We start from the raw sequence: 109,581 nt of genomic DNA, 5'->3' as shown, positions 1-109,581 counted from the left end.
GATGGTTCCCATCTTTCTGCTCCTCTCCTCTCCTGTCCTGTGGCTTGTCCCAGCACTACCCTGCCCTCCTGGCCAGCTGTCTGGCAGCAGCATTCCTGGCACTGGTTGCATCTGCTGCGGCCTCAGGCAGCCCCAGAAGTCCTTGCTTCAAAACTTCTGCAGAGTCTTTACACACGTGGCAGGGTGGCAAGTGGCATCCTCACCCGTCCTGGGAGAACCACAGGGCAATCAGCTCTTGAAAGAGAGCAAGGCAGCAAAGTGGCAGGGAGAGGGACTTGAAGGGCAGAGGCTGCATTTCTGTGGCTTTTTATATGGCATAACAGGGCATCTGGTCAAATTCCAAACACAGGGGAACAGAGTAATTAGTTATAGCTTTGCTTTCTTGTGACAAAAATACCCCTCCAAAGTAGGAAAAAATGGGAGTCATAACCATGTAATGGTAAACCATGTGAAAAAACTCTCTTCCTCCTAATCACAGCCCAATTAAAAAAAAACATGTCCATGCTGCAGTACATGTGAGCTGCAAAAAATGGCTGTTAATTCATGGAAGAAAGAGGAATTATAAAATTGGTATTATGTGTTGCATTCTTAAGGAGTATCTGTCCCGGGCAGCCCTGTCCCCAGGTTCATTACACCTAAGGAGCAGGAGCTCTCCAGTAGCACTGCTAACCTCACAAGAAGCATTGTCTCGGCAGGACTTGAGTCATACTTAGCAGATTATCTCCGTACCAGGAGGGCTGAAATTTTCATCAAAGTAAACAGAGGAATTCGTGACAGGCAGCCGGCTTACCGTGCCGTGCTCAGGGGCTCCTTCCTAGCGGATGCTCGGCTCCATCCCAAGAGCCGCCCCGTGCGCTGCGGCCGCTTCCTCGCCTTCGGCACACGGCAGAGCCCTTCGGGTCACTGGGTGGTTCTGCTGCCCAGCTTGGCGCTGGAAGGGAGGGAAGGAGGGCAGAGAGGAAGGGAGGGAGGGAGGGATGGAGGGCAGGAGGGCAGAGAGGCAGAGCAGCGGGCTGGGAGCGCAGCACGGGCACTGCGAGCAGCTCGGGCTGAGCTACGGGGCACGGAGATGGGGGAGCAGCAGGCACCGAGCCCTGGGGCACGGAGATGGGGGAGCAGCAGGCACCGAGCCCTGGGGCACGGAGACGGGGGGGCAGCAGGCACCGAGCCCTGGGGCACGGAGACGGGGGGGCAGCAGGCACCGAGCCGGAGCCGGAGGGTCCCCGGTGCCCCTGGCATGGCAGCTCCGTGCCAGGACCACGAGATGGCACCAGGCACCTGTGCGGGCCGGTGGCTTCCCGGCATCGCTGCCATCCCGTCACACGGCACCAGCACTCCCGGTCCCGCAGCTGGGAACGGCGGCATTCTCCGACCGAGCCATCGGCTTCGGCGATATCCATTTCCATCGCCGTTCCATTGTGCGCCGTTAACTCGGCAGTTTTCATTTATGACGGGCAGATTGGATGAATGGCCTCCACCTACCAAGCTGTTTTTCCATTTTATGCACCATATATTCAGGAGGAAAGGGATTGAAAAGGACACCTGATTAAAACGGCAGCCATGCCTTGATGCAGGAGGCTGAGCCGCAGCAGGGGCAGGATGCACCTGCACAGCTGTGAAGCCCTCTAAGACTCCCTTTCTGCAGACAAATTGAATCAATACTGCCTATCTGTAAACTGCTAAAAAAAAAAAAAATAGCAGCAATTTGAATACTGTTCTTGAGCTCCAAGGCCAGCCCAGCACTGAGTTGGGTCCACAGGCTCCAGAGATGCTCTACAGGTCACTAGACACACCACGCTGCAGCTGGCCTGGCTTCCCTCCTGGACTGCCCCAGGATCTGTTCAGCTCTCAGACGCAGCCAGCCCACTGTGCACGGGGGCTACTATCTGAACTCAAGTGAGGACTGCACTGCAGCCCACTGAGAGGTGTATTTTACAGCATGACCCTGAGAGGCTGAGTTTCATGCTGTGGGATGTCCAAGGGAACATGGGATGAAAGGAAGATGCAAAAAGCCTGGTGGGAGAGTGTTGGAGACAGAGAGGCCAAAACTTGATGTAGCCTCTTCCACAGTGGGAACAGTCCTAGGACTGAAGGGCACCACCAGGAAGTGTCTTGGGGAAAGCTGCTTGAAGTGGTCCAAAACAGAGACAATAAGCAATCAAACAATCCAGTGTCTGAACCTGCTCCCTGTCCCACTTCCCTTTACCACTGAAGACATATTCCTCTACAGGATTTATGCCTTGGAAGGCTGCAAGGCTTTCCAAAGCAAGCAGTCAGATTCCTCCACAGCTATCTCCCAACCCACTGGTTCCTGAGCTCATGGAGACACAATCCTTCCCAGCTACTGAGGCAACATGGCCCAGGAGCCTGCACTGACTTCTGGAACAGAAAGTGCTCAGTGAAACTGTCTGGGTGAAGGCTGCAAATAAATGTGTCTCTCTTCTCATGCAGGGAATGAATTCAGTGCTGCTCGTTGCCCTGAGCTGCTGTGGAAACCTGAGGAACTAAGAGAGATTCAACAAGAAATCTGACAAATTGAGGGAGGATAAATCCATTGGTAGCACAATGTAGCAGTTGGTCACACAGTGATCTGAGCAGTTTTTGGCTCAGGAGGTCTGGACTCTGTGTAAATTTAGCAATTTGCACTACGCCAAATCCTGGAAGCTGGGATGGAATGCCACAGGGAGGATTGCTCTGTACTCAAATGACACCTGGGCTCAGATCAGAGACAAGTCACTATTCAAACAGAGATAAGTTTGAGGATTTTTTTTTTGGGAGGAGTCAACATGGTTTTACACAAGGAAATCACACCTCTTAAATCCATTTGGGGCTTCAGAAGGCATCAAAAAAGAGATGTAGAGCTAACAGCAGTTTTCCAAAGCCCTTCATCAAAGCCTTCACAAGAAATCCTGCTGTGATGGTTTAAAAGGTAAGGTTATGTGAATACAGGGCTGATTAAAAGGCAGGAAACAGAAGGTAGAAATAATAGCCAGCTCTGACAGTGGAAGGAGGTTGGCAGTGGAGTCATGCAGGGATTTGTACTCAAGCTTGCATTGCTCAGCATGACTTAAACCTGGAAAAGGGGGGGCTCTGTGAGATGGGAGTTTGTTGAGGTTATTAAGCATCCAAGACAGTAAAGATGATCAACAACTGGGGAAGCTACAGAAAAACCTCACAATAGACAGCAATTGGGCAATAAAAAGGCAAATGAAATTCAATGTAGCTTATTCTAAAATTAATTACATTTCAAAAATATCTAATTTTACATACATGATAGTAGGGTCTCAACTGACTTTTTCTGCTTGGGAATTAGACTTTAGGGCTATGTAAATATCTATGAAAAGGGTAGCTCAGTGCTCAGCTGCAGCTAAAGGAGCAAAGTAGCAAGTTCCATTACTAGGATAGGAACAGAGAATAAAATGGAAAATACCTTCAAGCTGTACATTTGTACAGTGCATCTAAATCTCCAAAAGCTATAGGTGTTTATGGACCCTCTAGTTCAAAAAGCACACAGCACAGAAAGGTAACAGAGGGGTAACAAGAAAGAACAAAAGCAAGGAATGTTTCTCCTGTTAAACATGAGTTACTGGCTTAAGACTTCTCAGCTTGATAGGAAAAACAATAATCTGATTTCTGCAGAAGTTAACACATGCACTGTTTGAAACTGCTTCCTAAGCCCTTGGTGAAGTGGAACTCTCTTTCCAACACCTGGGCAGCTCCATTCTGTTGGGCAGATGGGATGGCCAGTGCCAAAGCTCAGGCTGCTGAACCTGAAAATCACTCCTGGAAGACCTCAGCACTCTCAGGATGTAAAACCAGATGATTTAGAGATATGATGAGGCAGTTGGGTCCAGAGCTTTCATGGCTGGATACAGGTTCTTTATGGAAGGATGGAAGATGGCGATGAGGTTTGTGCTCTAAGCAACTGAGTGGCACAAATTCATGTATGTTTGTGGGGGAGCAGAAGGTGAGAAACTCAAGAGCTCACGGGTGAGGAGAAGCTAACAAAAGGGATATTGCTGTGGACATCTCCCACAACCCAATCAATCAAGAGAAAGACAGATAGAACCTTCCTTAAACAACTCGGTAGTTATTCAGGACATTCTAGAAAATCTCCTGCCTTCTGTAACTGGAGAAATCTGCCAACTGGAAAACCCTCTGCCTTCAGTCACAAGGTCATCACTCACAAGATGTTCCATTAGGCCTGCCATGTGTCTGTATCTAGCAAAGTTCTGAGGAGAAAATTACTAATCACACTTGAAGACTGAGTCAGGGACGCAGAAAGCTGCACATGCACAACTCCACGGGGCTGGATGGGTTACCCACTGACAGTGCAACAGAAACTGGCCAATGTGATGGCCATGACTGATACACTGAAGGGCAGGGCTACCACTCACAGAGACCTTCACTGGCTGGAGAAAGGTGACAGTGAGAGCCTCACAAGTTCAATAAAAGCAAATGCAAGCCCAGCACCTTTAGCTGTAGATGTTTCTACAGCTCTGTAAGTGCCATAAAAACATATATAAACCCCACAATGTTAAATCATAAAACCATAAAAACCAAACAAAGCCAAACCTACACAGCTTTGCATATACAATGTAATGCTGACATGTAGCTGTGTCCCATGGGGGGAATAAAGAAATGCATAATAGATAACACCACACACTGATGAAAGTAAGAGGCAAGGATGATTATGAAGACCAATGTACATCAAACAAACCCAGAAGGGATTTGAGCATGCAAGATTACCAATATGTGTCACAACTTCTATTTTATCATTCACCTCTACTAGAGAAAATGATTCCCAACACCACAGCGAGAATCAAAAAACCCAGTCTGCAGAGGCAAAACTGAGTCCAACAAAAAATATTTTTGCTGTGTTTATTTTGTAATTATCCCAACAACACACACAACCACAAGCTGTAGAGCTTGTGGCACTGCAGTCATTTTGGAAGCCTAGTTAAAATACTCGATAAGTCTGCAAGACTTTATAAATGAACACGCAGAAAGTTATGTACAACAGACTTTTCATCTCTATTTTATTTCACAGAAGCAGTGCATTCTGGGGTGAGAAGGAGAAAAAGTTCAGGAAAAACCTGCAGTTCTCCAAAGACACTGTTGATAATTTAACCAAATCAATAAGTAAATGCCACGAAGCTTGTGCATATTCAAGTCTCTGAAGAGATGAGCCCCTTCTTAAATAATGGAAAGAGAATTAATGAAGCCTACCTTTATTGAAACACACTTCATAATCTGGTTTTCTTTTTATAGAAAGAAAATTTTCTGTACACTATCACCTCTGTTCTTCCTGACAGTAGGACACTAATTTTTTTACAAGGTTTGGTTACAAGCACCATCAATGTAAACAATTAAAAGTTTAATCTCTAGTTAGGTATCAGTAAACAGAACAGAGACAGAACCAGTGGGGACAGTACAAATGCAGAGTTGGTGGACACTCATTTGGCTCTCTTCCCATCAGAATTAATGTGGCAAAATCTGGAGCTGAGATGCTTGAGGAGCTGCTGGTTAATAACACACACAAACTTCATGACTGACACTTGAGCTGTCCTGTGCTTCCCTGTGGATCTCCAATACCAGCCCTTCCTGCTGCAGCAGATGACAGCCCCAGATGTGATGGACTCCTTCTAGTGGCATGCCTTAGCAGAAAAATGGTTCAGAGCCTCCTCTTCATTAAAAACCCCAATCAGCTTTTTGTCAGGAGTGTTGGTGTGATGCCATGATCAGACAGCTACATCAGCTCAAATGAGTTTTTTATTTCATGTCCAGATCAAACGTTTTCTGTATTATTAAAATACTGTAAAAATACCATGATTATGGACAGAAAATGATGAAGCATAAATTTAAACCTGTGGATGCTGACTGTCCTAGGCATCACTCTTTGTATGGTGAAATGCAAGCTGATGGAAAAAGTGGCTAGTCTGACTTCATAGTGATTTTTTATATATATTTTGTCAGGGTACAAACAATAATATGGGAATACAACTTTAGATAAATCAGGCTCACGTGTTCCAGGGAGGGATTTGATCTAAAGGTCACGACAGGCAGAGGAAAGACTGCGTGGGGTCTGAAGGAGCACAGAGCAGGTAAACACACTGCACACCATGACAAATTCTTCATTAGTGTTATTTTTGGTCCCAGAAAGAGAACAGTTTACCCAAAACTGCAGTAAGCCTAAACAGTTTTAGAGGGCAGGAGAAGGCTGATAATCTTCTGTGCTCTTTACTTTGAATAGATTTCCCTGTTTATTTACTGTGTTTAGCACAAAAGACAAAGTCTACTCCGGGTAAATGCTATGACAGCATCTCACAGAGAGGAGACTTGGACTTCAGTCTGTTGCTTTTTTTCCTGTATGAAGAAAACAACAGCAAAAGGAAAAAGCCTTGACTATCCCTCCGGCCTCTTCTGGACTCGGGCTGCAGGTTCCTCCCCTAAAAACCTGCACTCATTTTCCTCTAGACATTCTTCCAGAATAGCTTGGAAAAACCATGCACTTACCTAAACAGGCCAGGGGAGCTGTTTCACTTTTTGTGACTATTATTTACAGTATGTGTGTGCTTTTCCACCTTTTTTTCCCAGGCCAAAGCAGAAATTCTTTTGATTAAAATTACCTGGTAATACAGCAAATATCTTTCTCTGAAAATGAGTTTTTATTCCACACACCACAATGCCATCATGGTAGGTCTTCAGCATTTACACCTGTATATAGGCTACATCCAGCATTATGCACACACCTTTTAACATGGTCATTTCCCCAGTGGCTTGACCAGAGCTGTGATCAGTGACATTTGTCAGCCAAAAATGTAACTTTTCAGAACACGCATAATAAAATTTGTTTATATGACTCAAATCCTGGTGAAGGTACTTAGTTGTCATATTAGCAGCTTTTCACTTGTTTTTTTTTTTTTAACACCAGTTTAATTAGAGCAAAACAGGTTATCAAAAAATGCCTATTTTAAAAACATCTTCTAAAAGACAGAAAGTTTGACATGTTTTCCCTTAGGGGAGAGGTATTCAAGAAGAAACAAGTTTCATCCAGAAAGAAGTATGCTTGCACTGGAAATATGAAGAAAAAGTTTCTGCCTTGATTATTTCTAACAGAAAAATATCAACTCCTTAAAAAACAGGGAGCTGTCTTTTATTTGGGTCTAATGGTGTAGCAATATATAAAAATGCTGGGTTATCTCTCTTGGTTTGTATTCCAAAAAGGTAAGCTGTGTTGCCTGAGTCAGGAATAGCAAACATGGTTTACTCAGGTTATCACTATCTGTACAAGTGGTTCAGATCACAGCCCAGAGGGCTCCCTTCTAGCTGAACAGGATGGGCTTTCTGGGTGAGGGGGCTGAAGATGTTCTCTAAGGTTTCTCTTTTGGCACTTTCTGCATCCTGGTCTGTCAAATTAAAAGATACAGTGGAATTTCCTCTTCCCTGGGGAAGGAGTGACACTTCTTCTGAAGAAGTTTCTATAAAAACATTGGCAGCAAAAGGAGGGCTAAGGAGTCTCCATTCTTTGCTGGAAGCACAGGGTAGCACAGTGTAAGGATGAGGAAAATGCTGAGGTACCTAGTGCCTTTTTTGTCTCAGTATTTAATACCAAAGCCAGCTGCCCCCAGCATATCCAGCAATGACAGCTGGAAGTTAGGGATAAGGAGCTGAGTGAAGTCCCCATAATCTGTGACGAAAGGGTTAACGACCGTCTGTCCCAGTTAGACACACATCCATGTGCCCTGATGTGATGCACCTGAGAGTATTGAGGGAACTGGCAAAAGATCTTGCCAAACCCCTTTCAACCCTTTTCCAGGAGTTTTGGTTTCCTGGAGAAGTCCCAGTTGACAGGAAATTAGCAAATGTGATGCCCATCTAAAAGAAGGGTTGGAAGGATGATCTGGGGAACTACAGGCCTATCAGCCTGACCTTGGCACTGGGGAAAGTTGTGGAGCAGACCATCCTGAGTGCCATCACGTGGCATGTACAGGACAACCAAGGGCTTAGGCCCAGCCAGCACTGGGTTTATGAAAAGCAGGTCCTGCTTGACCAACCTGATCTCCTTCTATGACAATGGGATCCACTCAGAAGGTGAGGGAAAGTCTGTGGATGTTGTCTATCCAGACTTTAGGAAAGCATTTGAAACTGTCTCCCACAGCACTCTCCTGGAGAAACTGGTTGCTCATGGCTTGGATGGGTGGATTCTTAACTGAATAAAACTGGCTGGATGGCCAGGCCCAGAGAGTGGTGGGGAATGGAATTAAATCCAGTTGGTTGCTGGTGCCAGCTCTGTTTCACATCTTCATTGATGATTTGGATGAGTGGATTGAGTGCATCCTCAGTAAGTTCACAGATGACACCAAGTTGGGTGGGAATGTTGATCTGCTGGAGGGCAGGAAGGCCCTCCAGAGGAATTGTGACAGACTGGATAGATGGTCTGAGGACAGTCTTGTGGAGTTCAGTAAGGTGATCCAAGTGCTGAGTCCTGTACTTGGTTAAAACAATCCCATGCATTGCAACAGGCTGGGAGAAGAGTGGCTGGAAAAGGACCTGGGGCTGCTGGTCAATAGCCAGCTGAACATGCTCCAGCATGTGCCCAGGTGGCCAAGAAGTCCAATGGCACCCTGGCCTGTATCAGGAATAGTGTGGCCAGGTGCTGTACTTGGCACTGGTGAAAGCTGCGCCTTGAATCCTTGTGCTCAGTTCTGGGCCCCTCCATTCAGGAAGGACATTGAGGGGCTGGAGCATGTCCAGAGAAGGGCAATGGAGCTGGTTAAGGGTTTGGAGCAAAAGTCTGATAAGGAACAGCTGAGGGAACTGGGATTGTTTAGTTTGGAGGATTACCTCACTGATCTTTACAACTACCAGAAAAGAGGTTGCAGTGAAGTGGGGGTTGGTCTCTTCTGCCATATCTTGAGTGCAACAATGAGAGGAAACAGCCTTAAATTGCACCAGGAGAGGGTCAGATTAGATGTTAGGAAAAAAATATTCACTGAAAGGGTGGTCAGACCTTAAAATAAATTGTCCAGGGAGTTGGTGGGGTCAGTGTCTGAAGTGTTTAAGAGGTGTCAGGTGTCAGGCACTTGGGGATATTGTTTAGGGGTGATTATGGTAGAGCTAGGTTGTCATCTGGATTTAGATGATTTTGAAGACCTCTTCCAACCTTGATGTTTGTGTAATTCTGCCCCACCTCACTACTGCCAGCTCTCAAAGTATGGAAGGAAAGTGTTTCCTCACAAGAAACTTCTTGTCTGACCCTACTGGAGCTGTGCTGCTGGGACCTGCTGTGCTTAGAGCTGCCTTTGGAACCTGTGAAGAGGAAATAAGACTCCGTTTTTTCCCCACCTTTCCTGAGTTAAGGGAATTTCTCAGATAAGTTAAAGTAGTTGGTTTTCACATATTAGTCTTCATTGTCTGCCAAATTAAAATGGAATACTGTGTGCCTCTTCTGGCATTTCCTTCACCATCAGTCCAAGGGCTGGTCAGAAACATCCACCTTGCGCTGCAGTGCAAAAGCCTCTGTGTTGATCATATCCTCCAGAACAGAGACACAGGGTGCAATCTCAGACTTCTTTACTGTACCCAGTTTGGGAATGCCAATCTCAGAGGGTTCTGCGAACTTTCTTCACATATTTAACAAACTTCTGCATCACCTTCTCCTCAGCAAGTAACCTGTAAGCTCAGGGTGGACCCACTGCTGTCATTCACAAGTAATTCACTTTTCCTCTGGAAGGTGTAAGTTTGAGAAGCCTCAGATGTAAAATTCTTCTTCATTAACTGGTGAAGCTGGGCAAACATGATCATCCAGAGAACAGGGAGCTGCTCTCAAGGTCTGTTTGTGTTGCTTGGAGAGAGATGCTGACATGAAAGAGCTGGAAGACCATTCTGAAAGAGAAGGCAGTGAACCATCAACTGACTCAAAAGTATTGCACATGGCTGATGCAGGCCTTCCACTGGTGGCTGCCTTTTTAGCCCTACTGACAGTTTGTTTCTGTGATGGAAGAGAGTCTTCCAACTCACTGCAAAATCCATTAAGGGCAGAATATGCAGAAACCACAGACAGGTCTGAGAAGGACAGCTTCATCCCTGTGTCCACATCAGTCTCTTGGGCATCCTCTACATCATCAATGTTAAGCTTGGGGCTGCATTTCCACGTTTTTAACCTGGTTGCAGGTGACCCAGTGTTTAAAAACTGAAATGGTTCACTGAAATGAAATGTCTCTGATGCTGAAGAGGAGTTCACTGTGGGCAAGCAGAACAGAGACTTGCTTCGCTGAAATGACCAAGAAATGCTGGAGGCACTCCTGGGTCTGCGTGTGAAGTCTCCTAGATTGCCGTGTCTCAAGTCCTCCTGGGAAAAACCGAGATAATGACCAAGGCCATTTGTGTGATGTACCTTTTTTGGACCCATTTCTTGTGGCTGTTCAGAGACGGATTGGTGGCTCTGAGGAAGGAAGGCTGGCAGAGTGGTGAAGTGGGAATCTGTTGACACAGATGGATATGGTTGCTTGTTCTGCTTTGTAGACTTCCTACACCAACTGTGTGCTTGCTGCTGTAGGGAGAGGGAAAGAAGATCACATTAATACAGAATTGGCAGTTTTACAACCCTGAGTCTCCATTGCTGAGTTGTTACTGCAAATAATTATGAAGCAGACTTCAGTCAGTATGCTTGCAGCAAATGTTTCACTGCAATAACAAAGAAAAACCACCCTGCCAAAATCCCAAATATTTACATAAGGAGCCTCAAAGACAACAAGAATAAATGGTAGAGAAGCCTTGCCTTGTGGGCTGAATTACACTAGCTTGAATTTCTCGCTTCCTATTGACTTACTCAGATTCATTCATATTCTGTCTTCCAACATTACTACTTTAGTGGGCAGCTTAAGAAAATAATAAAGAAATGGAAAAAGTATATTATATAATTGTAATTTCTCATTTCTTTCTTACGTCTTTTTTTGTTGTTTTGTTTTGTGCTCCTTTAAAACATCAGAAAGCCTTCAGCAAATTCATTCTGTCCTCTCAATGGAAATTTACTAATTGTTTCAACTCCTTCACGTTTTCTTTCTTACCTAGTGAGCTGTATTAACTAGCTCACAGTGACATTGCAGACACATGTTCAATTTGCTTGTAGACACCTAGACTGAAGACCGAAGTCCCAAACTCATGGTTATGATCCAAATCTGGAGCTGAATCCCAGTACCAGGGCAGGATTCAGTTGCCTCCCCATCAGATACTCAAGCATTTGAACAGGGAAAGCAGCTGTGACAAATGATGAGCCAACATCCTTCTCTTATTTCAGTGAGGCTTTTAGAAATTAGCCTTTTAAAAAGTTTAATTTAAAGTCTCCTTAATGGAATTTCTTGCATAATAAAAAATGCTTGATCTCTGCTCCGAAAGGGACAGGAACTAAAGGGACAATGTGCAAGATCATACCCTTGAGAATAAACAATAATCTCAGCTATGGGACTTGTCAGTTGGAAACAGCAAAGGAGAAAGAACTGGGCATCCTGATCTCTTTCTGCTATTAAAGCAACAAGGCTGTGACAACATGGTACTGGGCAGCCTCAAGTGAGTTGAAAAAGCACTGTGGACAACACTGTTATGGCCTCATCTGCAATACTGCATGATTCCAATCACACCTCTGTGAAAGAATAAATTTGAACTGAAAACGACAGAGCCACAGGAAAAAAAAAAAAGAACTATCCATTAAAAAACCCAGAACCACAAACTAATAAAAGGTTTCTTTAACAAAGAACCAAAAAAACCTTTAACAAAAAAAGGTTTCTTCGTTTCTATAAACAATAACAGAAAGAGAAGTCTTCTGGGGTGAGTAATGGATAAAGACAGAGCCTGCTCACTTTACCAAACAGATTATATGACATGACAGAAAGAGCTGAGACCTGGCAACCAAGGAGGTTCTTTGTACCCAGTCTCTAAAAGAGCTCCATACATTGCTGCTTCTAACATCTTGCTAGTGCACATCACATTGTCTTAGTGACCCAGATCTGTCACAGCCATATTCTTTTTTATTGAATTGATTTTATGGGCAAAAAAAGGATTTTCACATCTGCAAAAAATGCTTGTCTCTTTCTAGATCTCTTACTAGAGATTATAGGACAGCCAAACCATAGAAGTCATTTAGATACTGCAGATGAGTAAATATACATATGCATATTATATATATATGTGTATATGTATATCTGTAATAAGATGTGTTATTTCATAACCTATTTCTGTGTAATATAGTAGGCTGCTTCCCCTTAATGTCATAAAGAATTATATGAAGGAAGAAATTGAGGACAAAAGACTGACTCAAATGACTCAAAGGACTCAAGTGACTCAAATGTAATGAGTCAGTTGTCAACAAAACATTTGCCAGAAATCACGTTAGACCTCTACAAATAACATTATTTCATTAGTTCAATATGTGAGCCAATTTGTTTAAAAATTACTCTGTAAGACAAAAAGCTTGTCCACTAGCTGTTTCTTAACTAAATACATTTTTGGATAACGCAGAAATAAGAATCTGACATGCTGAAAGTCCTGCACTCTTTTGATGTGTTTGACCAAGAAAACAGTCCTAAATTTGTTAGCATTAACAAAAGGTACCATTTTTTTTCTCTGCAGTAACTCTGCTATGAGATATACTACATGAACTCAACCACCATGCTCAGTGAATCAATTCCCAAAATCATTTTGGGAACAGATCTATCCTTGCACTGCAGAGAGTTCCGGGGCCAGTACCTTTACCTTGTGCAGGCCACACCACCTGTCTACCACACATACATCAGGCAGAGCCCACAGACATCATAAATGAGATTTAGCTGTCTAGTTAATACAGCCAGTGGGGTCTGGAGAGCAATTCAGCTTTCCCTGAAAAAATTCTTGTGTGGGGTTGGATAGCTGAATTGTTTTCTATGTCCTAGGGCTGTACTACAGTGAGAACACACACTGTAGCTGACAATCAATACTTTAGGCAAGATGTTAGATTTTGGGTATTGCTATTTTAAACCTTTTTTTCCTAGTTCTTTTTCCTAGTTCCTAGTTTCTGCAGATAGATGGAGGCACTTCATTTTACACAAAATATTTGCTGTTAATCTTGCTCCTGGGTCACAGATCCTGGTCAAGCCAAGCTGGCCTGGCAGGAGGCAGTGGTGGATGGTGAGGAGAAGGAAGCAAGCACAGCCTGCCCCCAGAATGGCTGCCTGCAGGGCAGACTGAGTGACATCACTAATAGAGCTGATTTCTGAACAGCTGTTTATAGGAAGAACTGCTCACCTCAATAATTTTTTTTAGATGAGTTAAGATTTAGAAGACCTATTTTCCAATGCTGCTCTTCTTTATATGGGCAGAAATGAGAAATAATGGAGACATAGTATTTTAATACTTTAATCTTAAAGGAATGTAACTGAAATCTTTCCTGGCTGTGAGAACACCAGAGAGGAAAAGCAGCAGTGATGTGCTACAGGTAGAAGAGTGTACCACAGGTAGTGTGTCAGAAGCTCCATCCCATGAGATACTAGTGAACAAAGATTACAGGCTAATCCTGTATTGTAGAGAACTGGATTATGTGGACTAATAAGACTTTTCTATATCTACATTCTCTAGCTTGTCAGAGATCACAGAGGGGATCCAGTGATTTAGCCAGGATTAAAAGTCAGGCAAAACTAGCTCCTTGTCCTGTGCCAAGGCCAGTGACTGTGCTCCCCTGTGCCACCTTGGGATGGCACACCGAGTGGTGCGCGCAGCCTGTGAGCTCATGTGACTGCTCCTCTCTTCAGTTTCTGGAGGAGGCTTCTCTGCCCCCTTAATCCTGCCACTGGTTTTGAAAACAGCTGCATCTTTTCTGAGTTATTTTCTTTTTCAATTCCTCATCATCAGCCTTTTCACGGCTTGCTAACACTCTCAGCATTGCCTGTTGCCTCCCTGCTGCCTGGCAGAGCCCTGCCTGGCACAGCCATGCTGCCTGCAACAGGCACAAGCACCAGGGAGAGAGGGCATCAGTCATCTGAGAGGACAAAGACACAAGACAAAGTGGCACATTGATTTTGACCGAAATTCCAAATGCAGGGAGGTAGATTTGTTAGACCTTGCCACAAAGATGTGCAGCAAACCCAGCCACTGACTGAACAGATTAGCTCTCTAACAGAACAGATTTTTTCATCTGGTGCTAATCTGCTGCTCATTTATAATCTCTGCACAAATCTTTGTGAAGCCTGGAGGGATTTAGAGTCTTTGTGTTTTACAATGGGCTGCAGAAGAATTTCATGATGAATATCCGGGAATGCCATAAACAACTTGGGGTGAATCTTTCAGAAATGCACTTTCAACTTGGGCTGCCAGGACCTAACTGAATGTTGCTGCAGTCTATTTTAAGTTATCTGCTTTTTAAGAAAGCAGATAGAGATCTCCTTAAGCATCATCTGCATTAAGAACTGCCAGCAAGGCTTTGCTGAGGTCAGGACCCAGCAAGCACATCAATGACATCACCATCTCGAGCCCAGATTTTGCCTGCCTTGCTCAACAGGAGTGCAATGGTGTTTATTTAATTGTATTAAAACCAATGGAACTGATCCAGAGGAAGAAATATCAACACAAGAAAAAGTGGCAGAGATTAGTCCTCAGTATCATCATCATAAGTTTTACTTGAGAGGCAAATAGTCAGAAGCACACCATTTCAAAAAGGCAAAATGCACAGATTTGATTAAAAATTGAACCTCTTCGAAAAGCGGCTTGTAATGTGTTTACAAAAATAGAAAAGCTGAGTGCTTTGTAACACAAAATATATTAATTCTCAAGAATTTTTGCTGGGTGTATAGATTTGTAAGAGATCCTAGTATGCCATAGAAGTTAACTGGATAAAGTACCTTAGGCTGAAGAAAAACAAGTAAAAATCTCTTATATGAGTAAGGGACTGATTCTCTACACTCCCCCAAAACACAGACATTAGCATTAAGGACAACCAAACACTTATGTCACAAAAAGGAAATGAAAAAAATAGAATAAAATATTTTGTAAAATAGGAGACTAGTATTAGATTTGCAGATTAATTAAATCAGTTCATGGCACTTCCCTTGACTGAGTCAATTTTTGCTCTGAAATTGTGTATTTTTCACCCCTTTCACAAGAAAATAAATATAATTTTTGTAAAGGGGGCCTGTACACATTCTTGCCTATCATAAGACATAGAACAGTTTGGGTTGGAAGAGACTTTAAAGATTGTATAGCTACAACCCCCCTGCCATGGGCTGGGACACCTTCCACTAGATCAGGTTGCTCAGAGCTCCATCCAACCTGGCCTTGAACACTGCCAGGGATGGGGCATGCACTGCTTCTCTGGGCAGCCTGTGCCTGTGGATGCTTTTCTTGCCTTTCTTCCTCTTTGTGCTCAATTCTGCTCTATCTGCACTATTATGTATAATAACTCAGCAAGATTGAAGGTCTTTTCTCACCTCCATTTTCCTTCCTGCAGACTAGACTGTTCTCTACATAAGTGCCCTTTCTTTGCCTGTTTTTGTCTTTTTGCCTTCTCTGACCTTGCTTTAGCTGCCTTTATTTCTATTCTCCACTTGTACATAACTGAGTCCTCTTGTCCCAGCTCCTTGTGTCAGTTATGGCCACCACCTCTGCTCCTGAAACACACAACACCACTTCTCAACTCAAGATTACGGTTGCCCCATACAGATAAGAACATTGGCCAATTAATTCAGCAAATCAGCTAAAAAAAGAATCCCTCTACCTCCTCATAAGCTGTGATCTGTTAACATTTGCAGTGTTATTTCAAGGATGCCTTAAAAAGCAGCAGTAGGCAGAAAATAGCCACCTCATAAACTGCACAGGGACTCCGGCATGTAAAACAGCAGCAGGTCCTATGCTCAAGTGCTGAGTCTCTGCCTAGGTAAGATATTAATTTTTCTGGTGTCCACCTTCCTCCTGGGTGTGTCTGCATACTCCATCTCATGCAGGGTCGCTAGGAAATCCTGCCAAAATATTATTTTACCTTCCCTACTCTATCCAGAGATGTTATCATAATTTAAAGAAGTCTTCTGTGCACTTTCTCCTCTCTGCTCACTATCCTTGCTTCCCAAACATGCATGGCCAAGCCAGTCCAATCAGTTACCAACCTTTCCTGCTTCCTACGTTGCATTGCCAGGAGTGCAAGTTGATTAGCACTTCATCTGTCTTTGTGTGGATTACATCCAGAGGCAGCCAAGAATCTGAACAAGACCTATAAATCCAGCAGTGCACTCAACATACCAGTACATGGTATATTCTTAGCTCCATTATTTACATCTTCTTCCCGCTGCTCTGCCAAAAGCTCCCCAGAGCTCCTGCTTCTGGGCTTAGCTCTGGTGAAGCAGTGTGGATGTCTTCAGATAGGATGCAATCGTGTTCTTAAGCCTTGCCCCTGCTCCAGCCAGCTGAACCCTGTACCTCAGCTGTCATATGGCTGCACCCTTGGAGCAACTTGCCAATGTGTAAAAGCTACTGTGACAAAATAATTCTCAAGGGCTTCCCTGCAAATGAAGGAATAGTTTCTTGGCATTAAACAGATTTATCTTACCCATGAATAACATTGTTGTCTCTTGAACTGACTTTATCTAAGCCCCCTGATAATTGCATTTGCAAAATGGATTAAGAACATGGATCAATCTGGCTGGCAAGTATCCAAGTTCCTGTCAGGACAAGCAAGAGGTCACATTTCATTAGCTTAAACATGGAGGTATACTCAAACTTCAAACTTTAAACACTGCCTGCAATTAGGGAGGGATGTTAACCTATAATTTTTGGTACAATTATAATTTAAAAAAGGTGCAGTATCTGTATAAAGTAAACAAAACCATTCTGATGATTACTAATTGTCAACTGATATGGAGACTGAAAAGTACTGAGAGGTCATTGTTTAAGTTTATATAACTGGGAAGAAATCAAAGTTATCATCAATGCTGTGGCATGGATAATATTGCTAATAGCAACTCTCTGTGAGAAGTCAAAATGTCTTGTTACTTTCAAAGGTAGATATTATAATTGCTTTAAATTAGAATGAATTAAATTAGTATGAGGAGTTCATGGATCACCAAATCAGTGTTTCCTACAACCCACGCTCCATCATTTCCTCTCCCTAACTGACCATCCTGCCTTAAATTCAGGTATTAACCTGCTTGCACCTGCTGGCTGTTATGCAGTTAACTATGAACATGTACTAAAACCTATTTATTGCTAGGTTCTTGTTCCTGTATCAAAACAATAATTGAGTAAACCAGCCTTTTCCTGCTCCTGCTGTTTATCATGTGCTCTGTTTTCATGTCAGAGCTCCCTTCAGACTTACTTTGATTGGGCTTAGGTGACCCTACTCTTCCAGTTTCTCTTTGCAGCACTTTTTCTCCATTCCTTTGCATGTGGGGAGAGCCCTTCCCTATTCCTGCACTTTCTGAGGTCACCTTTCTGGAGTCCAGAGCTGAAGACAGGTGTGGCCCTTGGGACCCTGTGCAACTTCCTGTGCTTCCTATGGCACAGTCACTCTGGTACCCACCAGAGACTGCAATTTTCTTTTCATGGTCATGTTGCATTGGTGGCTGTAGGGCTCTGAGTAACAGGCAATTTTCCCTTTGATTTAGCCTTAGAGCTCCCCTTCTTATTGTACAGACTTGCTTAAAACCCATACACCAGGACCTGGTTTTCATGATTTTAAAATGGTATAAGTTAGATCCAAAGTCTCTGTTTTCCTTCCACTTTGCATATATGAACTTCTTTTGCTTCACCAGACTTCCAGAGTGATAAATTCCATTTCTGTAACTTCATTCTCATTTGCCATTTTGTCCTCCTGTTCAGAGTGACCATCCTCACCAAAAAGGGAAATGAAAATCAATTGTATTTGCAGGCCATACTTAGGCAGGTTTCTGCTCTTCTCTTTTGGTTCATATGGCTAAAATCTTATTCTGATTTTCTTTGCTCAGCAAGTCTCACTTTACCTATGTACTGCCTGACAGTTGTTACTTCTGAAAATTTGCTGGCTTTAAACCAAAAGCCCTATTCAGAAGCCCTATTCTTTTTGTTTGTTTTCACCCCTCCCTTCAATTTGCTTGAAACCAGTGTAAGGTCCCATAAACCAAAGTTACATCACATAGCAGAAACCTCCTGAGAAAGAGCAGGGAAAAGAGAATATAGATGAGTGTGGTTACTGTGTATAAGTTTGGTGATGACACGTCAGATTCAGTTTGCAGCTTATCTCAGGCTAACACAGATATGCCTAAAGTGCAATCATAACCCTGACAAATTGGTGACTTGCTTGCCAGATGGGAAAGGAAGCTGCCCTCCTCAGCCCTTTTCAAGTGTTATTCAGCTCTGGCATGGGATTTCTCTGATGGTGGCACCTGCAAAGCAGCATTGAAAGGTTCCAGTACCACCTGGATGTGACTCACCAGAGCAGAGATGCCCTGTGTACCCGGAATTTCAGTCCCAGGAACTACAAACCCAGAGGCACTGTGCTACAGAGGGGCGCACACACCTCTCTGCAAGCTGAGAGGTCTGTATGGTGCAAGGATGGCATCCACAATGTGTCCTCCACAGAAAAAAGGTCAGGCAACTGGACAAGCCACGTGAATGGAATTCACTCCAAAAGAATACCATTTGAAATCTGAACAGCAGCCTTATAAAGGTCAAGGGCTGTGCTCCTTGATTAGAATGTAAGCAGCAATGAAAACCTCTGCAGTGCAAGAATTCACATTAGCCTGGCTCGCCACAGATACCCCTCTGCAGGGCAGGCAGCTGTTAAGAGTTTGCTGCTTAACCTTTTATCTCCCTTGGCTGTGGTGTAGTGAAGCAGAGCATGCTGATACATTGCCCAGATATGGCGCCTACAGATATCCTAACAAACAAACTCTCAGGATTTGGTTATGAGCACTTGAGGTTAGTTCAAAAAGAGTGTCAGTGGGAATGTCTCTCTTAGGCTGCTCTTCAGAACGCATTTCTTTTCCTTCATCACCTCTCTCTTCATCCTGATAATCACTGTGCAGAAAAGAGATGCAGTTTGTCACCCAGTGATGCTAGAAAATAATGAGTACCATTAGGACTTCTGCTTGTCTTCCATAAAAGTCTCATAACTGAGGGCTATTTTAAAACTCCCTGTCAGTTCTGTGCCCATACCTCTTATAAAACTACACTCACCAGCTATGATTTCTCCGCTCTGGCTCATAACTCCTTCTCTCCTCATTTTTTAAAACTGCTATCTCATCTCACATCACTCTTAGCATAAACTGAGGTTGACTGATATCTGGCTAACATCATTCACTGCTTTTGTGATCAGTTACACAACACAGCAAGGGGTCTCAAATTCTTTTTTCAGCAGTACTGTCCTGGCTCTTGCGCTAAGGATAGAGCAAAAAAAAAAAAACCAACCAGCCAACCAACAAAAGGGCAACTGTCAGTGCAGGGTAAGCTTTCCTGCACAAAACCAAGAAATGTGCTTCTATTTCCCTGTCTACTGAGTTTACCTGCAAAAGGATCCTATTTCCATCATGGTCTTCTGTCTGCCACCTGCCTTCACTGATGGGGCTGCAAGGGTTGGGCAAGAGAGGCACAAGCTGCCCCACATCTCTCACTCTGAACTCCAGCACGGCTGACTCTGTCCTCACTGGAACTTGTCCCTTCGGGAGTTTTTTTAAAGAAAACTGAATGTCTATTTCCATGTTAGAATAGACAGGAAAAACACAGAAGTCTGCTTTTTTCTGACACATTGGTCTTTTCAGTATTAACTCATACAATTTCAAAATGTCCACGAAGTTCTCATTCCTGCAGTATATGGTGAAGCGGATCATTTCTTTCCCGTAGTGCACTGGGCGAATGGCCCACAGAGGAGTCTCTGGAGCCAGAGTGTAAAAGTCTTGGCTGCAAGGCATGTAAGGGAGGAACTTCCCATGCATTAGCTCTGTGTGGTGGTAATGCCAAGGTGGCCGCTGAAAAGTCTCATGGAGCTGCAAGATGGGCTCTTCCCCGTACTCCTCCTGCAGGAACAGAATGACAGCAAGGGCTGGCTGAGAAACACCGGCCTTGAGTGGCTTCCTGCGCTTCCTGGGCACTCGCCTTTCTGAGACCCGAAACAGCTGCAGGTCTGGGTGGATCCAGGCTAGGAGCTTATCAATGGCCTGCTGAAGAGTCTTGGATTCACCTGGGTCTGTGATAATATGGACACTAACAAGGAATGGGTCTTGTATGCCTTCCACAGAAAGTTCACCTGAAATATTAAAAAAAAGAAGTCCTTTAAGATTTGCTACCAAGTCACAACACTTAGGTGACCCTTAAAGGAAAAACAGTCTACTCAGTCACAGTGGGCTTTTCTTTTTCTCCAGCTCTCTGAATCTCACTTGTAGCAAACAACAACAAAAAAAGTACAGTGATATAGCAACCAAGAAAATAATCAGGAGGCATAGAAAAATTTCATCAAGCATACCATAAGAGTTCCTGTTTCTCCGAGACAGCATCCAAAAGATGCTAGTCAACGTGCATTTATTTGTTGGAAAAGACCTGTTCCATACAGTTGAGAGGTAGGAAAGACAAAAATACTGGTGTAGAGTGGGGGTGTAAGGGACATTAATGATGTGCAGAATGATAAGTGTGGAAAGTGTTCATCCCACCTTACTTCCATTTTTGCCAACTGGCTCAGGACATGAAAATCACACCTTTGAGCTCTATCACCCTGACACTGGAGTTTTACACACAGTTAAATGTTTTATGTCCTGGAGGCAACTATTCTAGTAAGTAAGGCAACGATTGTAGGGAAAGGTAATATCTTTTATTAGACCAACTGATACAGCTGGTAAAAAAAAAAAAAAAAAGACAAGCCTTCAGGCATATAGGTCCTTCTTTAGGATAATATAGTACTTGTCCCTACAAATCCTGCACTGTTTATATCTTCAGACTGTAATACTACTGCTTCAAGGTTTTCTTAACATTAGGGAAGACTTGTAAAGGGAGGAGGAACAAAAAAGTTACACTTACTCAGGGGAAAAAAGAAACCTCTAGTTAACCTTGGCAATGTTCAGAGGGGCTCTATCTCTCGTTTGTCCCTGGAACTTTGAGAGCCCAGCAGAGCAATGGCTGGTTTGAGGGCAAGGGAGAAATTGTTACTTTGTTCTGCTGGAGTTACATGCCAATAAAGAGGCATGGTGATCCAAGGCACTTTAATAAATTAATCAAGTAACCTTGATATTTTTGCTGAAACGGTTCCCCTTGTGTGGTATTCTGAAACCACCTCCGTGTCTGAGACCCTGAGCTTGGGCACAAAGCCTAAATGTGAGAAGCCTTGGAAAGGCTTCCCAAGCTTTTCATTGTGCAGACCACATTTAATAAGGGGATTGTCTCAAAGGCTATTCCCCCCTCCTATTAGCAATCAGTACAAACCTCTCCTCCTCCCTCCTCCCTCCTGGCATCAGAACAACATTCTTGTGATACTTCACCAATTGCTTTAATGGAAAAGCAGCTTTGTGTGAGTAGTGTATTTTAGTTGTCTTTCAATATAGAATAGCTGCAAGACCCAGAGAAAATTTAGATGCAACTGCACAGCTTTGCAGAGAGGGATGACTGGTAAACACAACGTCGGCCTCAATTTAGAACTGCAGAAAGATATGGCATGCAGAGCAAATAGCAAGCGTGCATCTTGCCTAGGGGAGATAAAGAAAAACCAAGTAAGTAATCAAAAATACAATTACAGCAGAGTTCTTGTATCTCTGCATGAAATGGGTGATGTGGAGTGACTTTGTCAGATGGCTAATGGAAGAAAAGAAATGGAAGCAAAAAGAAAAACGGGGTCAGTATGTGGCAAGAGGCTTTGCTGTGGCAATCATTACTGGTTGGTAATTCTTTGAGATACCCCCTGTGGGGAGTCACAGCGTGGGAGAAAGACAAAAGGGCACTGGGGGGAGGTCCTCTTGTGGTCCTCTACATTGGACAGCAGAACGGGAAGGAAAACAAATTGCAGAGGACAGTGATCTAATAAAACCTGAAACCTGATAACTACACAGTCATTCATTTTCTACGGCTGGAATAGAAGATGTTCAGCTTTTTTCTCTCTCTGATTCCTTTGTTACACAAATGCTATCAAAGCCTGCAACAAGTGACAGGCTTGATATTTATGCATATAAATGACTGCAGCTCTGAAAGAAGCCTGGGCACAACAATGTGAAGCACAGAGCCATCATTTCTGTCAGCTTCTTGCTCTGCATTAAAAAAAAAAAATCCCTGAGCACGGCTTTTCTGGCATGGACACTGAATGGCTGAAGCATTTTTCAGAAGTGGAGCCTTGTGGGAGCCAGTGGCAGCATTAGTATTCTGCAGCCATTGCTGCCTGTGCCCATCAGCACCAGATGCTCGCAGAAGCAGCCTCAGAGGCACAGCACAAAGCCAGCCTTAGGAGCCAGAGTTACACAGAGCAGAGCAAATCATCTCTTCTTTTTGAGCTAGCAGCAACTATGTGAGTGCAACAGATCAGTACAGAAGGAGCTTTAGTCCTGTTTTATGTTAGCACAGATGCTTTAACATGTTTCATTATGTGGCTTCTGTGCTTCTAAAATGGCAGCCCTTTCTGTTTGGGTAAGAAAAAGAGAAACTTAAGCAGAAATATGAGGCAAGGACAAACCGTCTCTGAAATGACAACAAGTTGCAAATTGTTTCTATGTTGCTAACAAGTCTTTTTCCTTCATCTGACAAAGAAGGAGGGGAAACAACACCATTTCTCATGACACAGTTCAATTTGCCCCGGGGCAAATTGTTACAGAAGCTAATGAAAGCTCTGCATATGTATTAGCCTTCCTGTGTTACTAGTTAATCCCACAGAAGATATCAAAATGCTGAGGCATCTATTTGAAAATAAGCTTCACAGTTCTCACAGCTATTACATTTTTTCTCTTCCTATGACAGAAGGGGATTAGGTCTCTCTGAGTTAGCAAAGCACTAACTTTGCTAAGAGGTAATTACTACCAGGATTGAAAGAGTATTTTACAATTCTAAACTTTTTACTCTTCTTCTAGGTACTGTTAACCACCCATGAGAGGTTAAAGCAGTCAGTCAGCCCAAATGCTGTGGAGCTGTTACGCTTGACCTCTTAAGGCTGGGAGTGGAAGGTGGCCCTGATATTTTATGATTGTACGGGTCCTTCTGTACATATTATTTTTATTTTGTTGCTGATGTGATATTGCTGAGCTGAGATAAAAGAAAGTCCTGCAAAGCAGAATGGTAGTCCAGCCCTGTGGCTCTTCCTGCCCAGAAACCAGGACATTTTCATCAGTAAGACAATCTGAAAGAAAGAAAGCAGTGGGTCCTGCCAAGTCTGCCTGTGCCAACTACCTCCTTTTGGTGACTTCTCCGAAACTGCAGCTGCCCAGGCTTGGGGACAAACAGGACAAGTGGATTTGACAGTGCTGGGTTAATGGTTGGACTTGATGATCTTAGAGGTCTTTTCCAACTTAAATAACTTTATGATTCTATGATCTAGTGACACAATTACCCATGGGTGAAGTGGAAAGCAACGGGTTCAGTGGCTGGAGGAGCAGCCACCACCCCTGAGAGGTGCCATAAGGACTCAGGTATTGTTCTTGCTGGCTGGGAAGGCAGGGCTCCTGACCCAAGGCAGGCACACGTGGGTGTAAGGTCAGGACAGCAATCCCAGCAGCTGGGAAGCAGCCAGACTCATCTGCAGATATGGAGAACTGGATCTAAAACTCCTCCCTACAGCATGTATGCATGAACTTTAACCCACACAAGAGGCAAAATGTGCCATGAGTTTTCTTCCACACCACCTGCATAATCCTAGGTTAGAGAAGTCTCCCTTTTTCATTTGCCTTTTGGCCCTAGGTCTCTTGCACACCTTGCTCAAGCAAAACTCTGGCCATGACCTGGCAGTCTGGTCCCTCTTTTACACTGTGACATACCCAGGTGTCATTCCCTCTGGAGGTGCCGTGAACAAAGACCCATCCCTTCTCATGGCAGTGTTCCAACTACTCTTTTATTTCAGGAAAAGTCACCACCTTCAGCAGTCTTGGTGAGATCTGATTCTCCAGGCTTTTCCAGTGAACTAAACTCATCCCATAGCAGAGCTTAGGAAGGATATAAATACCTGTCTCCATGAAATGTCTCTCCTCACCCTATGCTGGTGAAACAAAGGGTGAACCTAAAGACTTCTCAGACTTACCAGGAATTATTTAATGAAGAGTTACCTAGAGGGCCAAGGAAACCTGGTAAGTTTCATAGGATAGGACTGAATTTACAATGAAGTGAGATTTTAGGCAGACTGGTTCCTGGTCCTAGTTCGTGCATGTGAAAGAGCATTTCCGAACTGTGGCAGATAATTTCAATTTTCTAGTCACGTACATTTTCCATTTTCAATCTTCTCTCCTGGAAACACAGAGGAAATATCCAACCTAAAAATACTTGACAAATTCTTTTTTTTTTTTCCTGACCAGCAATATTGCATTGAGAATCAGAACACTGGAACACAAACTTCCATTTTTTCCTCTGCAGTATGCTGCTTCATGAGAATCAACGCCTGAACCTGTCTTATGCCATACAGACCAGATTCCTCTATTGCTACACCAAACAGTAAGCTTCAAATTCCATTTGACCAAATTGCATGATGCAGTACCAGAGATGTAAATCAGGCAACAGGAGCAGTTCAGGGTGAATTTGCCAAGCTTCTGAACTGCAACTCCCATCAAGCAGTACTTCATTATCAAGAAATTACTGCTATAAGGAAGTAATGAAATAATTCAAAACCAAACATTACAAAATAGCATATTTTTTCACTGTTAATCAATCAAAATATTTCAACTGTGGGAATGTAAAATAATAGCAAACACTGTATAAATAATGTCTGAATAAAAAGGCACTATAATATTTCCAATTAAAATTTCCCAGGATTGCTGTTGCACAGAAAGTATCAGTACTTCCCTACTTCAATCACATTGCAAAACACAAGGAAATGTCAAAACTGTAGCATTTCTCAGTGAACAGGACCTTCACATTTTATCTGAGTCCAAGGCAAGAGTGATCCTTTTAGGTGTACTAATTGAAAGGCTCATGGTCAGACACAAAGTCAGAGGCTGCTTTCATAAACAAGGAGCACTGCTTTATGGGCAGCTGCAACAGAAGCAGTAACTGGACACCTCTGGCAGCAGAACCCACCCCTAGGTCAGTCATGCTTTGATGAATTATGCACCATCAATAATCTTTAGAACAAGCAGGATGTGACAGATTTACCAGCTCCTCCATTCCCTTTCCCTGCTGTTTAATAGCATCTGACAAATGCAGGGCTGCTGGATGATGTGCTTCTCAGCATGCCCTGCTTTGCACACCACCTCAAACTCAGGAAGGATGTGCAGAAGCAAGAAGAAAGGGGATATTCTGCGCAGCACCATGCCAAGAGGAGAAACCTCTTTCACACTCCCCTCAGAGCATCATTTTCCTGAGGAACTGCAGTTGAAAGTTCTACAATAAATGTTCTACTCCTCCATCCGTGCTAAAGAAGCAAAGACAATGCACAGAAGACCAGCACACAGACAAGCACAGCAAAATGGTCAGTCTGCTCCTCCAGTAGCTGAAAAACAATTACAAAAAAACCTTGAGCAAAAAAAAAAAAAAGCTCAAAATTAGGCCCCTTATCTCTCTGAAGGAGATAAAAAGCCTTCTCTTGTACAATAATATAAAAAGTCTTACAAGAAGTCATTATTACCCTTAGAGTACAGCACTGCAGCCAGTCCTGAGGGAATGAATCTTGTCAACAGCCAACACTTAATGCCCACAGAGGCCCTGCATGACCAAGCAAAGGCAATGGCAGATCTAAACAAGTGGAACCTTTGCTGTTAGATGGTACAGTGTCTACTAAAACTCCCCACTGTGCTTGAGCTCCAGTGGATTTTCATCCCTCCCTCATCAGTTATCTTCTCCTGACCTGCCTAGGGGTAACTTTTCATGATCAATTTAAGCTGCTGTTGAAAGGAGCCATCTCACACCCTTCATCTCTCCATGTACTCCTGCTGCCTTCCCTTCTGCTGGCCTGGGCACTTGCATTTCTTAAGCTGATAATGCAAGAATACCTGGCACTCCCTCTTCCATTTGCAGTCAGATGGTCTCTGGTGCCATCTAAGCCCTCTTCAGAGCCATGTGACCCTCATCTCCTTCATGGGAATCACAACTTTTGTGGCACAGAGTTCTCCCATGGAAGGTTATGGACCTGATGGAGGTCCCTCCAGCACGTGGCTGGCTGTCCTGGGCTCCTTTTGTAGCCCAAGGTGAGAAGCAGAGTCAAACCTCAGATAAGGCCCATCGCTCTCCACTTCATCTTGGGTGCCTCATCTGTGTGGGCTGCATTATCTTTTTCTAGCACATTATCTTGCTGTACTCCTTGTCCACAAATGAGAAGTGGTTTTGTGTTAAGTGTTATGGAAGAAAAGCCCTTGAGCTACATGATTATCATGTCTTCCATGACATCCTCCAAAACTTCTTTGACTCCTCTGGTATGGCTGCTGACTGTCCATACCAAAGCAAAGAGTCAGAGTCTCTCCTTAGGTCACAGATCCGTTCTCAGCCCCAGTTTGCCTCATCTCTTCAAAGTGCTGCAGATTCCTCACCAATCCCCTTACTAGCTGGCAGCAAAGGAACAGTTCATGCTTGGTATAAAGGGATGTATGTGTTTCCTGTGGGCTGACTGTCCAGCTGCAGGTTAGGAAAACTGGAAACTTGAACTCCTATTAGTACTTTTTCTCCCTCTTGTCCCAGTGTATTCCATTCAGTTCCAATGAAACCTGTGGGAAGTTAGTGTCTCTGTTAAGATAGATGGCACAAGTTCACATTATGTTTCCCTTCAGAAACAGGCTAAAAGAAAGGATGAGAATCCCATATTGTGTTTCTGGATGTGTAATCCCGTGCCCCTGACACTTTTTGCTGGGTGTGTGTATTCCACCCAGGTTTTATGGAGCCTGGAGGCATGTCAAAGCAGAGGCTGTGCTTATTGTATGTTAAGCACCCAATGAAAAAAAGGACTCCCAACTCTGAGAAGACAGTGCATGAGATCTTCATGCAAACAAACTTAGGAACCTACAGTGGGTGCTTTCACACCATGGTTACAAGCAAGCAAACTGCTTGGCAATTCCTTACAAACACCCTGTAAGACAATGATTTTTCTGCCAATGCTCTAGGCTTCTCCATAAGCTCTTTATTTTGGCTGCCTGGTGTTCTCCCTCAAAATATGCTGCTTGAACATTATGTTACATTGTTAGAAATAATCAGAATTTCAATTTAAAAACCCAACAGCCTTATCATCTACTTATCCTCTGGAGAGCACTGAAGTCTTCAATACTCTTCTCAACAACAGATAAGGATCATAGTTCTTGGCAAGAACCCAGACACTGATATTTGGTATAAATACCAGATTCTGTAGAGAGCTGAAATGTGTAATTCAATTACATGTTGTGTGTGTAATTAAATTACTATGTAAATAAATTACTACATAATAAAACTCCCATCAGCAACCACTAGTAAATCAAAAGCTGTAAAAAACTGCATCCAATGCCATAATTTCCAAAGTCCTCTGATTATAGGCATTGTGTTTTCTTAAAATTCCACTCCTGTGAAAAGCTGAGATTGTCAAAAATGTGTTTTTTATAATAGGGCAGAAAGAGCACTGCCTTCAAAAAAACCCCAAGAAACACTGCACACTTGAGTAGCTAACAAATTCAGTCCAACAATGAGGTCCATACCACACACAATGTACTTTACTTAACTGAAAGTGTGATTTTATGATGGGCTTAAGACAATTTAAGACTTTACTGTTGGCACTCTTGCCCCTACTATTCTCAGCTAAGTGTTTCCAGTGCTTCCCATGTGTCAGATCTAGATGCAACTTGAAAGAGCTTGCTGAACTTACTGAAAAGAAACTCTCAGACTTCAGGAATAATAAGGATTGTGTCTTCTGGTGGCAGTCAGAAAACTAGCTTGGCTAAAAATGTTAAATTTCAGAGAGACCTCTTTTAATCAGCCTGTGCTTTTGCACAAATCTTCCCGGTATCACAAAGATGTGGCAGGGAAAGCCAGCCAGAGAGGAGGCAGAAGTCACACCAAAACATCTGCACTGAAGACACGACCAAAGACAATGTGGGATCAAGCCCTGGGGCATGGCCAAGCATTGCCACGTTTGTGCCTCTGTAGACAATGAACAATATCAGCATTACAGCAAAGGACCCATTTGGACTTGGCAGGGGTCGAAAACTAGTTTGAATCTCATAATCCTTTCAGCTGACAGCAGTGTGTGGCTGAAAATATCTACCCCCTACCAGCTGATGGAAAAGGGAAGCAGGAATAGAAAGCATGCTTCATTGTCCGTGCTCCATCCTGGTCTCTTATGATGGCAGCCAGGAGTCACCTGGTAAACATTTCACGAACATTTTATAAACAATAGATACAATTATTTTTTTCCCCAGACTACAAATCAACAAATGTTGTAGCAACAAAAACAAGGCATACAGAGGATATCTACTGCTCTAGAATGTGGCATGCACTATTACCAAATGCTCCAGTTTCCACTGAGTGTGCATAAAAAAATGGTATTTATTTATTTTTAAAAGTTCAGATGAAAGAAAGTACCCCACGATAATGTGCTATGGCCATGAGGAAACTGACTGTTGGCATTGGCAACATGCAGTAGAAACTGCCTTAATAGCTCCAGCCTTCACAAGTGTTTTGTTATTTGACTCTATGACTCAGATGGCTTTTCCTGTTCTACCCCAACTAGTGCCTCTGAGTCAGGAGTTGCCATGGGACAGATTTATTTTTTTAGCTTCCCTCTTTGGGCTTTAACAATTCAGACAGACATAGCAACAATTTCCAGATAATTCTCATCACTGTACCAGCTGAACTTAGGAGTGCCAAGATCTTTCCTGCAACCCATTTCTCAGGGTTAAAACACCCACTAAATGGCTGCCTAGCTCCTTGTGGTTTTCTGGGACAGCAGCAGTAACACTTCCACAGGGGGAAATTTAACCCACATCACCAAATAATCCAATTTAACTTTCTCTGACATATTTCCTGTAAGATTTTACTACAACTGTACGGCACACAATAGCTCAGTGTCTACCACAGATTTCCTATGCTTCTGAAACATGCTTGGATTATTATAAATGAGGATGCATTTGGTTACATGGTTTTGATTATGACTACGTGGCCATAAAAAAAGGAGCTAGAAAAAAATTACATTGTCATCCATACACATTATTCTAGTCCACTAAACCAGTCCAGTTTTCATCTGCTGTATCTGTATGACAAGGAAAAAAAAAAAAACAAACAAAACTGACTGGATGTGGTCATAAAAGAGTATAAAAAACAACTGCATACAATGTTTTGATAACCGGTGCAGTAACTGTTTAGGGTCCACTTGCACATCCTTGATACAGAAATCCCAATCTAGCACCAAGCCAGTAGAAAGTAATTAAGCCATGGAACACACAGCTTGGTGCACGCTAAATGATCCCAAAGAGTGAAATTGAATTTTACAAAAACCAGAGATACACAGGTTACTCCAAGACAGACAAACTTTAGCAGGAACCTCAGTCTTTAGAAGGGCAATGCTATGTTTGTGGTCAATATCACTTGGAATGCAAAAATCAAATCTAGGTTTAATTTCATGTTATGCACTTTTCTGTGCATGTCCTTACACAAGGCTGTGCCTCATCTCTAGAGGTGTCTTCCAAGCTCAACTCTCTGTGAATCAGCACTGCACTTTTCTATCCTGGATGCAAGCATTTGGTCCTTCAGCACAGTGGAATCTGATGACAAGCAGTTACATAAATGTTTTGCACAGCCAAAGACTGCTAGGTTGCACGTACTGGTGACATTTTCCCTCTTCCCCCTGCCAGAGTGGGAATCAGCATTGCATTTTACCCCTGGCATCATAACATGAGCCAGGCAAGATATGCAGAAGATGTATCATGTTTTCCACAGCTTTATTTTCCACAGGAGCTGACACTTCAGATTTCATTACTATATAAAACACCTGAATTTGCAACACTGACAGATGCTGCAGGCTAAGGCTTTACATGATTTGGGTCCAATTTCCTCTTGCATTTTTCCTCATACTTTAATTAGTCTTTGTTTCATAATAACACCTTCTGGAAATGCAGTATGATGCTGGCAAGCCTGTTGTAAATTGTTTTTATAATTGTATTTAATACAGTTTATTGCCAGCCATTGTAAAAGCATCTCTGTTCTCTATGGAAATAAGAAACAATATACTACAGTGTATCTTTGTCTAGCAATAAAAGAATATAATTATAGCCTTACACTCATTAAATTATGTTGTTTGGAGAAACAGACTTAGAAGATACCCAGTCCAGCAGTGCCTGGGTCAGAATCAGCTAGAACTAACCTAACTTAAAGCTGGCAACTATATTATGAAATTCAAGTTTTGTGACAGATTTTTCAAAGCCAAAATCAGACCCACTCCCCTTCCTGCTGCTGGTTAATTTTCATCACCTTTAACAGTTCATTGAAGACAGATTTTGAAATGATACACAAGAAACAGGAAGCCATTTCTCCCTGTGCTTTTGTTACAAGGCATCTTGTGGTGGGTTGGCCCTGGCTGGACACCAGGTGCCCACCAAAACCACACCATCGCTCTCCTCTTCTGTTGGGTAGGGGAGAGAAAATTTAATGAAAAAGGTCATGAGTTAAGGACAGAGAGAGATCAATCATCACTTACTGTCATGAGCAAAACAGATTTGATTTTGGGAAATTAATTGAATTTATTACCAATCAGAATCAAAGTAGGATAATAAGAAGTAAAAAATTCTTAAAAACACCTTCCCCCACCCCTCCCTCCTTCCTGGTATTAAATTTATTCCCAATTCTCCACCTCCTTCCCTGCAGTGGCACATAGGGATGGGAAATGGTGGTTACAGTCAGTTCATTGCATCGTTTCTGCTGCTGCTTCCTTCTCAGGGAGAGGAGTCCTTGCCCTGCTCCAGGGTGGGGTCCCTCCCATGGGAGAGAGTCCTCCATGAACTTCTCCAACATGAGTCCTTCCCACAGGCTGCAGTTCTTCCTAAGCTGCTGATTCAGCGTGGGTTCCTTCTGTGGAGTGCAGGCTTTCAGGAACGGGCTCCAGCACGGGCCCCCCATGGGGTCACCAGCCCTGCCAGCAAACCTGCTCCAGCGTGGGCTCCTCTCTTCAAGGCTCTGCAGGGTCTGGCAGGAGCCTGCTCTAGTGAGGGCTTCCCACAGGGTCACAAGCCCGGGGAGCTGATGCAGATGACACTGACAAAACGTTGACCAAACTGTGACCAAATCCCCAAACAATGATCTGAATTTATACCAGTGTAGGAACAGAATATCAAACAGAGCATTTATTAAAAAGAAACATGTGCAGTAACCCACATATTTTATATCTGCCAAAACAAACCTTCTTGTGTTCAATTTCTAGAACCAGAAAGTGGGTGAAATTCCATGGGCTAGGAACATGGGTATGTGCAACATGGAAATAAAAATTTTAATACCCCAGCTCTCAGGTTTACCTCAAAAGAATATGAACACCCTACAAGGACTTGATTATTTCCTAGCTGCTAAAGGAAAGGCAGGGGAGCAGGGGAAGGTGAATTACCAGCTTTCCAACTGCAAAGCAGGTGAGCGACAAGCTCTTTACCTCACTGAGAAGCACAACCTGAACTACAGCATACTACTGGGTTCTACAATTTGAAATGCTCTAAACTCTTCCAGAAACTTGCATCTTATCCCATAGGGCCGTTTTTATATTTAATTTACCAGCTTAGCTGGACCAGCACAAATGTGTATCCAGGCCGATTGTCAGGCTAAAAATGATTAAAGAAAAAAAAAATCATTCACTTCCACAATTATTTCTAAGACAACCTACTTATATTGGCTCCAAGGCTGACTAGGTGTGGAATACTTCAAATCATAGAATCATTAAGTTTGGAAAATACCTCTAAGATCATTGAATCCAATCATTAACACAGTACTGCCCTGCTCACCACTAAACCACGTCCTCAAGTGCCACATCCACACAGTTCCAGGGATGGTGACCCCACCATTTCCCTGGGCAGCCTGTTCCAATGCCTGACCACATTTTCAGTGAATAAATTTTTCCTAATATCTAATATAAACTGCCCCTGGTGCAATTTGAGGCCATTTCCTCTCATCCTTTGTGAATGTTACAAATGACAAAAGTCATGTTTCAAAACATCAGTTTCTGGTTTGGGTCTTTCTGAAGAGCCATTTTTTTTCATCAATGCAAAAGTAAGCAGAAGAGGCAATAAGCATCTCCATCAAAACTCCTCCTCCCTAGTTGAAAATCATCTCTGAAACACCTAGCTCAAGGCAATCTGAAGATAATTAAAATTATGATGTATGGAAACTGTTGTTTATTGTGCCAACCAACACTAATTAATTATTTCTTTGTGATTCTGACTGTCTGTATCCATATGCCACTTATGGCCTTTATATTTTGGCATTGTGTACCTCAGGTAAAGGTCCCTTCAGTGGGTATAAAGTGCCTAGCCCAATTCTCTCTCATATAGAATTAGGGATCCCTAATGGAAATTGAACACCGTAATTGAAAAGGTAATAGAAAATACAAGTAAAATGAAGGTTAATACATTTCCTAGATTAATGATGAGCACACCAGTAGGCAAAATATCCCAACAAGACAAAGCACTCTTCTTCCTAAAGAACAAAGGAAAAAGTAACTTCATACACCAGCGTTCAGGTAAAAAAAAAAAGAAAAAGCATTCCTCTTCACTGAAATCATACTGCTGAACCTTTGAAAGCTGTAATACCTCCAGATGCATCACTCTGCAGAAAGGTTTGTGTGACCTTTTTGTTCAACTCAATAAGGCAAGGCCAAGTGGCACACAGTCACCCTGACAACAGCCACAGTGCAGCAGGCACCCGCTGCCTTTCCTTGCCGAAATACACACGCTCTGCAAACTTTGGTACTCTTCCCCAAATTACCTGCTGTACAGAACCACAAGCATTAGATGAATGCTGCCAGCAAAAAGCATTTTTTGGTTGTCTGAAGCTGGGACGCAAGGGCAAAGAACAAAAGAAGTGAGAGGCTGCCCTAAAACCCAAGGTCCAACCAATCCACAAGGCAGGGCTTTGAACTGCTGAGCAGTACACTGACCACAATAGCTGCTGCCTTGTGCTCAGGGGAAAAAAGTACTAGAAATAGGCACAAAATGATCCTGCCACTGCCATTTAGCAGCCAATGAAGTTTTACTTCCGACCTGGGGGGTCTGGAAGTTCCTGTACAACTTTGCATTGGTGCAAAGTCCTGCAGTCTGCTCAGCTGCTGTGATAGAAGCTGTAGTTGATCCACCTGCTAAGTCTTTCTTAACCTTTTCTTGGCATGTCTGTGGAAAACCATTGTCCAGTGGAGTTAATCCAGAAAGTGAAAAGATTATTCATTTGTTAAACACTGAAATTGGAGCCTTGCTGGTACTACCAAATAGGACCCCTGTAAAACCAAACTAACCTGTAATCCTCCTGGGTCAGATAAACGCCATTAGAACAGGAGTTTCAGGTGAAGCAGCTGCAGGTAATGGAGATTCTTTCCTTCATAATTTACAACAGCTTACTTTGTGCTACACTAGGGCCTAACAGCATCATTGACTAGACTGCTTTTTGTACTGTGAATGATATCACTTATTGAATCTTTTCCCCAAAGAAATTAAAAGGTCCAAATCACCTTTTTTTTTTCCAATCTCTCTTCTCCAACATTCTTTCTTTAAAATGCATTACATACCCACTACCAGCCTCTGACGTGAAAGTATTTTTATTTTACCAAAATTCTTTTATGTAACTGCTTCTGTTACTGTTGCAGTGTCTGACCAAGCCAACCACACAAACCTCTCAAAAGGCAAAGCTAAATACTGCTACTTGTGAAGCTGTGTCACTATAATTTGCCTTGGAAGCAGAAAAGAGAAAGAAGGAGACTTTTCTGTCTCCTGAACTTGTGTGTCTTTGCTGGAATGATAATACCTCCTTGTACTGACAAATTACTGGTGTTGAAACACAACTGCAATGGCCACATACACAGCACAGCAGTGGCCAGCAAGACACTGAGCAGACCAGAGATAACAGGACACACTGCAGCTGCCACGTAACAACAGCTTCATCCCCCTCAGAAATACCTCAGTTAATAAAAACCAAGGCTTACAATTGGAATTTGCTACCTCTATTTGTAAAATGTGCAGCAGCCATGCAAAGTTTTTAAGGGATTCAAACCTAGTTCTCAAATGAGAAATATTCTACTTGCACCTTGTCTTTTGAATAATCTGCCTCCATTAATCAAGTAAGTATGAGTCACCACCCAAAAAGCGGAAGAAGTTGGCAGCATATTCCCCAAGCCATCATCTGAAACTGTGAGCTGAGAGGGTGGTGTGCCACACATCTGGTGTAATCAGGCAAATCCAATATGCTTTCACTAGCACAGAGAAGATGATTGCCTTGATTTTGCCTCCCAATCATTTCAAAAACTATACCCAACAGTGAGAATCCAGAAATCTATTTAAACAACAGAATTTAGGAAAAAGCTGCACTAAATTCTCTCTTTCTCAGACACACACACACAGAGTGAGCAGATGGAGGAAAAGCAGTGAGTTCCTTGCTAGTCACATCAGCTCAGGAGTCAGACATTACGAATGCTGTCTCATCCAGCTCTTGTTGAAATCAATTAAAGCCCTTCAGTGAAGACCACGGGAGATGGAAAATAACCCTCCCCACACTTCAGCCAGAATGTGTGAATGAGAAAAAAACCTGACAGCTTTCTTCCCCTCTGATTTTCATGGTGCTTAAAGATCCAGATTATCAAACACATCTTGTCATCTTGGAATTTTTGATGTGCTTGCTTGGCATAAATAAAGCTCATGCCTATGTGTGAATCAGGAAGACAGACATCACTTTGCACTTGGACAAGGAGAGATACCAGCAGTCATGCATGAATAAGCATCGCTGCATTTCAAAGTGCTGTGGATGCAGTGTGTTCTACAAGTAAGGAAGTAGATAGAGTGAAAATGTTCCTCGTTGCTTAAAAAAAATCCTCATTTTGCATTAGTGAAAAATAAAGAAAAAGTAGTCCAGACATGGGAATTTGTCTTTTATCAGTTGGATAACCTGAAAATCAACTGGCATTGTAAATATCTAGAAAGACTGTGGCACTTACTAGTGCATCTACTATCTCTGAAATAAAAAACTGACTTCATTGGAGTTGCTCTGAAGTGCTTTGTTGGCATCGGCTCACAATAAACATTCAATTATTCCTGCATTCCCAGCTCCAGTGACATTCATCACTGCAAACTCCTTTGGCCTGAGGGCCCATTCACACTGGCCCACACTGTGTCTATAGATTTTGTTCTCATTTTGCCTTGCATCCTTGTGAGCGCCAATATTTAGGTCTTTACACATGGTTTGTGTTTGGTCATAAATATTCAAACAGTTTAATTTTCTATATTGTTTCTAGACATATATCCAAGAGGAGAAGGAATGGAGGCTTTACTATGTCAAAGTGAACTCTGTCAGTAACACCAGGTTGATGTTAAATAATATTAGCAAGCAGAACAAAAGAAAATATAACAATCCACTTTAAAAAAGAATCTCAAAGTTATACTCACTGCTGGTAGAGGACATTCGGCTGTACTCAGACCTGCAAGACAAAGATTTAAATTAGTGTGTATTAAATCTAAAAGAGATAATGAAAAAATTACCAAAGCTAACACACAGTGCTTATTGAAAAAGTTTAATGCCCATTTAGCACTATTTTTGTGCTAAGAGAATAACTAGAATAGGTTTTGAACACTGCTTCAGAAAAACTGCCATCACATGTGAATTTTGAAGATATGTAAGTAGAATGAGTAAATATGTAAGTAGAATGAGTAACTATGCTTTTATCTAGAAGTTATTCATGCTACCTAATTCTAGGTGGGAAAATAAAAGCTCAGAAGGCTTTCCATAAGGAAAAAATAGTCTGCTTCAGACACAGGTGAGGAGTAGAAGTCTACTAGACTTTGACTCAGCTCCTCTCCTTCCTCAGTTTATGTCCTCTAAATGCTGCTTTCCAGATTTTGTTTTTGGAGTTCTTTTAAAGAGAACTCTATTTGATGAGCAGAATTTTTATAGTTCTACAGTCACAACTGTTAGAGAAGGAAAAAAAGAAAAAAAAGAATGCCAAAATATAAATATTTAGATGACAAAGCTTTTTGCTTTAGTAGACTATTTTCCTCTTGGAGACATCTCAATAAAACTATACAGCCATTGGTTCTAGTTCAGGGGATACTGGATTATCTGTGAGAAAGTCAAAGCAGTTGAGTGTTTTGATCAGCAGTGCAATTAATTTTTTGGCTGCATATAACCCCAAGCTCCTGAAAACCCCATTCTGAGCTGACTAAAACATAGCCCATTTATGTCCTGAAGATTCAGAAATAATAAGGTAAAACAAACATGCTATCACTTAATATTTAAGGAAAAAAAAAATATTCCACTGCTGAGGCCCTACCTATAACCTCTGAGTGTTTGGATTTGGAGTTCACAGCTACACAGCCTCTATCCTCATAGTTACTGGGTCCCCAAAACAGACCCCATGCACCAGAGCACCCTGCCACCATAAACATATGGCACGTGTGCCCTGCAGTGCCCTGGACAGGCAAAGGGCTCAGGGATCCCTGACACAGCTCTTGGATGCAAACCTAAATCCTTGTTTCATGTAATAGTTGCAGCAAGTTTGCAACATTGCTTTATTTTAAAGAAATCACATGAGCCTTGACTCCCAAGAGATGTGTGGGGAAGTAGATACTATCTAAGCCTATTCTCAGGACACCCTCATACTCTAGGCTCTCAGGCAACCAAGGGAATAAAGGACATCAGTCTCACATAACTACAGTATCTGCTTTTGATTTTAATGTAGATATATCTCTGCAGAAGAAAAAAGGAATTACAGTCACCCCCATATTTCACAGCTTTGCAATCAGCACTCTGCAGATCAGATGCCATCTTCTCATACTGTTTAGGTGAGAAGAAAGGAAGCACCCCCAACTCTTGCCAGTCCTGCTGGACTAGTGAAAGATGACACAACCTGAATGTTTCACAAAACTCATGAAAAAGGATTCACCAATACCATCACGTGCCGTGAGGTTTTCATAGTTTTTGGAAAGATCTGGGCAAGGCTGGGGAGAGAGCTGCTGGAGGGGGCTTGCAGCTCCCCTTCACTCACTCTTCTTTGCTAATCCTGTACCCCCAGCCACTTTGATAAGGCCAGGGAGCACGGAAACATCTCTGTCCCACTGGCAGAGACCACAGGTCTAGGTCATTAGCAGCGACCCTCAGGCACCCCACACAGAGCTGCTCCACAGCACCTCCTCCATGAATCAAGTGCTGTCCCTCAAACAATCACCCCCAGGACCCCTATGGAGCAGGGAAGAGCAGGGGCAGTAATGACATTGTCGTCCCAAATGTGGGCTCACTGCCCCGTGTGCAGCACCAATTTACACACCAAGATGAGGTATTCCCCTTTCTTTTGTCCCTGTGCAAAGCAGGGAGCTGGTGTGGCCCACAACAGGCTGGGTCCCCAGCCATCAAAGCTCCACACCACTCATATTTTAGCAAGCAAAGAAATCAGGGCTCATTGGCCACCAGCCACACAGCTCTGTTACTGATCAGTATTCCCACCTGTGCTTGGCTACATGATTCACTTGCCATGCCAATGACCAGCCTGTCTCTCGAGTCACTGGGTTTCCCGAGTCAGTGGGAAATGCCCACCAACTCCCCCAGTGAAATTGTTTTCTACCTAGTTAGAGCTGACTTCAGCACAGTTGCTGAAATTAGTTTGCTTTATTTGTTTCATCCTTATCTTGTGAGTTCTGCCAAATGTCCTTGTGGCCCATGAATTCTGTGTTCTTTGTGCCCACTATCAACAGCACATCCCTCTCCCTAAGCTTGGCTAACCTTCCCCTAGATCTGAGACCACTGAAGCACATCAAGCCCTAAAATTTACCAGGGCAATTCTACTGACTGATAAATTCTAATTTATCTACCTAAAGCCTGGACATCAACATGAGCAGAGAAGGAGACCTTCTTGTTCCTGCCGCTGGGCAATGTACACACTGCTGGTCTGGCTCTGGCCAGGGACCAAGGGGAAGTGATGCCAGGGGCTGGCTAAGGTGCTATGCAGGCCATGAAACCACACAGTATTTTCAGCAGCAAGTCACATCAGTGTCATCTGGCACCATGCACCATGTATATTTGAAAGGGTGTGAAAACTGTGTAATGTGTCATTCTTCATAAGCCTAGAGGCAAGCAATATACATCCAGCTGCCTCCAAGCAGCCCCAGCAAGAATTCATTTAGTCTGCACTTCTGTTTGAACACAGCCTGGGGCTGTCCTTCAATGTATCTGTGTTCAGCAGTTGGCAGCTAATTCAAAATGAATCTGCACTGCTTGTATTTCGGATGGAAGCGAGACAACATTTTGCCTTTTGCTTAGTGCAAGTTGGAACAGTATTCTATTACTTCACACTGTTATTTTATTATCCCAAAGTGCTGCAGGCACATTATAGGACATGGAGAACTAATGAGTCCTGAACTTAGGGAGTAGCAGCCTATGTACATGCAGGACTTGAAAAATGAAACAAGAGGAAAAATAAAAAGATGGGGGGTGAGAAAGGAGGAGACAACAGTGTGCTTGGAGACAAATTGCAGAGACACATTTTAATAGGCTTTAGAATTGTATTGCAGGAGCTTTTTTGTAGTTCTAATATGGTTCAAGCTAATACTTAATTTATGTTTGTTGCATAACTGACATCCACAAATTAAAAAAAAAAGGGGCAATTAGGCTCAAAGGCTTATGTCAACCTCAGATACCGAAATGAGGGCTGTACCCTCTCTAAGCTCCCTCTATTGTCAATGAAAAGAGAGGTCTGAAGCTGTTGCCTAGACAAGAAGCCTACAGAAACCACATTTCTAATGTAGAAACACCACATTTCTAATGCAGAACCCTAGACTGGGTGTCTAAAACCAAATGGGATGAATATGAGTCTCTCTGTGTGCTCTCAGGGACAACGTGGATCACCTTTTGTTCTCCCTCCAGTTTCTTTCTCTGCCTTGAATCTAGTCCTTGGGAACAAAAAAAAAAAAACAAAAAAAACCCCAACAAAACAAAACAGTGCTAGCAAAATCATTGTTCTCAAAATATTAGAAGAAACCATTCAGATTCATGGCATGCATTGGTAAGTGGCTTACAAATTAAATTTTTTTCTCTACAGTCATCTTTTTAGGACACCTAATTCTGAAGTTTGTATAAGTCTTTTAAGCTTTTTAGACTGGCACACACAACATTCCCTTTAACAAAATCATGCATTAGAAAAATCAAGTACTGAAATAAACATCTCCTGGGGCATACAAGCTCCGTGGACATCAAGTAACTGTGTTCCTTTCTGTTCTTTTCATTCCTGTTTTAAATATCCTGAGTATTGGCTTCTATCATTTCCCTTTGAAGAGGATTTTCCCAATAGGATAACTCAAGAGTACAGCACTCATATGCTTTAATGGTGACACCTGGGACTACACTGGGGCTTAGAGGTTCCAGGTCTATTACATGGTCTTGCAGCAAGCTATTTCCTCTGATAGATGTTAGATTATAGATAAAAGGAAAAAAACATCCATGACAGAAAGTGAACAAATAGAGGACTGTTCCCTTTATAGGCACATAATGAGAAGAAAAATTATCAAACAGGGTATTGAAACAGTGTGAGGTACTGAAAAGGAAGGCTTATAGCTCAGTCAAAAAGACACATTAGTCTGCAAAGAATGTGTGCTCAATGGTCAGCCCACCAGCAAAGAGGAGCTGTGGAACATCAAAAGATATTAAAATAGGAATGTAGAAGCTTGTGATAAAGGTGGGACCTCAGTTCCCATTACCACCATTGAAGGATCAGACTTGTGCATTTTTAGACATGGTAAGAGCATCAGGAGTACAAAAGATATTGAACAATCCTCTGAGATCTGCGTGCACCTCTCACTGCTGATCAGTGATACAGAACCTCAAAACATCCAAGAGACGGAAGCATTCCACTGAATTCCAGCAAGAAGCTGCCAGTGCATCTTGCAGTTGCTGAATGTGGTACCTAAAAACACTGTAAGCTTGTTTCTTTGGGTAAGAACACGGCGCTCTCACAGCTCTGGCTCACACAAGCAATGCAGCTCTTCCAGCATCACAAGGTGCTTGGGTTCCTTGGGCACACTGATCAGCTGTGATCACACAGCACCACGTTAGCACAGCTACAGCCCTGACAGCTGCAGCCATAACAACAGTCCCAAGGGAACTGCCTGGGAGCCAGGCCAAGTGCTGTGAAACAGTCTGCACCTGTACCAGTAAAACCTCTCGCCTCCCAAAACATCCCGGCAAGTTGTCTGCTGGGAATGATCCCTGAACCATGGCAACACAGGCAAAACATATCCCGGCCCATGGTAAAACATACCCAGGAAAGACATGGGGGACAACTAGATGGCCCCATTCAAACTGATCCCATCAAACCATTTTCATCATTCAACAATATGGACAACTCCATCCTGTGCTCAGGGACACCCTCACGTGCTGTTTAATGCTCTGGCATGGCTGGGACCAAGGTATCTGAGCTGGTCATCCCCAAAGGCAGACTGCTGTGTAAAACAAACACATCTCCAGTAATTCTAACATAATACTACACCCCAATATGCCCATGGTCTTCACTGCAAGGGCTCCTTAATCCCACTCCCCGAAATGAAATAGCGGAAAGTTTATAATCTCTTCTGCTCTCTGCATCCTTTGCTTGCCTAGGACTGATGGAATGGAACCTGCTAGATTCATATTTCCCAAGCCTTCTCTACCTATACTTGTGGCACATTTCACTGTTTCATATTAAGTACTGTATTTAACAGTTTCTTTTCCTTCCCTCCCTTAGAAAATACTCTACAGGGCACACGGGAGTATTTTCTAGTCCCACTAGAAGAATTAGAAGATTTGGCTTTATAGCTCTGTCTTGGGTTTCTTCCCACCAAATTCCTGCAGGTCAGATTACAATCTGCTTCACTAAAACTGGTCCAGCACAAATCTGTTACCCTCATGGTACTTCTACTTGTGCAGTCAAGATGACTGAAATGGAATGACTCACAGCAACTTGTCCCTATACTCCTTGCTTTGGATTTCTAGGAAAGTGACAAAGACAGATGACAGATCCCCATTGAGCAGCTCTAACCACTATACTCCAGAGCTCATTACCAACAGCAATGTTTGAGACCCCACATAAGAGACACCATTGTTGTATAAGGTTTGAAAAGTTGTTTGGCATCTTCCAAAAAGCACCTGATGAGGCAGGACCACCCTGGGATTTAGTGAGCACACCTGGCTGCACATCCTGCTCACCACTGCCTTACAGAGCACTCCCAGAGGGACACATCAGGTGCCATGTATCCACCCATCCCAGGCCAGGGGCTGACTTATCCTCCTGAGGTCCTGGTTCTCTTAATTGACAACAGAAGAAGCCTGATTTATGCCAAACATCAAACCTTCACACAGTTACATTTAGCTGAGGTGAACCTAGCTTCTTGCTGGGACCTAAAAATTATGGGTATCAGTACAGAGCTCATGGCCTCCAGAATGTGATCTAAAGTCTGTTTCATCCTTGCCAGTCCGTGCCTTGCTCCTGTGCCTAGCACTCTCAGGTCTGCCTGCCCTGATGTTCAACCAAACAGCTTCGCTTCACTGAGTAAATCTAGTTGGAAATGGTGCCTCAATGCCAGTTTGTGACAAACAGCTCAACTTCACATCATTCCAATGTCAAATCAGAGACAACTTGAGTATCATGACATATCTGGACTGATGGGTCTATACATGAAGTGAAAGTGTCAGCAAAATACCCCCAGCAAAACAACCCCCCAAACCCCAAACCAAAACAAAAGCAGCCCCAAGGTAAAAACAGGCCTTAAAATAGCTTTCAGCATCAGTGGTTTGTGTTCCTGAGAGTTTCTCATAGATGGATGAAATACGTGACAAGAGACTGACGTGTCAATTTGAAGGGCTGCCATACAAAGACCTAAGTGAGAAATTCCTTAAAGCCAGAAACATGAGACATGAAAGCAACTTCTCACCCCAATAAAACATTCAATTATTCATTTGATAATTTAAGTGATCCTTTCTGGCTGAGAACACACATGGATTACAGCGTTCTTGATATTTTACCTCTAAGAGGGGTACAACTTCATATATATATATATATATATATATATATATATATATATATATATACACATATATATATATATATACACACATATATATATATATGTATATATATAGGCTGCCTTACCTTCTATTAACAAGTGTATTTTCTACTTTAGAACCTCACACTTTTTACTGAACTGCAACAATTAAAGAAAGGCTTTTTTTATCTGCTTAAGAGAGAAGTTAACAGAGTTCAAATAATTTGTGGTTTGGCCAGGATTGCACATGCAGTTAGGGAGTGCCATAAGGAAAACCAACAAACAAGTATAGAATACTCCAAAAATGAACATATTCTCTGCAAAAATAATTTGAGGAATGAGAGACAGGACAAAATGTAAAGGAGGCAATAAGCACCATGAAAATGAATTGTCACCAAACAGCACTGGATTTTGCTAAATATATGTTACAAATAGCTGCTGCATGGTACAGTGTCACGAACTTCAAACATCCCTTGTTTCTCTGTTTTGCAATGGATTTCTCTATATCTTGTTGAACTGTTTTGTTGCAGTTGCCTACTATCAAAAAATACTATACCATTCTTCCTAAAATTCATCAAATACTCAACAATTAACTGTTGTTTAATCCAGTTTGCATCATCAATATTTACATTTTAAACTTACACAAAAAACCTCCCCACCAGGTACTTCAGCAATGTCTCCCCACTTTCTCTACATAGATTAATAAATTATTTAAATACAAGGAGGTAAGTTGCAAATTCAAATAAATTAAAAGTTATAACTTCTCAAAACTTCAAATGACTTTAAGGTGAGGAAAAATTACATGTTTAGGCTTGGAGGAAATCAGTAAGCTAATGATTAAAGTGTGAAACTTTTAAGACATAGGCTCTTACAGCTGTCTAAGTTAACTGCTGCTGGGAACTATCATGGATGTTGAAATGTTTAGAACATTGATGTTTAGAACAGAGAAACCACCAGGTTTTCCACATTCACTTGGGATATTGGTCCTGAATGCAGTGAATCAAGCTGATGCTTTGGCCTGGATACCAGTGGTAGCAAATCTGTATTGTTGCCTCAGAATCAGGCATGCCTAACAGCCTCCAAAATTGTCTTAGTTTGTCATCTTTGCTCTGCTGTTCAAAGACAGTGAAATAACAGCATTTGCATGGCTTGTAAAATGAAGAAAATGTCAAAATGAATATTTCTACAATTAATTTTAAGTAACTGTTATTTTTCTCACTTTTTTATATTTCTTTGCTATTCAACTACAGTTCTGTAAATGCATACATTTCTCCTCCCTTCAATCTTTCTTCCACTTGTTTTTCCCCTCTGTTTTCTTTCTGATAAAAGACCAAAGAAAGACTATTTCATTCTTCCTAAAATGTCAGGTTTTACAGTACAAATCCACTACTGAAACTATTACCAGAGAAAGCTTGGTGTCCCATACTTCTGGACTAAAAGTTTTCAGTAGCAGATGAAATAAGGTTCTTATAATAAAAACTCCCAAAATATGTTTCCTGAAAAGATACAACTTGTATAGGCAAAGTCTCTCACATCAAGGATGGTTGAACTATTTCAAATCTCATTGATAAACAGCTAATATAAACTAATTGGCTTATACGTTCCATACCCTTTATTTAGGTACTTGACAACACCAGCTCAATCCATTCTTATTGGATTCAGGAACTCCAAATATGCTATTTTTGTTCAGCAGACTCTTTGCCAACCCTATTTACCAAGGCAAATGCAGTAAGAGGAACATATTTTCTAAAGGATTAGGAAAATGAAGGCTTTGAATTGTAATTGATCTTGCCTTTAGCAGAGAGTTTTGCCTGCTTTTGTAGCTGGCAGCCACAACAAAACCTTAAGCAACATATGCCTTGTGGAGTACTTGATGTGTTCAATTTGTTGGCTGCTCTAAGCAGCTTCAGCAGCCCAGGCTCCGTGTAAGAGCTCACACATCATTACGTACCATCATTGAGATGACAAGGGCGTGCAGTGCCTGGAGTTACTACAGTCACTATCCACTATTGTTCCCTGAGTGACAGAAAGCGACCACTCCATGCAAAACTGGTCCTGAATCACTCTGACAAGCCTTCATTAGCTCTTATTCTTTCAGAGGATGATTGCTGAAGCTCAGAATAGTTAATTAATTTATTTTTTTTTACCATTGAGTAATAGGTGAAAAAGGAATATTGTTCAATTTAGCAATAGCTGTGATGGGACTGAGACAAAGCAAATAGCAGATCTGGTAACAGGCAAAAGCAAGTGCTGTGAACAGTTGGTTTGGTGAGAAAGCTGAAACATAAACATTGTGAAAGAGACATACGCAACATGTTTATCAGAATTAAATAGCTGCTAAACAAAACTAAAAATAATAATTGAAATGCAGAGACCCATTGCTTTTCAAAATAAACGTCAGTGCAAAGCACTGCAGCTATTAATTGCCATATGTCATTGTTCAAATTCCTCAGACAGACTCTTCCTCCAACCTATACTTTCCAGTGTCACACATGGGACAGAGACACTTCATAAAATCATCAGCTTTAGCACCTCATCAACACCAGACACAAGCAGCTGTCACGCTGGTCCCTGAGGTCCAAAGGTTAATGTCACCAGCTGGGTCAAATCCTTCCAAGTGCCTGTCCCAAGGAAACCCAGGTTTTTCCATTCCAGATAAACACAGCAAATTAAGAGTGACTTGACCAATCAAGGGGTTTTTGAGCTTTGAACCAGGCATGAGTTCACTGATTACTGTGTCTTCCTTTTACCTATGTCCCTAATGGGAACATATCTGCAAAAGAAGCCTGGATTTTTTCCTTTGAACTTATGTCACATAAAACATTTTAAAGCTTTTACTGTTAGGTGTGCCTACAATACAAGGTGATGGGAAAAGTCCTTAACTTCTCAGACTACAGAAGAGATTAAAAAATTATTTTTATTACTAGCTGGACGTATGAAAAAGATTACCATATGCCATTTTCACCTTTTAAATTTTTATTTGTAGTATTGCTACTTCAGTTTTGGTGTGGCGCACCTGACACCACTGTGCAAAGAATTAGCTTTACAGTTTTGCAAGAGTCAGACTAGAGGCCAAAGGAGATGCACCAGGCAAGGAGCTTGGAGAGAAACAGCTGGAGGAGCGAGGAGTGAGGAGATGGAAGAGTCGGGAAAGAACAGCTTTAGCAGGAGCATGCAACCTCCCTTTGCCCTTCTGGAGCCACAGGAGGAGCAAAGGCTCACTGCTGTTCCTGACAAGATCCCAAGGCAGCAGCATGTAGGACAGCTTGAAAGCACTAACCTTTCCCACAGAGATGGGCTGAAGGCGTGAGCTGAATGGGCGATCCCATGGATCATCCTTGCAGCTCCATTAACTTAGGAGAAGTCATGCAGCTAACAAACAGCACACGTCTGGCAGCATGGTCATGAAATCAGGGGGAAAAAGTCTCCTTAACTGAGATGACACTCCCAGCAAAGTTTACAGCAGTTCACCGCTTAGCATGGAGAGTATCACAACGAGAATCATGACAACAGCAACTCATTTTCAGAGTGCTTGCAAATCAAACGTGCTTTTGTAGAAGGCTCTCAATTGTCCTTCTGAGAAATAAACTCTCTCTGCCTGATGCTGTCTGGGTGTCACTGCCAGAAGGAGAGGACAGGTCTGGACAGGCTCCCAGACCATCCTCAGGCTGCACTGTCCCTGGGATACAGGATTGGTGCGGCACCAAGCGCTGACCAGCGCATCTGGAGCCCAGCGCGGGCCGCACCGCCGAGCCATCACCCCGTGCTTTGGTGCTCAAACTTAAAACCCACAGCCACGACCTGTCCGTGGCTTCCTCCCCGTGTGTAGCGGGAGGACGGTGGGGTCTGCTTCACCGAAGGGGAACGCGAGCTTCCCTGGGCAGTCGGAGCAGGGTGATGCCTCCCCGAGGGCCACGCCGGACCGGGTCCCAGGAGGGCAGGAAAGGCAAGGCAAGGCAAGGAGACGCGGCGCTGAGCGGGATGCTGCCGGAGGGAAGCTCTGCCCGGGACACGGAGCCGCCGCCCCAGCCCAGCCCCAGCCCCAGCCCCGCCGCTGCCGGGACGCGCTCGGCGGCGGCCGCCGGCAACAAGTGCAGCCCCTGGGGCCGGCGGCAGCTGCGCCAGAGCCCGGCAGAGCCGCCCGCACTCACCCGCCCGTCTCCGCTCCCGAGTCCGCGCACTCGTCCTCGCCGCCGGGCTGCTTCTCCATGGTGGCGGCGGCGGGGCTAGGGGACTCCGCGCCCGCCCTGCCGCCCTCTGAGAGCGGCGCTGCCGCCTCTGCCGCCCGCCCGGCGCAGCAGAGAGAGCCGCGACAGAGACGAGAGCGGCAGCGAGAGCAGCGCCCGCTCCGCCGGCCCGGCCCGGCCCCCGCCCCGCGCCGCGGGAGGCACCGCCCGCCGCGCCCGCTCCCTGCAGCGCCCGGCCCGCGGGCACGGGCCGTGCCCGGAGCCGGGACAGACGCGGCGGGCGCGGGCCGTGCTCGGAGCCGGGACAGACGCGGCGGGCACGGCCTGTCCTCCGCGCTGGGACGCCGCGGGCTGCTGGCTCCCAAAGTACGTCAGCACCTTCACGGTGACACTTCAGTGCTCCCTGGGCTAGAGGTGCAGCGCCCCATGTCCAGTGGAAGTTAAGAGAGACTGTTGGATGTGTGGATGTTCTCGCTATCCATCCGGTCTTGGAACATCCGCTGTTACAGCCTTTGATTTGAAGTCTCTCACTGTGCTGAGCTTTCTCCAGCCTCCCCCAAGTGCTGCCTGGCACTTGTTCGTTACATCTAATGCAATAACTTTGAAATTACACACAGAAAAGGGCAAGGCGTGGTTTTCCAACCTGATGAGAATTTCTGTAATGATGCAAAAGGAGGGTTAGAAGCATTTTGAATGCTGCCTGTGAGGAAATGCTGATGTAGAAAAGCTGAGTGATAGTGTCTATGAAATGAGAGCGAAGGGAAAAGTTGTGGGTGTGCTCCTGTTGTCTATTTATTTTGTGTTTGGAAGTGAACACCAACCTCTTTTGCCATCACTTACAGAAATTCAAATATCCATCCATGTAGGTGTGAACCAAGATCTCGCTGCTGCCAAAAAAAAAAAAAAAAAAAAGAAAAAAGAAAGAAAAGAAGGAAAAAAAAAAGAAAAAAAAGAAATAAAAAAAAGAAAAAAAGTCTTCCCTTAATCTACTGAGCCCATTCAGTCTGTGTCAGATTTTACAAGAGGAGGGGCAGAACTGATTTGTTAGCTCGGCTCTCTAGAGACCAGCTCTTTGTCTCTTCTGAATCAGGTTCAAAGGTTCAAGCACAAAACTGGGATGGTGTGCTCTGTGTTCCCCACAATGTAGATATTGTGGGACAATTAAACCTACCCCATAAATGGAGGCTTGTTCCTTTAATATTTTGTGGAAGATGCTTTGACGAGTTAGAATTTTCTTTTGGAAAATTTCTAACAATCACCAGATTTCTATCAGCTATAGGCTCTTGGAGAAAGGGGTCAGAAGTAAAAAAAATGTTTTTTAAATAAAAAATTCTTTTCTTATTTATGTCTTACAAGAAAGAAGAAAAATGGTGAAAATCTTGACATTAAAGACATAATATATTGAATATATAAAGAAAAATATAAATATACCAGAATATAAAAATATACCACACAAACTAACCTTCTGTTGGTCTAAGAAATGCTAAACTGGTTTAGTTTGCCACCAGTGCTTTTATATCCATCTCTACATTGCATGGCACTGCTATCCCTTATTTCAAGCCTGCCAGTGGTCTCTCAAGTTGTATATGGCAGCACAAATTAATAGTGGCACCTAGCACTGTTTAACAGGCTGGGTGTAGTTCATGCTACTCTTGTCTCCAATGGTCCTGGTTCTCTGAAGTAATCTGGGTGTAGGTAGGACTCTTGTGAAATAAAAGGAAAGGAGAACACTTTGGGAAGAGCTGTCAAGGTGGTGTTGCCTTGTAGGAACAACAAGTCAGTAACAAACCCCCAAGTGCTTATTATGAAACTGGAGAATTCGCATTGCTCCACCTTGGAGAGACACTGAACTCATGTGCTGTCCTGTGGCCTCTCAGCATCATCGAAGGTCATCACACTGAGTGTCTTCAGAGGTTTTTAGAGGAAACTTTCAGCTTCTACTATTCATCCAGAATTAGGAAAACAAAAAATTGTAGTATAGGAAAGTTGGTGTTTGATCTGTTTTGACTATCTGGTTGCATGCATGCATGGGTTGCAGGCATGTCAATTTGAAAGCAGATAAATGATTTCTCATTTTATGTGGAGGTTTTCACATTAACATTCCCATAAATAAAAGAATTTAGGTAAGGAATAAACCCCCTTAGTAATCCCTCTTCCATTTTCCCCCCAGTAAGTCGTTAAAAGCTAGTGTGGACAAAATGCTATTAATGGGGCTCATACAGAACAGTCCTGTGCAGGCACTTACATAGTAATTCAGAACATATGGAAACAACCTATTCTATGCTTTGTGACTGGTAAACTGCCATCCAAAACAATTTACTCACAAAATGAAATTCATACATTTTCTTTTAGGTCTGGGACCAAAATGCTGTGCTTGTCTGCTTCCCAGCTTGCTAAAATCTGAATCATCACATTCAGGTAGGAGGCATTAATATTTTCAGATATTCTGTGTCATTAGAGGATTCTCCCAAGGCTGGACAGAGGCAAAACTGAGACAACAATTCTTGATTCCCAACTCAGGGCTCAGTTTTGGGTAAGTATTTTATTCTCCATCACTGCAATGGCCAGGGATATCCCTGGGCCTCACAAAAGTGGTGTTGGTAGTCTCTGTTACCAGGATTGGACAGACCTGCTTGTCTCTCTGATTCTTAGCCTACACACATGCATTTATTTAGGTAGTGCAACTGTGCTTAAAAGCAGGTCACTTTTATTTGCTTTTAAGAGTGGTTTCAAAGTGAAATAAACTGACTCTAGCCACCATTGAACTGATTTAAGGTGTAACCAAACCTCCTTAAATATTTAGAAATAGGTTTAGTTAAATTGATACATTTCTGTATATAAAATTTTAGGTGGTCAGCTAATAGATCTTTTCCATTTCTGACTTTTATTATTCTAGTTAGTTTTGTTTAAACACTGGCATATGAGGGGATCTGGAATAGATTTTATGCTGCATTTAAGATTAATTTATTCCATCTGTCCCAGGGAGGGAAAAAAGAAACATTCAAAGGAAATATATAATTAAGATAGTAAGTAAAGCTACCGCAAACTGTAGGTTCTCTTATTTATATATTTGCCCCATTTAACTCTGTTTTATTCTGGTCTTTCACATAATTATGGCAAAAAGGAGACTTCTCTGTATTAAATTCCAAGCATTTAAAAGATTTTAATGAATGAGGTGTTAACTCCTGCCCCTTACTTAGGTTTTCTCTGTTACCTGTACTTCACATTAAGTCCTCTCTCCTATTTCTTGAAAAAAGAGAAGTTAAGTTTTAATTACTTTATGGTACTTGTGATGCTGTGATATCAGTTTAATGACAAAGATAATAGTGAAAATATTTCTAAGTTAAATTTTCTCAAATTTCAAGCCTTTTGATTTAATAGCAGTGGTGGCAAGAACCCAGACAAAAAAATATCAGGAGACTTTGGATCTTCAAAGATTCCAAAAAAGTAAAGCATTCTCTTCTCAAAACCAAACACTGAGGATATGAAATGAGCTTTAGTTCTGTAGGAAGTTCTCTTGCTCCTACCTCCTATCTTGCCTAGATACAGATCTAAAATAGGACCTAAGGTACTTAAAAGAAGATGTAAAGCCTGGTTTTATGACTGTGTTTGAATCTGTTATCATGGTAAGTCCTGCACAGTGGTAATTAGGAGGTATCTACCTTCCAAAGGAAACTTCCCGTGTATCTGGGGCTCAGTATGCAAATTGCCCAAGGTTAACCATTTTAGCTTGCATCAGCAAAGTTAAGCACCACCTAACTGTAACCTCCATCTCCTATAATCTCTGTCCTCACCAAAGCAAATGCAGGCAGCAGATCCTCCTTCATCACACAGTGGCCTCAGTAACTGAGAGCACAGTGCAGGAGAGCAATAGCTGCAGCCTCCAGCTGAAGAAAGGCAGGTTGGGAAGCCGAAAGATGAACCGTCAGATCATACGGGGACTGAAAGAAGGGGAAGCAAAAGCATCCATTTCCCTGATGAATCCGCACTTGGATTCAAATTTCAATATCTTTTCTGCTCCCTGAGTTCTGTCTGCTGGGATATCAAATTTCCTGCACCAGCTGGGAGGATGGAATATAAGCAAAAGAGTGTAGCAGAGTAGGGAGAGAGGAGAAAAATGTGTCCCTTTTCACGTGACTGAAATTCTGGTGATAGAGGTGTTCTGTTGGGGAAAAAAGCTCTCAGTTATTTTCTTTTCATGAGCATTTGGGATCTCTCCGTTTTCCTGTGCAATTCCAAAGCAAAAGGGGACCAATGCTACTGAAGTTCCTTCTGGCATTATGCTATAAATTAGAGAGCCCTCTCAGCTTTTAAAAGACAGACCAAGAACCTAGCTTAGCAGAGGATTCAGTACCATAGACAAAGAAATAGCAAAGATGCCAAAGGATGGGACTTTTCATTCCCAACTACAACCTTTCAAATTGCTGTCTCCCCTCTCTGCTACCTGCCTCTGGAGGCAGAATCTCACCCTCTAATAAGGGGTTCTGGATTCCATTCCTGGCACTTTCCACACTACTCTGGGTATTTCAGTGATGAACTTCTCAGTTTACAGAATCTGGCATTTATAGAAAAGTTTTTCTCTTTTAATGGTCCCTGTGGAAATTAGCCCTCTGCAGGTCAAGGCTTTGTTAACATTCACTGCTGGACTTAAGACACGCGGTTGTGGTTTAAAAAAAAAAAAAGGACAATTGCAGTTTTGGAAGGAGGAGGAAAATTATGGCTTGGCATGTGGTTCTCTCTTCATGCTAGGTCAGCCCTAAAAGGCTGACTTTTAGACTGGTAAATGCTGCCAAAATAGTTGAGGCAGTTTCTCACATAGACTGTTGGGTTGTTTGGATTTTTAAAGGTTATGATAAGGTCAGTTTCATTTGTGGTAGGTCTCAAGCCAGACACCCAACCTCCTAAAATTATACAATTTTGAGGTAAAATACAATTATGCAATAAAAAGGTATTTCTTCAAAGCACCAAGGTGAGGGTTTTCAGGGAAGTTTAAGGGAGCTTGGTTCCCAGGTCCCACTCTTTTAAGTTTCATTTGAAAACTGTAGCACACACACACTCCAACCCAAGTTCATGGTACAGTACAACAAATGCTCATTTTATAAGCAAATTGCTCTTTTTTACTTGAATTCTAGTATATTAATGTTTTTTATGGAAAACTTCTAGCACTCAGTAACTGCTATAAAAACTCGAATATTTGGAATACTTATCAGTATTATCCTAAAGCCCAGAACTCTATGGGGGTACAAGGGGAAGCAGAGCTGCACCCCATCACTGTTCAGGCTTCTGGTAGGAGGCTTGATCAATGTGGGTGATGAAAAGCCCTTTCCAGGGAAAGTAAAGTCAAGGTGACTCTGTATTATGGACATTAGGAATTAATCTTGCTCTTACATTGCGACAATCCCATTCAGACCTTTCCAGTGGATGTAATCAGTGATGCCAGGATCAACAGCCAGGACTGGACTTTGGGGCAGTGGCTCTGTGCCAGGCAGTGCTGGATCAGTCCCCAACCTCTGTGAGTGCACTGACCAGTCCTGACATCCCAGATAAAGCGTCAGAGGGGAGCCTTTGCTGCAAAGTTGGACACAGCCCTTACTGGTGTGAGGGGACTTAGGGCTTAGCAGCAGTTTGGGCAGCCCTGAAGGTGGGAAGCTTGGTACAAGGGCTACGTGCTGCAGTATTGTGAAGGCAGGTGGAGGTCATGCACTTGAATTCCCCTTTTTCTTTTACACAGCACCTCTTCTTTGCTGCTCTGCAAGAAGGGAGAGCACCAGCACAATCCAAACAAGCCATCTCTACTTTCTCTAGGACTAGAGAGCTGCTTTCAAGATATCAGTGGGTGGGTAGAGGCCTAAAAATTTGCACATTTCCAGGTACTCTTAGCCCACTTGGCCAGAGACTACTCTGATCTGTGCTGGCTGACAGAGTAGGGAGCTGTCTTCTGTGGACTTGCTGAGGTAGGCAGGCAATGCTTGAGCTAGAGTGAGTCTGGTGATGCTTGGGTGTTTTCCTTGTTTCTCTGTTGACAGAAGTGTTAAGAGTGTACTGGCACACATCCACTAAAGCACAGTGAAAATGTTTCAGTTGACACATTTGAAGAAGTGCTAGCCAGTGTCATGGGGTGTCACATGTGTGAAAAGTATACCAGGAAAGCAGACAATGGACTTGCTGCCACTTTTATGAGGTCAGTGAGACAGTTCTGGCTTCTGGTGAGTGTCCTGAACGCTTCACATCTACCCAGTGAATGATTATTATATTCAGAAAAGCACTCCTATATTGGTAACCATGACAACTCCTATTAAATGAAGTGGGTTTTTTTATTAAATAGTGTGCTTTACAAGGCAGAGAAAATATTTATTTTCAAGGACCAATCCTGTACCCATTGATGTTCAAAGAGGAAAGATTAAGCCCCTATGGTAGCAGCAGTAAGTACTACAGCAGCTTTTACATGTAGACTCTTCTGAAATTGAAAATGATCTTCAGGTTTTTTTCCTTTGCAGCTGGTCATGACAGTAAAAAGTTTTACTCTGGAAAGCAGCTACATTTAAGACACTGTTGGATCTCCAAGGGAGATTTTATTTCCTAATTGTTCTACCACATTACAAAAAATAAGTTTTGAATTACCTGTGATACAATTTTTTAATCATAAGATTGGCAGTCAGATGGTTCTACTAGGTTTAAATGTTTTTACTAAAACTTTTCATCCAGTAGCTGTGAATTTTAGCCACTGATGTATCAAACCAACATCAAGAATGCCTGTTTTATGGATGATATAAACAATGGTAAATACAGTGAAGTAGATCACTGAAATAAAATTTAAGCAAGTTTTGCTAGAAGATATTTGATTCCATTTCCACTTCTGACATCTGTAAGCAGGAGTAGGTTTAGTGGTGTGCAGGGAGATGTTAAAGTCCCACTTGCTCTGGCTGGTGTAGGAGCGCCTGTGTCCAGTAGCTTTGTGCAGCCTTCCCTTCCCCTCCCTTGTTAAACTGAGGCTGTGACTGCTTTATCCCTTCTCTCATGGTGAGAGCAGCCTTGAATATGTGATGTCTCTGCCTGTGCTGAGAACATTAGGAGTCAATGATGAAATGTTCAGGGCTGGGTTGGATGGGGCCTTCAGCAATCTGATGCAGTGGAAGTTGTCCCCGTCCATGGCAGAAGGGTTGGAACTAAATAATCTTTAAGGTCCTTTCCAACCCAAAGCATTCAATGATTCTACCAAAGCCTGGCAAGGAATGAAAGCAGCGTCTTGTACAGGAACAATAGGAAGAAAATCATTGGGACTTAAATAGAAACACTCTGCCCCAAAATATGAGTCAGGCAGTTTTTAAATGTCTTATCAGAGCTGGTAAATCACTGAAAGAATGTAAAATTTCCCAATTTTCTGGTTCATCCATATATACCAGGTTGATCTTTTCTGAGAGTTTATGGATGATGTTAAAGGTCTCAACTAAACCTGCAAGCTGCATCATCCAGTGACCCATAGAGCCAGGAGCTCTCATTCTTGTGCAGCAGAGCCACTCAGCAGCTAACACAGCTAAAGGCAGGAGGCACGTCTGCCCTTCTGTCCTGTCCCTGACTGTGCATGGGCACCTCCTCATCTCCACACCACCTGGAGAATTTGAAGGAGCTGATCTGACTGAAACCAGCCTAGCAAAAGAAAGAAATGGTTCATCCTCAGAAATATTACTTTCCCGGACAGACTCAACTTCTCCTTGCACCAAGTCCAGCAGCAAGACAAAAGAGAGGGACAGAACAGTGTGGTTGTCAGTAGATGGCTCCTCCAAGGCAGAGGACAGGATCCCAGCAGCCCAGATTCAATTTTACTTCAGCTGCTGTTCTCAAACTGCACTAAAAGATTTGCAGAATTGTAACTGGGCCAAATAAAAGTATAAAGGGCAGAAACTTGGCCTGAAAATCCATTAGGCAGAAAGGATTATTAGGAAAGAAATTTGGATGCTATTTCTGTGGTCTGCAAGTTTTAACTGAAAATTACATAAGTTTTTTTTTTTTTGGCTTGTGTAAATCAACTTTAAAAAATATCTTTGATGTTTAAGAAGCTCAGACATGTAATAGCTGGCTCTGGCATTTTGCAAGAAGTTCATAAAAAGCCCAAGACCATTAGTATTGGTTGTAAACTCATTCTGTAGCCTGAGAGCCATCTGCTTATCTCCAGAGTTTATTGCCTTCCATCTACCTTAGTGTTTTGGATGGCTGCCCATCACTGGAACACGTGAGTGCCTTTCCTTCAAACTGCAGTGCCTCCTGGATTCCCTAGCTGCTCTGCAATCTTCTTTGATTAGAGACTATTGGAATAGTTGCACTAGGTCATATCCCAGATCCATCTAGCCCAGCATCTATCTCATCCAGTAGACAGAAGCAGATATTTAAGCATCAGGACAGGACAAACTTCTAATGATGCTTCCATGATTTATCTCCAGATGCAACTTTGATATGTTACAAGGGCAGGGAACAAAAGAGTGTACAAAGTGGATCAGAACTTATCCCACTTCTTATTGTCCAGCAGTTTGGCTAAGAGAAAACGATTTTATGATTACTACTCATTCTAGCAGCATTCTATGGGCATCACATAGAGGTGAGGGAAAAATCTTAATGAAACTAGGAAGCTGTCTAGGTAGCAGTTACTCTGTGATTTCACCCCCCATGGAATTCTGCACTGAGTAGGTGATGGAGAACCTAATGGCTGCTGTCCTCAGCTCTGATGTGCCTCAGTCAGGGATTTTGATGTAGCAAAACTTGTTGGTGAATCTGCCAAAACCTCCACACTAGTGCTGCTGTCAGGAGCTGTGTTTAGGTATCAGTGTTTATAGGTATTATCCTGTACACAGACCACCACAGAAAACACATCAGAGGCCACATCCAACCATCAAAGCTGCTGGTTGCACCTCTCAGCTCCAAGGTGTTTGATGCACAAATCAAAGTGGAAGGAAGCCCATCTGTATTTAAATGTTCTGTCTGTCAGGAAGAAGAAGGCCCTGTTCATGACAGTAAGATTGAAATGTGTCCTCTCTCCCTCACGCTACAGGGTTGGTCTGGCTCTGCACAGCCCTGCTAGTCCTACTGGCCCTCTGCCTGGTTTCCCTTGGGCCACAGCTGCAACAACAGTACCAGTCTGGCTCCTCTGTTGTGGCAGAGGGGAGGAGGAGGGCTAAACTCTCATTTCCCTGCTCACCAGTTATTTTGCTAGTTCCTATAAAGTTTCACATGGCTGGTCTGCTGGGTGTGCAGGGGCTGTGTGACCCAGGCTGGGAGGGGTGTGCTGACACAAAAAGCTCCATAACCCATAGGAAGCCTCCAGAACCCCTAGGAAGCCTCTGTAGCCCAGGAGAATGCAAACTGCATTCAAGCTTTTCAAGCACACCAACTCTCAAAGATGAAAGGGAAAGGTCTGACTCTAATTGTGCCCACTGCTACACCCAAAGCAACAGATCTCCTGTGAGAACAGACACTGCCAGAGTATAACAGGTAAAGTCTTCACAGGTTAACTTAAAAATAATGATGCAAATAAAAGAGTTTACTTTATTAGTCAGGATCAGATCCTGCAATGCAGATGGACATGAAATTGAAAAATTTCTTTCTAAAATTACTCCTTTTCTCTGCCAGTTGCTGGATTTTACCCAGACTTGAGCCCATGAAGCTCAGTGGCAAATAGATCCTTTCAGAGAGCCAGATGGGCAGTAAAAGGATGGCTTGGGAAAAGGTTTCCAAAAGCTATTCTCAAGGCACCTAGCATGAGGCGGCTAAAAGAAGGACAATAACATGTGCAAGACACTCCTAATCCAAATCCCAGTAATGGAGTTACACGATAGGCTGCTGCCTCTTGCCTCTTAATTTATGAAGGATCAAGTGGTATTAGAGCCAGTCTGCTCTCCATCATAAAGTGCTCATCACAGCATGTCAGCATGTAAAAAAATGCCACTCCATGGAGAATAGGGAATAAATTCATAATCTCTCTTCAACTTGATATTCAAGGAAGCTGATCAGCATGTCCCTGTCTAAGGAATGTTGTTTATACTCAAAGAAATGGGGTGTGACTTACATTAAATGGTTTAGATATGGATTCTGGACAAAACAGTTTCATGAAACCAGTGGAAGAGTTACGTTCATTGTCTGAAAATGCAGCATTGATCTTAACTCTAAGGCAGTATATCCATTAGTTTTATCTGTCCAGAAAATGGTAGTGCTATGTACTATGAACAGCATTCTGTGTTTGTAGGACTGATCTCATAAATAGTTCTTTTTCCGTCTATTTTCCATGATAATGCTATAGATATGAAGACTACAAAAAGTCTTAAGTTTTTCTTAAGACTAAAAATCTCTAATAACTTATAAATATTTTATTCCAAGTCTGCCAAAGGAAAAACTCAAATAGATAGTTTTAAGCACTTGTCTTTGCTTAAAGGATGTGAAAATAAGTTTTACAAGTTATTTCAGCTTGTCCAGAAGTTTCTCCCATAAATACTCTTCATCAATTCTGTTCATGGAGTAATGATAAAGATGCCAAGTTTACTCATCTGGGATTTCTCAAATAAAATCTCATCCTACATTTAGACAATCACTTTCAGTCTCATCTATTAAAAGTTAGGTGTCTACATCTGTGCTTAGGTTCCCACATAAAACTGATTGGATGTTCAGTGCTTACTGTCCACAGACAATGCAGATGCTCAGTAGTCTTCAAAATCTGCAACTCTTTTATTGCTCTATATATGAGCCATTAGTTCAAATGTTGGTTGCAGAGGATAAGGAAGCTCTTGAGCATGTGAGAAAGGGATGGAGTGGTTGATTGAAAAACAGAGAATGCTCTTATACCATCCAAGGTTACACCATTCCTCTATCTTCTCCGATTTAAATATACATTGCCATCTTCTGTCATTTATTTTGAGTTGTGGCCCTAAGGAGATTACTTTTTTAACAAGTATATTTTTTTTAAACTGACAGACCTTGACCTTCTTTATCTCATCTTCAGTGTTTCCAACCTATTTTTTCATCTTCCTCAAAACTCCACTGCTTCTCTTGGTGCTCTCAGGAAGGCACATCAGAAATACTTCTTACTATGAGCTCCAGCATCTGCATGTTGTCCTCATAAAGCTGGCTGAAGTTTGGAGAATATTTAGTATAAGCAGAGCTGGAGGAGAGGACAATTTGTACTTCTATCAGCAAAGGTTATGCCACCTTCTTCTTCCATTGTCCCTCTACACAAGTCTGTGCTGGACACATGAGAGAGACAGTGGGTTTGGTGCAAAGAACCAAATAGTGCCAACTTCTAGGTAAAAATGAGAGAGGAATGAATCACCAGCCCAGAGGACAAGCACAAGATAGAAGAGTAGTCTACATCTGGAGAATTTTTAAAGGAATTTACTTGTCTGAAAGAAGATTTGAAAGAGAAGTTTTCTGTCTGTGAAAGCAGGGAGCCATTCTCTGAATGAAGATATGTGTGCAGCTCTATTTTGTATTCAAGGTAAACAGTGACCTTGCTGAACAGGTATTGGACAGAAAGAGTTTTGCTTAATAATAGACATCTTCTGAGCACTCTTAAGTGAAGGAACTAAGCAGACCTGGACATCTGCCTGCCTTAGTTAATGGAGAAAGACAGGCACCTTCAGGGTGATTCACATTGCATGGTGTCTCTTGTAATAATTTAAAAAGAGGCCTACACATAGGTGATAGGGAAACTGTCCAGGCTTATGACAGTACTCTCTACAGATACTTAAAAATTCCTTACTCTTGAAGGACCCTTATAATACTACCTATAAACTACAGTGAATGTAACTACGCCTACTTCTGCTAGATAAACATTTCTTGTGGGATAAGATCATTTATCTGAGGAAGAAAAGTTTCATTTAGTAACTACTATAGTTACTGTGGTTGCAGTATCATTAGATCACCCACATGAAGAAAATGTTTATTGGATTGTTTGAGTGATTGCTTCCTTTCCTGTGTTTTTGGCAAAGTTTTTGGGCAGTGGAAGAAGTAAATGGACCAAAAAAGTCTTATTCACCTCCCCACCCACATTGTCACCCTTGATTATATCAGCCATGATATAATAACATGTGTTTAAACATTTTGTAAGTAAGGAAGAATTTTAATGGCTGATGATGGTGGGAGCTCATAGTGTAGCTTGTGACTAATTTTGCAATGGTTGTGGAAAGTGTCGTAGGTGGCTCAGGGAACCAAGTGTGGGCTCTGGAATATTTCACCAGCCAATAAAAAATATCAGTGGTTTACTGTCCAGTATCTATATAGTGTTTATCTGCTGTAGCTTCTCTTCTACTGTGAGTGACCAAAGAGCACAGGAATATCTATCCACCTTGCAGGGAAGGCAAAAGGCTGGACATAGGGAAGCTAACCTTCCCACTGAGCAGGTGCCTGGGTAAAGTTTGATCTTGCCAGGGCATTGAGAGGGTTAATGGCTTTGTTGAAGAGGTAGGTGTGTCAGCAGCTCTCTGGCCACAGAGAGAAACAACTTTCCCAGGCATTGTCCTGGGGAAAAGTCTGTGAGAAGATCAGAGAATAGAATGAGAAACAATTCTTATCTAAACTTGCTACACCTGTTGTTATGAACATGTGAAACGTGTTACAGAAATTTGTTTACCAATGAGTAGTTTCTTAATTAGCCAATGGTGATAGTATTTAAATTAGTAGACCAATTAAGTCCAAGTATATGGTAACTGTCTAAAAAACAATAAGTTTCTTTATAATGATACAATATAATTTAAAAATTAATCAACCTTCTATAAATCATGGCATCAATGCTAATTATTACCAGGTCAGGGATGCCTTGCAACAGCAGGTAGGTAAAATTTACACAGTACTAAGAAGACAGGAAGAGGAAAGATTCATAGTCTTTTAGATTTCACTAACATATGCAAAACAACAAAGAGTTGTCTTTGTTGTTTTGCATATGTTAGTGAAATCTAAAAGACTATGAATCCTGCTGCTAATCTGATACCTTTATTTGAACAAAACACCTCAGCTTTCCGCAGCATCTACATTAGCAGAATATTTACTTAGTCTATAACAAGAGATATTGCTATTTGCTTTTCTCACTATTTGTACAGATGTGGTTATAAGAGGAAACCTTTCCACGATATGCATCATACTGTTATTTGAACTAATTTTAGAACTGCTCCTCAGTTACAACTTGGCTTTCTTTTCTTTTCCATTCAATTAAGAACTGTCTGAAGTCTAGCCCTCACTTTTCTGCACTGCAGCTTGGCAAAAATCCCTTGCACAGAAAGGAGCTCCCCTGATCCTGAGCGCCCTGCCCAGGGAACAAGGGATGGGGTATTGCTGTGGCTGTTGCAGCTGGACCCTTGGCTTGGGCTGCCTGCCTGCTGCCCTGAACTGCACTGGAGTGTCTGTGTGTCAGGAGATCTCCCTCTTTCCCATGCAGCAGAGGTTCTTGGAGAAGATTCCTGGGCAAGCAGTCCATCTGATGAAGTTTAGACACCCAGAATGTGACACATATCCCTTTGGACTTCTTTCAAAGCCAGGGAAAATGAATAGGTCTTCAGAGTCATCTGCAGAGGAATTTGTTCTCTTCCAAGTAATAGGCAGCATGCTTTTGGGAGGTAGGTGGCATCTTAAACAACTGATATCACCACTTAGAGTTAGTGAAACCAATATCCCATGTATGTACCTGCAAGGTGGATTTTGTGCCCTGAACCCAAAACTTCACGTAATTCAAGTCTAGATTACAATGACCAAACAAGCAGTTTGTTGGAATGCTGCCTTGTATGTATACATATATGTCATGGGATTACATAAGCTTTTATTGATATTCAGGGGTCAGCTGACCTGTTCCAGCAGGGTGTTTTGGGACATGGAAAGCAGCCACAAAGAAGGCAGATGTTGTGTGGTGAGGTACTACTGGTGTTTATCTGAATTTGGTTTTACACCAAGATCTGTAGAAGTCACATGCCTCAAGTCTTCTGGAGGCGTTTGAGTTCCAGCAGCTCAAGTGATATTTTGTAAGAATATAGCTCTTTAAGTGATGCTTTGAAGTTACTTGGGCATGAGAAGAAAGGGGCTACTTGTAGAGAATTAGAAATCCACTCTAGCTTTTGTCAGTGGGATTCAAAGCCTGTCTACTAAAAAGCTATAAAGTGCTTCCTTTCCCACTCCACAATTAAATGTCCTTGATGTCACCTTCATTCCTGTGGTGCTGACAGAACCACAAGGTGTTGTCTAACACCTTTTCACCCATGTCTGTGGTAGGAAGATGTTGGAAGGTATGTCTGTATGAAGGAGTGGAGCTCAGTTATGAGATTCCACAGCTGGTGGGGACACTCCCAGGCCATGTGGACTTAGCAGCTCAGGTCCCAAATCCTGCTGACTGGAGTCATGCAACAGTGAATCTGGAACAAGGTTTATGAAACTGAATGCAGTGCCTAGTGAACACAGACTGCTGTGGGACCTGAGCCATATAATATCCATTTACCTTCCTTCATCTTCATAGCATTTCTATGGACATAATTAATTATTTTCAAGCTGAAACCAGAACAGGTTTACATTAAGGGGTTCTCTCTAGTTATTTCTTGCTCCTTTAAGGCTCTGTTTGAATTTTTTTCATGCTTATTCAGCAGGGAACATCCCTAACATTCTGGATAATCTGGCTTTTAGTGCCAGTGAAAAAGCAGAGTCTGACCCTTGCATGAGTGGTCACATGGTGATCATTCATCTCACTAATGAGAAGGAGAACATTCCCCCTAATCTGCTGTCTGTTTTCCATTCCCTCCTGGTCACCTCCTTTTCTGCATTGCACAAGAACACGATTATGGCTGAGAGTAATTTCTTTTTAACTTGTGGAAAAGAGAAAAATCTAGAAGCAGTCTATAAGTAGCTGAAATCTGACTGCACTCAGGATAATGGGCTTCATGTGTATATATACATACATATATATGTATATATACATATACATATGTGTGTGTGTATGTATGTACATATACACCTCAGGCTCTTTCTCAGTAACACTTTGTAATAATTCCCATTTAATACACAGGCAGGACCACATGACAGAGGGTGTAGTTCAAGGCAGAAGCTCCCTGTATTTACACCCCGGTCAAAGAGAAACCTTTATGGTAGGAGTGCACAGATATGTCACAGATATCTGTGACATTAAACTTGATGTCTTTGATCTTAGTCCCAAATGTGCATGGTTAGTGAGATAAGCCATTATATAGCCAGAACAGTGGTCAGGGATGACAATTAGCCAGTCATTCCAATACTGAGGTGGTTACAGCTGAATTAGAACACGGGTTGGAAGCAGGTGGATAGAAACTAAGAAAAAACTTCATTAAAATGGAGGAGATGAGCTGAGAGAAAACTGGGGAGAAAACCCCCATACTTAGGAAGCTGCTGGAAGAAGTTTAACAAGTTAGGGACTTTTCCAGGGGTGTGAAAGTCATTTGAGACGAGTTCTCACTGAGAGAGGCCTCATTGTGATCTCTTCTAATGTTCTCACACTATTTCCTGCATAAGGAAAGACTCAGACATAGTGAGCACAGCATTACACATCTTTCATTAGACCAGATTGATTCTATGGGGTTGGGTTTTTTTGGTGTGGGTGGTTTTTTTTTTTTGGGGGGGCGGGGTGTTTGGTTTCTTTTTGGTTATGTTTTGTTTTTGGTGGTTTTTGTTGTTGTTGTTTTTTAGGGGTTATGTTTTATTTTGTTTTCTGAAAAGTTCTCTGTCCATGCCCAGAAAAGCCTGCTGAAATTTCTAGGAAGTGTGAGCACTTTGTAGGACAGCTGCCTATGGGCATGAGAGTACAAGGAGAGCCTGCCAGTTTTTATTTCTAGAAAGATCCTTCTAGCTACTGTTGTCATTGCTATTCTCTTCTCTTTGACAGCAAGGGCAAATATGACCATGGCTCTGACTCCTGGGCACAGAGCAGTCTGCCTGCATCCCCACACTCCAGTGGCTTCATGCCATTAACCTAATTGTATCAGACATTGGAACCAGTGAAGCCTTTAACTTATATCTCTGGCTGGTAAAACAACATTAAACTTTGTAAAACTCAGCAATCCAAAAAAGTTTTCTGCAGACACCTTTATTAGTAATTAAATTAAGGAAAAGATTGTGAATCTACTGAATCTGGTGCATGTCTAGGCAGCAGTTGGCTTATAAAAAGATGCAAAAAATCAGCAATTTGGCCTATTAAATGGATGTTCACATGACTGTGTTATAACTATAGATTAAAATAAAACTGAAATCAATTCTGGATTAAAGTTATAGTTATCAGACTGGCATTCTCATCTCTTCACATATAGCAGCTTCAACTCAGTATGGATTTTCCACTTGCAAAATCTCAGCCATCTGCAAATCACAGAAAACTGAAAATTATTAGTATGACAAAAAAGGTGCTGTATACAGAAGCTCAGTATATATTATTTACAGTTTTCCATTCAATGAACACAATTCCTGCCACAATAGGCAGTGATGCAATAGTGACATTATCAATCCATCAGTACTGATACTGCTGAGAATGAGCCTTTTGCTTTTGCCCCAAATGGCTTTCAGAGTAATTGGCACTTCTTATAGAGACACTGGCAATCTGACATGTGTTTCATTTCAGATATTAATTCAGAGTGTTTTCAGATAGTGCACCTACTCATGATTCCTATCAGTTGATGTTTTGTGTTTTCTTTTTTTTCTTCCATTCAGCTATAGCTTCTTCCTTTCCTTGTTACCATATAAAATGTGTGTATGAGCTGGATATTATCAGTTCAGACTATTGTCCTGTAGTGCTCAAGTTCTGTCAAGCTTAGCCATAAGCTCCAGCTGGTGTGGGACCATGTTGTAACCCAGGGAATGAATGGGAATGTGTAGGCAAAGAAACCACGACCAAGTCCAAGATTTTTCATCCATTTGAGTTATAATTATCTCCAGTGTAATCTCTGGTTACACAAACCAAACAATTTTCCAGGGAAAGTAAAGTTTTTGGAGTGTTAGATACACTACCTGTAAACTTTAAATAGTTTATCCCACAGGGAGAGCTGCTATATGGGGTGGTCTAGTTCATAAACATAAGGCATCCCTCTTCCTGCAATGAGCAGCAGTATTGCCTATCAAAATGCAATTGCTTCACAGAGATGGTATTTCTTCCCCCTTCTGCCCCAATACCCAAAAAAGACAACCAATAAAACCAAGCAGCACTATAAAAAATATTGACTTAAATGAACAGAAGGGATTAATGACATCTAGAGTAATGACAGCACAATTCTTATCCCAGGCAGAGCTCTAGAGGAAAGAGCTGCCACCCAAGAGAAAAGAGCTGCTTGTGAAGCCTATAAGAGTATTGATTCTGCTCTCTGTGTTACACACAATCCATTTAAAAATGGCAATATGAAATTTCCAGCTATTTTATAACAAAAACAAATCCATAGTGGTTTTTTTTCCCTAACCTGTACCAATATGTGCTAGTGTGTACCAAATCCTTGACTTCAGTGAATGTGGGTAAATCCCTTGAATTATCTTGTCTATACCAGCTCAGGGCCCAGCCTTTAAGAGATGTGCCTGGACTGTTGGATGGAACAGGACCATGTCCCTGTGCAATCATGACCAGATTGTGATAGCCCACACTGGCTATGTGCTTTTTGGCAATTCTGGCTTGTACCCTCTGGAGCCCCACTAAACAGCGCACATCACAATCGGGGCAAGAGCACAGTCTTTCCAGCTGGCTTAAAAGGTAAACTCAGATATTCTGGGGGGAAAAAGAGAATTTATTTAGGTAGATGTAATCCATGTTGCCCTCAGAGGTGGGGGTGTGACCTTTCACTATCTGATGTTCCTGCACAGACGTAGATGCATAACATCTAATGTAAAATGAATGCTAATTCTAATTCTGAATTCAGCTCCTAAAGCTGAATTCAGCACCACTACAGAAATTACAGCTGTGGCACTGTGTGTGGAAACAGTTGGCATACAGCAAGATTATGCCAGATACCTGCACTTTTATTAAAAAAATAGTGAAGAGCATGAAACAAGGAGCTTTCTGTGGGGTTATAAAAGTAAGGACTAATGATGCATGAGCATCAGAAATTCTTCTCACAAATGGTCTTCTGACTCTCTAAGCCAATTTCTGTAAACTGGGTTTTCTGTTTGCTCTGTCCAAGTATTGAAATGAATTTGCTGTCTTCTAAAGCAGTGGAGTTCTCAGCATCTGGCTTGGCATTAGAGAGCAGGAATATCTGCCATTGATTTCATTGATATTGGCTAAGAGCCAGCATGAGTTTTCTGCAGAAGCAAATTCTGAGTTCATAATTGTGAGTATTCAGCCGTTCATATCCCATTACTGAGAGCTACTTCCTCAGTTAGAGAATATTCCCATGAGAGCCATGCATCCTAAGCACCTTGAATCCATAAAATAAAAATTCACATTTCGCTTCTTGGAAATAAGACATAAAAATATTCATTCATGAGAAACATTTTGCAAGTAATTTCTTATAGCAACCATTGAAAACTCACTCTTCGTTTTTGTGGTGCTTGCAGACAGAAACGTTGTAAGGAAATTGGAGTATATAGCTCCTGTTTATGTTATGCCCTGGGAACTCAGGGCTGCCCTGGGGACCTCAGTGCAAGCCCAGCTGGGAACCACCAGGGATTACCTCCTGTGCTGAGACTGGAGGGAAGCAGTCATTTTGTTCTCGTCCCTTTTTTTATCCATGGCCAATCCTATCTATCATCATATCACCTGTACAGATACAGCTGTAGTACTCTCTACAGTTTTGTCTAAGAATACCACCGCACCTGGGAGGTTTGTACAGTTTTATACCTTCCGTGTACGAGCTAAAGAAATGTCTTAGCCCAGAGAATATTGTTATTAGCGCAGGTAAAAATCCGCGTCCCTGGGAAGCTCGTGTGTGCAGTGGCGCAGCCGGGAGTCAGACGCGGAGACTCCGGAGGTCGAGGCTCCCATCTAGCGGTGAAACTGATCGGCAAAAGGAGCCGATCTCGGGAGCGAGCACTGCTGAGGGCCTTGTGAGCATCCTCCCTCGTGTTCCAAACCATCGCTGACTCAGAAGAAGAGGAAGACAGTGGGAAAAGCCAGGCAACCCCCAGCATCTCTATAGTTTGGGACGAGCAGTTCAATTCTGGCAAGAAGGGAACGCAGCTCTCTGGGGTGGGTGTTGTCTTTGACCGATGGACATTCTGCAGATATTCTGGCAGTAGCTAAGGTGCTGTGAGCTGACCCACAGGCTCAGGAAAGGCAGAAAGAAAAGCCTGGTCTCTGCACAGTAACCTGGATTTTCAGACTTTCTTTTTCAGAAAAAAAAAAAGAATTGTCTGTCATGTAGAGTGAGGAGAAAACATAATCCCTTCTGCCAGGATACGCCAATGAAATGGAATAAATAGAGCACTTCTTGGAAAATATAATGACATTATAAGCTCCATAACAGCAGTGAACTTTGCAAAGAGGTCTGTGACCTTGTGAAGGTTGGTTTTGTGAGGGCAGCCTACCTAGTTCCCCCTGAAACTATCTCAATTTTCCCCCAAAAACCCCACCCAGACACCACAGAACAATTTTTGATATCCACAGGCACACATCCAGGCAAACTGTGAAGAAATCTAAGTGCATATTTCATAAGCACATCAATAACCACAACCATATTGACTATGCAAAAAATGAAGAACAGTGACACTTGAGTGATAAAAGATAGTGTTCTGCATACTGTTAAAGTCAATAAGGTGAACTGAAGTGAATTAAATTAAAATATCAACTCAGTTTCTGCTGCCTCATGTTTTCAGACAATTGGATTTCTTTTTATGCAGGGAGGATTATAGATGATAGATTGCAGCTCATTTCCACTGCAGCAATTTTTTCTGGATGTTCCTGTTGTATCTGCTTAGCCCCAGTGGATGTGTTGAAGGTCCTCCATGAAGTCCTTGCTGAGTGTGTTTTGACTCACAAGTGCAGTGACCTTTGCTTGCTGCCAGCTCTGGCAGCTGTTTGATCTGTAACTTTGGCCTGTGTGTTTCTGTAACTATCACAGTTTCCTTGAGATGCTTTTTCTGAAATAATGGTTTTAGACAAAAAAAAAATCACAAGAGGAATGCTGGCTGCCTCAGTCCTTGCCAGTCTGACTGTCCCTTTCATTTTGTGCTGATGCTCAGATTACAGGCCTGTAAGACTCAGCTGTTCCAGTTCACCAGGGTTCACATGAATATTTCCTTCTGTTTCAGTTAACCTAGTTTCACTCCCTCCTGCCTGACCTGGAGGTCACAGAGAAAAACACAGCTAGCATGTCCATGTTTTGCCCACCTTGGGCCAAAGGCACATGTTCTGCCACATTTCAGGGCACAGCAATAAAAAATTTCCATATTCCTCTGAGCACAGACTAAGTTGACTTGCAAGCTTTGTGAATTTAACAGGTATCTTAGCCTGGAAAGTGTCATTTGGCTTTGCAGATTACTGCAAACACCTTGCCAAGCTGCAAACTCATTTCACCATCCATGACCACCTGTGCCTACATCTCAGTGATTTTCTGACCTGGCTGAAATCTCACCTTTGTGAAGACTTTCCAGGTTGTTTTAAGAATATGAGTAGATAACAGTGTAAATATTTTTATCTTACTTTCTTCACTGTTATTGATGAGCCATCTCAAATGTGGACCCACTGCAAGCAATACCTGCACCAGGGACACATCAAGTGTCCATGTCTGCAACTTGCTGAAGGGCTTCATGCAGGCTTTTTGAATCTAGATACCTGAAAGCAGCTACCCTGTGCCCAACAGTCTGGCAGTGGGCCTCTTTGCAGCTTCTGTGTAGCCACTGCTTCAGTATGATATTTTTCCTCTCATATTTAGATTCCACATCATAGATCAGCTACTCTGGAAGAAGGTATTGATTGATTGAGAGTTCCTCAGAGGATCCCAAATGAACTCCCTTTTGCCCCTGCAAGTAGCCACACCTGTGTATATTATTTGACTATTCTCAGGGAGTATAGGGGAAATGGTCTTTGAAGTTCAGCTTGGAAGTGGTAGGCAAGGCTGTGGAGCCACCTCTTCTTCTCTTTCCTCAATCCTTTAAATGTGTCTTAATACAGATTGGCTGTGTTACAAGGACAGTGGAAGGTTGGGTAGATGGGAAGTGAGTAGAGGCAAAAGATCAAATTATCCAAGGAGAAAGAATTCATGTTTACCAGCTACCACATTTTATGTTAAAACTGGCAAATGTGAAAGAAAAACATGGAATCTGATTTCTCCTGCTTCTTTACTGACCACTCAGAGAGAGGCAACAAAAACTGCTCCTACTAACCTGCTTAATAATTGTCCTGCCTATTTTCGGGTTGCTTCTCTTCAGGGAGCTACCTATTATCAGTAAAACTTTTCCATTCTCACGGTGCATGGAGTGATGCCAGCAGTTGCTGGAGCAGACGGCTGGTGAGGCACACTCGTGGTAGTGATGGTGTTGTAGGATTTGGTTCTTGTAGGGTGTCACTGCAGGTGTAGCTGCTCCCTGCTGAAAGGGCCCTGGCTGGCTTCTTGTATTCCTTAGCACAACCAAATTTGCTTCACTTTGGAAGTGCCTTTGCAGGTGCTGAAGGAGATGTACTAGGAGGTGTGTTCAAGAAGCTTATAGCAAAGATAATAGTCCCCTTTGATTAATTATGTTGTGGCAGTGGGGACAGGGACAGGGCAGGCTGTGTTTTAGGCTATATACAGGTTTATTTTTTTTCCAGATACATTGTGATGTGAACAGAAAAAAGTTAAGATGCAAAAGCCCCACTATTGGTAAATGTTGAAGAAGAATTGGTAATTTCTTCTGTATTTCCATCTTCTCTAGAGCGCCAATGATACCTCACTTGCACTGAGCCCTCTTACTCAGATATCCCAGCCAAACTGCTCCTTTTTTGCTTCTCCACTTAAATTAGCTTTGTCCTTTTTCACTGGGTTAGCAGAGCAGGAAGGAGATAATTATAAGATCCAAGAGTGCCTATGAAAAATTTGGAGGTATCGTGAGAAGGCCTTGCCTGGGAATGACTGACGGAGTCTGGCTGCCCTGTGACTTCCAAAGACACGCTGTCCCTTTTCATTATTCCTCCTATGAACATCCTTTGTGGGAAGGATAATTGTGTATTAGAATTTAACTGGAATGAGTAACAGATGATCCAGTTAGAGATCAAGACAGACAGGTCATTTAAATGTTTGTGTTTTATAAACCAGTTTGAAGAACTGCTGCTTGCAACCTCCATTCCTCATTGAGCTATCATGAAGGAATTTTGGCTATTTATCACATTCACCTGCCAAAGACTCCATCAATGGTTGATGGATGTGACAGGCAACAAGCTGGACATCACAATAATTCTTCAGCCATCTTGGGAACAAAGGACTCAAGAGGCGAGACAATATCTAATTCAACAAAGACTAACAAAGATCTGAAAGGTCCTAACAGAGATTCCACTAAAAGGACATGAATTCCTCCAACAAAACAAGCAAGGGCAACTGGTTGTTCCCTTGACCCCGTGTGACAGAAGACAAGACAAAGTTCCCTTGTCAAGCTTGTCAAAGAGATGGAGTTTTTAATGATAGCATGGTTGTTTGAGGAAACAAAAGGAAGGAGGAGGCTAGATACAGCAGGGGATAAGTGTGGTAACCTCTCACCCTCTGAAAAGGCTGCCAAACAACAGCTGTAGACATAGGTCTAAAGTAGGTTGTGTTTCACTGGTGTTCATCTTTTTGCTTCGTTACAGAGTATATGCAAAAATTTCCTCAACAACAACATTATTATCATCATAATCATCTTTTTTTTTTTTTTAAAGGATTGATATCTCATTTGTGTAATAATTTTCCATACGTGTTACTGCACATGAATCAGCATTTCTTTATTTTCTCATGCCTGGTAGGAATGCAGTCACTGCTTTTGTTGGTACCAGGCTGTGCTTATGCTGCAACAAAACCTGATCAATGAATGAAATTTTTCATGTGGCAAAAATTTAAGGAGAGTATATGCCTTCTAAGTCATATGGTAATACTTTGATTAAAATTTAGGTTAGATGGAAAGTTGATGTTCCAGATTTACAAAAAACCTATTTGTCTTCTGTTAGGAGAGTCAATGTTGTGACTCAGCTGTTTTGACAGGTTAGTGTTGTCTGACACGGCTCAAGCATGTACCATTAAAAATCAAGATTGACAGGTGGGCAACAAAGAGATTTCACTGCATTTTCCTCTGAATCAACTCAAATGAAAATCTCTATCTTCAATCTCGAGAAACTGATTTCTCCACTTTAATGCCTCAAAGAAGCAGTCATAGATGTTTGAAATGCATGGTATCAGAATTTATCTCCTTTCCCATATTTTGTGAACTTCCCAAAAGAGGAACAATATCAAGCAGTTCCTGACTGCAGTTTTAGGAAGGCAGAACGGCCTGTTACCTCTGTGGGCTGAAAGAGCAGATATAACCATTCTTGAGGATTCTTCTTTGCTTTGTAACAAGGTCAGTTCTTCTTCCATCTTCACTTTTAGCCAGTGAAAGGTAGGAACCAGTGCTATTGCACCTCTAATGATGGATGTTTCCTGCCAACCTCCAAAAGCACTGCTGATCAGCACCTGATTTAGGATTTGGAAATGCACCACCAGCTCATATTTTAAAGTATGTGTGATCTTCGAACCACTAAGTGTCATAACTACTGCCATATGCAGCCAGGGATGCTAATTTTTTTTAGAACTGAGCTGTGGTCTCAGCATGCTCAGCATTTGTTGTCTTTCTCTTAAATATTTAACAGGTTGTGTGTGTGTGTGTGTGTGTGTGTGTGTGTGTGTGTGTGTCTTTGCAGAACTTCAATGGAATATATTAAATAGTCAGGGACTAGGGAGCAAAGTGTTGATTCTTGCTGTTATGAATTTCTTACTTTGTTGTCCTCTGTTTTGGACTCTCTCAATTAGCTCTGTCCAAAGAATCTACTTTTTATGCAGCTACATAGATATGGAAGAGTTCACCAGAGGCTGACAACTGTGCTCTAATTTCTGAACTAGCTAAAATAGCACAAGCCTCAGTAACTTTGCTATCCACTCACATATTTTATGTGTGGAACTTTTTTTTCTTTAAAAGCAAAGAAAGTGTTCTCATTTAAATTTTTAAATATAATAAAATGTATTATTCTAACTGATATGATACAATAGATTGATAAAACTTTGATAAAAAAAAGAATTGATAAAAAAAGAATACATTGACATCTACAGTTTTTCAAAGATTTTCTTGTTTGAAATCAGAACTTTGTTTCCAGGATGATTTGACATTCCTTTGTATCATTCATGATGAAATTTAACCATCAAGTAAAGAGATTTGTATGCATGTTGGCATGTTATTCAAGAGAAAAAAATGCATTTTGACAAATAACTTATTGATAAAAATGCTTAAGTGTATTTATCTGTACATTTGATTTTATGTTTTTTTTTTCCAACTGTGTAGTTAATTTAGTTAAACAAAGCACATATATTGGATTTTCTAACTTGACTTTCCTATCCAGTCATAGTGGATCAGGAGCTGACAGAATGCCAGGGCTAGAAAAAAAAAAACAACAAAAACCAATTTTAGAAGTGATTGGGTGTTGTTAAATGGAATTTAGATCACTGGTAGCTGCAAAGAAAACAGACTTGTTGAAAGCAGTAATAGGAAAAAAAGTGACTTGAAACAAAAAACATTAAGTAAATGAAGTCAGATTCAAGTAGCCAAATGAACAAGCAAGGTGTGAGCATTGCCTTGTCAAAGCCAGTAATCTTAGATGCCATTAAATATTTAGTGTGGTCTATTTGATGAGTCTGGTCTATTTGATCTGCTTCTCACAAGCTCTTTCTTTGAGAGGTCTTTATTTATGATTTAATAGCTGTCCATAAATTTGGAACTTAGAATTAAGAGAATTAAATTTTCTTCTTAGCTGTATTTGGCATTTGATGAGTGTCTGTGCAGAAGGAAATAATTCTTGAATAAGACCCTCACTTTTAGTTTCCAGCTGTCTTAGATAACAGTAGCATATTCAGTCCACAACAGTAACTGTGGGGAAGAGACCTGTGATCTGTGGTTGTGGCTGAATTATAATTGCCCTGTTATTTACTTAAAAAGGGACACTTACAGGTGCATGGGAAAGAGAGTTTGAGTATAAATAAATGAAACACTACTCTGGAAACATTTAAAAGCAAATGCCTTACAGGAAAATACCTCAGAAAACATTTCTAGTGGCATTTCTCTTCTTAGAAAACAAAGTAGAGTATATCCTTTATTTAATCCTTTAAATTTTTAAATCCATGGAGCTATTTAAATTACAGTAGATTCTCTGAAGAAAACAAATTAATATACAATAGGAAAGATTGTCTCACTGCCCATTACCAAAGCATAGAATAAAACATTCATGTCTGAAATAATTGTAAACGACCTTTTATGACTGCAAATTAAATTCTATTATATAATGCAGTTATTGTATTGCTTCATGCATTTATTAATACTTCTTTATTTTAACAACACCATGAACAATGGGAATGACACATATGTTGGCACAGAATGAATGTTACCCAGCAAGCTTTTAAAAAAATTGGAAATGAACATGTTTGAAATTGAGAACTCTCTTAAAAGCCTGAAAGCTTTTTTATTTTTTTTTTTAATTAGTGAGATGTCAGCATACATTTTTAATATTCAGTTGAAGCAGGGTAGGAAAAGCTATGGCCCATACGAAATGTTTTTCAAATGCAGTGCATATAATCAGATTTACTCTTCACAGGTGTACCTTTTCCTGTGGTTTCATCAACAGAACCTTGGGGGGTTTTCTGGTTCATTGGTTGGTTCTGTTTTTTTCTTTGCCCTGTAGGTCTTTATAAGCCCAGGTGCGTTTATAAATCAATCTGCAATTGAAAGATAATGTCTGATACTATAAGCAGTTTCTCAGTGGAGTTCCCAATGACCTTATTGATTCAAGCCTTTATCAATATTTTCTTGATTTCCCACTGATTGTCTTGATTTATGGGTTTTCTGACTAAGAGAACTAAGAGGCCTTAGAGTGTTCTGAGCTCACTGCTATTGTATCATCTCTATAAACAAAGACCATTATCCCATGTAGCAAATCTATGTACATTTTTATCAGGGTTATTCTGGAAAAAATCTCATTTTCTTAACTTAGTAAACAAGTTCCCTGAAATGGCTGTGACAGATATTTATCTCCCCCACTCAGGACAGTATATTAAAACCCCCTTACAGCCTTTTGCTCTGAAAAGGAAATCAATATGTAGATGGAATTATTATTATTATTATTATTATTATTATTATTATTATTATTATTATTATTATTATTATTATTATTATTATTATTATTATTATTATTATTATGTGTTAGTATTGATGACCCAAAACTTTATCTATCTCAGACAGGTAAATCTGGTGAGAAAGCTCATATTTTTTTCACTGTTCTAATGATCTGTGCTAGCATAAGGTCAACTCTATCTGTTATTTGGAGGATTGAGTAGACTTTTAGAGAGAATCAATAATGGAATACCTCCATACAAGTACTAGATACCAAACAGCTGACTATATTTTAGAACAATCTCTAGGCTGCTTTCAGCTGCAATGGGAATTCTACTATTAGAAGGCAGAAAAAGTGGCAAAACTGGTTTGCCTCAATTCTTAGTTGTTATAAGTACATACTAACTTTAGCTATAAATAAAAGGAACAATTTGAGATGGTTGTGGTTGACGTTTAGTGTCCAGTTTTCAGAGTTCCCAAAGCAATAGGCACAAATTTATGTGCCAAGCTATCTTTTCTGTTGAGATCCTACATATCTTGGGATGCCTCAGCCTCCAATTAGCACTTCCAGAGGCATTAGAAGAAATTTGCTCAGTAGCATTTGCAGGGTGATATCTATTTGATTTGAAAATAATTATTTTTTCTCAAGCAGTCAATGCTTGGGTGGGATCAGCTGTGAAAACTCTTTTGAACAAACTATTTTGAAAACCCTTTGGGGCATGTCTGCTTGCTTTTAAATTGTTGTTGATTGCCTCAGCTCACTATCTGCTTATCTCCAAAGCATACATCACGTGGACACATAGTCACAAATACTAGCCATGCCTCGAGTATGCCAATAAAAGTCAAAGTTTCTCAGTACCTTCAGCCAAAAATCAACCATCAAACTCGCTGTATTAAATGTTCTTACACCAATCTAGGACGACAGCTAATGTGGAAAGATACAAATTCTTGTGTTTCTGTCTGAAACATTTTGCCAGAGGAGTACTTTGGAAGAGTGTTTTATTTTACAGCATCCCTTACACAGGACATCTTTGTATTGAGTGTAACAGAGCCTGACATCTGAATCCGCTGGGTTCCTGGCAGCACTGAGCTATCAGGTAGCTGAAGCCATCTCCTGGTTACTGCCGGGTGAAGCCCAGAGCCACTTCTTTCAGCACCTGGACTCCACTCGACAGAAACTATTCCTCTCCTTCCAGACTTTGGCCCTGTGGAGGCCGATTCCAGCCGGCTCTTCCGGAGCATCCCCCCGGGGCGGTCGGGAGCGGATCAGCACCACGGCCAGCGCCCCCGGCCGCCTGCAGCCGGTGCTCAGGGAACCCAGGAGCCCGCAGGAATCGAGGGAGAGGGAAGTCCTGCCTCCGTGCTGATGCTTTTTATGGGGACCAGACACCAAACAAAAGGTCAAAGCATGCTCTTTGACCTCCTCAGCTATATTTTAAACCGAGGAAAGGACAAAGATCTTTCACAGACACAAATGGAATAGAAAAGACATTTCTGTGTTACCATCATGCTTCTCACAATGTTAGACTGAAAACAATTGGTGCAGCCATAGGGATTTTTTTCCCCTCCTCATAACAGTAAGTGGCAATTTTTCTTGTCTGCTGAGGGCAAAGGTAACTGCTGCTGATTGCCAGATCCAGTGTGAAATTAAGGAGCTGAAAAAGTATAAAGGGGAGGAAGTGACACATTATGTTCAAAAAGATCCATTCTATATTTCACCCCAACTCCCAGCGAAGAAACGTGACAGATGACATTCCTTACAGTGATGGAGCTGGTTCTGCAGTGAGACTGATCCGCAGCACTTCCATGTATGTCCTTGGAGGTGAGCAGGAAAAAGTTAGTGAACCGCTAAAAAAGTGCAGAAGTACAACCAGCATCGACTCTTGCTTTCAGCCAAAAGAGGAAGACAGAGACTGGATGTACTCTAAGACTCAGGACTGCCTGAAGTACCTGCAGGATCTGCTAGCCTTGAGGAAAAAATATCTTGAAAACATCAATAACTTGAAATCCATGCACATGGCTGCAGATTCTCCAGCATCCACAAGATCATCCAAAACTGGAAAAAAGTCATTTCTTCCACTTCCTTCCAAAGAGACTTCTAAGGTAATTTCCAAGAACTTTTGCCATGTACTTAGTCTTAAGCAACAAAATCATCGAAGCTATGTCACCTGTATTGATTTTCTTCTTTACTGCTTTCAGTCAGTTGTCATTTTTCTTTTGCATCAATTTAAGTGTTGCTAAATACGTTGAGATTCTTTCTAAGCAGTGTAAAATTAGGAATGAATGACTGATCATAGAAAGAAATGTATATGTCTCTGTTTGAGGGGGGAAATGTTGGGAGAGAGAAAGAGGAAAAAGTTGTGAGAGTATGGAAAATGTTGGAAATGAAAGGGCAAGCTCTGACATTCTACTTAAGTACCTCGGAGTCCTTCACTATGATTAGTGAAGTCCAGCTTGACTGACAAATGCAGTAATCTCAGGATTTTCTGGCAGTCTTATTATTGACAAAATTACTTACACAAAATAATTATAAATTCACTGAAACAAAGAGGATTTTTTTTTTCTGACTGGTCAGTTAGTTTGTCAGTGCTACATTTAGCATCAGTGCAACCTCTACTGGTAGAATGTGGGGCATGAGGAATTCTTAAGGTTTCCTTTCTCTGTTCATTAATAAGTTGGTGGGTCATTTCTAGACAGTGAAATTCTTAACCCTTTACTGTCATGAAAATACAAAAATAAAAATGGAATATCATCTTTGGTGCAGATTATTTCCATGTATCCTAGAAATAAAAGCTTTATAAGTTAGCATGTCACTGGACAGTTCAGTGGTTACTTTGACTCTAGACTTCATTCAGTGAGTACAAAACAAAGGACTGCAGCAAGTGGGATGATCTGTTTAGGTAACATGACTGCAAACAAGACTTCAACAGGAGGCTCACAGGTTATCCAGTGCAGTCTTTAAGCTGGATAATAATGGGGATGGTGGGAAGAAGGGATGTAGGGCTGAAATTACTGATTAGGCCAGGTTGACGTTAAATAATGTTGCTGCCATATTTAGATGTTCTGTCACAGCAGAGTGTCAGAATGGTTTGTGAACTTCTGAGATGTGCTGCTGAAAATACTGCTTAAGTAAAGCACCAAAGCTTAACTTGTTTTTTGGCAAACAATTGGATCTCCCAAAGTCTGAGGCTAAGAATGCTGTCATCTGACTTTGGCCCTGTGTATGACCAGTCCTGGTAGTGACTGGCATGCTCACTCCATCACCCATCCCCTTGGAAACAGACAGGAACACCAGCAGAGTATTCTTGCCAACACAAATGGCAGAGTCACAGCTGCGCACCTCTGGCTTTGTAAAAATTAGGGAGAGGTCAAGAAGCCTTTTACACAATTCAGACTGTTCTTCCTAACTACACATTTTATGTCCACAGATTGCAAAGTTTGTGTTATCACCTGGCATGAATCGTTTTGCCCCAGGCTACCTGCTCTTATTAAATTACCTATCAGTGGGAATTCACTTCTTTCTCTAACCCTGCTGCATGATTTATAGGAAGGTAATTTGTCCAGACAAACCTGTCCCCATGGGAGTTTTGATCCAAAGATCCCTGGGTCCTGGGATTTCACTATGGATTCAAAATGTGCCACTTGTGTCTAGTGGAAGAAAAGAAGAGAGGTGGGTCAGATGTGGGGAGCACATTGGCATGTCTTTAAAATGCCTTTTAACCAATAAGAGCTTAGTCATAATACAGTCACTATTTCCAGTAGATGTGTGGTAGCAGCTATCTTTTAGCACTTCTCAGGATGTCAATCAACCCATAATGTCAGGAGGGGAATCAGCTAGTTCATCTCTCTGCCTCCACAGAACAGGGAACAGGCTGGTCCTTCAGAGGTGTGACATGGCACGCATCCTTTTGTCTCATTGAAACCCAGGGTAGCAATTTTCTGAGCTGGTATTGCAGCCTGACAATGTACCTGACTTGGACTAGCAAGGAAAATATATGTACCTTCATTAGGTAGAGCCTGGCAGGAATTATTCATCCCATTTGTACCTTCAGAATCCCTAACCCAGGTTTTATGACTGCTTCAGCATTTATAGATAGGCATTTCCTTTTTCATCAAGACAGGCTCCTAATTTTAAACTGTGTGCCTTTCCTGTGGGAATTATCACAGTGTTGAATGACTCATAATTTAGCGCACACCATCCTTTTTAATTTCAAAAAGACTTCAGCAATTTAGATCTGGATTAATTTCACCTAACCTAGGCATTTTAATAAGATGCTTATATTAGTAACAAAGTTACTCCTCAATATCTTTTCAGCTGAGAGAAAGAGCTGGCTGCAGAGGAGGGTTCAGCCTACTTAAGGCCTGACTCATCTTCTGAAGCTACTGGAGCCCAGCATTAATTACAGAAGGAGCCCTGCATGACTACATTTCTAATGTGTTTCTCCTTAGGAACCTAGTGCTAGGCAGAATAAATTTGGTCATAAAACCCAGCTGTCATTTAGCCACCCAATTAAATGGCCTGGTACATGGATTCCGAGGGATTTCAAAACACCTGGCCAGTAGTGCCCAAGTGGAAGGTACTTGTTGTTGAACATGCAACAGGATGGAATGGATATTGGTTAGATATCCGCTGCCCTGCTTTCTTTGATTTCTACACTGTGGAGTAGTTTGGACCTGTGTTTATTTTCTGACAGCCTGAATTGTGGCATCAAACACATCTTCCATATAGAGTATGCTCATTAAGAAATCATTGTGCCCAACCCTTGGCTAACTATTTTCTCCTTTGTCTGATCAACAGGCATCCATGGAAAGAAAAGGCCCACAGTCCAGTTCAGATGTAAGAGAAGCAATAGCCTTCTTTGACTCAGTGATTGCAGACCTGGACTCAGAGAGATGGCGGAGAGTTCCTGACGTGGATCTGCCAAATGTGGATGTCGATTTTGATGGTGCAGTATAAACCAGCCAAATATGATGGGTTTTGGGGTGCAGAGGGTAGAGGAAGGAAAGGCATTGTGATGTCACATTTGTTTAATGAATTTATTTAATTAATCAGTTGTCCTCTAGTTTTGCTTCCCAGACCTAGGACCATTATATGCAATATGTGAAATTACAGTGATATGTCACTTGTTCCCTGTTGAATGGGTGCAACTATTTTATGTGCAGTCATTACATGGCAAATGTAGCACGTGCTGGGTTGGAATAGTGCTTGCCTTCTGCTCAGGGCTGAACTCCACCCTTGCATTTGTATCTCAAGCTGTCTTTGGAGAATTATAGGAAGTATAAATGTATTTTTTTCTCCACCTTTTTTTTTTTTGAGAAATGACTGGGTGACTCCTTTTTAACTACCAAAAAAGAAGTAATTTGATGATTAGGCTAAATAACTGGAGGTTTCCATCAGAAAAAAATGGGATTGCCCAAAGAAATGAAGATGTGCCAATTTAAGGTCGTCCTGTATAATCAGCAGAGGGATATAGATACGTCTCACCTTTGCTTCAGGCTGAGGTGAATAACTGAAGCAGGTCATTTTAGCAGTACCCAAGGAATATATTTGAAGGGACTAGCTCTCACATTCATATTTATGCTGCAGGTGTTGAAATTCTAGATAAAATGAATCCCATCCCGAGTGATATCCTGCAGTGAAACCAGGTTTGTCTCCTGATCTTGCCTCCAGGAAGGACCCAGCAAGCACCCTTGCTGTGTTCCCTCACTGTGCAGATAAAAATGTCACTGACAAGTGGTTAATCCCAGATTATCTTCTGTCTTTCAGTTGCTACCAGTACGAGTGAACACAGTTTGCATTCAAACTGGATCCTTCGTGCTCCCCGGAGATACTCACAAGACACTGCCCAAGCAGCTAAGCAATCCCAAAGAAACAGTCAGAGGAGAACCACTGGCTCTAGGAAAAGGCTGGAAAGGCATCCCATGTACCTGCCCAAAGCTGTGGAAGGGGCATACAGCACTTTAAAATTTAAGCCTAAAACACACAAGAAAGAATGTTGAAAGAAGAATGTTCCCTTTTTGTTCCCTTTACACTTGAAGACAGAATATATGAAATAGGGCATGTAAGACCTCAATTTTTTTTTTTTTACCACTGATCCATCACTTACACTCCAGAAGTGACCTGTGCAGTCACTGAAAGTTCTTCATAGGGGACGTATTTTAAGCCATGGCTATTCCAATGTTGGACTCATATGAGGGTTTAACTCTTCAAATTTTCTGTGCCTAACAATACTGCTTTGTCATTCAGCTTGGTGGGGGGGAACTCCAGCTTGACAAGCCTTTTTTTCTAGTGCTGTTATAGAAAGCAATGATTCAGAGATTGCCTGGTGCAGTAATTTTTCTTCTGACTCCAGTACTGCAAAGCAGTTCAAGGAATTCAGCAAATATTTTGGAGTTTTTGCAGAGGTGTTTCCAATGTCAGAGCAGTGAAGCAGAATTTTCTCCTTCTGTTGCTTGTGAAAATTTGTAAGTGCCATCATTGACTCTATGTTCTGAGAGTATACAGCAGCACCAAGATACACTCAGTCTGCAGCACGAGCAGAAAAGAGCTGGAGTGAGGGAATCAGCATTAGAAACTTGTGTTTAGGGTAATCGTGTGCTCCAGTGTGTTTTGTACTCTGCTTGCTATTGAAAATGGTTCTGTTGTTGGATGCATCAAAATAATCACTGCATGCAAAAATGTATGCAACTTGTTTCATATGGTTACACCACATGCTAGTTTTCATCTAACACCCAGCTGATGAATCTAGGCACCCCAGTGTACACTAGAAAAGCTTAAAGTCATGGAGAACATTTTGTGAATAGATTGGAGCAAAGGTTGTTCTCAGGGGCAGAAGAGAACTTGCAGACAAAGCCACCACATCACCTTTAGATTATACCAAATATTTGGAATTCTGCTATTCCATTATTAAAGACAATATATTAGGATGAATGAAGTCTAGATGTGTTTCTCTTCATCTTAGAGGGGATATGTATTCCATGTGATACTTGGGATTAATAAGACCCATGCTCTGCCTGTCAGAGATCATACTTTGTCTTAAGAATTTGCTAAGGTGTTTGGGATCAAGCTTTTGCTTACTCAGATTTTTTTTCATCTGGCATCATTCAGCTGGTGCTGGACTATGACAGATGGATCATGGCAGCACTGGTATGACCAGCTGGTGATTTGCTAGTGTTTCCTTGTTTCTATGATCAGTAGTTTTTGTGTCCACAGGCTTGGATGAATTTCCTAAGGCACTGGCCATCAATATAGCCCATCTGATGTACGAAAACCCCCATAAACCTTGTGCCCTCACACAGAACATTTGGTAGGTGTTAATTCTTGCTGATTTGTGTTCCCAGTCCTTGGGACTAAGTTATTCAAAAGGCATTTCTGCCATGGGTTGCCAGGATATCTCTGAACTTAATGATCTAGGCCACTTTCTGTCATAAGATAGAAAAGTGCCAAAAAACCATATGTTCCTCCATTCAGAGCTGGCATCTCCTGTTTGATGAAAGCATTTTGATTCTTTTTCTAGTGATGTTTGTGAAGCAGATGGAAGAATTGTTTCTGTAGCACTTCAGTTCTGGAGGTGCTTTTGTTGCTCTTGGCCTAGTTTGCATCCTCTTGAAAATGACCAGTTTAAATAACATAATTGATACATATTCAAGAAGAGTTTTTAAATTAAGGTCTGGGTTTTGTCTCCCTGCTGTTGGTGCTTTTCACAATAGTCTGTATCCTTTATATTGTGCAATATTATATTGATGCCTTTGTTCCTCCCCAGTTCTGTACTGTCCACCCTGAGCTGAATGCCCTTTAAACTATTCTGCCTCTGAATGTATTCATGGAATTCCACTCAGCCAGGTGGGATAACCAGAGCACAGCTTGTTCCAAACACACCCCTAGGATCTGGCATGCCTCAAGGCTGCAGCTCTGTGTATGTGTGAGAGAAGGGGGACAGTGCTCAGAACTGTACATTTTTGGCAACTGTGTCACCCTGAAACTCCTCTCCAAACAAAATTTCATACTGAAGTTGCCGAGGAACATTTTTACTGACTGTGTGGGCATCTTTTTGCTACTAGAACCTGCAACATGGATGGGTGCTGTCAGAAAATCTCACCATCTTGTTTGAGTTACTACAACAGAATTATGCATGTGCATAATTAAAATACTGATGAGAAGAAAGAAGAAAAGGATTCCAATGTTTTTCTGCCCTGGGCTGTGTTTCATGTTTGTAGTGCCAAGGTTTTATGCATTGGAGTAACTGATCTCTTTGCTATTGTTTTAAGAATGCATTTTGATGTGCAGAACCAGACTGCTTCAGCATGTGCAAAGCAGTCCTTCCCTGTAACCTCTTGTCTGTCCTTGTAAAACAGACATCTCTGATCATCTGGTTGTGATAGGGGGTGAGGGTCCCCCTGCTGTCCAGCACAGAACCTTCAGTGTGAGATTGGGTTTGCTTTTATGAATAAGAGACAAAGGAGGGGGGGGGGAAATCAGATTTATAGTTTCTACTTGGATTCTGTCATTTTTTTTCCTCTTTTCTTAAAGTTCACTTCAAGCCAGTCATCATCTTAGGAAATTCTAATTAAGCAAGTAAAATAAACCAGTTTTTCTCTGAGAACATGTTCTATCACCTATCCCATGAATACAGGCACCTTCCTTCTTCTTCTAGCATATCAGCCCCTGTATGCTCCTCACTGAACATGGCTCAGCTCCAACAGAGCTATGGAGAGCAGTCCCTGCATCTCAGGGCACTCTCTCCAGAGATGGGAGCTGAGGGTTCAAAGGTCTTGTGCTACCTGTGCTAGAGCAGCTAGCGAAGCACAAAGGGAGCAGGAGAGAGGAAAGGGGACCATCTCCACCCCCAGTGTCAGCTGCCTCCTCAGAGAAGGATTTAGTGTGGATGGCAGCACCCTCTGTATTATCCCAAGACAGAACCCTGCCCCTGCCTGGCACTGGCTCATCCTAGGCAGTTTTCTACACAGCTTCCAGGAGCAGTTGGTTGCCCTACAAAAGTGCTTCCCATCTGGGCTGAATCATTCCCTCGTGGCTTTGCAGGAAGAGCTCTCTGCATAGACACTGAAGGGATTCTCTCTGTCACGGTATGCCCTCTAAATGACCTTGCTGCAACCTGCAGGTATTTTCAGGCATAGCATCCTAGAAATTAAGCAGCTACTAGAGGTGTTTTGACAGTGCCAATCACACAGAAGAGTTGTTCATGACTGGCAGAGCTCTGAGTGACCTAGATCTTTTGAAGAGATTGTTAGTGAGCCCTCTGAGTCATGCCCCCAGGCCATGGTAATGAAGGGCATCAACCAGGAGCTCTATCGATCAAGGTCACTGTGTGTCAGTGTTCCCTGCAGCACTGATCCCCAAGAGCTCTTTCCCAGAGTGCACTGGAATAATAGGCAAGATCTTTGCAAAAACATCTCATAGTTTGTTGTTTCAAATCCAGCTCAGTTGAAGTATTAGGATATGTCAGGTCCTTCTAGCCTGTGTCATTGCTGAGTGCTAGCTCTGAAGTGGCCCTGGCTACAAATTTCTGTTACACCACATCCCCATCTGTCTTTGAGAAACTAAAGACACTGTGTACAAGAATCCAGAAACTGAAGAGAGGTGAAGTCTGTTGAAGGAATCATGTTCTGGAGGATTCAAAATAATTTTGTCTTTTTGTGTTGAGCAACTCAGTGTAATCACAATGCATGTAAGTGAGGTGAAATCGTAAGGGTCTTTGGCAGAAATAGAAGAAATATAGGCAGCTAATGGAAAGTTGGCAGCTGGACAAGCTGCAAGCTCTGGTTTGAATCTTGCAGTGCCATAAAGTTACAATGAAGGCAGAAGGTGTCAGCATTGCCTTGAGTAACACAGGAAGTCCTCAGAGGTAATGCATAGAAAAATTCATGGCTATCTGCTGCTCCAGCTTTGAGGGGGTGTATTAAAAATATTAGATTCACACTTAGTGGGTGTCTTGAAAATTTTCACAGCTGTTGGGTCTGTTTGTCATTCTGCTTGGGTAAATTTGGGAGAGTGCCTCCTGTGATTTGGTGGTGGGGCAGGCCCACAAGGAGATGAAAGCAGCATGGAGCTGACCAGTCACAGCAGGCTCTGTTTAGGAGGGTTTTGCCAACTTTTGGGCCTGTAGCTCTGAATGATGCCCATGGTAAAGAGAAAACAGGCTGTCTAAAGTCGGTGGAATGACTCTTTAACTATTGTGAGTTTAACAGGTAGAAAAATGTTCTGGAAGAATTTTGAGGGCAAACCATGACAAATGAGCCCAGCTGCTTCAGACCAGACTGAGAAGCAGAAGCTAAAGCCCATTGCTTGATTAGCCTCAATTTAGTGCATGATGAAAAGTTTTCTACTACTAGGCTTGTCATATTAAAATATTGTCCATTTTTTATAAGGCAAGACCAGGCATCACCGTCTGAATGACTCAGTGCCTGTGATACCCTGACTCCTCACAGAAGATGAGGTAAGCTATGAGAGAAAATAGAAAAAGAATTTATGGAATTAAAAGTGATGTATTCCACCCTTTAGTAAAAGTGAGATTGAGATGGAAGCAACAATTTACCAAGAAGTTTATGGCACTGATAGGGAGACACAGCACATGACACCAAAGTAAAATAAGTGATTGAGCACAAACTTCCACAATTAAGTGCTGGGGACTGTCACTTACGGCATCAGCTCTTGAAGATTTCTAGAAAGGTAGCTAAAATTGTGATTTGGCCACACGGTGGCAGTTCATTCCTAGCTATTCTGCAACCCTACTATTTCTGTGAACAAGGGAACTGAGGACGAAAGAAAAGGGAAGTTTTGTCCCGCTTCATCAAGAGACAGTCAGTGTGTGTATCTGTTATTCACCTCTGGGCTTCTTATTTCCCAGGCAGTTGTTTGGCAGTTTCCAATGATCATTAGTTCTTTAAATGAGTTTACTTTTCCAGGGAGAGATTTCCTTAGGCTATAAACAGCCATGACATCACAGGGGACACTGAGACCTCAGTAAATCATGGCTGAGAGTGACCACTTGCCTTTGACTGTGTCTGGGAACAAATGGACAAAGTAATGTCATCGCTAGGAATAATGCACTCTAAGGTACAAAAAATACAAAGATGGATTAAAAATAATGAGCAGAGAATTTAAGATTCAGAAGTTCAGTCCTGAGATAGGTCTAAGCTAAGGATTTTGATCTGATTCTGAAGTTTCTTTCAAGGCCAGGAGAATCAGTATATGAGGTTCCCAGCTTCTTGGGGTTTGTAATGCTGTTATTCCAGAATTTACTAATCCAAGCAGTTTGGTTAGTCAAAAACTAACCTGCTCCTGCTCCTGCATCAGCTGCTGCTGTGTCTTCCAGGGGTATGTTTATATTTAGGGCATGAAAGCTAAACTTCTATAAATTTTTCCCTCTATTTTATGCCAAAATACTAATTTAAAGGGGAAAAAAGGGAAGATGTCTTTGCACTGCTTATGACTACAAGTCAGCAATGGCAGATTTAGATGGCTCGGTGGTCTCAAAATATTCAGACTAATAAGGTTCCCTGCATTAAAGAGGCCCATCAGCCCTGGCACTGCTCACATGCAGGCTCTCAGTCTGTGCTGGGTTGTGGCTTGATGTGACACTGAGTCCTTTTGAACTGACAGACATGCTGCCATCATATACAGGTATTTGTGTGTGGAATAGCAAGGGGGGAAGGGGCTTGCTCAAGAATAAACAAGCTGCTCCTAAGTTAGAGTTAGCTTTAGTATCACTTCACTGAGAGAACTGATTCATAGCATTCTTACTCTTCAATAGCTTCACTTTTCAGTTTCCAATATGCAGAATTAATTTTACCGCTCTCATATCAAGGATACAGATCATTGCTGTGCCAGGAAAGTGAGGGGATCAGTGGAAGGACTCTGGTGCAAGCAGAGCTGACCTGTAATTACAGTTGAATAAACCCAAGTGGGTACACTTGGGGCAAGGTTTGCACTCACCCTAAGCGGGATTTTCAACAGGCACGTAACTAGCATCAGTGGGAGTAAAGTGACTCTGATAAATGCACTGGGGCCTGACTGCTTCTGGAAAAGCTGGTCTGGAGCCAAGCTTGAGCAAACACAGCTTCACTTCTAGGAATTAAATTAGACTCATGAGAAGAACAGAATTAGGCCAGTCTTTCTGCCTGTAAGCCTATTAGCTTTAAGCCCTGGGGTTGTGTCATTCTGAGTTAGAAAGGACTGTCCCACACCTCTGTCAGATTTCTGCAGCCCTTGCTGCTCTCTACCTGCAGAGCTGGGGTTCTAACTGATCTTCTCATTTAATTTGAACCCAAAGAATTTGTTGACAATGTTCCTCAAAGTTCAGTTACTCAAAAACTTAGAATTTATATAAATGCTTTGTGAATTTGAGAAATCCTGCTGCTCTTATGTTCACACAGCTATGTCTGAGGGCTCCTGCAAGAGGCATTCAAAACTGATGTACTATTAAAAAAAAGAAGACATGAAGAAGAAAAGAAAATCACATCTGCTGTGCCAGACAGTAACGAGCAGGTGTAAGTTGGTTGCTGCAAAGAAAACAGAGCAGAAGCAGCAAGCAGACAGTCTGACCCTGGTGAGCTTCTTACAGAATCACTGTTTAACATGAAAATATGAGGTGAGAGAACAAAAATCCAACATCAAGCTTTGAATATCAAATGAAAATGCCAATTTTTGTATGGTTTTCCAAAAATACCAGTTGCCTTCCACTCAAATCTGATATGAGATCCATCAATTTCCTCTTTTTGTTCTGTCAATAGTTCAGTTATATTGGTTCTAAAAAGATTCAAATTGCCCAGAGATTATTTTCTTGTAGCTGTCTTTAGTCACACTCTTCCTTCAAAATTTACTGTTTTCTTTATGGAAACTTGAATCATTGATATGAAGAATTTAGGACTGGAGGTCTAAATGAGCAGAACTATAAAAAAATGAATGTACACAAAAATGAGGGCACTGTTTTTATTTTTTTAGGGGCTTGCCATCATGCTTTAACTAGCATTTCATGAGCTCTGTTTTTCCCTTTTTATTCCATGAGGTACAATATATTAGTGTTTTCCCTTCCTTTAGTATGGATTTATCAATTCATGTCTGAAATGTCATTATAGAGACCTTTGGCAAAGAAACCTGCTAAAAACACATGTATTTTATCCTTCAGAAGAGAAGTACTGGTCCAAATGAGGATTTTTGTAATGGGGTCAAAGGGAGTTAAAACCTGATTATGTGGTGAGAAGAATTATCAATAGACTTGGGGCTCCAACAGCTCTGCAATTCACAATTATAATTAATTCTGAGCAGCTTGTGCCAAAATTCAGTGCTGACTCATATCCCCATAGAAGTTGAGTGACTTGTGCTCAGCATAAATCAGGAAAGAACTCAGAAGGGGCAGAGATATCTCTCATCAGTGGTGACAGATTCATTTGCCCATGAGATCAATAATGCCTTTACCTATTGCCAGGTTTACCTTTCCTCTCTGGGTTTCATGTGGTGAGTGTGATAAAACAGATTCCTTCATTTGGCCAGCCTGTGTCAGGAGGCAGCAAACAGCTGACAGAGACGCACTTGGCTCAGTGGGGACCCTCCACCCTCTCCTAGGTGGAGGAAAGCTGTGAGCCAATGCCACACCAAATGCCAGCAATCCTTTGGGGGAGATGGCCTTGACTGGAAGAACTTCCTGAGCCAGGGAAGGGGACTCTGTACAACTCACCCTGTGCTGTGGCATGGGCTGGGAAACACTCCACTGGGAAACTCATGCAACTCGTCCCTCCACAGCCCCAGTTCATTGACAGGAAGGATGATTTCATTAATAGATCACAGAATACATTTTCAGCTCAAAAAAATCCTCAATGCGTTCATAGTGGCATTAACGGAGCTCATTACTTTTGGGGTGTGTTCTTATTCAGCAGAAATCTTAAATGACAGGCCCATGGCAATGCACAGCTTAACAATGATGATACTTAGGTAAAAATGAGTAGTTAGGTTTCTCGCTAGTAATTTTTGAAACAAGAGTTTCAGTGCTTGCTAGTTGGTTTGCACAGAACACAGCCCTGGTCCTTAGGAAGGAATTTCCATGCCAATCTACATTGCTTGACTTAATTATTAATATGAGGACTAAACACAGACAGATGGCAAAATAAACTTTATTAGGTTGGTGTGAATCCGAAGTTCCTTCCACCAACATAACTGGGTGCAGATATTGAGCCAAAACATATAGATAGCTCTTAATGTGAGTCTGAGATGTCACAGTTTGCACAAAAAAAAAAGACCTGAGAGTCAAGTTCTTGGCCTCTGGGGCCCGTGTATCAAACCAGAGTGGATGGTGACATTTGTAGAGATTTTCTGGCTCTTTTCAGCATGCACACACATGCTTAAGTTGGGCCTCAGTCTCATTTTTTTCTGGATCTGGCAGCTTGCTTTCTATGCTGAGCTGATAGTAGTTTTGTCTTTCAGATGTTTACTTGTGTTGTGCCTGCAAGCTCGCCAGAAACATTCAGGCTGTTCTGCTTGTGCTCTGATTTTTTGCTCTCAGCCTCTGAAATGGTTTTGCATGCAGTGTGTTTTATTTCTCCTTCCCTCCACCCCTGTCCCTCACCTCTCACTATAACTGTATTTCTCTGGTAGTGGCTTATTGCACTAATATCAGGAGAACAGGAAGAAAAAAATTTAATGATAGGTGTAGCCAAAATACAAGAGCAGGCAGAGAAAGCGGACTGACTGATATAAGAATTTTCCATTAGGTATAAAAAATTGCAGATGTGCAAACTCTTCTTGACAGGGTACGTGGGCTCTTCTTCAATCTGTCTGGAGTGACTCTTACCAGCCAAGGACTTGTGCATCCAGCACAAGCCATGGCCCAGCTCCTGTGCAGTCACCAGAGGCTGATAGCCATTCATGCAGGATATTAATCTCGGGGGTAGGATGGGTAGGATGAATCACCTTCTCAAATACCTTTCTCTCACGGTCCATAAAGGGCTCTAGCCAATTAGCCCTGACTACATGCATGACTTCTAGCAATCCAAAGGCAGATTAAATGAATTGTGAATCTTTTCTTTGCAACATGTGTGACATCTCAGAGCAGTTCAGCCTGACTGTAGCCTAAATATACCTCTGTGTGTCCCTCTGCAGTTTTCATGCTGCTTTGTTGATTCTTACAGGGCAATCAGAAAAGAAGTGAAAATTTAATCAATGTCAGCAGCTGCACTGGGAAGGTATTTGAATTTACTCCTGGCTGCTTTATACTGTTGGTATTGAAGATCTATAAAGGAATCATGACAGGTTGCTTTCTACTATCTCTAACTCTTATGTCTATCAGGAGTTTCACTAGGAAGATAAGAATGACATCTATTTATTTATTTCAAACTAGGAATCTAAACTCTACTTTTGACATCTTAGTGTTAACCACTCCTATATACTCATGCTATCTTCCTTTCCTTCTCAGGCTTTCCCTGCTCCCACTGGGCCAGAGACTCTTTCTTACTCAGGTTTTTGTAGCATCTGACACGCCAGGATCAAGGTCTTGTCTGGACCTTCTGGAAGTTGCTCAGATGCAGAAGGTGCAGAGGGACACATATTCTGATGAATGATGATTCTGTGTAGTTTTTTATCTATGGCATTGATGATCTTCTTTCTCAACAGAGGAGGAGAAGAGAGCTCTGCACTGAGCTGAAAATACACAGGATGGAAGAGATAAGACTCTCTAAAGAGATAAGGCTAAAGGACTACATTTTCTTTCCTCATATGGCTACTTTTTCCACTTGTGTTTCTGTTTGAGGAATCATACCTCCTGGACAAAATCTGGAGGAACCCTTTCATGCCCACTGTGTTCCCCTCAGCCTATCACGCCAAAGACATCTTGACAGGGATTGAGCCAATTTCTTTATTTTTCCTTGGAAATTGCTTTTATAAAATCAAGAAGTTTAGAGAATGCTGTGTCCTGCTTTCTGTCTCCCCTGTATCCAGCCCTATCACTGGCAGGATCATTTTCAGAGGGAACTGGATTGGATGATTTTGCCTGTATGTTACCTGAATCATTGTGCTCCATATTCTTTAGAACCCAGGCAGGAATCAGAAATATCTTCATGACTTGTGTTCTGTATGATGATGTTACTGATTCAAGTGACACATGCCAGTAAGTGAAGACATTTTGCTCCTTCTCTATGGCTTGGAGAGCACACCTATGCCAGTGCCTCCTGGCAGACCCTGCTGTCAGACCAAGGTGTTGAGTTGTTAGGAAGTTCAGACTCCTGTGTGTCAGTGTCCACACCTGAGTTAGAAGTCTAAGCTCCAGGATGATGGAGATCTAGTTAATGGATCAGGTGAAGGCTGTGGTTATTCAGCTGACCTGTTTATACAGCTCCTCCAGGAATGAAGTACTCCACAGGCCCTGTCCACTCATTCAGGAGGAGCTCAGTTTCAGGTGCCTTTAAGCCTGTCCTACAGGCTGTTCCTACAGAGTGATGGAAATATGGACATGACCACTCAGCACAGGGGGAGCACAGCACCTCTGTGTGAAGAGGCAATCCTTGTTCTCTGAATTCCCACTTGCACAAGATCAACAGCCTTCCCTGTTTCTCCCTGCAGACAACCAAAGCTCGTGCGTGAGAAGCAGACCTTCTGTGGGGCTTGCCCAAACCAGCCTTGATTTTCATTAACAATATCTCAAAATATAAATAGAAATCTCCATGAAACAAGCAGAAGGAAGGGAATGCCTCATTCCAGTAGGTTAGTTCATTTCCCTGATCTTTGCTCAAGATGTATCTCCTTGGTCAAACAGGTAGCATGCTGATTCCACCAGCAGCTTCTATATCCAAGCTTTTCTTAGCGTCTGTAGGTCTTTGGAAGTTCTTCTCTGGAATGAATGTACTATCTTTTCATCTGGAAAGGAGGACAGAGAGAGCAATGCTTCTTCACTGCTCTTTTGCCAGGGGAGGCCTTTCTGATGTCATGCCAGGGAAGTGCTGTCTCACTCGTACTGCACCTGACCAGGCATGCCCTGAGAGTCTTGCTTTGAGGAGAACTGAGAAGAGGACACTTGCTGAGGAATAGTAGTCACATGCAGGAATTCATAATGGAAAGTACTCCCATTTTTCAGCTCCAGGCCCCTCCTACTCCTCCCCAGAATTTAATGGCCACCTCTCTTAGTCCTAAGACTTTAATTTGATCATAACCAAATAGCAGTGGCTATGCAGCTGGTGTATGCAGTGACAGATACTCTATAAATAACATAGGCAGAAAAAATTGCAGTAACATTTAAAGAGTCAGATGAACATCATATTTTTTTTGTTTATAATTTTTATTTAGGTGTGTGAGACACAACTTTCTCTCCCAGATTTTATGAATAAAATCATAAAATTGCCTGGTGTTTCCATTTCAGAAAGGCACATCTTGCACACACACACTCCACCCCCCACCCCGCCCTAGCACATGCACACAGAAGCTTCATGACTTGAAGTTTTTTACTCTGGATGAAATTATGATCCAGATGTTGAATTTGGTCCTTCTGGTGTGAATCTGGAATCATTATGTCATGACTAAGATTCTTTAGGTTTTACAAATCTGTAGGAATATAAATTATTATTAAATCTTGCTATAGTTGTTACCTTATGAGGCACATTATGTCCTTAATTTTCCTGTTGATGTACTAGGTAAGAGCTAAAATGTAGATTGAACCAGAGAGAAAAGAGAAAATGTGTTTAATTAATAAATTTGGGTAGGATTTGACATAGAATAATTTACTTTAATCATTAGGACATAATATGCAGCTATGACTGCTTTTAAATAGGGCCATCTAGAGTCTGTTGCCAGAGTTCTTCAATGGTGAGTGCTGATGGAAATTTTTAATTAAGAAGAAGAGTGCAAAGAGGGAAAGAAGCATGTAGTATTTCTTGTGCTGCAGAAGTTTAACAGCCGAAAGAGGAAAACAAGAATAGACACAAATTTAGAAAATGGAGCCTTTCATAAAGGTAATGAGGTGCATTCAATGATTTACAGAAATGAGGAAAATTGCTTACAATTTTCTCTTCCAGTTTGGCATTTTTTTCATCTACCAGAAATATTTCAGCGATAACACACATTATAGACTTGAAGTCTAAAGAGGGATGGGGAAGAATGAGTTGGATTGTCTTTTGTCTTGCCATTCACACAAGGCAATTGCCTGTGAGCCAAACCAAGGCAAGTGACTGTACTTTATACAGGTGTAAATGATTGAAGGGTATTTTTCAAGGGTGATTCAGCTGTCATATTTTGAATGTCTGTTTTCAGATGAGATGAATTGCACTGGAGAAATGCTTGTTTCTTCTTATTGTCTATAAAGGGAGCCTGGGGCAACCAGCTTGGATAATGGGAAAACATAACAAAAATGTGCAATAGAGTATTTGAGAATAAGTGTATGAGTATGTATTGAAAGAATGCATCATCATCCTTTCACAGACTGAAGCAAAATTAATCTTGCACGTACCACTGCCATCTCATGTTTAGTAAGTGCTTATCTTTCAACCTTTGTGTTATCTAAGTGCATCATGTTAAAACAGTCTACTGAGATGATTCATGTCATGCACAGGAACATGTGCACACTCACACATGTTCTTCTCTATGCTGTTCCTTGGACAGCATAAGCTGAAGCTTCACAGCAGACAAAGCTCTGTTCAACATTGTCATGAAATGGAGAAAAGAAATCCTGCTGGGATATCGTGCAGAGTGTGTGAAATTAAGGCAAGGTGAGAGAACATCCTCTTTATCTCCCGTACAAGGATCAGAATGAGTTATGGGTCTCAGCAGTGCAGACACTTTCCCACGAGGGAGACAGCCTGCTGAATATAAATATTGTAAGCAGTGAGTCACCAAAGGTGATGTCATTGATTTATGCAGGGATTGCAGAGTTTGGATTTGGTGGGAGAAGTTTTCTTGTCTAAATGCAGCCAGACCATGATATGCAGTGAGTTTGCTTTGTTCTGGTTGTCGTAGACTTTTTGCTTAACTTATGTTTGGGGTGCATTGGGTTATCTTCTCAGGAAAAATATGTATTCTGGATCGCCCTTCATTTCTTTCAATTATTTTGTGTACATTTGTCCTGAAAGAAAGTTGGTTTTTCATCAGTTATATAATTGCTGTGATTGCTTACAGAACTAGAGGAGGAGACAAGAATGGTCCTGTTAGTTTTCCAGAGAAGTGTCTGAAGTGAAAAGAATGCAACACATCTTTGATAGCTGTTGTCAGAAGGGACATTGATGTCTGGAATGATGATGGAGAGGAAGAAATTATTTATTCTTTGTCAGAATGGTAATTCCTCAGATTTTAGATAAGCACTGCTGATGGCTGCCTACTACCACCAGCAGTGTTAGTGCACACACACACACAGGTACACCAGCTAAAGGAGACATCCCAGTTTGAAGGACTGTTGATCCAGAATGTGCCAGGATTCATGTACAGTATATATACGTATACATTCCCGGATGTGCTACAGTTCAGTGGTTTTGGGTGACTGTCTTTGGCTTCTTTTTCTCCTTTTTGAACTATTCCACTGGTCAGCCACAGAATTTCAATAGGCTGTGGCAGCCAAAATACTGCCATTTCTACCAAACCTCATGAACTGGCAAGTATTGCTTTTCTATGTCCATGGGATTATTTCTAATGAAGAAAAAGTCATCTCACAAGTCACTGGAGAGAGGCAGCTCTCTAGTGTTATACAAAGAAGTTTTGTATAGCAATAAAAAAACATGTTTGCATTATTATGTGAAGGATCTTTTTCTATCACCATTTTCACAAAACTGGTTTTCTGGACTTACTACAGCCTCCATAAACCACTGTTTTCTATTGTCACATAGAAATCATCCTATGAAAAAAAATTGAGGAGGTTTTACAAAACAGTTTTGTTAAGATATTTTGTTTTGTGGAAAATAAAAATATTTTTCTACTAATCAATTGAGGCTCTGGTACCAGTTTATTACAGATAAAGACGGTTTCTGAAGGTACAAAGAACAGAAGGACATTAAAAACCTTCAGCAAGGCTTTTTTTTTTTTTTAAGCAGCATTTATGCCTCTCAATATCCTCTCCATGATCTTGGTGTCTCTATTTTGTCTTATTATGTTCTTTTACAGAGAACTTTGTGGAAGAAATCAGAGAGAAGAGAAGATAAAAAAACCCACAACAAAACTGAACAACAAAAATCCAACAAACAAAAAGATTAGGCAAGTGAAGTTTTTGTGAATATATGTTTTATATAAACTCAAATATTATATGGAATATCAGCTTTTCTGGAGATTTTTTTTTTCATTAAGCAACTTCCATTTCCAAGCACCTGAGATTCTAAATATAATTTTCTGATATGATATGGGGTTTTTTGTTGTTTCTTTACATTGTCATGGCAGCTCCCAGTGAAAACTTTAGCTCTGACTTCAGTGGGAATGAAGAGAAGTTGCCAATGAACACATTAAAAAAATCTTTTTGTTAATGCATCATTACAAATGAGGTTACCTCTACTTTTGTTCTCTGTTTGGAACATCTTGTCCACGTCTCCATAAAAATTACAGCTGTTGATTAAAATGTCTGGAAAACCTTCCAAATGTCTTTGATTCTCATCCATGAAACAAGTCCTGCTTTTATTGTGTCACAGGGCAGGGACTGGGGATAAAGGGTGGCAGCAAGGACAGGATTTGTTTCCTAGAAAGCCTTTTGGGTGTACAGAGCTCTTCCTAGATGGCAAAATACGGTCTTCTTCTATTCTGTGGCCAGGTGCATCAGCCAGATCCATAAGGCAGTTGATCATCTACTTCTAGAGAGTAGAGTGGAAAAAAGAGAGAATAGTGTCTCCAATGAATGATGTATAGCTCTCTGTGAGAAGTGTGATGAGCTGAAGATACAGCTGTACCTCAGCCTTTGTAGGAGGCTTTCCTCAGTTGTTTATACTAGCCTGTTCCCTCAGCTTTCCTTCCAAGGAGTCTTGGGATAAGTTCTAATAGTTGTGCCTAAATAATATTAAGCGTAGCTAGATTGTATTGTTTTTATCACACATTAATCCATGGGTTGGGAAGGTGTGAAGGAGGAAAATGAGTGTGCTAATAGTGTCATTGGTACATGCTTTTATTTAAAGGATAATCTTGGATGATCTGGGTGGACCCCACACAATGTAGGATGCACTTATGCTCCCTCAAGATTTGCAGCTTGGTGTAACTAGAGGAGCTGAAGGTGAAACTCCCTGACACTGCATCTCATGTTGTGGCAAAAAAAAATCTTCTTGTGATGAACCAGTGGCAGAGATAGAGCTTTCAAACCATCTGGAGAGGAAGAATGGAAGAGATCCAAGAATTTGGAGGCTGAAAAGGCAGAGACTGTGCTGTATGCCATCCTGCCAAAACACATTAGGTTAAGGAAGCTTAAGGAATCAGCTTGGTTCCTTCCTTGGAGGTTTCTTCCTTGTCCTCTCCTTCTCCTAATATGTATGGTTTTAAACTTTGCAGCTCCCTTTGTAGCAGTGCATTTACCAGAGCAGTTCCAAGGTATTCTTCTTCTCCAGACGATGAATTACAACATCCAGGGCATACAAGCATCATCAGGGACACTTGCAGCTAATGATGATGGGGAACAGATGGCTGCACATGAGGAACAGGCCTTGCCTGGGAGCTCCACCTAGGAGAGTTGCATCATAAATTCATGCCTGATACCACTGCTAGAAAGCCTTTTAAAAGAGAACCCTGTTATGAAGAAGTAGATGTAAAAGTAGATAGTTTGTAGCAGAAAAGGAGGGCATTTCTGGCGTGTGTATTTTCTGATCTTCAGCCTGGAATATACCAGCTCATCAAAGTCCTGTACAACACCTACCAAACAAGATCTTTTTAGCCAGCACAGCTAGAGGTGTCTGAGTGCTTCTTGCATAGCACACAATAACTTACTGCCCAGTGTGTGTGTTTATTTGTGTTCGAATTCCTAGCTTCAGCATGTCTGCACAAAATGGTGATGGTGAACTTGGAGTTCATGCTGCAAATTTATGCCTTTAGAGTGGGGTGCCCTGTGTGGCTCTGGGCACTTGCACTTCTTCAGGCAAATCCGATCTATAAACAGATGCAAAAGAGAAGTGACCCAAATCCTGTCCAACATGGCTGCGGATGTTAGAATACTCAGGCTGGGATGTCAAAAGAAACTGTGAAGGGAGATGTCCTAACTTCAATCAGCATAATTCAGCTACCAAACAGGGAAAGATGGGAATCTTTCCTATTCTTACAGAAAGCTTTTCTTCAGCTTTCAAACTAATTAATAGAAATTTGGCAAATTACAGAAATCTGTTGTCAAATTCTATTGCTGACTTAGTCAAATAAGAATAGAAGCCTTTATGGGGAAACGTACATCTAGGAGCTGAGTTCTTCCTCATGAGAATTTGATTCCTGTACAGTACTCTTCAATGATGTTATGACAATCACAAATATCTATTCTGTCTGGGAGCCCTTCCAAACAGTGGATATGATGAATTAAATGTATTCCAAGTTTGATCGATTTGGCAATGTCCATCAAGTTTATAAAGTAAGTGTTTCCATTATTGTTTTCTTTGGTGGGTGACGCTTTTGTGTGTGTATTTTGTTTGTTTGGGTTGGGTTTATGATGAGCTTTCTTCTGTCTAACCCAAGAGAATCTGATATCATCACAGGAAGTGAAACTGGCTGAAAATGTGGACTGTACAGAGTTCCTTCAGAACTTCAAACATCAGGTCTTGTAAATAGGTCTTTCATTCCTTTCAATTCTTTGAGATAAGACTTTACAGATCTAGTGAATGTCTCTTTCACCCATATATGTAAAGAAAATAAAAAGGCAAACTAAAATCTTGTCATTGGGAAATTTTTGAAGTTATATTTAAAAAATTGCTTGTCCATGTTAATGATAAGTACTTATTCTTTCAATGGCTGACACCCACACCTTCAATGACAATGGAAACATCTAGCACATCCTAAGACTGGGACATTTTCTGAGTCCATTTTATCCCTATGGGAGCTTTACCATTAACTTTAATGGGTCACAGGGATTGAGCATTGCTTAACTGTAGAATCTCCTGCTGTTCAGATGAAACAGTTGGTGATGATGGTTGGGGGCTTCACAGTCCCCATCACCAGCCATGCGTGAAGAGCAGCCAATCTTGCACTTGGCATGAGAACTGCCTCCAAGAGATCATGAGCCCCATGGCTGACAAGCCCAACCAGGGAGGTATGACTGGATTCTTGCTCTGGAAAAGATGTTGTGTACCTGTAAATATTCAAGCAGGATTTCAATTTCCAGTGAATGTCAACATATTTGCACTTCAGGTTGATATGCATGTGTAATGCTGAAATCAGGCTGTGGGACTCTAATTTTGCAGCAGGAAAAACTTTTCAGTTCAGAAACCAATAATGCACTAAAATATGCATTTAACCATAGCCAAGTAGTCAGTTCACTGACAATTTAGAGAAACAAGCACTCAGAAACAAACTCTGTCTTTTTTGGTATATGTGCTTAGGGATAACCACAAAGTCATTTGGTAACTCATGCACAGACACAAAAAAATTGATGTAATGGTTTATTTTGCCCTTGCTTTTTGCTTACAAGAAGACATGTTAAATTGCTCATTGAAAATATGCAATTTTACAGCTCTTCATCAGCCAGCTATAAAAGCATGACATTAATTGTACAAACACAGAAGGCTGACTTTAGCATGCTGGGTTGTAAGGAAGAGAGAATAGTCTGGCGGAGACATGTTCAAAGTGATGTTTTTCATGAGTGCACTGGGGCTGCAATCCCTTCTCCTCTTCTGCCAATTGCTGTCACAGGTGACAGTCACAAGACAATGGGAGAACAAATAAGGTGTTACAGTCTCAATCATCTTCCCCTTACAAACACCACCTGCTCTATCATTACCCCAAGGCTAAAGCTTTGCTTCTCCAAGTAAGTTCCTACAGAGGAGTAAGAGGTTACTTAGGCCCTGGAATGCTAAGTGGGGACCAGCCTGTTCAAGCTTTTGCAAGGCATGGCTGTTCAAGGAGGACTACAAAATATTCTAGGTAGAGACAATGAGAAGCTGATATGATGTTTCATTTCTGATTCTTAAAAACTGATCAGAGCTGGGATCTGCTCTGGACCAGTGCTTGCTGGAGCTGGTGATGAGAAAAGGCCAAAAGCACCACTTGTTAGGAGATAATGTCAACACAGCTTACTGGAGAGAGAGTCACAGTCTTCCAGGAGTACCCACCTCAGATCAGCAGCTTTTCAGTAAGGAAAAAGAAGTGTAGATGCAAACCTACCTGAGTATTTTCTTCCCCATCACTTTTGGCTAGAGCAATCATACAACAAGGGTCATTTTGGAATTATCTACAGCAGGTTACTTTGGGGATGTCCCTAAGATCAGTCAAATCAACATGAGTCAGTGGAAAAAGGTAGCTGATTCAGGGGGATAATCCAGCATGTCTGAGAGAGACATCAAGGGAAGCTGTAAGTGGAGGTGTGAACACTGCCACCCACACACATATACCATGTGAACAGAATTATTTTTCCATTACTTAATATTTCCACCCACCACCCAAAATCCAGGTGCTTAAATGGAGGAGTAAGATTCTCCTAACCCTCGCCTTGTAAAAATCCTAGCAATTGCTTTACTCACACAAGAGCCAGTTGTTGGCAGACAGATGCAGGCCTCTAAGCAGTAGCATGCTTCCCTGCCTGGACAGGCTTCCATGGGCTCAAGGCCCCTCAGAGCAACAGGGTGTACTGAGTGAGGTAATAATTTGGAAAGGGTGTAATGTCCACTGGCTTCCATGTTTGGACTATTTTGCTGGCAGGCTCTTCTCTTTCTGCTCAGGCTTCAACCTGGAGAAATTTGAGCTACACAGGATCTAGAGATTCCTTGAGTATCTTAGACTTGTCCTCTCCAGTGCTGCTTGGAAGGAGTTGTGCAAGGTTGGTGCAAAATGCAGGACAAATGAGCTGGAAGCTGTGTGTGGATATCCAACAAAGGGAAAGCACAGAACAGAGTGGTAAGGAAGGCAAAATATATACAGGATGCAGAGAAGTTGCTTGGGTACATAAACCTGAGTTCTTTGCAGGTACCTAAAGATTTTGTGAAATAATTGATGCAACTCCCTTGAAAAGCAAGGACTTTGGCTTTATGCTTGCCCATACCTGTAGAAGAAAAAGGAACCTATTTCCTAGCAGTCCTAATTCTGGTTTCCTATTTTATATTCTCAGAGTCTCCAGCAGGAACATGTTGTCTCTGATTTATGATTCGCACATTTTTTTATTGGTCATGGTCTTTCAAAATAATTCACAGATGAAGCAATTTTGGGGGCAACCAAAAGAGAAATGCTTAAAAATAAAATCTCCATGACCAGCAATTGATTTAGTACCTGGCACAAATCCTAACCAACCCTAAACTCAGCAATAAATAACTTACATAACAGCTTTCTTACTGTGGCATTGCTTCCTTCCCTAGTGAACAAAGAGTCTGACTCTGCATTCCACATCCGGGCAAAATTTTCTGTTGATGTTAGTGGGACTTTTTCCCTCAGGAGCCTAAAGTCTGGTCTGCAGTTGGCATAATGGTGATTGAAGATGCTCCACTCTTCTCCTTGGGTAAACCTGAGGTTTTCATCTGGCTCTTACAACCTAGTCACATTCAGCATCACTTCATATCATGCAACACAGGACAATTCTAGGTTGATCTGCAGGAGAAACAGTGCCTAGTTTGTGAGATAAAGTAATTTACTTGTTTTTATAGAAAGGAGGAAAAAATGATCTTGTAATGTACTTTAAGAACTGAGCATCATGGAGTCCTTCTGCCTTGCTTTGGGCATTAATGACACACGCTCTCACAAGAACAGAGAGAAATACTCTTTAAATAAAGTCTCAAAATGCTGCTTGCTGTGCTTGACATATAACACCTTCACATATTTCACACCACCAATAACTACTGCAAAGTGCAATAACAAACAGGAAAATAAGTGTGCAAATGAAGCTTTAAATGCCTAGAGCAGATTCCTTTCTGAGAAGTCTTGCAAAGCTCACTTCTGCTTAAAAAAATTGCTAGCAGCAAATAATTTTTACTAGCACTGTAGAGCTAATGGAGCTGTAGGAGAGAATTCTGTATTCTTTTTTGAGTCATGCTTCACAGTGGAATTGTTAAGTTCCAGTTGCAGAATTTTTTTTTTCCTGGTGATGATCTATGAGCCAGAGAAGATCAGAGGCCGAATGGTTGCAGAGCTGGCACTTATGAAAGAGATTGCCTGGTATAAACTGAACAAATCAGACCAGAGTCCACAAATATGGACCCTCACACTCTCTTTTTTACCAGATCATTTTTTCCTGGTTTATGTGTGAAATTTGGATACTTAAATGAAATATGAAATAGAAGGCTTTGCTGAGCCCCAGTCCCACAACATGACATGCCTGGGCAGAGTGCTACATGTACAGGGAGAGAGGCAGAAGAACTCCATGTGGATTAGCTGTCCACCCATGTGCTGTGCATTAGGAGATACTTATTGAGAGGTTATTGAATTGTACTTATTGAATTCTGCTTGAATATTTTTGTGCAACTCTTTAAAAAAACTCTTTATCTTGAAATCCTATCTTCCATCCATCTTTTTGGTATCCTTTCTCAAATTAAATGAGGTTTTTGATATCTCTTCCACTGCAGGCAGATCCTTATCAGAAGTAGGAAACAGTGGTATATTGGCTCCTTGGAGTGTTGGGGCTGACACTACCAGGTGCTTTTATGCCTTTCTATATAAAAGAGCATAGTACATGGGAAGCTGTTTTCACCCAGAACGAATTACAGCAGAAAGTGACCTAGAACAATAAACTATTGCCTTGGATAACACTGCCCAGGCCATCAAAATGTACACAGCAGTAATGAGGATGCACTGTCATTTCAGTTTTTTAATTTCCTTTCAATAATTCTTGGTCCCTGTGTTGGCCTAGTCCTCCTTATCCTAACTTCCACATTTTCTCTTGTGCAGAAATCTGCCAAATTATAAACTTTAAAATAGATGGGAGAAACTAAAGAGGAAGTGAAAGGGAGAAGGGCTTTTCAGAGAAGCATCTACATGCAACTGAGGATGAAATCAAAGCCTCTCTGCCACCAGGCTGAACAGAAAGGTTCAGATAGGAGGCCTGCCGGCCCAATATAAAGCAGCTAAAACAATATTGCTCTGAATTCTGGGAAAAGGTAGCAAGCTCAATTTATTTTGAAGTGTCAAGTAATTCAGCCATTCTCCATTTCAGGCCTAAAGAAAATCCCTCAAGAAATTCAATTTGTATCCCAGTGCCCAGCTATACCTTCTTTTCCCCTTTCATATTGGCTGTCAGTGAACACACTGGATGATATGAAAATGAGACAGCAGGATGTCTTTTGAAAGTAGATATAGAGGAAAATTGATGCAGCAGACATAGAATTAGATCCATGCCTCACCATGCTGTGGAAACCATACATGTAAAAAGGGGTAAATATTGCCTTGGCCCTGAACAAATAGTGACCAAGCACCTGGAACTGGAGGACACAACACAAAACCTGTGTGAATAGGATCTCAATTTACATAAGTTCTGAAGTTTCTTTTTTGCAGTTACCTCAGTATTTTTTGAGACTGTTGGTGGAAGGGGAGAGGAGAGCCAGCAAGTGCTCAGAGGTCGGACTAGGGGAACATGTCTTGAAACAATCTGGGCAAACCAGCAGAAGGACAAAGGAGCAGGAAAGAGCTTGGCAGTGGGTCAGGAGCACAAATATAAATCTTCTGCAGGGTGCAGGATAGGGAAGTTTAAGGGATAATTTAGATTTAGAAACATGACTCAAATGTCTGGTTTTGAGCCCTTTTCCAGTCCCAGGATTTGGAATATGGTCTGCCTCTCACCTTCACATGCAGCAGCCTATGCTTGCCATGCACCTCTGCCAGTGGGAGGCAGACAAAATTTCTCTGTGACAACACATCTCTGCCCCTGAGAGGAGGGGATTTCACTGATTCATGTGCTTAATGACTTGTCTTTGAAATACCCATGGGTGGGGCGGTGACTCCTACTCTGCTGTAAATCAAACAAATGCCAGCAATGTACCATGAAGTGTCCCAGGAAACTTGGTCCAGATGCAAACACTTTACCTGTTTGTTGGTTCATATATCACTGCTTGCAGGGATGGGACCTCACCTTAGAGTGAAATTCTGACAGAGCAGGAGCACTCATGGCAGAAAGCAAGTCAGCAGGATCCCACTTCATGTCTAGAGAGACGAAAAGGCTATTGTTTCTGGCAAAGACTGTGTTTTGAACCTAGGACTGTGAAAACAGTAACAGATTTATGAATTCCTCTTCAATACATGAAGCCACCAGCCTTTAGCCAGCACATGTGAGGAACACATATCCTATAGAAGCATTGAGCATGCTGGGGATGTTGCTGGGACTGAGGAGGACAGCTAAGCTCATTCCTCACTCTTCGTGCCCATGTTATATATGGGAATAACAACAAGAAGTTGGCAAAACACGGTCAGATCAAAGGTTTGCCTAGGTCAGCATTCTAGCAGGAGGCAGTAGAAAATCCTTTGGGAAGATCTTTAAGAATGGGAAATGCAGAGACAGGCTCTGGTTGGCATCCTGTCCTGGCTTCCAGCAATCAGCAACTTAAAGGCCTGGGGTTGTGTCCAGACCACCAAGTTTAACAGCCACCACAGACTCACCCTCTCTGAATCTGTCTAATCCCTTTTTGGATCCATTACCCCATAAGCTCTGTGATAGCTGCACACACAAACCCAACTTGGCAACTACCCACATGCCTTTGTGTGGATGCAAGGATCCAAGCAAGCCTGTACTCATTAAAGGAAAAGAAAATGTAAGAAAACTTGGCTCTTAAAAGCCTTTCTTCCCTCCTGCTTTTGAGTCTGTGTTTTCCTGGCTCCTCAGAGCACTATGTATTGTCACCCCTGCTTTCTTCCTCCTCTGAGCCCTTCAGGAGGCAGATGCTGTAGGAAGCCTGGGCAGAGAAGTGGTAACTGCTATGGAGCACTCTGATGATGAGCAGCTGCTTACCACAAGCAGCACTGTCGGCAGGGAGCTCGTCAGAGGCTTGCTTTAAAATGGTCCTGATGCTTTATTTCACACAAGTGGAGGTGGGCTGAGGATGATCCAGATGAGCCTAGTAAAGCCAGGTCATACCTCATCTGCATGCTATAGCAAATAGCTCCCCCAGGGCCAAATTTTTTTCTACAGCATTTATGTGTTTCACTCCTCCTTGTTAACCTGGGAGAGAAGGAACTAAGCCCCTTTAAAATCTGTCCCTTTGGCTTTGCTACTGGAGTCCCCACATCCTTAAAGAGTTACCTCATCTTGAAAGACTGGAGGTGTAAGCTGTGGCTTTGTTTGCTGACCTGGGTTTGTACCTGGGCCTGTCTGTTTCCAGGGCAGACATTCCTGATTGCTGATGCCAGTGGAAAGCTTTGCTCAAGGCTGGTAAGCTTGCACAGCAGCAGTGGGATTTAGCAGATGTTTTTATGTTAGTGCTAAACCCAACCATAGTTAAAGGCCATCACTATGAAGTCCCCACCACAGCAAGCCATGCTAAACACCAGATTCCCAATTTTGAACCATGTGGGTCCCACAAGTTGAAGCAGTTTTATATTCTGATTTGTCCTTATTTATGCTGAACACTGTGAATAAATTCATACTCCATTAAATACAGTACTAATCTGGTTTGGTCACTGCAGAGTTCACACATTTATGGGTTGATGATATGTAACCATGAGGATCATTTACGTTGTGCAGAACAACGCATCACCTGTCTCTCTAGGATCCATATGCCTCACAGCAGCCCCACCTCAAAGTTTCCTTAATCACCAAGTTTGCAAGAGTGTTTTTGAAGACTTTGGAATCTCCTGGAGACACCATAAAATTGCTATTGGCTACATAGGGAATTGAAGGTAAAGAGTCAGACAGTTCAAAGGAAAAAAAATGGCTCTAAGAATGTGGATACCTTGTGCTTCTACAGTATTGCTCCCCTGGCTCTGGTCTGCTGGGTGATGAAGACAAAAGAGAAGAGAATCATTCCCAGGGTTTTGCACTCCACTTTGATCTGATATGGCCCCTCAAGCCACCTCACATGCATTTGCTGCGCCAAGTTATGGTCCACTCCACCTGCCTTCCTCCATCTTCCACAAGGAATTTTCTCGTACAGTTTTGCTCTGAGGTTTTTGGGTTTGCTGCTTTTGCTGTGTGACCTGTAGCGCTGGTGATATGGCAGATGACAAAAGAAATCAAAAGCAAAGGAGCAGCTCTGTCGGACACAGCTGAATGCAATGCACCAGCCCTGCCACCAAGAATGAGAGAATCCCAAAGGACAGCCCATGCATAGAACCATCATAGTCAATGAATGGCATGGATTGGAAAGAATCTTAAAGATCGTTTAGTTCCAACTCCCCTGCCATGGGCAGGGACACCTCCCACTAGACCAGGTTACCCAAAGCCCCATCCAGCTTGGCCTTGAACGCTTCTAGGGATGAGGCATCCTCAGATTCTCTGGGAAACCCACAACAGCACTTCACCATCCTCACAGTATAGAAATTCTTCCTTATACTTAATCTAAAACCAAGTCCTTTCAGTTGAAAACCATTTTTCCTTTTCCTATCACTATATATCCTTGTGAAAAATCATTCTCCAGCTTCCTTGTAAGCCCTCTTCAGGTACTGGAAAGATGCCAGAAGGTCCTCTCTTCTCCAGGCTGAACAGCCCTAGCTCTCTCTGCCTGTTTTCATAGGAGAGGTGCTCCAGCCCTCTGATCCTCTTTGTGGCCCTCCTCTGGACTTGCTCCAGCAGGTCCCTGTCCCTCTTATGTTGGCAGTCCCAGAGCTAGATGCAGCACTCAAGAAAGTGTCTCGTCAGCTTTACCAGAGTTTTCTCCTGAGGTGACTGGCAAGCTAGATCTGTTCACACTGAGGACTGCTTGGAGACTTCCCTGGCACTTTTTTAACACCTTTTTTTTGTTCTCACTTTTTATCTGCCAGCAACTAAAGCCAGTTGGCCTTAATGGAGAACAAAAAAAAAAGGAACAATGAAGAGTGGCTTTCCAATTAGCAATGGCAACAGACATTCTAGGATTAGTGTTTTGTCATAATACATGGAAAAAAAGGAACATAAATTGCAGAAAGCCTGATATTAGGCACTTTAATGAAAAAAGATGATGAGTTTTCAGTCCAGACTTTAGGAATGCCAATACTGTGTAATAAAGGTAAACAGAAGTGTTCAGTACTTTTGGTCTCAAGTTCCAAAATGAAAAAAGATGAAATTTTATTACCTATATTTTTAAAATCAAATACAGTCTACAGCCTTTCTCTTTGGCTGCTAATATAAAGTTGAAGATGAGCTATATATCATTACAGAGTGACTGCCCTTTAAAGAGGAAAGAGCCCCCAAATTTAAGTTTGCTAATATGACATTCATGAGAGACTATTTTAATAAAAAACATACAGCATGAGACAGCATGAGGGCAGGTGTCTTCAAGCTGGATCTGCAGCCATAATTTAAGTCCTCTGCGTGATACAGAAAGTTCAGAGTAACGCTGACCATGGGCTTTGGATCGCTATCCTTGACTTCATTCAGAGGTGAAGCAGAGCACAAAGTTAAGCATGATGAGCCAGAGGTTCAGCAGTAGGTGACCCATGTAATGCCTTGGCTAAGAAACTGAGATTGTGTCGTCCCATAAAGTCTGGAACAAGAAGCACCTAAGGGTCATTACTTACAGTTACAGCAGAGATTTTCTACCTCAATTCTTTGAGAGCAGGAATGCCTCCTATTAGTGGACTTAAATTCACTATAAAGCAATGTGTCTTTCCCTTAGAAAAACTTTGAGAGATCTGCAAAAAGGGAAGAAAAAAGTTGGAAGTCATGAATCTACAGAATTGTGTAGAGCTATGGTTGCTAGCCCTGGCATCTGCATCTCATGGCGATGGGTTCTGTCACTACTTGATGTCTGCACTGACCTATGTAAATATTTTGCCAATGGGCAAAATATTTTTTCCTTTCCTGCTGCAGGCATTCCCAAGGTCAGACTCTATAAACAGTTCATGGTTGCTTGGTTACTTCTTGAAGCAATTTAGATCCTTCATCATAGGAGCTCCAGATAGGTGACAGAAGGAAAGTCCTGATGAGGAATGGAGTAATTGTGGTGAGGCTTATGGGCTCTGATGGGGCTGGAAAAACAAGAGACCTGTCAATAGCATTTTAGTGTATCTGAGAAATTCGCATGTTATAGACCAGCTCAATGGGACAGGCAAGGAAGGGACCAAGAGTGGTTGGATGGCCACAGTCATATGGTGAATTAGCAGCTAGGAACAGTAAGGAAGAAATGGATTCTCAGGAAGGAGAAGTTACCTCTAGTAGCCCAAGCTTCTAGCTCTCTTGTTAGCTTTTATGCCTGGTTGTGCCATTTCATATATGTTTTAAATGAAGCAGAAGCATTTGTGTCTTCTGGCATCTGGTGTTAAGACTCCAATACCTCTGAAGGATATTACGAAGACGTTCTGCAAACTCTTCCACTAGATATGAAAAAAAGAGCTTGGCCTCCTATTCTCGGAGGAATGTTGTCTGTGTCTCAATGACACAAGGAGAGAAGATGAGGATGTCATAATCACTAAATCATTCAATTATTCCTAAAGGGTAGATCTTTCACCCCAAGAGTTGAAGAGGGATTTCAGTTGTGAATCTTAGGAATATTTTGCCTTCTTGGATACTCCATTTCTATTTTCTGTTCACTGTTCTACCAAAGGGTGCCACTATAAACATAGAATAGATAAAAAAACATTTGGAATATTTATGCTATTAATAAGAGCTGGTGGCTAAACTGCATTTCCTTGCAATGTTAAATCATCTGTGATCACAAGCATGAAGCTTCTCCCACAGGACACCCAAGCATCTTCTCCAGTTATCAAAGACAGCATGTCAGAGGGCCAGGCATCAGGGCAAAGGTGCAGCCATAAACTGCAGGAGGACTCATTTGGGAGCAGGGGGCCAGCTGACAAGGCACCCTCTGCTGTTTTGTGACCACCAGGTGATGAGCAAGCTGCCAACAGAGGAGGCCAGGTGGCTGTCCTTTGAAAGAAGGGCCAGAGAGTCCAGCAGAGTGGAACTGCAGATGGATGGCTGGGGGGCAACTGGGCCCTGAGGGGGGAAGCCAGATGTGGGACTTCTCTGCTCAGTCCATGAGAGATGCTGTGTGTGCCCCCAGCACATGTACTTTTGGCATTTCTGTGATACAAACCAGGCCATGGATGGAGGCAAGGGACTGCAAACCTTCTGAGCAGAAAGGAGTTCTTGAGTCCTTTGAGATGTTACCTCCTCAGGAGAGCTGGATGACCTCCTCCCAGCCCTAACTCCCTCCTCCATCTTATGAACTGTATCTGAGCTTAGAAACAGTGGTAATGGGTGTGCCTAAATTAAGGCCACTGGAGTTATTGATTTTCCCCTTGGGGAGGAGATAATCCATTAAACTGAAACAGAAAAAAAAGGAATTCCCAATATTCAGTGGAATGAAACAATTCATTCTGTTTGACTGAAGAATTCGAAGTGACCCCAAACAAATGCTTTCCTTCCATTGCCTTGGGGCTTTAAAAAATTCAAAGAAGGAAAGACAGACAGCCAAAGGGGGAGGCTGGGTGTCCTAGCCAAAGCTATCAAGATAAATGCTGCCTTTCTCCTCACTTTGTGGCTGAGGGACTTCAACAGTAGAGTGGGGGGCAGGAGAGGGAGAGGTGTTGGGCTCTTGCCTGGGATGTGTACAAATGGGCTTCAAACTCTTGGCTTCCCCAGCTGAGGCTAATGAACCTGCACTGAGATCTCATGAGAAGATGAGAGGATGGACACATGCTCCGGGCGTTGATGTTTCTCCACTTTCTAAAAGGTGGTAAGGGGAGTAAATGTGTAATGAGGACTTGAGACTGGAGCTGAGGGAAGTGAGATCCAACTGCAGCCAGCAAATACCCATCTTCTTTTGCCTAATGACCAAAACCCATAAATTAGTTAGGACAGCTTTGACCAGGATGCTGGGAAGAACATGCTGATGGTGGGAAGATTAATCTTGGGAGTCCCTGTGCAGAGGGGGTATTTGAACCTATTTCCTCTGTACTAGTTAGACAGGGAAAGTTCCAAAATCAACCCCTCTTTGCAAAAGGAGCCCAAATCCCCTTGAGAAACCAACTTCAGCAGATGGAAATGTTTTGTAGCAGAAATGTCAGCACAGAGGATAAATAATGCTGGTGGCCACCCACCATTGGTTTTGGCAAATCGATGGCGTGCCCAGCTCCTCATCTTGGAGCTTTCTCCTTTTCTCAGCATTGCCACAGGTCAAGCAGGATGCAGGACAAGCACAATATGGGAATTTAGTGACCCTTTCAATACACAGTGTGTGGCACATTTGTTGCCTAGACCCACTGGCTGCTAACTGTGTCATTTACTTGGGCTGCTTGCTCTGCCAAGTCCACATGGGCCATCAGTAGAAATGCAAACACGTTCCATTTTTTTTATAGGCTTTCTTATATTTTTCTTTTATGGAAAATACATTTTTCTGTCATTTTGTACCCGGAAGTTTTCCTCCTACACATCATGCAGACAAATAAACAACCCCACAATCCAGTCAGGGATGTTAGCAGGCCTGATACTGTGCTATGTCAAACTGAGCCAGTCTTTTACATATGTTATATATTCACCTTTTCTCTGGCATCTGCATTGCACTTGGGAAAACACTCGCACGCAAAGGGATGGGCTCTGGGGAATGGAGAAACATTATCTAGCACGGGAATACTCAATTAATTTTCAGCAAGCAGCTTTTATAATACATAACATACACTTAACATAATACACTTTGGTCTCATGCCAGAGATTCTAAATGATTAGGCTGTATCAATTTACTCTTGAAACACTGATTAAAATCTCAAAACTTTCATAGCAAATGATGCATGAACCAGAATCTGAAATGTGATGATTGAAATATTGCAATGTCACAGATTCATCACACAGCCTTTCCAAATCCACTCTCAGTTTCAGCTGGCCTCTTAAATGTTCTACTCACACATCCTAGTGATCAGCTTTTTTTCTCCTGTTCTGTCTCCCCCTCCCCGACCCTCTGCCTCTTGGAAAGATAATAGCCAGGCCTTAATTGAAGCAAACAGGTCATTAAAACAGTAATTTTGTAGATATTCACAATGACAGACATTCATTCAGTGCCAAAGACAAGTAAAGAGCCGAGGACTGGATATTCCATGCAGATTAATTCTACCATAGACCAAATCAAAGTTAAACATCCTCCTCATTTCTTACTGTGAAAAATTTCCATTGGGAACAGAATTTAAACAAAGAAAACTGAAAAATAACTATTCAATTTTTGCCCTGTGAATGGTGCCCTAGCCTTGAAGGAGGTCTTAACAAATGGTGTCACAACTTCTCCAAAGAGAAGGAAGATTCTCATCTCCTGTTTCTTGGTGCACAGTCACAACTCATCATTTGTTGCAGATAAGAGAGCTGAAATCACCCTGATTATTTTTACAACCTCTCTGTAGGACAACCCTCATCACAGTGTCACAGAAATGCACTTAGTTCTAACTGGAATCCAGAAACTCCCAGCAAAATTGCCTGCTGCATGAAGCACATTGTCTGTCCCAGGAACCACTGTACCAGAGCTTTTGTGAAATGATACTTCAGCAGCAAGCCAATGCTGTAAATCTCATATTGGGTTCTCAAATGCCTGTAAAGATAAGTGCACTTGGACTTCTTCAAACTGTCAGCTGCAGGTCCCTTCCTTAGCTGTCAAACTGCAGCGTCTCGGGGGAGAAGCCATGTGTGATTCAGAGAGTCTGACAGTGAGGATGTCCTGACCTGCTCTGGCAAAGGACAGCACTCATCACCCTGAAGGGAGACATCTGAGCCTGGACTCATCCCATCTCACTTCAGGCCAAGTTGAGAGTCTTATTACACTAGACTTTTTCCCACAGTCTGTGGAGAGAGGCACCACCAGACCCCTTGTCAACACTCAAATGAAGATGTGTTTTTGTTCCCAGTGACCCTGAAGGAAACTGCTCCTAACTAAGTGTTCAGTTAAATGCCTAAAATGAGATGAGGTGGCCTGGACCAGGCAGCAGCCTGGTGTGGCTGCCTCCACATGAACTGCAAATGTTCTCCAGTCCAAGTCCAGTCTTTGCAGGCCAGGACCAAACATGCCAGGCCATGCCTGCCATCACACTAACATATAAGGATGCTAGCAATTGGGACTTTGGGGAAATGACCTCTGCTCCAACCATTTCAGGGACCGTCTGAAGCAGGGAGAAGTCTTGGGAGAAGCACATCATCATTTCAAGGCGCAGAGTAGATGCCTGGCTAGAACCAGTGGCTGTGCCCTGAGGGCTCTCCTCCTCCCAGCTGGCAGTGCTCTCCACTGTGCTTTTGGGCTGCTTGAACCCCTGTCCAGGAGCTTTCCTGGTCCATCACACTCCACCATTAAGGGACAATTTCTGTGTTCTTTTCAGAGCTTTAACTCCGCTCCAGCTCAAACTGTATGTATGCAAGGATAGAAAAAAACCCCAACTGAATGAGATCATTTTTCTCATCTCAGACATTCAGCCTGCTAGCCAGGGTTACTGGAATAAAGCAGGGAAGCTCTTTTTCCATAGCAAGCCATCTGGTTGACATAGACTCACACTGATGCTAATCTGTTGGTTTCTTTCTTTTTATTATTTTTTTTTTCCTGAGGAACACTTCATCTGCAGCTGTAAATTCAGACCTGCTCCCTCTGTGTGCAGAGCATTCATTTTGCACACATATTTATTACCACATTATGCCCCATTGTAGGTGTCAGGAAATCATTGTTATCCTTGGTGTGTCTACGTTGTTCTAATGTCAGGGATGTACTTTCAAATG

At 42.0% G+C, this 109,581-nt stretch overlaps 2 protein-coding genes across 2 annotated transcripts; one reads left to right on the top strand and one right to left on the bottom strand.

Moving 5' to 3' along the window:
* Positions 1 to 5,010: 5,010 nt before the first annotated feature.
* FAM124A (family with sequence similarity 124 member A) lies at positions 5,011 to 46,561 on the bottom strand. The gene is made up of 4 exons (XM_036392219.2): positions 46,433 to 46,561; positions 35,667 to 35,698; positions 19,497 to 20,236; positions 5,011 to 10,555 (listed from the first exon to the last, which is right to left on the bottom strand). The coding sequence occupies exons 1-4, from the start codon at positions 46,489 to 46,491 to the stop codon at positions 9,755 to 9,757; spliced, it is 1,632 nt and encodes a 543-aa protein (XP_036248112.1). The 5' UTR covers positions 46,492 to 46,561; the 3' UTR covers positions 5,011 to 9,754.
* A 27,843-nt stretch (positions 46,562 to 74,404) lies between these two features.
* On the top strand, positions 74,405 to 78,715 carry C2H13orf42 (chromosome 2 C13orf42 homolog). Its single transcript, XM_036380622.1, has 3 exons — positions 74,405 to 74,818; positions 77,514 to 77,661; positions 78,483 to 78,715. Exons 1-3 carry the CDS (start codon positions 74,405 to 74,407, stop codon positions 78,713 to 78,715), a joined length of 795 nt encoding a protein of 264 aa, XP_036236515.1.
* The last annotated feature ends 30,866 nt before the right edge of the window (positions 78,716 to 109,581 follow it).

This window comes from Molothrus ater, chromosome 2 (genome assembly GCF_012460135.2).
Source record: "Molothrus ater isolate BHLD 08-10-18 breed brown headed cowbird chromosome 2, BPBGC_Mater_1.1, whole genome shotgun sequence".
Lineage (NCBI taxonomy): Eukaryota > Metazoa > Chordata > Aves > Passeriformes > Icteridae > Molothrus > Molothrus ater.
This window is presented reverse-complemented; position numbering and strand designations above follow the sequence as displayed.

What these genes read in the sequence shown, in the direction of transcription:
- C2H13orf42 (XM_036380622.1), top strand. Translation starts at nt 74,405, where the DNA reads ATGTTCAAAAAGATCCATTCTATATTTCACCCCAACTCCCAGCGAAGA. An exon ending in CTTCCAAAGAGACTTCTAAG is followed by an intron (nt 74,819 to 77,513) that starts GTAATTTCCAAG and finishes TCTGATCAACAG; the next exon opens with GCATCCATGGAAAGAAAAGG. An exon ending in TGTGGATGTCGATTTTGATG is followed by an intron (nt 77,662 to 78,482) that starts GTGCAGTATAAA and finishes TCTGTCTTTCAG; the next exon opens with TTGCTACCAGTACGAGTGAA.
- FAM124A (XM_036392219.2), bottom strand. Translation starts at nt 46,491, where the DNA reads ATGGAGAAGCAGCCCGGCGGCGAGGACGAGTGCGCGGACTCGGGAGCG. An exon ending in CCGAATGTCCTCTACCAGCA is followed by an intron (nt 20,237 to 35,666) that starts GTGAGTATAACT and finishes TTAATATTTCAG; the next exon opens with GTGAACTTTCTGTGGAAGGC. An exon ending in GAAATAGGATCCTTTTGCAG is followed by an intron (nt 10,556 to 19,496) that starts GTAAACTCAGTA and finishes CTCTCCCTACAG; the next exon opens with CAGCAAGCACACAGTTGGTG.